Genomic DNA, 144,179 nt, shown 5'->3' with positions numbered 1-144,179 from the left:
TTTCTTCAAAAGGTTTTTTAACATGTGTATTTTTTTTTTTGTGGTATATCATTTCTTGCCACTGTACAGTATGTATGTATGTATATATGTCTAGAGAGATATATACATACTGTACAGGGTAAGAAATTATGTTTTAAAAGCTGGATTAGATGTGTTTTAAATTATTTTGTGTATGCTGCTATGCATTATTGTGAGTTTAAAGTATTTTAAAATTAGATAGATGTATTCCTTGGTATTGTATTGTGTGTTTGAGGAAGGTCAGGGATAGATAGCCTTGGTTGTAAAGGTTGTATTTTTGTCGGTACTTATTTTTTCAAAGGCTTAATTGTTCTGCTCTAGGCGTGAATTAGTTAATGGTTTCATTGTTCGGGATTGAGTGTGAATTGTTTAGGGATGTAAATAATGATTGCTAATTGATTTTTATTTACTTGGTTGATTAATTTGCAGAATGTATATGGTGCATAGATATTTACTGTAGGCATCATTTATATTGGAATGTACTGTAAGTTGTTTAAATGGCTTTTCAGAGGTTTAGTGATGATTTAGATTGAGAGATCAGTTATGAATATTAAAGGAAATTGATTTTAATTTAGTGTCTATGTATGGAGAAGTGTTTGGTTGTAGGACAGTATGGTTTTGATAACCATTCTACATTTATTTGTACTGTATATTGGTTTATCATGGGTGTGTATGAAACGTGTGTATATATATACTGTATCTCTCTCTCTCTCTCTCTCTCTCTCTCTCTCTCTCTGTATATATATATACAGTATATATATATATATAGTTGCATGATGAAGCCACAGTACAAATTCATGGGTGAAGGGTGGGTATCGGGCCAATGTGGCTTAACCCCTTAATTACCTTTGCGGTTATTATCCAATAAGGTGTTTAAGGGGTTAATTGATATCTGAATGTACTTGCAATGTATTGGCTTGGTATTGGCTATGTATTGTGTGGGCAAGAGAAGGAAGGCGCTGGCGTCGGACACTTCGTATTGATGAGGTCAGTAGTACTTTATTTATTTGAATATGCTAGTTAATGTTTTTAATAATGGGCAATTAATCTATTATCCATATCTGGATAATAGTTATTTTGCACATTATTGTACTGTAGGTGTTGGGGGGGGAGGGTGTATGTATTGAATGTATAGGCCAGGTTTATTTTGGTTTATTTTTTTTACATTCAGGGTTGGTTCCGTGGTTCTGCGTGGGACCTCTGGAGACCACCTGCGGGTATTCTCGGGTATCCCAAGCGTAGCAGGCTGGTGGTTCCACGGGTGACACATGCGGGCATGACGATGTGTGGTCCCACTTCTGTGGGGGCACCTCCGACCCGTAGTCTGCGGGCATGACGATGTGTGGTCCCACTTCTGTGGGGGCACCGCGGACCCGTAGTGAGCACTCGTGAGTTCCCCAGACCCCCGAAGGAACCACCCGAGGCCCCGCAGACACCTGTGGGTTTGACCCGGGGCTCCCAGACATCCGCGGGCCTACCATGGAGACCCAATTGTGTCCCACGGTGACCCAAGGAGACCACCTGAGGGCCATGGTGCTGGCAGGATCCACCAGCAGGCCTCCAGAACCTGTGTAAAAAGGACTGCTGGTAAACTGTAGGTCTGTCCAGGTGCCCTGCCAGCCCACCGGGGACTAGCGTGGGGCTGCGTTATGGACCCTGAATGTAAAAGGATAAATCTTGTATTTATAGGGGGGCACAGGGGGTGGGTAATGTATTTAATAAATAGAATGCTGTTTATTGTGGGGCTGTGCATTGTTTTTATTGCGGGGACTGGGGGTGGGGGGTTATGGGGGTTCCCCAACGGTATGTGGGTAGGCCTCCCTTGTGGGTAGTTAGTGGGTGAGGGTTGAGGGTGGTTAGGCCTCACGGGGTGGGGGGTTAGAGTGGGAGGGTATGTACAGTAGGCGTCCCGAGTGGTGGGTGAGGGTGGGTTAACCCCTTCATGACTGTAGCGGTTAATAACCGCTATGGTGATTAAGGGGTTAGGGGACATTACTTTGAAAGTGTTAATTTTTTCTCTGTTTTACAGCAGCAGCAGCGGAGGTTGCCATGGGTAGTGGGTAGTGTATTGAATGTATTAATTGTTTATTATGCCTTAACCCCTTCATTACCTTAGCGGCTATACGCTATGGTAATGAAGCAGCATTTCTGTATTTTTAATAATATTGAGCAGGGGGTCCCCTGAGTTTATATTTCTGGCTCAGGGAACCCCCTGCTCACTGTACAATATTATTAAAAATACAGAAATGCTGCTTCTTTACCATAGCACATAGCCGCTAAGGTAAAGAATGATTCTTTAATGATGTGTGTGTTTTATTCACAGTGTAGATGTGCAGAGGGTCTCCGGAGCAGAAACGTTTTGGTTTCAGGTCCGGGGACCCCCTGCCCCCCGAGATACAGACCCCTTTTGGGGGTGCCGGTATCCCTCTGCTTGGTTTACAGGCCCCGGTCACGTGATCGGGGCCTTTAACGCAGAGTGATACCGGCACCTCATAAAGGGGGCTGTATCTCAGGGGGCAGGGGGTCCCCCGACCTGAAACCAACGCGGTTCAGCTCCCAAGACCCCCTGCACATCTACACTATAAATAAAAATGTATTTAAAATGTATTTATTTGTATTTATTTATTTATGTATTGCGAGGATGCTGTGTGTGATTTTTTTTTATTGTGGGTAGCGGGGGTGGGTGTGGTTATTTACACGGGATCCCCCTCCCCACATTTACATACAGTACACTGCACTCAGAAACAGAGGCCAGTGAGATTTAACACACACACACAATAGGGGGAGGTTTTTTTTACATAGATTGCAGGGAAGCTTAACGCACACACAATAGGGGGATAGGGGGAGGGGTTTTTACATAGATTAGAGAGAAGGCAGGGAGTTTTAAAAGAGAGAATAGGGGGAGGGTTTTTTACATAGATTAGAGAGAAGGCAGGGAGTTTTAAAAGAGAGAATGGGGGAGGGTTTTTTACATAGATTACAGTGAAGTCAGGGAGGTTTAACACAGACATTAAAAATATGTATTGAATGTATTAATTGTTTATTATGCCTTAACCCCTTCATTACCTTAGCGGCTATATGCTATGGTAATGAAGCAGCATTTCTGTACTTTTAATAATATTGAGCAGGAGCAGGGGGTCCCCTGAGCCAGAAATCTAAACTCAGGGGGCCCCCTGCTCCTGCTCAATATTATTAAAAGTACAGAAATGCTGCTTCATTGCCATAGCGTATAGCCGCTAAGGCAATGAAGGGGTTAACCCACCGTGCCTACTTTATTGTGGGTAGCGGGGGTGGGTGAAGGGGGTATTTGGCCCTTGGTGTGAGTTTATAAATAAACGAGTGTTTATTTATATATGTGTTTTATTTATACTGTACATGTGCAGAGGGTCTCCGGAGCAGAACCGCTGTGGTTTCAGGTCCGGGGACCCCCTGCCCCCCAAGATACAGACCCCTTTTGGGGGTGCCGGTATCCCTCTGCTTGGTTTAACAGGCCGCGATCACGTGATCGGGACCTTTAAACGCAGAGGGATAGCGGCACCTCATAAAGGGGTCTGTATCTCGGGGAGCAGGGGGTCCCCCGACCTGAAACCAGTGCGGTTCAACTCCCGAGACCCCCTGCACATCTACACTATAAATAAAAATGTATTTAAAATAATTTTTAATGTGCCGATGTTTGCGCAGAGAGAGCAGCGGATCTCTCTCTGCTGCAAACACATCTCGCCCCCCGCCAGCCCATACCGTAGTATCATTTATGTATGTGCATATACAGTACTGTATGTGTACAGTACTGTATGTTAGGGGTTATAGGGGCTGTTGTTATACAGTATATATATATATATATATATATATATATATATATATATATATATATATACAGTATATATACTGTACTGCATTACAATTCACTATAGGGGACGGCTTCAAGAGAACAGCTCGCAAGCGCCCTCATGTGTTTTTACACGGCATTGCAGTATTGCAGCCAGCCGGAATAAAATGCTTCAATCCCTGCCTGGAAAATAACGCAATGCACTCGAGCAGAAAACAGTCACAAACCTCAATACACCCGAGAATACCCAAATTCGCAGGACTAGCCGAGCTCGAATAAAGTGTGTCGCCAGTGTATATCCATGGCAATCCTCTCAAATGGGACCTCAATAATAGGCATAGGGATCAATGGGGCCCTCAAACGTGGTCGGGGGGCTGTCAACTGACACTCGGGACAAGAGGCACAGAATCTCTTTACTGCACTATATATCCCTGGCCAGTAAAACCTTTTTAGGATTCTTTGCTGTGTCTTCTCTATGCCCAGATGACCCCCCAACAAATGAGAGTGTGCTATCTCTAGGACCTTCCTCACTAATGAACTGGGGACTAACAAATTTTTCTATTTCTTGGCCCTCCTCTTGGCTCACATGGTATAACAAATCATTCTTAATGTAGAAATATGGATAGGATTCCTTTGTGGTTCCTTCTACAGGGACCCCATTAACTTCTACCACCTGGCTAAACCCATTTTTCAACTGGGCATCATTAGCCTGTTCTCTACCAAAGTTAGTTAGGGACAGTTCTAGACTTCCAAAACCTTCTTCATCTGGAGTTTGGTCGGTTACCTCCACGGGTAACTCAGACACCTGATCATCAACAGGCCCTGTCTCGGACAACTCTTCTCCCTCTGGTCTCCCTCCGTTAGGGGTAGTGACCAGTGCTAACTGGGGTGGGGGTGTACCTCTTTTTTTTTCGTTCCTACTTTCTCGTTTTGACTTAGGGGTTTTAGACACCTCGGCGACTAATTCGGGGTCTGTAAATGGAAAAAGCTCATCTGGAGTAGGATTGTTCAAGGTGAGCTGTCCTCTGATCAGGGTGTCAAAACCAGGGAAATTACAGCCTAACACTAGGGAATGGGGTAATTTTGGCACAATTGCTGCCATAGTTTCGATGACTTGCCCCTCGACTTTTACTTTTATCAGAGTCGTGGTGTACGGAAGCGTACACCCATGTACACATAATACCCGCAACTTCTCACCCTGGGGTAATCGGAGAGGCTTAATCAACTTCCCGGATACCAAGTTAATATTGCTCCCTGAGTCTACCAGTGCGGAGACTGGTTTTCCATTTAACATCACCGTGATGAGGAAGTTGTGAGTACGTTTTCCCTCGCGGGTCATACCCACCACTCCACAAAATTCAGATTTCACAGAACCATATGCACACTCCATTGGCTCAGACAACTGTAGGCAGTGAGCCTTAATATGCCCCGTCTCCCCACACTCAAAACATACAATTGGCCCAGTTCGTTCTTGAAACCCTTTCTGAAATTTAGAGTTTCTGTCCCTATCCGGGTTTTTTTCCACCCGCTCAAATCGTGCGAACGGTCGTGGGTCCTGGTGCCAGCGCTGGCCTCTACTGTTCGTGTTGGGACGTGGGTTGTAGTTTGTGCGAGTGGGGCGTGACAGTTCACGGGTAGCCAGAAAATGCTCCACTGCGCCTACCATGGCATCACAAGAGAGGGGATCTCCCTGCCCCACCCACTGTTGAAGGTCCTGGGGCAACGCTCGAATGAAGCGGTCCAACACCACCATCTCAAGGATTCGTGCCGGGCTATGTTCCTCTGGTTTTAGCCACTTGGACGCTAGGTGAATCAAATCCCATAACTGGGATCTGCGCGGCTTCTGTTCCTGGTATTTCCACTTATGGAACCTCTGCGCACAAACTGCGGGAGTCACACCAATCCTTGCAAGGATTTCGCTTTTCAGACAGTCATAATCTGCTGCGGCTTCTTCGTCAAGGTCACAATACACTTTTTGGGCTTCCCCCAGTAAAAAGGGTGCGATAATCCCAGCCCATTTGGAGCGGGCCCACCTTTCCTGGGAAGCGATTCGCTCAAAGGACCTGAGGTATCCCTCGATGTCATCGTGCGGCGTCATTTTCTGCAGGTACTCGTTCGCCAGGACGGGCCGCGCCGGGGCCGTACTTGACAAGGCCATTTTAATCTGGGCCAGCTGCTCAATCAGCTGCTTCTGTGTGTCTGCAACAATGTCAAGCTGGGCTGCAAATAACCGGTTCGTCTCGCGTTGTGCAGCCGTGCTGTCCTGTCCCTGTTTGTTAGCTTCTTGCTGGACAGCGGTGCTGTGTACTAAGGCCTTCACAACGTCCTCCATAGTGGCAGCTACCGCGTGGACAGATTCCACCAGACGCAATCTGTAGCTCCGCCCCTTTTACAGGGTGTTCGCCAAACCCACTTCTGACACCACGTGTGGCAGGATGGCCGTGGTAAATGAGGAGACAACACGTCTTTTCCGGTGAAATAATGCTGTTGGGTTTATTTGTCCAAAAACGGTAACTAAACAATGGGTACATTGTCCCTTTAAAATTGAAATGAAACCAAATCCTAATCCCGGTCGGGGTACTAGCTAAACAAAAGTGCAGGCTAACTATCTGGCTGGCTTAGCTAACCTATTCCAGCCCAATAAAGTACAGCAAGCAGTTGGCTCCTTACCTGGGAGCTTTATTCTTCCCTCTTGGGAGAGCTTCGCTTTGAGCAGCTTGTGTCTGTCTCAACACACCTCTGTCATCCCTCTATGCCTCAGAGAGAGAGACTGCCGCCCCAGAGGCATTTCCTCTTCCTGTTTTAAAGCAGGTGAAGGAGCTTAATTCAAATCACCTGTGGTCTGCTTAACAAGCTGAGTTAACCCCTCATTTACTGGATAGCAGGCATACTGCCATCTCCTATTCACATAAACAGAGTCAATGACCCTGTCACAACCCATAGCCTCATATTACTATCTCCTACCCCTTTATTATCGCACATTGTTTTTTTGTATATATTTATTATACATTTTATTTTTTTTCCCTCTTGCATGCGCTCATCTCCACTCCATCCACACTCCTGTGACACTGGTATCTAAATCATATTTTAGACCTATGGTATATTTGGCTTGACAGTCAATTTGTCCTGACATGAGTATGATCACTTATTGTGCACTAAAGTAATTAATTTTAAAATGCTCACAATATATTCACTTATATCAGGGCGCTGTCTATCCCTATCTTGTGTATATACAGTAGATATACTGTATATTTAAAAAAAAAAAAAGAGAAAAAGAAGCGCAGGCTCCACAGAGTAATTTTGTTGACAAGTTAATAAGGGTTAAAAAAAGATACCGTCACTAGGACTTGCACTCACAAGGGAAGAGTAAAACCTCACATTTGAGAGAATAATCTCTGCAGAAGTGACGTCACCAAATCGGAGCGGAGAATGGGTCCAATGTCGGTGAACGAAGGGTTAGCCGCCCGGTGCAATTGAATAAAACCACAGGGTAATGTCGTCTCTGATGGTGTGGGACCGTAGCTGAAGTCCACAATGACGCCAGTACCGGCGGTGGGTGGGTTACATCCAAAGGCAGCGCGCGTCCAAACAACAGCTGTTGGTGCTTCAATGAAATTTCCCCTGCGCACTGTCTCTGTCTCTCCTGATTGGCTGCATTACCCGGCATCAGCCTATCAGGATGAAGCTGGTGGTGGGGGCATGGGGGAAGCAAAGGGGCCCATCATCCTACCCAACTCTACCTCCTTACTCACTTTTACTTTCGCAACATCGCCATGATCCCTAGCCGATTTCAAATTGCGCACAACCACCGATTCTGCTTGATACTCAAACGTGATCCTGAACCCCTTAGTAAACCCAGCCAAAAGAAACGGGGTTGCATCCCTATTGGGGTACCTTTCCAACCATGGTGCCATACTTTCACCAATTACCAGGGACGCCGCCTTCCTGATCAGCCTTCTGCCCTGCTCCCCTAAAACCACGTCCGCCCTCACTGAAACACTTGGCCTGGGAATGCTGCCCCCCACAGGTGGAGCACGCATGCCTGAAACGGCAGTTGTTGTACTCGCAATGGGCATAGTTTAATGCTCAACAAACGCCCAATGTTCTCCTGTCCTGCGTGCCCGATCCCCCCGTATTACCTCCCCCGTTGGGCTCCTCCATCCTTATCCACTCAATCCAAAGATCCATATCAATCATGTCACAAGAAATCTGGCCCTGCCTTAATACCATCTTTTGCCTGTACTTCTCATCATATCTCCACCAACCCATACCGATATGCCTGTGCTGTGCCGTTCATTCCCCAACGCCTGCAACCGCTGCAGGTGGCTATCTTGCCACCAAACTTCCTGCAACCGCTGCAGGTGACCGCCGCAAAATATTTTCTGCATAACCTTGCCTCCTGCCACCGCTGCAGGAGGCTGCTGTCCAACCTGCAGCCTTTTCCTTCTGACTGCACCAATTGCAGCCGGCCGCCATATGCTTTGCGGCATATCCCCACCACCTGCATGCCTAGCAGGTGACAGCCTTCTCTTGACACTTAGCGACTGCCAAGCGTCCGCACTGGTGGGGTGTATTAATCTTGTCAGAAGGTCATTACCCTCCCCCTTGGGAGAACACTTTCTGTTGGGGTGTTTAAGCCCAAGTCAATGTATATTATAAATGTATTTCCTAAATGGAAAGTTGATTCATATGAACATAATGGTTTGATAAATAGAGAGGAGTTATATCCCCACTATGTTACTACATTATCAGTAAAGATGTATTTGGTATGTATAATCATGACTAGATAGAATATAGACTATAATCAAACAAAAAAAATCTTGAAAAAAGTAATCTCTCAGAGGCGTCAGTAACTTTTGCACCAATCCTGATCGGGATCAGGTAGGTGTTTGTCCGCGCTGTATAGTTAACAGCTGACCATAGAGATCAGACAGAATTGTAACCAAAGGAAGACATCTAATAACTAAGGAAAGCGATGGTGAGTTACAATCACTGTCACTGCGCATTGTCCATTGAGCCACAATTTGTTTCAGCAGGGTACAGTATCTATCTATATATTTCTAAAACCGTTGTATGCGTGTCTGTTTGTCCTGTGTCTCCCTGTCCCTAGGGGCAATCGCATTGGACCTTTGGCCTGTCACTCCGCCTCAGGCCAATGAGATGGCTCCCTTGGCCCGCCCGCCCCCCGCACACCTCTCATTGGCCGATGTGGGCAAGCAGTGTTTCACACACACCCCTGTGCCCCCCTCACCGCAAACCCCCCCTCACCGCAACCCCCCCCTCACCGCAAACCCCCACCCCCCCTCACCGCAACCCCCCACCCTCCCTCACCACAAACCCCCCACCCCCCCTAACCGCAAACCCCAGCCTCCCCGGCGCCAAGCCTCCTCCACCTCACCTCGACACGCCGCCAGCAAAACACATGCCGCCTCTCACACGCCGCCGCCTGCCCACTCGGCTCTTCTCCTCGGGGCCCCGTATTACCGCCAGGAGTGCCAGCAAGCAGGTAACATCCCCCCCGCGGCTGAGCCGGGAGCACCGGGTGGCGCAAGGAGGTAACCTCCCCCCACCCACACTGCGGCTGGGAGCACCGAGTGACGCAAGGAGGTAACCCCCCCCCCCCACAACCCTCCCCCGTGGCCGGGAGCACCGGGTGGCGCAAGGAGGTAACCTCCCAAACACCCCACACCCCGCCCCGCGGCCGGGAGCACAGGGTGGCGCAAAGGAGGTAACCCCCCCCCCCCCCCGCGGCCAGGAGCACCGGGTGGCGCAAGCAGGTACCACCACCATTCCCCCCTTCACCTCCCCTCCCCCCCCCCATTCGCTGCAGGGCAGAGGAAAAAGCAGAGGGGGGGGCACACAACAACAACAAACTGACTGATACACGAACTGCCTGTCTGAAACACACACAAACTAACTGACACACACACACTGACTGACACACACACATACTGACTGACACACACACTGACTGACACACATACACACTGACTGACACCCACACACCCACACCACACACTGACTGACACACACACACACACTGACTGATACACCCACACCACACACTGACTGACACACACACTGACTGACGCGCGCACACACACACTGACTGACGCGCGCACACACACTGACTGACGTGCGCACACACACAGAGTGCCTGAGACACACATACTGACTGACGTACACTGACTGCCTGACACGCGCACACACACACACACACACACACACACACACACACACACACACACACACTGACTGACGCACACATACACTGCCTGCCACGTGCACACACACACACTGACTGGCTGACACACACTGAATGGCACGCGCACACACACTGACTGACGCACGTACACACACCCTGACTAACGCACACACCTGAGACACACATACTGACTGACACACACACACACACTGACTGACACACACACAAGCACTGACTGACTACCATGCGCACACACACAACCCCTTACTGACGCGCACACACACAGAGTGACTGACGTGCACACACACACACCGACTGCCTGCCACGCGCACGCACACACCCCATGACGGACACATGCACACACCCCCTGACTGACGCACGCACACACCCCCTGACTGATGCACGCGCACACACACACTGACTGACGCATGCACACACACACACACACACACACACACTGAATGACGCACGCACATCCACACACACACACACACACTGATGCACGCACACACCCTGACAGCCGAACGCACACAACCCCTGACAGCCGCACGTACACGCCCACACACACCCTGACTGATGCACACACACACACACACTGACTGACTGACTGACTGACTGCCGCATGCACGCACACACCGACTGACTGACGCGCACGCACACACACACCCTGACTGACGCGCACACACACACTGACTGACACAGGCACACAAACACACACTGACTGACGCACGCACACCCACACACACACACGGACTGACGCACGCATGCACACCCTGACAGCCACACGCACACACCCTGACTGACGAACGCACACGCACACACACACACACACCCTGACTGACGCACACACACACACACACTGACTGACTGACTGACTGACTGACTGACTGACTGACTGACTGACTGACTGATGCACGCACACACACACCGACTGACTGACGCGCACGCACATACTGACTGAGGCGCACACACACACAGTGACTGACTGATGCACACACAATGACTGAAGCACACACTGCATGAAGCTGTAAAGGGGGGGACGGAGCTGTAAAGTAGGGAGGGGGGCTGGATTGATGTGAACGGGGGACAAACAGAGAGGGGGAGACAGGGGAAGAGAGAGAGGAGCGCAAACATTACATCCCGGGCAACGCCGGGTCTCTCAGCTAGTATACTAATACACTCGACATTTAAATATATTCATTGTGTCATATATGTATGTCTATCCTATTTACCTTGTAGGTGCATTGAGGCTGGTAACTCCGAGTAGTCATGTGGCTGTATTTTGACACCTATCTGATTATTACCTAAACAACCAGGATTTATACATGACAGAGCCCAAATCCAGTGATACCAAACATCCAATAGATGTCTATTTGGGTATTTACATAGACGCTGCACTACCCTGTCTGTCACTATTAAGCTACTGATTCTCTGAGCTACCAGATAGCTTGTTTATGTGATTACCTGATAGACACGTTTTACAGATAATTATTATTCTACATCACTGGTCTCACACTCATACTATTCAGGGAGATTTCTATGTGATCAGCTTTAATTATGCTCAATATTGGACAATGTTAACACATACAGCTACAATATCTGTTTATTACTACTAGTCTGTATCCAGTTAGTACTCATTGCTACATTGTCATACAACTGGTGTGATATAAGTATTGAATTGCATGAATAGAATTGTAAGGAATCCACACCTCAGTTTACTGCTTACCTTGCCTTGCTGACCTGTGCAGTCCTGGCACACTCCCTCTGGTATCTACAGCAGCTGTGCTAGCTATGACTGCAGCCCCAGCCTTGGATCAGTCATTAGAGCAATGCTGTCACACACCCCTTCTGCTATTGGTTCGCTGACCTTTAAATACTGCATTCCCACAATGTTTCTTTGCCGAGCATAATTCCTTTTGGATGTTACATGTGTTCTGCCACAAGCCTTCTGGATTGTCTCCTGTCTTACTAATGATTTCGCTATGCTCTAGTTTCTAGTTCTCGTCTCTAGTTCCTGGTTCCGGTGGCTTGCTGTTTCTCGACGCAGAGGCCTGTGTTCCTGTTTCCCGAAGGCTTGCTGCTTCTCTCTACGCAGAGGCCTGAGTTCTGCCTGCCTGGATTCTGCAACCTGCTGCACTCACCCCTAGCAGAGGTTACTGTTGGGATCTAGTGGCCTGATGCTCTCTCCCTTCGCAGTGGCCAGCTTGGGACTTCCGTGCTGAAGCACTGGTTTACCAGTGCTGCCTGGCGGTGTGCCCACTCTGGTCAACCTTCTCCTTGCTGAGACCGGTATCATGGGCCGCGGATGCCATTCGCACAGAACCCGCTCCCGCCCTGCACCTATTACCCTGAAGCGGGATCTACTTGACTACCTGTTGCCAAAACTTTGCCTGGATAACGTTTACCTGATGTCTCCAATCCTGACTCTGGCTCGTCCACTGACTAAGCTGCCCTCTCCAGTCCCGACCCTGCTATGTATGACTACGAACTGCGCAATCCGGATCCGACTATGTGATCTCAGGTCGGTGATTATATAACCACACCTCAGCCCCGCGCTCAGGTCTGGTTTGTGGCGAGCTCAACCGTGACAAGAATATTATATATCAGTACCTTTATGTAGTGGTATTAAGTGGGTTATTTTATACTACTTTTACAATTAAGGATTATATCAAACAAACCCAATTTACCAGTACACTAATTGAGCTGCCAACTCTGGGGATTTTAACAAATCACTGTAAATATGATATTCACTTACGTTGTTGTTTCTACTAATGTATTATTAAAATTGTATTCTTTTTCTTAACTTAACTGTACTCTCTCTACAAAGTGTCATTCTGAGGGTTTGACTGTTACCTAATCACTGGGAATATTAGTATTCCTTGACTTAAGTCATAATACATGATAAATGACACTGAAGGAGAAGGCCCGCAGAGCATTCTATGCAATAAGGACACAGATGTATCACCTCAACCCACCAAGAAGAATCTGGATGAAAATATTCAACAGCATCATCACACCCATCCTTCTGTATGGCAGCGAGATGTGGTGCCCTGTGACATACCCAGACTCCTCAAAATGGGATACCAGCCCAACAGAAATACTGCATCTGGAATTCTGAAAACACCTTCTCCAAGTACACAGGAGTACATCAAACAATGCATTCCGGGCTGAGCTGGGCCGCTTTCCTCTACTGCTCACTGCACAGAAGAAAGCACTGACATTTTGGGCCAACCTAAACAACAGCCATCCACAGTCTTACTGCTACAGATCAATGAAAAACCAGGTCTTCCTCACTAAACCCTGTGCCATCAAACAACTTGTCCTACCACTCCAAGAACAAAACCTCACACAGATCAACAACCTACCGGAAAAAAACTCAATTGCCAGTGAAATGAAGGAGCAGTATGTGACTGTGTGGGAAAATTATATCCAGTGCTCAAAGAAGCTGGAGACCTACCACAGCCTACAGAGAGAATACACTCTGGCACCCTACAGTACCTACTGAAGGTAAAAGACGCAAAGCAGAGACAGACTTTGGGCCAGTACAGAATGAGTGCCCACAGCCTGGAAATAGAAACAGGCAAACACAGACAGAACTGGAAGATGAGACTGTGCCAGCGATGTGAGCTAGGAGAGGTAGAAGATGAAACACACTTCCTACTGCGTTGCACACAATACTCTGAAGTGAGGAGTACCCACCTAGAGAAACTCACAGCTTTTATCTAGAACATTAACAATATAGATGTAGCACACTTTCCCCCACCCCCTGGCAGATATGGCGACTACGGTGTATATGGTGCATTACCTGCGGCTCACATGAGGCCTGAACCCCAGCTGCTGGGAGCCTAGGGTATACCTGATCCGTTTGATGACAGTGCCTCCACCTGCACGGGATCCTAACAATGTGGGATAACCCCATGCAGGACAATATAATAAACACACACCAGTATAATATAACAGGTTTTACTGCACAGAGTATAATACCAATGACACTACTGAAACACTCAGGCCTCACAGGGCCGTAACCCCTCACCGTGCCTTCCCAACACAGTGTCCACACACTTGTAAGGTTTGCCCACAGTAGAGGTGCCCCTGGGGACCCAACCACCCTGGTGTCCACAGAGTCAAACACCCACCCAAGTGTGTGAGACAGCGCTGTCCCACTAGCCGTGTACACCTTGATGAGGTGAGGTACCTGCCGGGTGTGTCCACACCCGGACGCGCAGATGAGGAAGATGGGATCCACGGATCTGGCGATGTTATCCAAGAAGCCTCCGCCTCTACGTTAGGTGTATCCTGCGTTGATTGTACCACCTTTAATAGTTTTGTAGTAGTAGCAGGTGTCTGGTCCCAGATCACACGAGGCCAGGATGCAGCCACGTCCTGTCTGTGTCCCTCACTCTAATGCTACAGGAGCAGTGTCCCTATCTATGGGCCTGTCCCTGCAGTAACAACAAGCTGAGGGGAGTCGGGGCCTAATAGGGGGTGTATGGCCTAGTGCAGGGGCCACAGACACCTGCTCACACAACGCACCCCTTCCTTGTCTCAGCTCCAAATGCTGGCGTGGTTTCAGCGTGGGAAATCTATCTATCTGCAAGTAGGGGATCCGGCCACGCGATTGGCTGCTTGTAGAGCCCCTGGGGCTTCTGACAATTGTAGTTCCCCTGCAGAGCTTTGGGTGTAATGGCTGCCGCTATTTAGCTCCTGTGCAAGGTGGAGCAAGCTGGCCCTGCAACTCGGGGAAAACTACTGCGCATGCGCGAGTGCTTCTGAGCATGAGCGGCCAATCAAACATGGCATCCCCCGCTGTCGGGTGTGCTGCAAACGTCCCAGCAACCCAGTCGCCCAGCCCAACCTCCCTGCACCTCCCTGTCTAGCTGTGCTCTCCCCAGCTTCTGGGAAGGGGGGGGGAGTGGGGCTCTGTGTAAGGGAGCAGGGGGGGCACTTGTTATTAACTTGCAAAATAAAGTAAATGATAAAAATCAGGACAATCTGCATTTCAAAGACAAAACCAGCAGCCCTGCCTGTGCTGCCTCAGCCTTCTGTGTCACACAAACACACACACTTATGGTGGGTGAAAAAGGCAACAAAAAACCTCCACCGTTAGCATATAGCCAATAAATATAAAGAATATCACTTGTGAGCACATTCATATGTCTTAGACAGGTCTGTAATCCTGCCTTTCAACCATTATCACCTAGCATACAGTGCTCAGCAAGAGATTCTGGGAAATGACATGCAAATGAGCACACAATGTGTCACCTTTTGTGAATGGATATTCCAGGCAAAAGGTGACAGATTGCGTGCTCATTTGCATGTCATTTCCCAGAATCCCGTGCTGCAGTGGGAGCACTGTATGCTAAGTGATAATGGTTGAAAGGCAGGGTTGCAGATCTGTCTAAAACATGTGAATGTGCTCACAAGTGATTTTCTTTATTGGCTACACACACACACACACACACACACACACACACACACACACACACACACACACACACACGACTATCTTTCTGCCTTCCTATCACGTAAGTTCTGATAGCTACAGACAATGACAGGCTACCCTGTGGGGTTTATCTCCCTCACGGAGACTCCCTGAGTGGCAGGATAGGAGGTAACACTGGGTCTGTGTTGCAGCCAATCATGGTGCAGACCCTTTGCCCTGCCCTTTCTGCATAAGGGAGGTGAGTGAGTTGAAAAAGAGTGAGTTGTAAATTGGAGTCCTTCCCAGCCGGGAAAGGAAGAGGAGCTCAGCCCCTCCTGGGGCTGAGGAGCTCAAGATCTGTTCAGAGCAAAAGGCCTCAACATTATCTGCTGGCCCTCACCATCCACGGGTGCACCTTTATTGCAATGGACTTTGCTGGTAAATGTGAGGAATGTGCCCCTGAGGCGTCACCAGAGACCCTGTGTACCTTTATTTTACTGGATTTTGCGGTGTACTCCAAAATAGAGTCTGCCGCGTGTACAGCATAACCAAGATGGCGTTCACACCGAAACCTCGGGACCGCATGGGTTTTGCAAAAGCCAGCTGCAAGTTTTGCAAAACAGTTGCATCCTGTTCAGCAGCAAAAATCTGACACCACCCATCGCTGTGAGTGGCTCAGCTGGAGCTAGGTCACTCCTTGATTCGCCCTGCCCCTTTTCTGTGTTCCACCTCAGGGAGGGGCTATACTCAAGAACCAATCCAGGACTCTGTCCTGCTATGGGAGGCATTTACCACACCCTGCTGGACTTTAGTTCTGCGGAGCCCTCAGAGAGAGAAGAGTTGCCTTGCTTAGTTGCTAATATCTACCTCATTTCGAAACGATGTCGTAGCTAGAACATACAAATAATTATCTGCCAGGGGTTACGTGGTTGTCACCATCTATGGGCAACACCACCTGCGGTGTGTGTGCCCCAATTGTCGGCCTCCAGGGGGTGACAAAAGCCCTACCATGCAGTGCCAGCACTGCGGGCCATGTACATGCGGCCTGCCAGCCCTGTATTACATTCCACTGTGTTCCAGCCGATAGACCGGGCCTCCACACCATCCGGTGCGGCCCCTGCGGTCTGTACTACACCCGTGTCCCTGTGTAAGAGATCCCGGGGCACATCCTGCACAATGTGTTCCCTCACTTACCCAGGTCCCCGCGGCCGCTGCTGCTCCGGTTCTCCCTCCTGCTCTGATGAGGGCTGGCCCCTCCTCCTTCCCCGCATCAGCCAGGTCTCGCTTGGGCCGTGCGCGCCAGCCCGACAGTGTTACAGGGTGCGCGCGGTCCCGTGCTTCTTATGGACAATCTCCTGCTTCTGTCCCTGCCCCCAGCCATCACAGGAAGCTGCACAACGCACGCAAGCTGCGTAACCGCCCCTAATCCTTCCCCTTGGTTCTTCTCCCTATCCATGCTGTTCTGGGGTCGCTCCCCCACTTCTTCCCTTCTCCCATTGGCCTTTCCTCTGTATTTAGTTCCTGTACCCGCATCCAGTCAGTGCTCAGCATAATCTTCTGTAGCTTCGTGCTGTCTGGTTGTATGCTTGGCTCTCTCTCTTGTATTTTCTAGTCTCCTTGTTCCTGACCTGGCCTGGCTACGTACCCTCTCTGGATCTTGACCTCTGGCTTCGGACTCGACTAAGCTTTCCTTTCTACCCCTTGGACTCGGCAAATGGACACACTACTATGCTTACCTCTCTTCTCCTCGGACTTGGCAAACGGACACTCTCTACGCGGCTCTCTCTACTCCCAGACCACTGACTTACGGACTCGGCTAAGCTACCATCTGGAACCCAAGATCCGGCAAGTACCCAACTAACCTTTCTCTACAGCCCAAGACCTGGCTTCGCTCAATACCACACTCTGGGCATGCCCCCGTTGCTGTGGGTGTGTGGGTTCTCCTTTCTCCATCTCAGTACCGGGGTCTTGTCAGGTTTGCGGGCAGCACGAGCGTTACACCCTGCCAGCATATGACCAGGCTCTACAGTCATGGGATGTGGCCTTTGCCAACTTGTACCTCACAGGGCCATCTGTTGGCCTGTGTGCCTTGTTATCTGCTCAATCATGCCCCAGTGTTCCTGTGGCTGAGACGACGCCTGTGGTCGAAGCCCCGGCGGTTCCAGGACCGGAACCGGTGTTTGTGTTCATGGAGGGTGTGTCGACTGCCCTGGGGGTGTTGGGTGCATTTACCCTGGTGGTGCCAGAGCAGGCTAGCTCCGTGCCAATTGCTGCCAGGGGTTGCGAGGCACCCCGACATCGTGGCCCGGAGGAGGTGTCCTTACCCTCCTCATCTGAAGGAGAAGCAAGCTGCCAGACGCCTCTGGAGAAATAATATTCATCTACTTGCGTCCTGAGGCAGAGTCCAGCTCCAGTGACTTCCGTCCTGAAGGCCGTGGTGCTTCTGGAGCTCCGGTGGAGTCCCATGCCTGAGAAAGACATTGGCACTGCCAAAGACCTGCCGCTGAGGAACCTGTGGAACCAGATGACATCTCCAACCTTCTGCTGTGTGAGGCACCATCATCTTTCCTCCAACAGGAGTCCGCTGTGACCTTACCAGACGAGGAGCCAGGTGGAGCCCTGTTTGGTGTGCTGCGGAGTGATGCACTTCCAGCGCAGCCGAATGTGATGTCATCACCGCCGCTGAACTTGTGCTTGCCTGGGGTTCTCACGAGAATTGCCCTATCTGATGATGTCGCGAAGATGGTGGCTGCGAAACTGGAGTCGGGACTTCCTGGGGTGAGTGCCGGACAGTGCTCCACTGCCCCTGCCCTACCGCAGACCCTGCTCCGAGGAAGAGGTCATTGGACCTGTGGATCATTCACCACTGCCCCCGTACCATCCCCTAGGGGTCGTGGCTGACCCAAAGGTACACTTACTGGACTGGTCATGGACGATGATAGGCCCAGCTCATCGCCCACAGTTGCCCATGCCCAGTCACCAACCCCTGCACCCAGCCCGACACCATCATCCTGTGAGTAAGGGTAAGCCTAACCCAGTGCATAATGTCCGGGACCATCCTAGGCCTCGACCCTTGGCCCCTAGTTCTATGGTTTTGGTTCATGCCACCTCTGTTCAGGACACTGCTGTTTCTGTCACCAGTACTTCTGCTGGGACCATGGCCAATAGTTGTGACACCATCTGGGTGTTATCCAAATTCCTCAGTGATAACCTGTCCCCTGGAATGTCAACAGATCTCAGAGACTGGTGTTTTGGGGGGAAAATGGGTTGTCAGAGGATCTCTGAGGGTGAAATACCTGCATCCAGCCGTATCCCTGTGGCTAGATCCCCGGGGTCATTTAAGTCATTTAGGGAATCATCCTTGTCCCAATGTTTCAGGGCTACGCCGCCAGTTTAAATAGAACATGGCTAATGCTGGTGGATGGTTATATCATTGACCACTGGTGGAAGGAACGTCAACTGTCACAAGAGGATGTAGCTGAGGCCCTTTGTTAGCAGATGGGTGAGATTCATTTAGGGTGGGAGTACCTAAGGGACCCTCAATATTCTATCAGGAGGTAGAGCTTAATGAACCGAAGTTTTGGGTACTACCTTGTCAAGGAGCGGATCATAAGATCTTAAAGTTCAGTAGATCTGACAGAGCCATCTTAAACCGGTACCATCAGTCTCATGGATATACATTTCCAAATGTACCTGAAACACTTATGGACAAGATAGACAACAACCGTCATGATTGGCTTAGGCTGGCTGGTGTAGGAAATATTAAGGTAAAAACGTCTGAGGACAGATTCATTAGCGATTCCAAAATACATTCTGTTATGGAAGAATGGTTGGTGGGTACCTGTATCTACAAAGACAGGGTAGAAGTTATGCAGCATCCTGGTTCTCCAGAAGTGTATTATATTTGGACCAAGCTATTTGATGGGAGGGTAGCAAAAAGCCTGACCCCAAATATTATAAGAAGGATCTCTTTATTCTTCCAGTTGGAAGAATGGTTACTTCTTTATGATCGCTGTAAAACAGTGGATGATATGGGTTAGTCATCTGTGTAACTGTATATGGTTATGTTATACATCTGGTGTAACCTGTTCTGTCTTGCAGGCTTCAGGTTACTGGATGGTGCCCAAATTGGACATGGGAATTTTCCCCTAAGGGGAGAGTATAGCCATGGCTGGTCCAGACTATCTTTCTGCCTTCCTGTCACGTAAGTTCTGATAGCTAAAGACCATCGGGGTTTACCCCCCATCACGCAGTCTCCCTGAGTGACAGGAGAGGAGGAGACACTGGGTCTGTGTTGCAGCCCCTATGCCCTCCGCTTTCTGCATAAGGGAGGATGTATTCCAAATTATACTGTAGAGTGAGTTGTGAATTGGAGTCCTTCCCAGCCAGGGAAGGGAGAGGAGCTCAGCCCCTCCTGGGGTTGAGGAGCTCAAGATCTGTGCAGAGCACAAGGCCTCAACATTATCCGCTGGCCGGCACCATCCAGGGGTCTGGAACCAATTCTCCACAAAGATGCAAGCGCTGTAATACCATCCTGCAGTGGCTGCACTAAATAAAGATCCCTTTTATATACTTCTAACTAAGTCACAGTCTATTGGACAGAAGTATAGGAGAATAGACAGGGGTGGGGGGGGGGGGGGGTGTTTGTGGTATGGTGCATCAGAATTAGTACCAAAATCAGGCTGGCAGAGCACCCTATATTGGAGTGTAACAGGTATTCCCTCTATCCCAATCACAGATATAGTGTGTGTGGATGGAATCCTATGTGTTACCAGGTGTGTTGCATATACCTGAAGGTTCACAAGAGGCCTGAGCCTCCGCTTGTTGGGAACCTGGGGTGAGTCCTTCAGCTCGAACTGGTTCACAGCGCCTCCACCTATGTAGGGTTCTAGGAATGTAGAAGGTTGCCTACACAGGACACACATATATAATAAGTACATACACGGAGATGTATATAACCAGTTTATATGATATGCAGGAATAACAACACACTTTAATAATACTCCCCCTAGGGGGCAACTCTACAGTCTACTGTATAACGCAGTCCAAAGTGTCTTTCACTCCACTAGGAGCGTACCTACCCACCACTGTGTATCCCCACACCGTGTCCACAGCCTAACTCCTTTGTCCCGTGGTCAGCGCTGCCACTATGTGTGATAAGAATATATGTGATACGTTGGTGCACTTAAGAGGGTATCTGCCGAGTGCTCCTGCACTCGGGCCTGCAAGCGACTTCGAAAAGGATCTGCCGCTTGGAGATCCCGTCTGGATCCAGTGTTTCCTCGCTTGGGGTCCGCCAGGCGCGATCCCACCCTGGAGATAGTCTCTGTCTCTTTTGGCACAGACTTGAGCCCAAGTCTCTTCATGGGAAGCGCAGTGTCCGCTGTGTCCCTATCTATCACTGGCACTAATGTGACAAAGTCCCTAACCTAGGGCCTGTCCCTATAGCACCACAAGCTGGGGGAGTTCAGGACCTATCTGGGGCCTAGAGAATTGCTGGCCTAATGCAGTGGGTCACTGACCCCTGCACTCACCTCCTTCCCCTAGCTCTCTTGGTCCAGCACTGACTAGCATTTTCCCCAGACCGCGAAAAGTATATATTTCTCCTCTGCAGGGAGATGTCGCAGCCCTATTGGCTCCCTGGCGTCACGTGGGGTCCCCTAACGCTCATGGGACTTGTAGACCCTGCTTAGAGCCCTCTCCTGTTAGGCTAGTGTGGCCGCCTCCTCACTGCGCATGTGCAACCTGTCTGAAGGCCTCCCGGCGCTCGGGCTCCTGCGCATGCGCGAGGCAGTGAAGAATGGCGGCACCCTGTAACGGGAGCCTCGCAACGTGACCGCGTCCCCGGCAACCCCCCGCACGCGTCCCCGGCAACCGGCCGCATCGGTGTCTACCCGGAGGGGGCCAGCAAAACAGAGGGGGACAAGGCTACATCCTCCCCCTGGTAAAAACCCCAACGACCGCGCTTGGGATACATACTTAGATAACTATATACAGCAGTTATATAATAAAAATGCAGTTCAATTATATAACTTAGCACATTCGCATTGACTTTATACGATGTTGCACAATTCTGTGAGCATCACAATCACAGATTGGATTTTGCTCCGAGACCACTGCTGAGCCTCATAATGGGGTGCCCCAATTTGATCATAGATTACTCGATTTGGAGGGTACCTGACTCTTTGGCTCCTTCGGAGCTGTTCTTCTGCAACTCTCTCAGGGGAGTAATAAACACAGTCCTGAGGCTCAGCCTCTTCTCTTGAGGGGAGAAATGTCTCTGAACAGTCTCTGTTTGGCACAAAGCACGGGCTCTGTGGATCCAAAGGCTGGCCTGTTGGTGCCACCTTAGTAGGCGTTGGCCTATGGGGCCCTTTACCCGTAGCTCCTCCGGGAGATGCCCCTTCTGTGGGATAGTCCCTTTGAGAGGGTCCTTCTATAGGGTCTTCAGGTGTTTCAGAGTGGGTCTCGTTATTTACAGTCTCTTGAACCCTCTCTGATAAGTCGTACTCACCGTTGAGCGGTGTGGCCAGCATTTCTGCTTCCTCATCTCCCACTTGTGGAATGGGGAGAAGATGGTTACGGTGCCATACCTATACCCGACCGTCGGTGTCTTTGATGCGATAGACCGGGAGGCCAGGCATCTGAGATTCTATTTCATATACACCGTCTCTCCATCGGTCGGCCAATTTGTGTTTTCCTGGAACTCCCAAGCTTCGAAGCAACATAGCGTCTCCAGGACGAAGCTCCCGATATTTTACCTTATGATCGTATCGCCTTTTATTGCCAGCGTTCAGCTTAGCAGTAGACTTCTCAGCCTGTTGGTAAGCCTGTTGCAAGCTGTCTTTGAGTCTTTGCACGTATTTGAACTGCGTAGCGTTGTGTATCCCATCCGTCGATACGCGAAGGCGTACATCTACTGGCAGTCTCGCCACTCGTCCGAATATGAGAAAGTAGGGAGAGAATCCAGTTGACTCATGTCGTGTACAGTTGTACGCGTGAACCAAGGCCTCTACATGTCGACTCCATTCAGTCTTCTGAGCCCCCTTTAGACTTCCGAGCATGTCCAGTAAGGTCCGATTAAATCGTTCTGGCAAAGCATCTCCTTCGGGGTGGTACAGGGTCGTTCGTGATTTGGCGATGTTCAGCATTTTGAGCAGTTCGCGGATCAGAGTGCTCTCAAAATCCCAACCTTGGTCTGAGTGAAGGCGGTTTGGAAGACCGTAGTGCACAAAGTACTTCTCCCATAATATTTTTGCCACTGTGATGGCTTTCTGATCTTTCGTGGGGAAGGCCTGGGCATACCGGGTGTAATGGTCCGTGATGACCAGCACGTTGCATATTCCCCGGCTATCAGGCTCAATGCACAGAAAGTCCATACACACAAGGTCCATTGGGCCAGAACTATTCAGATGGCCCATGAGTGCTGCTCTGTTAGGCAGGGTCTTGCGTTGTATACACCGAGTACAACGGCGACAGTGGCGCTCTACGGCCTCTCGCATCTTGGGCCAGAAATAGCGGTCTCTGACCAACCCAAAGGTCTTCTCTACACAGAGATGTCCATGCTCATCATGTAGGGACTTCAAAACCATGTATTGCAAGTTCTTAGGGAGGACTAGTTGTCGTCTATCGGGGTGGTTGTGGTTTTGCACCACCCGATAGAGTAAGCAGTTGTCGATTTCAAATTTGTCCGCTTCCCGCACGAGCAAAGCGACCAAGTCTTTGGGAGCACGCTTCAAGAGAGCTGGATTCCTTTTTTCAACAGCTTGCCTAATAATACTAACTACAGGATCCTGTATTTGGTAATCTACTAGATCTTTCCACCGTAGCACTTTGTCATTCGTTAGGTTCATTCCCTTCGGATCGCAGTAGGCTGCAGGGACGGCCTGCGACTGGCATCCCAAGGAATCTGCAACCCGTAATTGGAGGCCACTTGATCGTTAATGATGGCGACAGTGCTACACATAGCTCGCACCCCTGGTCCTGGGAGTTGTTCCTATTCCTCATCATCTGGAGTAGCATTTAGCCCTGGTCGTCGGGATAGGGCGTCAGACCCTACATTCAAAGGTCCCGGCTTATACTTCAGGGAGAATTGGTAATTGTTTAGAGCTGCCAGCCATCGGTGCCCTCCTGCGTCCAATTTGGCCGAGGTATTGATGTACGTGAGGGGATTGTTATCCGTCCTTACCTCAAACGTAACACCGTACAGGTAATCGTGGAGTTTTTCCGTGATGGCCCATTTGAGAGCCAGGAATTCCAACTTGTGGACAGGGTATTTCTGTTCACTGGGTGTCAGACTGCGGCTGATGTAGGCCACTGGTCGAAGGCCCTCGGGGTGCTTCTGGTGCAAGACGGCGCCCAAGCCATTGAGTCTGGCATCCACATGCAGAACGTATGGTTGTTCTGGATCAGCATACGCAAGCACCGGTGCTTCGGTCAGACTTTTCTTCAACTTCAGGAAGGCCCGTTAACACTCAGGCGTCCATTTATCGCCAAACGGTTGACGGGCCGACGTGGCCTTCCTTCCATTATTTTGCTGCGGAGCATATTGGCTATGGGGTGAGTGGGGCTTGATCCCCGCAGGTACTGCTTACGAAGCGCCTCATCCATCCTAGAGGCGGGAATCAACTTAAGATTGAGTAGGATTCCCAAGACCAGTTGCAGGTGGTGTATAAAGGCCGACAAGTCCTCCCCCTCCTTCTTATAGAGATTATAGTACTTCGTCCAGATCGCTCCTTCATCTTCTGCGAGTCCGTACGCTTAGAGCAGGAATTCCACCATCTCCAACGCTGTCAACTCTGGATGTTGGTCCCTGTGGATGGTTACAATGGTAGAAGCGGGAGGCCTGAGACACTCCATGATACGCTGCCTTTTTACTGTGTCAGTGCACGACCATTCCTCTACGACTTTTAATGCATTCTCCCTCCAATCTATCCCTTCCTCCCCCTGTGGTGTTGGAAGTACTCCCGAGAAGGCTTTGAGTTTCCGGTAGCTTTGGGACTGGGAGGCCATGGTGATGGCTTCTACGAATTGGGGTAGCGTCACCCCCAATGCAGAACCTTCATATGTTACCCTACTGTCTCTGATAGGCCGGGAGTTCACCTCACGGGGGTGGGGGCTGGTGAAGAGGGCGGACTGTCAGCCCAACTAGTGGCTCCCGTGAGAGTGCTGGGAGTAAAGGAGACTTTGGGTGGGGGATGGTCGACCCGGTTTGGGGTACTTGACACTGGTGCAGTTGGCGTCCAAGTACTGGTGGGCAGTTCATCTGGAACCTGAGGAGGGGCCCTTGCTGAAAACATTTCCCGTATTACTGGTAAATCCGAGTATATAAGGGGGTATCCTTCTGGCTGGCACTCGGGGGCTACTAGAGTGTTCGGGCCCGTTTCTTGGCATATGTCCCACCCTACAGTGAATAGTATGGCGCTCCAATAAAAAGTAGAGTCGAACACCCTGCCCCAGTACCATACTTTATCTAGCCCTAGGAGCTTCCTCAGCGCGTCCCGGATGTCAGTTTCCGCCACTAACGCTGGAACGTTCCCCACAGCCACGACGTAACTAGGTGGTTCTCGGAAGGAGATGGCCCAAGCATGGACCTCTTGACTTGAAGGAATTACCATGTTGCTGATCTCTTATGATACTGATTTGAATAGGGCACCCAAAGGTCTGAACTCTCAGCAGCGCCTCCAAATGTAACGGGTATTCCCTCTATCCCAATCACAGATATAGTGTGTGTGGATGGAATCCTATGTGTTACCAGATGTGGTGCATATACCTGTAGGTTCATAAGAGGCCTGAGCCTCCGCTTGTTGGGAACCTGGGGTGAGTCCTTCAGCTCGAACTGGTTCACAGCGCCTCCACCTATGTAGGGTTCTAGGAATGTAGAAGGTTGCCTACACAGGACACACATATATAATAAGTACATACACGGAGATGTATATAACCAGTTTATATGATATGCAGGAATAACAACACACTTTAATAATACTCCCCCTAGGGGGCAACTTCACAGTCTATAACGCAGTCCAAAGTGTCTTTCACTCCACTAGGAGCGTACCTACCCACCACCGTGTATCCCCACACCGTGTCCACAGCCTAACCCCTTTGTCCCGTGGTCAGCGCTGCCACTATGTGTGATAAGAATATATGTGATTCGTTGGTGCACTTAAGAGGGTACCTGCCGAGTGCTCCTGCACGCGGGCCTGCAAGCGACTTCGAAAAGGATCTGCCGCTTGGTGATCCTGTCTGGATCCGGTGTTTCCTCGCTCGGGGTCCGCCAGGGGCTATCCCACCCTGGAGATAGTCTCTGTCTCTTTGGGCACAGACTTGAGCCCAAGTCTCTTCATGGGAAGCGCAGCGTCCGCTGTGTCCCTATCTATCACTGGCACTTATGTGACAAAGTCACTAACCTAGGGCCTGTCCCTTTAGCACCACAAGCTGGGAGAGTTCAGGACCTATCTGGGGTCAAGGGGATTGCTGGCCTAATGCAGTGGGTCACTGAACCCTGCACTCACCTCCTTCCTCTAGCTCTCCTGGTCCAGCACTGACTAGCGTGGTCCCCAGCGCGCGGAAAGTATCTAATTCTCCTCTGCAGGGAGATGTCGCAGCCCTATTGGCTCCCTGGCATCACGTGGGGTCCCCTAAGGCTCATGGGACTCGTAGTCCCTGCTTGGAGCCCTCTCCTGGTAGGCCAGTGTGGCCGCCTCCTCACTGCGCATGCGCGATCTGTCTGAGGGCCTCCCGGCGCTCGGGCTCCTGCGCATGTGCGAGACAGTTAAGAATGGCGGCGCCCTGTAATGGGAGCTGCCGGGAGCCTCGCCACGCAACCGCGTCCCCGGCATCCCCCCGCAAGCGTCCCCGGCTACCAGCCGCATCGGTGAGTACACGGAGGGTGAAAGAGCAAAAGAGAAAAAAACGGAGCACTAATCCACACCTGGCAATGCCAAAAAAAGTACAAGGATGCGTTCCCATAAAATAAAAGCTTACTTTAATGGATCAGATACCAAAAAAACCACACCAATGCGTAAAGTAAGCTTTTATTTTATGGCATTGCCAGGTGTGGATTAGTGCTCCTTTTTTTTCTCTTTTTGCTCTTTACATCCATCTACAGGCGGAGGCACAGTTAACCCGTGGGCTTTTGGACACAGCTGGACATTCATCCCTTGTGAGTCATTTCCAATTTACCCACTTTTTGTCTTGGATTATCAAAGTGTTTCCATTTTAAAAGTTGCTTATATACTGGTCACTGGAAGGTGCATTACTACATTTAATCCTTACTGCTTTGCCTTGTGGGATTATAGCGTGCCAGTTTGCATCTCATGGAAACACTATTTACACATCTTCATTGGGTTATTCCACCTTACAAAACTTCATTTATACCCACACTGCTTTTTTACTCTGAGCACCTTACAACGTTTTTTCTATAGTACCCGGAGGGGGCCAGCATAAAAGAGGGGGACCTGGCTACAGGAGTGATATTACATATGCAAGCTCATATACAATTGGTAAATGAAGCAGCTTTACTGATATATATTAAGGCCCAAGAGGAGTATACACATCTACATGCAGAAGAAACTATCTTTCCCTAGCACAGTGCCTGGGAAATGTTACTGTCTTGTTTCAAATCTGCACAGTATGTGACACGTGATCCGTTTTGAAGTCTAAAAACTACAATTCCCATGATCCCCTTAGTGTGAGCATGCGCAGTAGGACACAGCTGTGACCTGGATGTAGTCAGTGTCTCCACTTCCGGGAAAGAGAAGATGAAGAAATAAAGTGTTGCAGGAGGAAGCACACAGGAGCCTTTTCTGTAAGTAACTTACTTTGTATTCAAAGCATCAGAGCAGGTATATGCAAACACGTGGCGTTTCAGGACAGACACGTCCTCTCCTCAGACCATACACGTTACTGCAATAAAAGAACTATTTACTTACACAAAGCGCCTTGTTCAGCACCATTGCTGCCCGTATGTAGCTTTCGGCCTCTGACATGGTAGCATAGACAGCGCTCAGCAGCGCTGACGCTCATGCTCTCCTGCTTTTTTTCTGTCCCTGCATGAGCTTCAGCGTGCCTGCTTTTGTGCCGGGTGGGAGCGGGGCGGAGGCGGGGCTAGCGCGTCACGGCGCCGACGTCACGGACTGCCATTGGCTTTTGGCAATCACGTGACCGGCCCTTCGCTTCCCTCAGCGGGAAAACTTAAATTTCCCTGTCAGCTGCAATTCCACACGCCTCCGCACGCCTGTGGAAGCGCCGACTAAAGCCCGTGCTGATAAGGATAATGTTTCCCCTCAGCACGGCTCAGCGCGCCTCAGCATGGTCTTTTTGACCATGGCCCTGGCCTTAGGCTTGTTCCCTGCTGGCTGCTGCACGCTTGCTATGAGGGGCGCTGCAGGGACAAGAGCCGCCACTCAATGGGGCCGGGCCCGATGCGAGGGGGGGCCGCCGCATTGCGCGGCGAGTTTTTAAAAAATACATCTCAACTCCGTTATAGCGCGGTCCTCGGGGGCCACCCGATCCATCCGCGCTATAACTGAGGTCACGCTAATTTTTTTTAAATGGCCGCCGATCGGGAGGAGAGGAGGGAGGTGGAGGTGGAGTGAGGCACCGGCAGCCCTACATGTCCCCTAGCAGCCACTGTAGTTCTCCCAGCATTCCCCGCACTCCCCTCAGCAGCTCCGCACCAGCCAACCACGGATCCCCTCAACTATCCTCCAGCCTCGCACCGATCCCCTCTCCACCTATTCTCCCCCCCACCCCAGCCTCGCGCTGATCCCCGCACCGACCCCCAGCCTTGCGCCGATTCTCAAGCCTTGCACCTTTCCTCCCCCCCCTCCCCAGCAGCCCCAAAATACCCCCAAAGGTGGGCTGTGACACCAAAGGTAGGGGGGCTGTGTGTGCTGTGAGAGTGTGATGTCAGAGTGTGCTGTGAGAGTGTGCAGTGTGCTGTGAGTGTGTGCTGTGAGTGTGTGCTGTGAGTGTGTGCTGCGAGTGCAGTGTGCTGCGAGTGCAGTCTGCAGCGAGTGCAGTGTGCAGCGAGTGCAGTGAGTGTGTGCAGTGTGCTGGGAGAGTGTGCAGTGTGCAGTGAGTGTGCAGTGTGCAGTGAGTGTGTGCAGTATGCAGTTAGTGTGTGCAGTGTGCTGGGAGAGTGTGCACTGTGTTGGTGCTGTGTGTGCACTGTGTTGGTGCTGTGTGTGCACTGTGTTGGTGCTGTGTGTGCACTGTGTTGGTGCTGTGTGTGCAGTGCTGAGTGTGTGTAGTGTGTTTGCTGGTGCAGTGTGTTTGCTGGTGCAGTGAGTGTGTGCAGTGTGTTTGCTGGTGCAGTGAGTGTGTGCAGTGTGTTTGCTGGTGCAGTTAGTGTGTGCAGTTAGTGTGTGCAGTGTGCAGTATATGCAGTGTGCAGTATATGCAGTGTGCAGTATATGCAGTGTGCAGTATATGCAGTGTGCAGTGTGGATTTTTTTTTAATTCGGGGTCCATGCTCAAACCGCGTTATAGCGGATTGCGCTATAACGGGGTTGAGCTGTACATTAAAATTGAGATTGGACCTAGTGATGGAGTGCTAGGCCACGCCCCCCGGCGGTTCAACCAATGAGTGCGAACCTTACTGGTGATGTCATGGCCTCGCCCCCGTCACGCCCCCCCCCATCTTTTCCCCTGCAGCTTCCTGCAGAACAGGAAACGTGGCTGTACACGCCTGCAGCCTCGCAGGTGTGTGTGCAGCGCAGGCACTGGGGCTACGGCCCCAGTGGTCACTGCTTCACGGGCGTCTGACTGCCCGGCGGCGCGTCCATGGGTAAAATCCACAATCTGTGGTCTATGTGAAGCGATGTGAAGCGATGGGATGCATGGGCGGGTGGGTGGGGGGGGGACGGGGGTGTTGCCATGATGGGGGGGGGGGTGGAGTTTCAAGCCCAAACCGACATTGTTACCTCATTAGACTGTGGCTGAAGACTTTTTCTATAGTCCAGTTTCCTAATCAGTCCAGGGCATGATATAAGCTCAGGTTGCTAATGGAACATATTCCTGCTACATCACCTTGTTACATCAACCCCACTTTCTGTTTAGTTCCACCGGAAGAAAACTCACCTTTGTGTCTCTTGTGTCATCTTGTCTGGGACTTTTTAATAATTACAGTGATTTTATTTATTTTTTAAGTAATAAGAAAGTTGTGACTGGTGTGGCCTGTGGCTCCCATTCCAATAAAAATGTGGGTACATACAAGTGAGCCATCGTATATACATTGCTCTCCATTAACTTCTGTTCTCCTCAAAAACTGTAGAGAAGAAAGAAAAGACAAGTCACATTATTAACAACTTGTATCTTTTTTCAGCTCTTCCTTTATAAAATAGACATTACTTTGAGACCTCACTAACTGTCCCAATTTTAGGTTTGTTAATTCTGCGAGAAACGGGGAAGAACAGAACCTTGTGGCGTTCCAGTACCACAGGAAAATCTCCTACAGAACCTGCACAGACCTCCCCACACACACAGAGCTTCTGGTCTGGAGATGAATATGGGAAAGAGCTTGGTATCAAGGGGGTTACACTGTGGAAAAGTAACGCGCCAGCACAAGGTAATCAGGAATATGTGTGTTACGTGGTTTTTACATCTCTATTGTCTTATTACTGATGTTAAATTACAAATAGTGATAGATCTACATACACCATTACGGGTCAACTCTAACTTAATATCACTAAACCTGGCTTGAGTCAAAGGGCCAGATACATCAAGCTGCGGTAACTAGAAATGCCATATTACCTCTGTAACGGAGCGGCCTTGTAGATTCTCACTCTCTCGCTGCTGTTGTGCAGCGTGTTGTTGCAGAAGTACCTGGAATTGCTGTTGTTGTACAGCCTGGTTTTTAGCCAGATACTTTATCAGTTTTTCCATCTCCATTTTGGAAACTGCAGGTGAATTCTCTCAACTGACCACAGGGGGCGCAATCCCACTTCTAACACATGTGTAACAGAGCGGCCTTGTAGATGTGGTCAGGAAGGAGCTCACACACCACTTTCTTGTATCAAAAGTTCTTTATTCCCTGTATCAGGGGTTGCAGCAATTCGGTAACAAAACAGTATTTAACTTAAATAGCATACATCTGCAAAACAACCGGACAGTACCTAATCGCTGGTATCCAAAAGGCAGTTCATGCTATCCCCCTGACAGGCTCCCTGCAGCCTGTTCCCTCACAGGTTGAGAGCAAAAGGAGAGAGTGTGGGAAGTTTGCTGTCGGCTTTTTAAACCTCCCCTTTCCAATCAGCTTGCAAACCTACAAGCCGGGGTGTGGTTTTTCCTGGTCTGCTCAGATGAGAGTTTTAACCCTGTACACTCAAAACCTCCCATAAAAAAGTGCCTTATTATCGTGCAATGAATCAGCGTTGCAGCCCAAAAATAAAGCACTTTTTATCGGACCTGTTAAAAGCATCAGATCCGATACAAAACAGGAATAATACCACATTTTCAAGTAAAAACTGCCATTCAAGTTCCTGTTTATCCTATGTATATAATGGCCAATATACTGCCTATTACAGTATATACATAGGAAAATAGAAACAAGGCAGAGCACTGCCAAAGGAGGAGGCTCACATTGATAAAATTAGAAAGTTTTTTTTTAATCAAATAGGACCCTCGATACAAAAATAACGCACCTACGCGTTTTGGGCTCGCACGCCCTTTATCAAGGTGTCAATCACAACAGTTAAAATTGGCATTTTTATGTTTACCTTTTCGCGTCAGTGGGTGATGTCACGCGTCACCGACCAATGAGCTTTGCGCGTATTGACAAATTTGAACAAAACCAACTTTATTGAATAACTTTATTTAAACAACCCATGTCTATGGATCGGTGAAAGCGCGCTGTCATCCTAATTCTACCAGCCATGCAAACTATGCATGGAGGGGCACAATCTTATACATAGTATCAGGGAGCACTTAAGGAGATCTATACCTAGAGATCAAGCATATAAACAACTCCCACACTGGTATCTATTATGCAAATGAAACAAATGCCAGAAGAACCATTAAAAACAAGCAGTATGGTACACAGATAAAGATCAATAAATAAAGAAAAAAAGAGAAATAGCAAAAAATAGAACGGAAATTGCATAACAAAAATTCTTTTACAAAAAACAATAATATATATGATCAAAATTCTTTCTAAATAATAAACAGTTTAAATAATAATACTGTGTATCCAAAGGTGTATCCAGGGTATTGATACAAAGTTTATGACGTTATATGGATACAATTAACTCTAAATGCACCAGTTTTCTCACTTCTACCATAATATACAAAGGCAAGATGAGCTAAACCAACATGGGATAGATGATAAAATAGTTGTTAAAATACATTACAGTACATATTAACCCATTAGTAGTCCACGGGTCAACTAGTCATCGGTTTCTAGTGGCGATTAATGGTAACCCAGTAATTAATAAATACATAATCAATATTAAAATACATTAATAACCTCCCTCAGTGGCTAACTGCTAAGGTAATGAAAGGAATTGGTGGATGTACCATTTGATGAATGCCCTTTTTTGAGTGCTGGGTATAATGCTTGTGCTCCCCACAAACAAGGCCGGACCCCGGTACTGTGGTGGGAAGATATGACACTACGCACCCACGGCAACGGGCTAGGCCCGGTAGGCAGATAGTCTCTAATGCCGGGTCGGGGTTGGAGAAGGTGGGTTAGTAGAATACTTGCTGGGTCGTGGGATGGAGCCAGAAGAGAGGTATGAGCCTGAGTGCCGTGGTCCAGGGTTGGAGCCAGGAGAATGGTCAGTGTCCGAAAGCCGAGGTCAGGGGTTGGGACCAGGAGAATGGTCAGTGTCTGACAGCCGAAGTCGAGGGTTGGAGAGCAGCGGATGGTCATGAGGTAGCCGAGGTTGAATTCCAGAGAAGGGTCCTAAGTTCAAGCCGGGTCGGTACACAGGAGAGAAGGCAACGAGAGGTTAAAGCGCAAAGCACAAGGCAAGGCAGAGATGTGGAAACGCAAGGTAACCATAGAACTATGCTCAGCAAAGTGTGGGGGTGAAAGCAGGAACTAAATAGCAGGGCTGTACGAATAGGGCTGCGAGGCGGAACGGAGGTGCGACCTCTGCGGAGGCAGAGATTGGTTGTCAGATGCAGGAGACAGGGAGAACAGCTAATCTGCTTGCTGTGCGGCTTGTGGTGCCATCACTGTCCTCTAGGGGCTTAATAGGGCTCCTATAGGACTTTTGCAGCACAGAGAGTTAATCCTCCTTGGAATGGGTGTTCAGGTGCTAACTAATGAAGCTAATCAGCCTCCTCTGACTAGTCAGGAAGTGCTTTAAAAGGCTGGAAACTGCAAGACACAGTGAGCCTGTTTTTCCCCAGAGAAGGGGGGGAGACAGAGGAGCTCCCCAGCTACCAGAAGCTGGTTAAAGAAGCTGGTAAAGTGTGAGAGACACAGCTGAGAGTGACGACGAGTATGGAGGTGCAGTGACGGGGCTGTGTGTGGGAGAGGGGTCTGTGACCCATCATGGATGCAGCTTCAGGTGGAGTGAAAGGTGTAAGGTTGCTGAGAAGTGCAGCTAAAGGAAAGAAAAGTTTGTCTACAGAAACAGATGAAAATGAAGACAGTGTTTAGTAAAATGAAGATACAGAAGAAAAAGTCAGCAGAGAGCAGAGCTAAAAAACTTGATGAAAACATGAGCAGTGAGCCAGAGGAAGGTTGCGGTATGTCCTCAGATGAGGCACCTGAGAGCCCCAATCCCCAGGCACAGGGGCAGAGCAGCTTTCTGGAGAGAGGCCCAGAGATCTTCCTGAGAGAGGAGAGGAAAGATGATGCAGTATTTAACCCAAGCAGTGTTCGCAGGAACCAATACTGCTCCCCAGGGCAGGGTGGGTCTCACAAACACAACACCCTGAGACCAGTAGAGCAGAAATAGAGCCTGAGCAAGCAGAGAAGCAAGAAACAGCAGCTCACACCCCTGAGCATGGAGTCCCAGGTACAGACAGTGTGTGTGTGATTAGGGAGACCTGAGTGCTGCAAACAATGCAGAAGTGGCACTATCAGAGAGGAGCCAGAGTGATGAAATTACTGAATCTACACAAGAGCCAGAAAACAGCTTCAAGAAAGCACAGTCTGTGCACAGTGCGGGGGAGGGAGTAATGACAGGAGCTGCAGCTGATACCTGTGTAGCCTCAGGAGAAAACACTACAGAGGAGATTCCTGCCACAGAGGAAGCAGCCAGCAGCAGGGGAGGATAAAGGCCACCACCAGCCACTGACAGTGCAGCACAGAGGCCACCACCAGCCACAGATGGTGCAGCACAGAGGAGCATCCCAGGAGAAGCTGGAGAGAGACCAGAGAGAGCAGAAGGCAGGCAGAGCACGTGGTCCGCATGGAGAGGTGCCGGTCCAGGTTCCAGCAGTTACCCCCAATTCCCAAGCCCCACAGCCAAATGGATAAATGTGCTGAAACTGCGATATAAAGGTACTGGGGAAATCCCTGATAAATGCTTTTTTGGTAAAGTCCTTCTGAAGGAATCTATGGGGTTTCAGGCCTCAGACTTTTTTGCCTTCATACACAGCCCAGGTTACATGGAGTATGATGTAAGCTTCAAAAGGGGCGATCTGTTAGAAGCTTTCTGGCATAGATTTGAGGATTTGAAATTCACACTTCTGTGTAAAGACTTTGTTGCTATTCCTGTGAGTCGTCCTGCAACTAAACTAGTGACTGTAATTTTTCGCAATGAGGCTGTTGCTAAACAGGACATTATATATTGGTTACAGAGACAATGTACAGTACTTTACTTTCTGATCTGGAAAAAATAGAGGAGGAGATCTGGGAAGGAGGGTGGGTGTGGACTGGGGGATGGAGGTGTAAAGTTAAACTGTGGGAAAGATATGGCATTGCTCACCACCTCCCAAATTCCCTCTTTATTGGGGGGGACAGAGGGGTCTGTTTCTACAGTGGCCAGCCCAAACTTTGTTTCAAATGTGGGTCCAACAGGCATTTGAGTGCAAGTTGTGACAAGATCAGGTGCAGCCAGTGTGGGGTTCTGGGGGATAACAGGTCTGTCTGTCTTAATATTGTATTGTGTAATTTGTGTGGGAGACAGGGCCATTATTTTAGAGAGTGTTCTAAGGCGGCGCATAATAATGCTCCCCAGGACAGTGGGGAAGCCCTAGCAGAGGAGAACCAGATAAATGAGTTTGGTGCCATGGAGATATCCTTTGAGCTGGAGGAGGATCAGGGGCCACCAGAGGCAGGAAGGAAGCAGGGGCCAACAGAGGCAGGAGGGGAGCAGGAGTCTGCAGGGGTAGGAGGGGAGCATAGGGGAGCAGGAGCCAACAGGGGCAGGATTGGAGTATGTAACTTCAGCAAAGAAAAAAGCCAAAGGCAAAGGCTGCACTGGGGAGTTACAGTCATCGGGGATACCCACCTCAAATGCCTTTGCTGCATTGACCTGGGGGAACGTTATGGATGCAATGGAGGAAGGTGGAACGCCGGAAGCCCTCAAAAGTGAGGAGGAGGAGGGAATAGCAGATACTGTAAAAAAAGAAAGATGTGTCCGCCCACTGACCCCATACAGCCTATAAGGTTTTGCACTATGAACGTTAACCCTGTTAGAACCGCAACTTCCCGTGGTATTACTTTTAGGAAATTGAAAAAATGGGATGATATTTATTTTCTACAGGAAATTAGATTGAATTCAGCATCTGGCATCTTTAATTCTAAGAGAGATTGGAGAGAGGAGGCCTCCTTTTGGTCTATTGGACCTGATTCTTATGATGGTGTTGGGTTTTTATTTAAGATTGCGCATTTTCAGTGCATAGTTGAAATTTCATCAGGTCGGTGTCTATTAATTGATATTGTTATTGACAAAGCACAATATAGGTTAATTAATGTTTATGGACCTCAAAAAAGGCGTATGAGGAAACTTATTTGAACAAATAAAGCCATATTTATTTGCAAGTAAAACGGTGTTCAATTGTGTAATCAGGATCGGTCAGGGAGAAACGGAAAAATAACATATGATGAAGTTTTTTTTAAACCAAATGTGTAGAGATGCAAACCTTAAGGATGGATATATGGTTATGTTTCCAGACAAACCTTGTTATACCTATAGTAGGGGGGAATACAGAAGTCGTTTGGATAGAATTTATGTAACCAGCGCTGTTGAAATTGGTACAATTGGTTTAAAGCCAGCAGCATTTACTGACCTACGCTTGTTAGAGGCCACTATTAATCTTATAGAAGCCATTCGTATTGGTAGAGGAGTTTGGAAATGAAACTCTAAACTGTTAGAGCAGGAATCCTTAAGGCAGCGATTTAAAACGTTTCTGATAAATAGGATTTGTATGCAGTTTTTGTTTTCAAACTATGCAGAATGGTGAGAAAATGTTAAATCGGATAAACATGTTCTTCAAAAAAGAAGCTAGGGTTGGTATATCAAATGCACAGCAGAAGTATATTCAGTTGAGAAATAAACTTACAAAACTGAATTCAGAACTACAACTGGGGAGAGAAGGTTTGGGAATGGAGATAGCAGAAATAAGGAAGAAAATGCTAGAGGACCAGTATAACAGGTAGAAAACTCTACAGGAGGAGAGCAATTTTGGGAACCAGATTTCCTCTTATCCAGACCCCTTTGAGCCCTGTAAGGGGAGGAGAGAGAGGAAAATAATTCCAGGTCTGTTAAATGAGGAGGGTGTAGTGATGCAGACAAATAGGGAGATATTAGATCTAGTCTCAAGATTCTACGGCGACTTGAATACATCAGAAGCCCCTGCATTGAGTGAGAGAGGGCAGTTTCTAAATCAGTTAAGACTACCAACCCATGATAAGGAGGAGACAGAGGCCCTTATAAGACCCATCAGTAACTCTGAGGTAGATGCCATAGCATCTTTACAATTAAAGAAAACTCCTTGATCAGATGGTCTAACTGCTGAGTTTTATAAATGTTTCAAGGATGTTTTAGCGCCGCTCCTAGCTCAGCTTTACAATTCCATTTTAGTTTCCCAAGAACTAGGGAACTCCCAGCAGGAATCCTTATTAGTATTATTATATAAAAAGAGTAGTAAGCATGATTTAAAAAATTGGAGACCCATAGCATTATTAAATGTTGACGACAAGATTTAAGCTAAGATTCTGTTTATTAGGTTAAGTAGCGTGTCAGGTACGCTGATTAGTGAACGGCAGTGCTGTGAGGTGAAAGGGATAAAGATAGTGAATAACCTGTTATTGGTAAGAGAAATCTTTGAGTACAGCAGGACAGGCTCAATGAAGGGATATGTACTAAGTATAGATCAAAGCAAAGCCTTTGATAGAGTTAATCATACTTTTCTATTTTCTGTCCTAAAAAGGTATGGGATCCCCAATAAATTTATAATGTGGCTTAAGACTCTGTATAATGGAGCATCAGGAATCCCAATAGTGAATGTGTGTCAAGGAGAGCAGTTTAATATAAAATCTGGCGTTAGGCAAGGATGTCCTTTAAGTCCCCTGTTATATGTGTAACGGATTTTCTGGCCCGGCCTGACCCACCCAATCTCACATTGGCCCCTGTGGTCTAACCGGTCCCCATTACAGTGTGATAGTGTCTGGTGGTGCACCTGTTGGCAACAGGACTCCTGAGTCTCCCGCATGATGGTGTGTGGGGAGGACCTGTCCAGACAGGCAGCTGAGGTAGTGTGCTGAGTCTCACCTAGTTCCAGTGCAGCGCCTCCACCTCATCAGGGTCCCTGCGTCCGCAAGGGGATGATCCTGTTGAGGAACTCCTCCGTGGTGCTCCTCTCTGTACACTCATTCCACACATGTACACGAGAGGGTTTCTGAATGAACACATCTTTATTGAGTGATGTGGGCTAGCTGCCCCTCGCAGTTGAGATCTAGCCTCTCATGATTATTCACTCTGCTTCCCTTCAAAGGTGATACTCTCCTTAATAGGGATTCCCTATCCCCGAAGGGATCACTGCCCTGTGCCAGGTCCCTGGACACAGTCTCCTCTGGAGTTACTATAACATAACTAACACTCTGGCAGAACTTGAACTCCTTCCTCAACTCCTGCAGAACTAACTTTTGGCTCAGTGCTGTGCCTTATGTATACTCTGGAAGCTGACACACCTCTGACATCACTAACCATGGAGTCAGAGCATGTGACTACTCCCATCCATACACAGGGCACTCCACCAGGGTGTGAGGGCAAACCTCCATAATTACTGCTGGCATGCCCACAACTTACCAGGCCTTACTGTCAGCAGGAGAGATGACTGTAGCCATTTTACATGTCCGCTACATTCTCCCCCTGGTGAATCCCATCGTCCTCGCTGGGACCTAAATTTGTACGCCTTCTTCCAGGAAACACTGTAACATATGACATAATCATGTTAACGTCCACATACAAATTTTTTCATAATACCATAACAAAATGACTACAGTACATTCCGCCAAGCCCGCCCCGACCAGCAGCCACAGACCCGCGTAATGTATCAGTACCTCCTAAAAATAGTGATTCGGGTCAGGCTTCTTGACCTCTCTCCCGCCCATATCTATGACCGTGACGTGATAATGCCTAGGCAGTCCCCTCTCAGGCCTATATGTCACCCTGTGCTTATAGATATTTCGGCCAATGCCCCATACCCGCACTAAGTGCTCTATGCGCTCCTCAGCCTTCTTTCCTATCACGGAACTCCCTCTCCCCACTAGGTGCATTTCTTTTTTTTGTTTCAAAGTTTTTTATTAGGCATTTATAACATTTACAGCTTTTTGAATATTTGTCAACATTTTGGCCTAATACAATTTTTCTGGTTTTTGTCTGAGGTGGGGGAGAAAGTCCCAACATTCCCCTGACCTTCAGAGGTCTGTCGGGGAAGTGCGGGTTAAGAAACAGAAAAGGGGAGAGAGAGTGATAGAGGGGGGGGGGGTAGGGGGTGAGGGGGGGTTGAGATAGGGGAGGGGGGGGATTGGCTCCCTGTTCTTGGCTGCCTTAATTTGGATCTTTGTTTATTATTACTATGGGGCATTTTGGCGTTGGGGGAGCATATACGTTAGCCATGAGTCCCAGGTATTGTTGAAAGAGGTGGTGGACCTTTTCAGGAAGGCTGATAGTCTTTCCATGTCCATCACCTCTTGCACCCTTTTTTTGACTGTCTGTTTGGAGGGGGGAGACACCTTCTTCCAGGCGGCTGCCACCGCACACCTAGCCGCTGTCAGGATAAAGGAGACTAATTTGCCTGTTGGTCGATCCAGCACTTCTATGGGTCTGGCCAGCAGGTAGGTCAGTGGGTCAATGGGTATTGGGAGGTCTGTGACCTCTTTTATTAATTTTTGTATAGTTTCCCAGTACTTCTGTATTTCCGGACAGGTCCACCAGATGTGGGCCATGTCTCCCTTTTGACCGCAGCCTCTCCAGCATAGATCGGAAGCCAGAGGGTAGATTTGATTTATTCGAACTGGGGTAAGATACCAGCGGAACAGTATTTTGTATATGTTTTCTTTGATTGTGGTACATATGGAAGTTCCTGAGGCATTTTCCCAAATACTTTCCCAGTCCTCTCGGTCTATATCTATTTCCAATTCTGCTGCCCAATGCAGCATATAGTCATGCGTGGGGGGATCCATAGCTATCTCCATTTCTGAGCAAATTTGTGATATAAGACCTTTCTTATGGGCAGTCTCACGGCAGAGCTGCTCGAAGCTAGTGAGAGGGGGAAATTCCAACGTTGGGGTTAAAGTTTGAATGAAATGCAGAATTTGTAGGTATTTGAACACATTCAGCCCTACTATTTCATATTTAGATCGTAGGTTTTGGAAGCTCAGGAACTTCCCGAAGCTCAAGAGGTCGGCAATCGCATTGATATTTTTGGCTTTGAATTCGTCGAATTGTCTGGGCTCACAGCCAGGTCGGAATTTCGGGTTTTTGTGAATTGGCGTAAGTTGAGAGTGAGATGTTGTGAGCTTAAATTTGAATTTGCATTTCGTCCAGGTCTCCCATGTGTGTCTCATCGGGCCTAATTTGAATTTGTTATTCTGCATGTCCTCCCTGCTTAGAGACCAAAGGCAAGCCGGCAGCGAAGGCGTCCCGGCATATTGAGTTTCTATGTCTAGCCAGCAATATTGGTTTGGGTTGGCATTCCAGACTACTACCTGTCTCAGTTGTGCAGCCAGGTAGTATCTTGTGATGTCTGGAACTCCCATTCCTCCTCTCCCCCTTGAGGCCAAGAGAACTCTTCTAGTGACTCTTGGTTTTTTTCCTTGCCAACTAAGTGGAAGATTAGTTTTTGGATGTTTTTCAATTCTGAGCCAGGGATGTGGACCGGGAGAGTCTGGAAGTAGTACAGTAATCTAGGGAGTATATTCATTTTAACCGAGATCATTCTCCCAATCCATGATATCTGATATTCTCCCCATTTTTCTAAATCCTGTTTGATTTTTTGGAACAGGGTCGGATAGTTATGTTGGTATAAAGATTGGTAGGTCCTCGATATCTTAACTCCCAAGTATTTGATACAAGAGGAGCTCCAACGATAATTAAAGTTTAGTTTGAGGAGATTCACCTCTGGCTCTGGCAGGCTTAGGTTCAAAGCTTCTGATTTATCACTATTTATTTTATATCCTGAGATTTTCCCGAAATCCCGGAGTTCTTTTTGAAGGTTGGGTAGGGAGATTTGGGGTTTTGATAGGGTTAGAATGACATCGTCTGCGAATAGGGATATTTTATGCTGCCTTTGACCGATTTCTATTCCTTGGATGTCAGTATTGAGCCGAATTGCCGATGCTAGTGGTTCGATCGTTAGCGCAAAGAGGAGAGGAGATAAAGGGCATCCCTGTCGAGTTCCATTTGTGATCTCGAATCTCTGGTTATTGCCCCCTGGTAATTTTACTGTAGCTGACGGGTTTTGATATAGTCTACGGACCCCCTCTAAGTATGCGTCTTTAAAGCCAAATTTGCGCATAGTCTGGTCCAGGAATTGCCAGTTTATTCTATCGAACGCCTTCTCTGCGTCTAGGCTTAACAGGAGTGCTTTGGTGCCTGTGAGGTGAACATGGTCAATAATATTAATTATCTTCCGGGTATTGTCTGAGGCTTGCCTGCCCGCGACAAATCCTACCTGGTCAATGTTGATTAATCTCGGTAAGATGGGGTTTAATCGGTTTGCTAGTATTTTGCTATATAATTTGAGATCACTGTTGAGGAGGGAGATTGGACGGTAGCTTCCACACTGCATCGGGTCTCTGCCATCTTTGTGTATAATAGCTAAGTTAGCCAGAGACATTGTTGGCGGGATTTGGTTCCCTTCCATGAAATAATTAAATGTTTTCAGGAGATGTGTGGATAGAGTAGGCAAGAATCTCTTATAATAGACATTGGTGAAACCGTCAGGACCAGGAGACTTAGTGATTTTTAAAGATTTGACCGCCTCTTCCAGTTCCTCTTTTGAGATCTCAGCGTTGAGGACTGTGTTTTCCTCCTCCGTTAATGTGGGGAGATGGCATTTGTTTAAATATTGCGTTATCAATTCTGATGCTATTGGTTCAGGTCGGCCGTTTTTAGATCTTAAATTATATAGTTCTGTATAGTATTTTGTGAATTCCATAGCAATTTTGCTGTCACTATATTGTATCTCGCCAGATCTACTCTTGATCACCGTTATTTGGGATCTCTTTTGTACCCCTCTCAATTTACTGGCCAGGAGTCTGTCGGCCTTGTTACCCTTGTCATAGTATTGTTGATTGGTCCATTTTAGGGCCTTTTCAACATCCTCCAGCTGGGTTTGTCTAAGTTTTGTTCTGGCTGTTAACAATGTTTTGTATATTTTTTTGGAGGGGTTAGCCTTGTGGGCTTGTTCTATTGTTTTTATGCTATCTGTGAGCTCTTTGATTAGTTTTTGGCGGGCTTTTTTCCTGTGGGATGCGATGGAGATAATTTTTCCTCTGATGTCTGCCTTATGGGCTTCCCACAGGATTGCTGGAGAGGAGACTGTTCCTTCGTTGAAGTAGAAATAGTCCTTAAGTGAGGATCTAATCTCTCTTTCTATCGCAGGATGATTTAACAGTGAATCATTTAGTCTCCAGGAGTAACTCGTTGTTTTCTCGAAAGAGATTGACAGTGTCAAAGTAATCGGGGCGTGGTCGGACCATGTGATTGAGCCAATGTCTGATTCAATGGCTGCCGCCATCACATTTTTAGTGGTCAAGAAGTGGTCTATTCGAGAGTAGGTCTGGTGAGGTGCTGAGTAGAATGTATAGTCTCTCTGGCCCTGATGTTGGGTTCTCCAAACGTCCACCAGTGAGAACTCGCTCAGGATGCCCCTAAACCTTTTCCCCTTGATTTGGGAGTGGGTTGTACGGGGGGGACCCATTGTGGTCGATCTGTCCTCGGTGGGGTTTAGAACCATATTTAGGTCTCCCCCCACTATCATCGATGACAGATATCCCGGGTCAACGCCTTCGAGTACTGTTTGTAAAAATTCTGTTTGATTCTCGTTTGGGGCATATACATTGATCAGTGCGATTGCTGAGCCCGCTAGGGAGCCATATACCATTAGGAATCTACCCTCTGGATCTGCTGTTGTTTTGATATGATTAAATGGAGTGCCTTGTCTGATTAGGACAGCTACACCCCTTTTTTTACTACTGAATGATGCAAAAAAGCATGTTGGGAATGTTTTTTTGAATAAATTTGGGGGGTCTTGAGATGTGAAGTGGGTCTCCTGTAGGAATATGATGTCTCCCCCTGATTTTTTCATATCATGGAGGTCTAGCCTCCGCTTCCTATTATTGTGTAGTCCTTTGACATTTAGTGAGCGGATCTTTATTGGTGCAGTAGATGTCATTGTGGGTTTTTTGTGGGGGGGGGATCTTGGGATCTCGCCGTTCCCATTCGGGGAGATCTTGCTTTTATTTTCTGGGTGTCTGCAGTGGTTCTGTCTGCGTGTTTCACCGGGGGCGGGTGTGTTCCGCCTGTTTGTATTCTGGTGGCTGTCTGTGGGTTGCCAGGAGGGGAGGGTAGGATGGGGGAGGGAGGGGGGGGTAAAGATCTGCTGGGACAGAACCAGCAGATAGAGAGAAGGTAGGATTAGGTCCTTGTGTGGGCCTAATGCAGTGTTGCCAGTTCCTTGGGCAACCGGCATTTTGGGCAACGTGCCCTTCTGGGGTGGGTCCGGTGTCAATGACCGGTGTGCAGTCGAGGGGTCCAGACCCTGGGTTGTTAACATTATGCGCCGTTTCCCTCTTGTGAGTCTTTGGTTTGGTTCTGGCGCGTGCCGTGTTGTGTTCGTAAGGAGTGGGGGGGGGGGGGGTTGTGGGGGTGGGTGTGGGAATGGTGTGGGGGGGAGGGAGGTGGCAGGGGGGGGGAGGAGGGCAGGGAAGCCGGGAGGGGTGGTTTAATGGGCTATAGTCTAAATTGCTGGTTGACATGCTGTATGTGTCAGTTGTGTGGTCTGGGCCCTTTTATTTGTTTGTTTGTTCTTCTACTGGTCGTCTAGTACCAGGTCAAATCCGGGGTGATATGGGAGGGGTTCTTGTTCAGAGCAGGGAGGGGGGAAAAAAAAAAGGGGGGGGGTAGGAGCAGGAGGGGATCTCAGGTACATTTCCTATGTCAACCCTTATCGCTCTAAAGTTACATACATTGCATTTGTACATTCTTCTGCATTTTGTTGCTTTCCTTTGCTGGTAGCACCTGTTAGAGGGGACTTTGGTCTTGGTGAAGGGGGGGGGGTAGGAAAGGAGGGGAGGTGGGGGGGAAAGGTCAGAGGGGGGGGAGAGAGAGGGGAGGCGAGGGAGAGAGGGGGTGGGTGGCAAAACATGGGGGAGGGGGCGGGGAGGGGGGGGAAGGTGGTGAGGAGGGGAGGGAGGGGGGAGGGGGGGGAGGAGGAGGGGAATGGAGGGAGGGGGGAAGGGGGGTGAGGGAGTGGTAGGGGGGGGAGGGGCGGGGGAAGTAGGGGAAGGGGTGGTGGAGGGGGGTACAATGGGAGGGGGAAGGGGGACAACTTATCTTGGTATTACAGTAAATTTTTATAGTTGCGATTTCTAACATTTCGTCAGTATTGATCATAGTACCCTTTGTGAAGCATATCTATAGAAATATGGATCCGTTAGTTGCTGCTTTGGCTCTGAGTGGGCTCACATGGGCTCATGTTGTGCCACTTGGTAGCTCGTTGTGGCTGCCTTTCTGTGACCATTGATTTGCTCTTCAGCATTCAACCATTTCATTCTAGGGGGGAGGGGGGGAGGAGGGAGGTGGATGGGGGGAGGGGAGGAGAGGAGGGAGGGGGGAGGGGAGGAGAGGAGGGAGGGGGGTGAGGGGGGGACAGGGGGGGGATGGGAGACGCACAGGGAGAGGGGGGAGGGGGTACATCTTATCATATTTTTGTAATACGTTTTTATATTAACATTTTCACATATCACTGTAAAGTTGTTCAGCATAGCTTTGTGGAGCGTTGTCATGGGGATATTGGCCAATTGCTTGCAACCTTGTTTCTGAATGAGCTTGTGGGGCTTACCCACTACGTGCTCGGAAGGGGGGGAGGGGTGTGTGGGGGAGGGGGGAAGGGTCGAGGGGGGATTATGGGGAGGGAGGGGGGGGTATAGGGTGTCGGGTGAGGGGGGGGGGAGATGGCCTTCAGGGTTGGGGGGGTAGGTAGAGAAGGGGAGGGGGGGAAGGGGAGGGGGGGAAGGGGAGTGGGATGCATCTTGTCATAATATAGTTTAGGTTGTCACATCTTTTATATATATATTTTATATATATAGAATATTTTAATAAACGGTATAATGAACAGTTCTCAACTTTGTACAGTGTTCCCAGTCTGTACATATATCTGCCTATGAGTCGGATTTTTGTGAGTCTGCACTTTGCGCTGTATCTGCGCTTAGTGTCCTGACCCAGGCGGGTAAGCGGCCTGCGGGCCTTCTCGCTTTGCGAGGGTAAAAGTACTCACAGTTACCGGATACCTCTGCTCTCTGCCCGGGGGAGGGGGGGATGTAGTGGAGAGTGTGTCGTGAAGGGAGGGTCCGCGTGCCGTGTTGTCAGGACCCGCCAGCGCCGCTCCTCTCGTGGCATATCTGGCCTCTCTCCTCCCGGTCCGGGCAGTGCGGGCCCGTGTGGATGGTATGGCGAAAAAAGAAAAGGAAGAGATGTGCGCGTCCGCCTCAGCGGGGATCGACTTCTGCGCCCCATCTCCGTTCACAGATTCCTCCGCGGCTGTGGTTCGTCTCCTCCGGTGCTGTTGCTCGCTGTTTCGTCCAGTTCCTTTGTTGGGCTGTGATTGTTGGCGAGGTAAAGCACAGGACGTCCGTTGGCTGTTATCTCCCTTTTCTTTGTGGTGCGTCCGCTGGGCTGCTTGTCTGTGGCTTGCGTCCGGGGTTCCCGCTTCTCCGATCTGCAGAATCTGCGGATGTCACATCCAGGATTGCGTCGCCACATGGGACAGGAGGGACTTTTAAGGGGAACTTCTTCGGTTGCTGCTCAGGTCAACTGGGTGAGGGAATGAACTTGGAGGTAACTGAGGTAAGTGATTGCTGCGGTTCCTATGTAGGTCGCGGTTGTTTTTGGCCTGCCAGCCTCTCTGATGCTCTGATCTGGGGTTCTTCTGCATGCTGCCCCTGAGAGTGGGGGGGGTCTTGGATCCAGTCGGCAGGGAGGCTTAGGTCCAGGGCTTTTGCGAACCGCGGGATATCCTCCGGGTGTCTGATTGTGAGATATTTACCATTTTTTTGTACTGACAGCTTAAATGGGAAGCCCCATTTGTACTTGATCTTTTTCTCGCGGAGCAAGGAAGTTAATGGTTGCATCTCTTTGCGCCGCAGTACTGTGCGCTTTGACAAATCATTATAAATTTGGAGGTGAGAATCCTGGAATTTGATGGTCTCTTTGGTTCTGCATGCCTCCATTATTTGTTCCTTTATTGTGTATCTGTGAATGCGGGCTATTATGTCCCTTGTTCGGTTGGGATCTTCGGAGCGTGGCCCCAGGGCGCGATGGGCTCTATCCATCTCTATGTCCTTTGGTGTGAGGTCGGGGCACATTGAGACAAAAAAGTCCTGGAGATATGACCTGAGCTGACCAGGCAGAACCGCCTCCGGGACGCCCCGGATTCTAATATTCTGGCGCCTGTCGCGATTTTCCTGGTCCTCAAGGCAGTCTCTTAGGCTGTTTACCTCTGCGCCAAGTCGAAATATTTCGTTGGCTGCCTCATCCTGGGATTGCGTGGTTTCGGCCATTTTAAGCTCAAGGGCCGTGGTGCGCTCCGTTAGGCCCGTTATTTCCTGTTTAAGTTCTTTTACTGCGGCCCGCAGGTCATCTTGCAGTGAGGAGTGAAGTTTATTTAGCATTGTGGAGATCATCTCCTGCATAAATGCTCTTGTGAGTACTTCCTCCGGCTGTGGTGGGGTAGCCGTATTGCTCCGTTCGGTTGTTCCCTGCTTGGGCCCACGTGTGCTCGCGGAGCCATCTTGTGATCTTAATGCAGCTTCTGAGCTCTTCTGGGAGGGTGAGAAGTACTTAGCGACTCCTGGGTTGGCTTGGGACTTGGATTTGCTCGCCATTCTTGTTGCTAGGGGTGTTAGGGGGATTTGCGGCAGCAATTGTGGATGTTTTTAGGGGGGGAAAAGCGCTTATTCTGCTCTTATTATATCAGGGTCTGTGGAGCTCCTCTTCTACACAGCCTCTCTCATCGGCGTCCTGGACACGCCCTCCCACTAGGTGCATTTCTATGGCCTCCGTAAGCCACCTATCCCGGTTGTCCTCTATCTCATCCATGAGAGGCTCAGGGACATACGGGTACTCCAACCCGTGGGAAGATTTATACCGAGCCATTATGGTTCTCTCGGCCCTACTAATTCTAGTCAGGTCAGCCTTACCTGCCCTCCCAGGCAACACCCATGATAGGGGCTCATCAGGATCCACGGGGTCTGATAGTATGCTAGGACCCATAGGCTCTATTTCCCTATTCTCAATCTGCAGCCATCGCTCCTGCAGCTCTCTGTCCCTCTGTTCTGGGGTAAACTCTCCCACAGCCCACCAGTAGTCCACTACATCCTCTCGCCGGATGAGGAACCGAGTGCGGTCCATCCAGGCGGAGTACCCTTCAAATAATGGGGCCCACCAACGGCTCTCCTTAAATCTATCTGACCTCCCTGACTCCCTATCATCGTCTATGGAAAATATCCCCGATGACCGTGCGGATCGTGGCAGGAACCATCTGGACGACCCCGGGGCCTGTACCGCTTGTACGGGTGCTGTCGTGGCCACTCTCAACTCTCCCCCTCCCCGAGAATCGCCCTCCGTAGCGCCACTGCGCTGTCTTTCCCCAGTCCGTCTTTCTCCCCCCCCTGGTGATAAGTCCACAGATTCCAAACTAGGCGGGGAACCCGGGGACCGTGTGATTGGGGCAGGGGTTTTAGCTAGGGCGGGGTATTGGGCGGAGGGGCAAGGGATTGGACCCCACGGGGTTACGACCCGTTCCTGGCTGTCCGTAGACTGGTCCAATGAGGATATCTCACCCTCCTCAGTCCTTGGATCGCCCCTCCAACTCCTGGGCCTTGTAGGTGATCGGGGACCTTCCCCCGATCGCCGAAGCGTCGCTGCACTCTTCCTTGGGGTTCCGCTGTCGCCACCGGAAGTGATGTCCTCCCCGGAACCGGAAACACCGTCATCGCGGGTTGGACCCCCATTCGGGATCTCTTCTTCAACGACAACATCCGGAAGCTCCGCCGTCGTCTTCACCGGAAGTGATGCCGTCTCTCCATGTGCGCCTGCGGCCTGGCATGGCCTCTCCGCTCCTACACCATCTGCTGAGGCAAGGTAAGTGAAGGGACTCCTCTTACCCGTCCGCAGGGGTGCCGGCGTCTCTCGTCCGTCGCCGCCACGTTCTGAGGCGGAGGGACTCCGTCTCTCGGCTCGCCGATCTGCGGGGGACGTCCTGTCTTTCTGACAGCTACTAGTACCACGGGGTGTCGTCCTCCCTGGTTCTATTCTGGGCCTCACTGCTACCTCCGCAAGTTCCTGGAGATCCTCGTCCGAGTATTCTCCCTTCTCGGTGCGGTCTGGAGGTGACCCGACTGCTGCGGTTGCGGCCGACCCAGCCGACTTGACCGGCTCCAGTCCCCTTTCTCCGGGACTCGCACGTCCTATCCACAGTGCGCCAGGGGACTCGGCAGTTCGCTTAGCCTGGTCCCCCGGGGGGTCAGCCGATTGTATCGGAATAAACGTTGGCATAGGCCATAAGTATAGTGTCCCGCAAATGGGGCAACGTGCCGCCGTGTTGACCGTGCCTCCGGGCAGCCCGCATTGTAGGCAGAGCCCGACCACCGTCTTGGTGTTAGCCACCCTTACTACCAGTAGCCCGCCGGGTACTGAGTAGGGCTGAGGGGAGACCATAGTTCCCACAGCGGAGGGGCAGGCCATTCTTTTGGTAGGGACCACTTTCAGTGTGGGTCTCTCCAGGTCAGTGGTTCCTCGCAACTGACCGGTAGAAGCTTCTGGGCCAGCCACTTCCTGCTTCGGCTCCTCCTTTCGCTGACATAGCTGGAACCCGCCCCCAGGGGTTGCAATTATGGGCGGGTCCCAAAGGGGAATATCATGCCCCTTAATTAAGGCCGCGCCTCTCTCAGTCCTGGTGGGCGCGGTCTGCGTTTTCGCGCCAGTTTCCTCCTCAGAGCTGGATTCTTTTCCCGCGGCTAGTTCCCGCCTTCTCCTTGCAGCAGCTTTGCGTGCAAAATATCCCTCTTTCTTGCAAATCATTTCCGCGGCCGGAACTACCTTTTGTAGTGGCGCCGTCTGGATATCAGTCCCTGGGCCCAGTGGGTGCATTCCCACAGGCCATAGTTGAAAGTCACTCCCCCTGGTGGAAATCAGGGGAGGGTCCCATAGACTAAGCGGTTGACTCAGCACAGGGGCCGAGTGAGTCACTGTCCATGAAGGCGCAGCCATAGCTTTCGCGCCATGCCCCCCATCAGGGCGGGGCTCTGCTGTTCGCGCCATTCCCGGCCAGCTCTTTGCAAGTCCTGTATCAGCCTCATTTTCTGTGACTGGCCCATGCGGTTTCCCTAGCAAGCGGGAACCGCCATTTTGGTTGGCTTTTAAGCCCAAAAAGTCATTTTGTTTGCTCTCCTCGCGGGGTTCTCCCCCAATTATTACAATTTCCTCACACTCTTCAAGGGTGGCCCCTCGGTGTCCCAAACAGGATAAAAACGGGGCAGCCACGGCCTTCGCTCCGCTCCAGAGCAGACTGGTTAATGATAACTCGGCGACTGTTTGCTCTTCAGTGGGGTGCACGCCACGGGTGCCCTCCCCATCAGCCTCTGGTCGCCATTTTGGGTTCTCCGCACCACGCGGATCCTCCATTCTTTGGGTTGTCACACTCTCGTACCAATTACCGTACATGGGGCTCCGCTCTGCGGGGCAGCCTCCACATCAGTACAATAAAGAGTTGCTCAGATGCACCACCACATGTGTACCTGAACTAGGCTGGACTCATGTTGCACTACCTCAGGCTAGGCTCACTCTCTCAGTGTCTGCTGTGTCTCCTTCCTCCCAGTCTGTGCTCCCTACGGTGAGTGTCTGGAATGGGCTAGGTACTCTGGCTCTGCCATGCAGTACTTGGGGCGTCTACCTCTCTTGGTCAGCCTAGCGCAGACCCTCTCCAGGATTCCTGACCAAGTTAACAGGCTATCCCTTCTGGCATCCTACCAACTAGCACTGCCTCAAGGTGACTCGGTCAGCTATAGCCCGGCTCCAAACCCCCAACTCCTTTCAGGCCCCTAGGTTGTCCCTGCGAACTGACAATATCCCGTCAGCCCCCTGACCACCCCTAGGTCCGTCCCTACGCAGCACAGAGTGGCAGCAGACACTCTCCCTGTTTCCCAGTGTGCCTAGCTAGAGCCTGTCCTGATGACAGATCTGATCTCAGCAGCGCCTCCAAATGTAACGGATTTTCTGGCCCGGCCTCACCCACCCAATCTCACATTGGCCCCTGTTGTCTAACCGGTCCCCATTACAGTGTGATAGTGTCTGGTGGTGCACCTGTTGGCAACAGGACTCCTGAGTCTCCCGCATGATGGTGTGTGGGGAGGACCCGTCCAGACAGGCAGCTGAGGTAGTGTGCTGAGTCTCACCTAGTTCCAGTGCAGCGCCTCCACCTCATCAGGGTCCCTGCGTCCGCAAGGGGATGATCCTGTTGAGGAACTCCTCCGTGGTGCTCCTCTCTGTACACTCATTCCACACATGTACACGAGAGGGTTTCTGAATGAACACATCTTTATTGAGTGATGTGGGCTAGCTGCCCCTCGCAGTTGAGATCTAGCCTCTCATGATTATTCACTCTGCTTCCCTTCAAAGGTGATACTCTCCTTAATAGGGATTCCCTATCCCCGAAGGGATCACTGCCCTGTGCCAGGTCCCTGGACACAGTCTCCTCTGGAGTTACTATAACATAACTAACACTCTGGCAGAACTTGAACTCCTTCCTCAACTCCTGCAGAACTAACTTTTGGCTCAGTGCTGTGCCTTATGTATACTCTGGAAGCTGACACACCTCTGACATCACTAACCATGGAGTCAGAGCATGTGACTACTCCCATCCATACACAGGGCACTCCACCAGGGTGTGAGGGCAAACCTCCATAATTACTGCTGGCATGCCCACAACTTACCAGGCCTTACTGTCAGCAGGAGAGATGACTGTAGCCATTTTACATGTCCGCTACATATGTTTTTGCAATAGATCATTTTTTAAGACTTTTGGAGGGCAATATAAACATAAAAGGGTTTTGGTTACCAGTCCCTTCTCAGGAAAAAATTAAATGCCTTGCTTATGCAGATGATGTTACAATATTGGTAACCAGTTCTGAGGAAGTGGAAGAAGTGAGAACTTTAATTGACAAATATGGAATGGTGTCAAATTCAAGGATAAATCATGACAAATCTGTCTCCTGTTGGGTAGTCCAGAGATGTCAGAATGATGAAATTTTTTAAAATGGAGAGACACATTATGTGTTTCCAATCCAATGCTGATGTTCCGTATATGTTCTACTATTCTCACCCTTAAAGGGCGAATAGTCCTCCCCGCATATTGATAATTGCAGGGGCATGTCAGAACATATACCACATAAGTACTTTTGCAGTTTATAAAACCTTTCATTTTCAAAATTTCCTTAGTATTGTTAGAAATGAAAGTGTCAGTTTTATCAACTCCAAATTTGCATGCCTTACATTTGTCACACTTGAAAAAGCCTTTAGGTTTTCCAGGTATCCATATTTTATTACCAGTTATTAGTTCTTTCTTTAAGGCACTTGGTGCTAGACTATCTTTTAGGTTTCTCGTCTTCGTGAAAACTACCTGAGGATATTCTGGAAGATAATCTTTCAGGATCACATCCTGTTTCAGAACATGCCAATGTTTACGAATAATGTTCTGTATTTGGCTTGATTCCCTATTAAACTGGGTAATGAACGGTATAAAATTATTGTCAACTTTTTTTTCCTTAGGAATGCCAAATAAACTTGTTCGTTCTTGTTTTAGGGCTTTATTTTTGGCTTCCTCTATCATAATTGGATCATAATTTTTTTCTACAAATCTTTGTTCCAAGATTTTCGCCTGGTCATGAAAGGTGTCTACCTTTGAACAGTTTCTTCTAATTCTTTGAAACTGTCCAAACGGGTCCCCTTTAAGCCAATTCTTGTGGTGGCAACTGGAGTTGAGAATAAAACTATTGCAAGCTATATTTTTAAAATGGGTCTTTGTTTGAATTGCATGATCTTCTATATATATCAATAAATCCAAATATGGAATGGACACTGTACTGTGTGTCTCTGTAAATGATAGATTATATTCATTATCATTAATATATATCAAAAATTCTGTCAACAAAGATTCTGCACCATTCCAAATAAAAATAATATCATCTATGTAGTGCCACCATAGGACGAGGTTTGCACCATATGGATTATGATTGTAAATAACCTCCTCCTCCCAGTTTCCCAGGAAGAGGTTAGCATAACTAAGCGCAAACCTCGTACCCATGGCGGTGCCACATAACTGCAAATAATAATTGTCATCAAACATAAAATAGTTATGAGTCAATATATATTTTATACTCTCTATAATAAAATCTATCTGAACCTGATCCAATTTATTATTATTCATCAAAATAGTTTTGATGGCATCCCAACCCTGCAAAAAGATCCAATACGACCCCCGGGAAGACCGACTTATATCGGGAATTGGGTCTGCCACATCAAATTTATCCATGTACATAGATAGATTCCTCCAAAGCTGTGTTGTGGAATTAAGATCTCATCTTAAAGCTGCAGTTCAGTCAATATCCTGCATGTCTGTTTTTTTTTAATAAATCAGTTCTATAGTAAGAAAAAATACTTTTAGCATTTTCTGTTTTAAAAAAAAACAACTTTGAAAGAAATTTTTTCTTGTATTCTATTTTAACAAGCATTTACTAAGGCATAGCCCCTTCATGTCCTGTCACAAGCCCTGGCACACCCCTTTGTCAGCCCTGCCCTCCCTCTAGCACATGTCAGTGCAGGAGTGCTCATGAATATTCATGAGCTTCCACTGAGTAACAGAAGTAGAAGAGAAACATATGCCAGCTCTAATGATGTCACCAAATTTCGCCGATCAATACATGGAGAACGAATTGACCTGCAGCTATGCAGTTCTTTATGTAAGTAGAGATTGCCCACATGAAACTATTGAAGTAAAAAAATAAATAAATAAATAAATAAAAGACTGAACTGCAGCTTTAAGGACACGACCCACACCATACATCTGTTGCAAGATATTGAGTGAAAGGAGGGATTTATACTTTGTTCTGTGGATGTGTGTTCATTATATACAGTTATAAACCAGTCCCAGAGTTGTGATGCCATCAAAACTATTTTGATGAATAAAAATAAATTGGATTGACGAAGCTGTCATTCAGAACGTCGAAACGCGTAGAGCGTGACCCTACGATCGAGAGGGAGAGAGAGTGCTGGGAACTCCGTGACGTCACCTTCAACCGGCCGCAATACCGGAAGTGACGTATCGGCTCCTGGCAGAGACGCAGTACGGCGGCTTGAAGCAGCAACGGCGGCGTGATGTGATTTTGTGATCACCAACCCTCTATGCTGTTATCCCACTGGGATCTTGTAAGCCTTCATTTTTTTTTTTTTTGGATAAATCGTGTTACTTTTTATTCTTGGCTCCGTGTCTCTCTCTTTTGAGATTGCACCTCCTCCTATCAGCTCCAGCCTATGACCTTATTACTTAGTCTGATATCTCTCAGCCTTTTTGAGTATGCACTTGGGAGCTTCATTTGTGTCATATTGAAACAGTATTGCACTATGTAGTTTATTTCTTTTTTAAGGTACCATCGCTCCCGTGGCTCTCCTTTGTCTATGTTAGCACCTTACATTAACCCCCCAGCACCTCACATTAACCCTCCAGCACCTCACATTAACCCTCCAGCACCTCACATTAACCCCTCCAGTACCTCACATCCAGCACCACACATTAACCCCCCAGCACCACACATTAACCTCCCAGCACCACACATTAACCCCCCAGCACCACACATTAACCCCCCAGCACCACACATTAACCCCCCAGCACCTCACATTAACCCCCAGCACCTCAAATTAACCCCCCAGCACCACACATCAACCCCCCAGCACCACACATCAACCCCCCCAGCACCACACATCAACCCCCCAGCACCACACATCAACCCCCCAGCACCACACATCAACCCCCCAGCACCACACATCAACCCCCCAGCACCACACATCAACCCCCCAGCACCACACATCAACCCCCCAGCACCACACATCAACCCCCCTGCACCTCACATAAACCCCCCAGCACCTCACATTAAGCCCCCCAGCACCTCACATTAAGCCCCCAGCACCTCACATTAAGCCCCCCTGCACCACACATTAACCCCCCCTGCACCACACATTAACCCCCCAGCAGCTCACATTAACCCCCCCAGCAGCTCACATTAACCCCCCAGCACCTCACATCAAGCCCCCCCTGCACCACACATCAACCCCCCCTGCACCACACATTAAGCCCCCTGCACCTCACAACAAGCCCCCTGCACCTCACATCAAGCCCCCTGCACCTCACATCAAGCCCCCTGCAGCTCACATTAACCCCCCAGCACCTCACATCAAGCCCCCCTGCACCACACATCAACCCCCCAGCACCACACATCAAGCCCCCTGCACCTCACATCAAGCCCCCTGCACCTCACATTAACCCCCAGCACCTCACATTAACCCCCAGCACCTCACATTAACCCCCCAGCACCTCACATTAACCCCCCAGCACCTCACATTAACCCCCCAGCACCTCACATTAACCCCCCAGCACCTCACATTAACCCCCCAGCACCTCACATTAACCCCCCAGCACCACACATCAAGCCCCCCTGCACCACACATCAAGCCCCCCTGCACCACACATCAAGCCCCCACACATCAAGCCCCCCTGTACCACACATTAACCCCCCAGCACCTCACATTAACCCTCCAGCACCACACATTAACCCCCAGCACCACACATTAACCCTCCAGCACCACACATTAACCCTCCAGCACCACACATTAACCCTCCAGCACCACACATTAACCCCCCAGCACCACACATTAACCCCCCAGCACCTCACATTAACCCCCCAGCACCTCACATTAACCCCCCAGCACCACACATCAACCCCCCAGCACCACACATCAACCCCCCAGCACCACACATCAACCCCCCAGCACCACACATCAACCCCCCAGCACCACACATCAACCCCCCAGCACCACACATTAACCCCCCCTGCACCTCACATTAACCCCCCCTGCACCACACATTAAGCCCCCCCTGCACCACACATTAAGCCCCCCCTGCACCACACATCAACCCCCCAGCACCACACATTAACCCCCCTGCACCACACATTAACCCCCCAGCACCTCACATTATCCCCCCAGCACCTCACAATAACCCTCCCTGCACCACACATTAACCCCCCAGCACCACACATTAAGCCCCCCCTGCACCACACATCAACCCCCCTGCACCACACATCAACCCCCCTGCACCACACATCAACCCCCCAGCACCACACATCAACCCCCCAGAACCACACATCAACCCCCCAGCACCACACATCAACCCCCCAGCACCACACATCAACGCCCCAGCACCACACATCAACCCCCCAGCATCACACATCAACCCCCCAGCACCACACATCAACCCCCCAGCACCACACATCAACCCCCAGCACCACACATCAACCCCCCAGCACCTCACATTAACCCCCCAGCACCTCACATTAACCCCCCAGCACCTCACAATAACCCCCCAGCACCTCACATTAAGCCCCCCCCTGCACCACACATCAAGCCCCCCCCTGCACCACACATCAAGCTCCCCAGCACCTCACATCAGGCTCCCTGTACCTCACATTAACCCCCCCCAGCACCTCACATTAACCCCCCAGCACCTCACATTAACCCCCCAGCACCTCACATGAACCCCCCAGCACCTTACATCCAGCATCTCACATCAAGCCCCCCAGCACCACACATCAAGCCCCCCAGCACCACACATTAACCCCCCACCACCACACATTAACCCCCCAGCACCACACATTAACCCCCAGTACCACACATTAACCCCCCAGCACCACACATTAACCCCCCAGCACCACACATTAACCCCCCAGCACCACACATTAACCCCCCAGCACCACACATTAACCCCCAGCACCACACATTAACCCCCCCAGCACCACACATTAACCCCTCCAGCACCACACATTAACCCCTCCAGCACCACACATTAACCCCTCCAGCCCCACACATTAAACCCTCCAGCACCTCACATTAACCCCCCAGCACCTTACATTACCCCCCCAGCACCTCACATTAACCCCCCCAGCACCTCATATCAAGCCCCCCTGCACTTCAAACCCTCCCTCTCCTTCTCCCTCTCCTCCCTCCCCTTCCCTACCTTGGGTGGCAGTGGAGGAGGCGGCGGCAGAGCAGGCAGGAGTGCACGCACACTCTAGCAAGCAGCAGGCAGGAAAGGAAGTGTCTCAATGCTACAGCGCGCTGCAAACCCTGCGAGGGGGAGAGCGGGCTCGCAGGGGAGGGTGACAGCGGACTCACAGGGGGGCGGGGGGCGCCGGAGAGTGGACTCGGGAGGGAGGGGGAGAGCAGAAAGCCGCTGCGGGCCGCACAGTGAGTATGGGCCGCTTGTTATGCAGGCCTGATTAAGAGTATTTAGAGCGCCATCTAGTGTTGTTTGCTATAAATGTATAAAGGTTGTTATTGTCCCTGTATCTAATGCTATTAAGTTTGTGACCCTGTCATGGGAGAGGGAGTTTGGTCCGGTATTAAAGGGGTTACACCCCATTTGGCCATCCCCTGCTCTCACTGGGGAAGCAAGGGGTTAGGTGGACTGCGGTCCAGCAATGTGTTTTTACCCTGCTTCCACAACTAAATGTATTTTACCATGTAAATGTTGTGACATAGTCCAAAGATGTTAGGCAGCTTTCTGCCCCATTTTAGAGCAGAAAGTGCAGGAATAGTTAATGATCCGTTCCACAGCTTCCCATTAACTCAGGCAGCTGGATGGAAAATCCAGACCACAGATTACAATGGCTCTAGTTCTCCCTCACCTGCTCTTCTAATCACATGCACAGGTATTTAGAGCAGAGAGGTTTTGCATTTCTCTCTCTCTCCTTGGAGCCTGGGGGCTGGGGGTGTCGCTACTCTCCTGCATCCAGTATCGAGGTTGACGGCCTCTCCACGTATCACAGTACCAGAGGATTTGCCTGGACACCCCAAACAGATAAGACAAACAAATGGTTACTGCTGTTGCTAAAAGACTGTGCTGTATCTTGTGACCCTAAATGAGAGAGCATTGTTTTAAGCTGGGGAACCAGTTTAGTTGGCCAGCAGCTGTTAGAGAGACTGATTTTGATGTGTAGTTAGATCCCTGAAAGGGATAGGATTTTGTTTATATAATTTGGTTTCTTTTTACTTGAAATAACAGTGTGGGAAATACTGTAACAATGAAATGAGTGAACTGCTGAATGAAAGTATCTGAGTACCTCTAACCTACACATGTTAAAGCTGCAGTACCTTACTTGGATGAAAATAAAGCAGGCAGAAGCCTGAGTTAAGCAGCTTAATACTTTGCATGATCCTGTTTTTGTATTAAATAACCCTAGAAGACTGTGTCGGGAAGAACCCAGACAGACGTCAGCACTACAAAAGAGGGGCGTTTGTCACATATGGTGGAGAATGCAGGCAGACACTAAAAGTCTGTGGGTTTGCAAATAAATGCGGGGGTTTAAAATGGCCGCCCAGCTGAACTAAAGTACAGATGCTATGAGTGAAGTCTGTCCCACTGTGTATATCAGTTGTGCTTCTAGCATACACAGAGAATGTGCGAAGTGTGGATGCAATAGCACCCTGAACCCAAACAGAAAACCAAAATGTTTTGCTGAAGAGAAAAAAAAATTGCATCTAGCAAGTGCTGTTTGTAAAGCTAATGCCTTTTGCTGAAGTGAGTGAATTTGCAGCTAGCAAGTGCTGTATGCAAGTTGCTGAAGTGAGTGAAATTGCAGCTAGCAAATTGTCCCTGCCGGGCTTCTAAAATGGCCGACGTGAAATGTTTGTTTTGTAATGTACATAATCATGAAAAACAGTGTCCCTTCAGGCCATACGATGATGATGATGATGATGACTCGTATGTGGCCCCTGGAGGAGAGCCGTACCCACAGATGAATTTAGTATGCTGGGCCTGTCATAAAGTAGGTCACATGGAAGATATGTGCCCCAAAATTTTCAAAGACAAACAGCTGCAAAAGCAAGCAACGCCCTGTGAGTGCAAGCAAGATGTGGAAGCTGATACCAGTGAGCGTGTGCCCAGTACCACTGATATCTCTGGAGCTAATAAAGCAAAAAGAAAGAAGAAGAAAAAGAAAACTGTTCCTCAAGTCACAGGGGAAGTGACCGAGCCACTTGAACCTGCGCTGTCAGAAAGGCGCCGAGATGTGCTGCAGACCGGAGTGACCGGCAGAATTGTCACGGGAACAGTGGCAAAGGAAAAGGAGGAGCAAAGGGAAGCTGAATCCTTGAACCAGGATAAAGAGGCTTTGGTTTCTGCACTCCAAGCTGCCCGCCATGATTATGAAGTCCTGCGGCAGGGATTGATGAAGGAGCGAGAATGTTGGAAGAAGGAGCAAGAATCTAACAATAAGGTGCGAGAAGCGAACGCCGAGTTATAGAGGTGTATACTTCCAGCTTTACAGGAGTACGAGGCTTTGAAGAAAACAGAGTCTCTCTTACGGAGTGAGCTGGAAGAGGTGACGACTAGGCTGGAAAAGGCCAACACCGTAATTGCCACCATGGATGAAAAACAGATTAAGTCTGACAAATTGATTGCTATCCTAAAACAGAAATACGGGAAGGCTCTACAAGAGGTGCACACGCTCAGCACAGAGGTGCAAAACTCATGCCTGGAGGGCCACGGTCTGAACACAGAGCTGGGAATGTTGAAGCAAACCTATGAGATTGCCCTAAGTGAGTTAGAGACTGTAAAGCAAGAAAATGAGACTCTGAAATTGGAAAATTCAGATTTGACTGACCAAGCAGAAAAAGTAAAGAAACAGTTGACTCAGGAAAAATTAGAAGTGCAGGAAGCACTACAGAATGCATTGATGCACACCCAGAGCAAGCACCAGAAAGAGGTGAAGACCCTGAGGGAGGTCTGGCACGATCAGGTTGAAGAGCTGCAGAAGCAGATGGCTGAGCGCGAGATACAGTGCGCCAAGAGAGAGGAGGTGTCCGTCCGTCAGGTGGTTTGCCTGACACTGCGCTATAAAAGCGAGATGGCCGATATCTACAAGCAGCTGGACCACACGGCAAATGAGGGGGCCCGGCTGCAGCTGGAGCTGGACAAGACCCGGAAGGAGCACCTGCAGCTGCAGGTCAAGAATAGAGAAAATGAAACAGAGTTAAACCTCGCTCTGAAACAGATGACGGACATGGGAGAAGCGGCTAAAGTGGTTCAGTCGGGCTATCAATCCTACCTCCTAACCAAGCAAGCTGTACGTTCCTATACGTGTATCTTCAATGCTGTTGCAATATTACGATTTGCTATAAAGATGAAGTTGGAGAAAGAGATTCCAAGGCTAAAAGAGACACGGTCACAAAAGGAGACCAGGGAAAGTAAACTCAATGCCTTCACTGATGACAAAGAGGAAGGAGAAAGAATTGACTTTGATTGTGCTGCTGTTATTCCAGAAACAGATAGGCACCCTCCTGAGAATATACTCCCTGATCTGGAATTCAAAAATCCAGATCCTCAATTTCATTTACGTTGTCCAGAAGATTATCAAACTAGTGGACACACCCAGGACACCACAGAAGATGTTTTAGCCAAGTGGGTGGCAGTTCCTGAAAACACAAACTTGTTGACAGATCCTGATGACGTGGTTAATATGGACTATGTTTGTACAGAGGCAACTAGGTCTCCAAAACCCAAAGGCCTGGTAATGGCCCCAAAAGGGAAATCAAAGATTGAAAAGAAAAAACAACGAAGGTTAACACGGCGCCTGAATAGTTCCATATCTCACCAATCTGGACCACACTGTGGAGCCAAGGAGAATCTGGTCCAAGGGTCTCATCAGAAGCTAAAGAAACAGTCCAGTCATTTGCAGGTTGCATCGGGCTATGAAATAAAGTCAAAGGATGCAATAGACTGGAAGTCAAAAAAAAAAAAAAAAGTTTGGGGAATTGACCGATATTTTTTTTGTTATTACACGTGTGGACTATGTCACGGACACTTAACTATGCAAATAAGCATTTTGTCAATATTACAATGTTATATTGGTTCTCTGTGTTGAAAATGTAGCTAAACTACAAATTAATATACAGGGTTGATGGCCCTTTCAGTTGGTAAATTATATAATGAGGTTCATATTCTAGAGTAGAACAACCCAGGGAGGTAATAGAAATTGTCTGGTTTTCTGAATATATTTAGCATATCCTGGGTTGTAAGAATGTGTGCTAGACACTTATTTTTCAAAATAGTTCCCTAATAGAGAGCAACAAAATATGTTTGCCAAATATAGTCTCTTATGACGAAACCTATTGTCCATAATTGCCGTGGGAAAAGTTCATATTCGTGTCATGTAAATACTTAATGTTGTACTGAGGAGTTAGCTCAAGTATTTCAGGTAGGACGCTCACCCCAGTGAGGTCCATGGCCGCTCACCCCAGTAGGTGTGAGCTGGGGAGGGGGATATGTGACATAGTCCAAAGATGTTAGGCAGCTTTCTGCCCCATTTTAGAGCAGAAAGTGCAGGAATAGTTAATGATCCGTTCCACAGCTTCCCATTAACTCAGGCAGCTGGATGGAAAATCCAGACCACAGATTACAATGGCTCTAGTTCTCCCTCACCTGCTCTTCTAATCACATGCACAGGTATTTAGAGCAGAGAGGTTTTGCATTTCTCTCTCTCTCCTTGGAGCCTGGGGGCTGGGGGTGTCGCTACTCTCCTGCATCCAGTATCGAGGTTGACGGCCTCTCCACGTATCACAGTACCAGAGGATTTGCCTGGACACCCCAAACAGATAAGACAAACAAATGGTTACTGCTGTTGCTAAAAGACTGTGCTGTATCTTGTGACCCTAAATGAGAGAGCATTGTTTTAAGCTGGGGAACCAGTTTAGTTGGCCAGCAGCTGTTAGAGAGACTGATTTTGATGTGTAGTTAGATCCCTGAAAGGGATAGGATTTTGTTTATATAATTTGGTTTCTTTTTACTTGAAATAACAGTGTGGGAAATACTGTAACAATGAAATGAGTGAACTGCTGAATGAAAGTATCTGAGTACCTCTAACCTACACATGTTAAAGCTGCAGTACCTTACTTGGATGAAAATAAAGCAGGCAGAAGCCTGAGTTAAGCAGCTTAATACTTTGCATGATCCTGTTTTTGTATTAAATAACCCTAGAAGACTGTGTCGGGAAGAACCCAGACAGACGTCAGCACTACAAAAGAGGGGCGTTTGTCACAATGTGTATTGTTCCCATTCCCGTGTTTGCACCAACACATACACTGGGATGGATGCAGGAGGGAAAGGGTTAAGGTTAACTCAGTGTTTATGGCCCTTTGTCCCATTTTCCCATTTTTTCAGGCTCCAGTTTGCAGTGTCCCATAGGTCGCCATTGTAGCTCCATTCATTCCAATGGCGGATCTAGCGGTTTTGGGCCTGTTTCCAGCGAAGACCAGCAGGTGGCGTCCGAGAGGAGGAGCGGCGGTTTCCCATTGTAAGTCAATGGGGCCATTGACTTCAATGGGGATTCCTCGACGCCGACCTCCAGGAACGGGTTGGCAGCCATCCAAACCGCAGACCGCAAGAGCGGATACAATGTCTTTGAAAAGAGCTTTTATCACTGAGTTCAAGTTCAAATACAATTGGCATGGAAACCTTAGGTTCTAGGGCACCCAGAAATAAAATTATTTTTGCCCCTAGCCCCTAGGAACCCCCACACATGACCACCATTGGGGCCGAAAATGAGGGACCCCCGTAAGGGGTCGTATTCATGAAGAGGGTCGCGCCATTGACTCTAAAGGCGGAGCGGAGGTCCCATTGAATCCAATGGCGGTGCTTGCCCATGCATTGCCTATGGCGGCGCCGGCTATTGATTCCAATGAGGAAAAGCCGCATGGCGTTAAAACGGCTAAGTCCGAAAATGTAAAAGTGTGAGTTCATATCTCCGGTTCTGTGAGGACCAGAGGGCTGGGATTTGGGGCGCATGTAGGCACTGTACCGGCATGACTGCATGACCATTTCCAGCCGTCTCTGAACAACCAGACGGAGTATGGGCAAATGTAAAGATTGTGATTTTCCTATAGACTTCAATTGCGGAGTTGCTCCATTGAAAGTCTATAGCGACGGGACCCAAAGACTTCAATGGCGGAGTTGCTCCATTGAAAGTCTATAGCTGCGAAGCCCATTGATTTCAACGGCGGAGTTGATCCATTGAAAGCCTATAGCGGAGGAGCCCATTGATTTCAATGGGAAAGAGTGAAAAGCAGAGATTTATTCTTAGAGCGGAGAATCCTGCATTAAAGTAATAAGGGTTTTAAATTGTATTTGTGTATCTCCGGTTCTGGGGGTCGCAGAGAGCTGAAACTTGGCCACAATGGAGAGTCACCTTCGGCATGAAGGACTGGCAAGTTTCAGCCCACCGGGCCCAGCAGAACGGATTATTTTAATATATGAAGGTATTAAAGTATCAGAAACAGGGGGGGGCAGGAGAACACAAATTGGATGTGTCTCCCAAAAGAATCCACTATAATGCACTCCTACTAAATTTAAAATTTAACTTTTAATATATTATCATAAAACATATATTACCAAAAACGTTGTGTATTGTGCATTAAAAATAAATTAAATTAAATTGACAATAACTAGCGTCCGTGTCAGTGAATGTATGTTGAAGTGATCTCAACCAACAATTGGTAGTAGAAACTGCAGGACACAGAACGCTGCTTAGTCAGGGTATAAACCCCTCTGGGGCACCTATGAGATCAGGTACACAAGTAATAGTAAATAAATAAATAGACATGCACACTCAGTGACTAAGATGTATCGTAAGACTACCGCAGTCCTGCTTAGACTTGTAAACCACAGAGCACTTGAGGATGTTAATTATACATGTGTTGCCATCCAATATATATAGAGAGGTGCTACTGATAGTATAGTGATGGAGGGTGAATGATTCACAGCATAGTGAAACAATTGTTCACAGCATATTGATCATTGAATCATTCTATAACACACTCCAAATGGTTAGATCATATAAGAGCAGGCATGCTTGCACACTGAGTGTAAGTGAAGTACCCAATTCAGATCTGCATAGATAAGTCCTGGAGACTACAAAACACTACATAAAAGCAGCTCCAAGTAGGAGACTGACAACATAGCGCGTCCAACGCGCGTTTCCCTCCAGCAAAGGAGCTTCCTCAGGGACAAATATTAAAGTATGAATTGTATTTTGGGTCTGGTATGAAAACTCAGAGCCCATCTGCTATGTTAATGACCCGGATTGGGAGACAAATGGTCGATCATAAACTCCTGATCAAAGGCTCCCCAACCCTGCTTGTGTATGCGAGCACAATGGAATGCAGGACATGGGTACTTGATACTAAGTGCTGTAATTCACACTTGGGAACAAAGGGTATCCTGGCAAAGCTAGACTTTAAGATGCCAGTCTTGTGGGAGGGGGGCTGAGGAAATAAGCCCCCTGTTTAGAATATTACCCACCCAGTGGGCAGGTATTACAGTGCCCCTCAGGTGAGGTGGCAAGGAGAGATTGGGTGCAGGTAATGGTTCTCCAATGGCCTGCGCTCAATAATAAAGTATAGGAGTGGAATTGCATATAAACCAGTGTCCATCCTATACTGAGTTGTTCTTCGTGTCTTTGTGTCTTTTCGTGATTGCTGCATGAATTGCTAATCGTGTTTTCCTGATTACTTCATCATTCCAACCCTAAGTAAGTGTATATTTTGCCTGTTATTTGTACTATCTGTTGTGTTCATCCTTTTTTTTTTTTTTTTTTTTAACTTGTAATTTTTATTGAAGTAATATACAGGTACAAATCATAAGGTGGCATAAACCCACTCAAGGGAGGTACATATGACATAGTCTTTCAAATTAATACAGTGTATGTGGGATGACGACAGGACAACACAAGACGAGACTAACTTAGACAGCATCTATCTTTCGGTGTTTTGATATCTACCGTCGTATCCGGAGACATATAACTCACCGCTGGATGATGGGGGAGTGTGGGGAGAGACATAAGGGAGGGAGGATATAGGGTTGGGGGAGGCATGTCTTCTCGTTGAGGTGAAAGCGGCTCTCGGAGGGTGCTTCTTCAGCTAGGATCATTAAGACCTACTTATTTGAGCCCGTGTACGTACTGTACACCTGCTGTCAAGGAACTTCTATGACCTGTTTGCCGATTCCCTGATGATTTTAATAACAAGATGGAATATACTGCACCGACACACTTTATTCGAGCAAATACCCAGTATGTACCTGGCAGATACCTGGAATGCGCCGCTCCTCACCTCTGACAAGCCCCGTTGCGTTTGCCTTCCCAGCCTGGGTTCATGCCTGGCTGACGGGCGGCTGATCTATTAAATGATAATGATTAGGATTTAATAGGCTGCAATGCTTCGCGTGTCTACCAGATGGCATAAATTCCTGAATTGTAATGCAGTATATATATATACTGTGCAGTATTGCAGCCAGCGGGAATAAAATGCTTCAATTCCTGCCTGGAAAATACCTCAATGCACTCGGGCAGAAAACAGTCACAAACCTCAATACACCCGGGTATACCCGAATTCGTGGGACTAGCCGAGCTCGAATAAAGTGTGTCGCCAGTGTAGGCTGGACCTGCCAAAGGAGAAGGCATCTAGTGCTATCAATGCCAAATTGTGGCCCGTTCCACCCCGAGTATGTTTGTTTGGGCCAACCAGGGTAACCAGATCTTTAGATAATTGATGCCAGTGTCGTTAACTAGACTCGTTAACATTTCCATCTGGCAGATAAACCAAATCTTTTTCCGAATCTTGGGGATGGAAGGAATCACGTTAAGTTTCCATACTGCTGCGATCTCACATCGGGTTGCTAGGGCAAAGGGCCCGATTAATTTGTTGTTTGCTCATGAGAGCCCCTCTAGCGGTCTGTTCAGCAAGAACAGCCACGGATCTAGGGGAATCGTGAGGCCCAAGATCCTCTGAGTCCAATCACGAATTTCTTCCCATAGAGGTGCGATCCGAGGGCAAGACCACAGCATATATAACAGGTCTGCCGACTCTCCGCACTGTCGAGGGCATATCGGGGAGGGTCCTGGCACATACCTATATAATTTTAGTGGGGTGTGGTACCATCTCATTAGGACCTTATATGCATTCTCCTTTAGTGTGGTGCAGATTGAGCTTTTGGCAGCCGCTAGATAGATATCGCTCCAGTCTTCATCTTCTAGGGATTCTCCCAGGTCAGATTCCCACTGAGATCTGTATCTCGGGTGTCCCTGTCCGTGGTCAGCAGAACCCACCACTTCTCCGTATAACTGCGATGTGAGTCCTGAAGTGTCTGATTCTGCCAGACAGAGCTTTTCAAAATTGGTCAGCTTTGAATAAGGGGCTAGTTTATTATAAAATGCTCGGACCTGGAGGTACTTAAAAAATTCAGAATGGAGGATATTTTTTTCAGATCTGATTTGCTCAAATGATCTAATTTTGTTGCCACTGCCCTCCAAGTCTCTAAGGCGCGTATATCCGGCCGTTTTCCAACTAGAGGTACTACTGCACTGCAGACCAGGAGCAAAGTCGGAGTTCCCCCAAAGGGGGGACATCAGGGAGTTTTTAGTGATGAGGGAGTGATTGTGCTTTGACGTGTTCCATATTGACAGCGAGTTGGTCACAGATGTAAGCGGCATGGCAGCACCTATATATGTGCTTTTTCGGGGAGCCAGATCAAGGATTTTAGCTCTATTGGGGCACAACTTGCCCATTCTATTTCCACCCATCTTTTCAATGCAGGGTTGGAGCGCCATTGGACAATTTGGCTTAATTGCGCCGCTTTATAGTAGGACTACAGACAAGGTACCGCTAAGCCCCCTGCTGTGGAGGATCTTTTCATGGTCAATTTGTTTACTCTCGTTTTTTTACCTCCCCATATAAATTTGGAGATATCAGACTGAAGCGAGAGTAGGTCTTTCAGTCTCAGTGGCACCGACAGTGTTTGGAATAGGTATAGGATACGGGGGAGAAGATTCATTTTGATACTTTGTATCCTACCTATCCAAGAGAGTCTCTGGGAGGACCATTTTGAGATGTCAGCTTTTAGTGATCTGAATAGTAGTTTTCCTTATAAATGTCTCTAACATCCTTAGTAATATGGACTCCCAAGTATTTAATCTGGTTCTGTTTCCAATTAAAATTGAAATTTAGCTTTAGTAGCCTTTCAACCCCTGTGGGGAGACTGATGTTTAGAGCTTCTGATTTAGATTGATTGATTTTGAATCCAGATATTTTAGTGAATTTGTCTAGCAGATTAAATAGATTTGGCAGAGATGTGAGGGGTCGAGAGAGTAATAATAGAATGTCGTCAGCGTTTAGAGCTGCTTTGTAGGATTGCGAGTCAATATTTACCCCAACTATATCAGGACAGCCACGGATCTGAGCTGCTAAAGGTTCCATACAAAGGGCAAACAGGAGGGGGTATAAAGGGGACCCCTGTCTCGTGCCATTTTTTATTTGGAATTGGGCAGATGGAAAGCCCTGGTGTATGACCTTAGCAGTAGGGCCTGAGTAAAGTGCCATAATCGCTTCACTCACCCTTTCCCCAAATCCAAACGCCCCGAGCGTCTCTTTTAAATACGGCCAGTCGATCCTGTCGAACACTTTTTCGGCATCCAGACTTAACATCATAATTTGTGATTTTCCACTGTTAGCCAATTCTATCAGATCAATGATTCGTCGGGTATTATCCGCTGCTTGTCTACTTTTTATAAATCTGACTTGATCTGGATGAATCAGTCTGGGCAGGATCTGACTTAGTCTATTGGCCAGCAGTTTAGCGTAGATTTTAATGTCAGTATTAATCAGGGAGATTGGTCTATAGCTTTTGCATTCCAGCGGATCTTTGCCTTATTTTATGGATTAGGGATATAGACGCCCGGAGCATCTCTTCGGGGATTGGGGCTCCCGCCAATATTGCGTTAAACATTCGGAGCAGCCTTGGGGTAAGCACTTTGCGAAACTTTTTAGAGTACAGCCCCGAAAAGCGACCCGGGCCCGGGCCTTTGATGGTTTCAATTCTTTTATCACCGTGGCTAATTCCTCCCCAGTGAAATCCGCCCCTAGGCTCTCTCTTTCCGCCTCAGTGAGCTTTGCCAAATTTGAGTTTGCTAGGAAATCTCCTAGTGACTTACTCGTTTTTGTGGTATGAGCCACTTTCTCACCGTTGTATAAAGATTCATAGAATTTACCAAATTCATTGACTATGATTTTAGGATTGGCCGAGTGTCACGGTAGCTTGTGACAGGCTGTAATTTACACCAAAAATATATATAAATATATATAAACCTGGGTTTGAACTGGGACGAGACTTAGATATGATAAAATATAATTTATTCCTTGATAAAGGTGAACACAACAGATTATACAAATAACAGCAAAATATACTTACTTAAAAGATGAAAATAATGAAAACAGTCCCCGCTGGACTGGCAGTTTCATATAGCACTCTCCATCATGCCAAGACATTGCATAGCATTTCTTCTCAGCATTTCTTCTCAGCAATCAGGCAGCAATTCAGATGGTATCAGGTAATCATAGCAGCAAACGAAGACCATGAACAACTAACAAAGGATATATGGGGAACAGCCGGTTATAAACCTTTTGTCCCTCTATTTGTAACATTAAGTACCTGTGATTGGTTTCTCATTATCTCCAGCCAATCTTTGCTGGGGAAACACATTTCAGTACATGCCCCCTACTAGCTGGCCCATGCGCAGTAGAACTCTGGGGTCTCCTTTCTGAGGCCCCACATAGGCAAATGGAATGCCAGCCCAGCTACCCCGCCGGATCTCGGACAAGACAAGCTGTGTTGGACAGTGATAAGTGGGACACTTAAAAACTACTCTGGTATGAGCCTCCTCCGCCCTTAAATCATCAGGGAGGGTGACAAGACCCTTTGCACCACACTTAAATCCCAGATATTGGGGTGCCTCTGGGGGCCATCTGCTATCCTGGTATGCAAAGGAATTTCTCTTTGTCCATACCTTGGGACACAGTATTAAAGGACTATTAACCCTTGTGCTCCCGGATGGATTCTAGTGTGTGTATGATGCAGACACTGAGGTTACAATGACACAGGGGAAACAGGGAAATACATTTTCATGTTATAACAAGGGTTAAATCACATTTCTGGGCCTCAGCCCAGTTAACCTCTTGTCTCCCTGGTGAGGTTAGAGGGGGCCATTGGGGGGTAACCCCGATAATCCCGAGCCAAACCCTCATGATCGTCACACCGAGGTGGAGCCTGATTTCAATCTAATCGCTTGGATATTGTAGTTGGTCTGTCTGTTGCGTAGCAGACGGGCCAGCATCGTATCTGGTCTGTTAGCCTTTTCGTTAAATTTCCTCTTGGACCAACATTTATTTATTTATAAAATATTTTACCAGGAAGTAATACATTGAGAGTTACCTCTCGTTTTCAAGTATGTCCTGGGCACAGAGTAAAACAAATAATACATGGTTACAAGTACAGTTACATAAATGAACAAGGTATACATTATATACAAGACATTGCGTGCACAGTTAAAGAAAATATATATTATGAGCGTATGAAACAGTTACAGACCAGATTAAAGTTTGAGACAGCCTTAGATTTGAAAGAACTTAAGCTGGTGGTGGATATGAGAGTCTCTGGTAGGTTGTTCCAGTTTTGGGGTGCACGGAAGGAGAAGGAGAAGGAGGAACGTCCGGATACTTTGTTGAGTCTTGGGACCATGAATAGTCTTTTGGAGTCTGATCTCAGGTGATAGGTGTCTGCAAGTGGTAGGGGTGAGGAGCTTGTTCAGGTAGCTGGGTAGCTTGCCCAGAAAGTATTTGAGGGTGAGACAGGAAAGGTGAACTTTGCGCCTAGACTCTAGTGATGACCAATCTAGTTCTTTGAGCATTTCGCAGTGATGTGTGTTGTAGTTGCATTGGAGAACAAAACGACAAATTGAATTGTAGAGGGTGTCAAGTTTGCTAAGGTGGGTTTGAGGAGCCGAGCCATATACTATGTCTCCATAACGAATTGTCTGCCCTGGACGTCAAAAGCATATTTAATTCAATCTTTGTATCTTTCAAATCCTTGAGGACCTGCGGATCTGGGTGTTGTTTATGTCTAGAAACTTATGGTGTACCCCCGCTTCAGCTTGGATATATTGCACAGGGAGTGGTGCTGCAAGGGGCATGTAACTTGGTACACACAAATAGACAGACAGAGCCCCTGGTGGTAGCACTCTATTCCAAATTGATATGGTGATTTATTAAAATAACTTTATTAATGACAATAACGTTAAAATATTGGGGTCTAAAATAAGGATTAAATATTCCAAGTGTGTGCGTCTCTATTGGATAGATGTGTCCAGAAGAGTGTACATAATTGGGTTAATGTCCAGTGTTTGGGTAGATCACTGGCCCTAGTGTTCCTCGTGTAGAGTGAATTGACTAGAGTACTGTTAGATTGTCAGCAGTTTGGGCCACACATGCAGTGCCCCAGTATATTATACTAGTAGGTGCTCTTAGGTATGGGACCTATGCTGTGCTATTGTGTGATGGCAGCTAAAGCATATTAAAGTTGTTGTATTGAACAAAACTTGGTCAAAGTGCACCTGTTATATGTTTCCGTCACCTCCCTATACAATAGATGGTATGTTGAATAGGGTGCTAGGGTAATAGGTTGCTCATGTATGGAACCCGTTAGGATGATGTAGCGACCTTCTTTATCTTTTTTAACTGTTTTAACGTTAAAGGGTATCTTGTTGTGGAAAAGTATAGCGATTCCCTTCTTTTTTTCAGGGGCTGATGAGAGGAAGAATTGCGAGTATTGCTTATCCATGAAATGGGGGGCACTTTTGTCGCTAAAATGAGTTTCTTGGAGCATCAATATGTCGGCACCCCGCCTTTTATATTCTATAAATGCTATCTTGCGTTTTAAGGGGCTGTTGAAACCCTTTACGTTATGTGAAATGATGTTAAGGGCCATCTAGTGATAGTGGGTGTGTAGGGCGAATCATGAGCCATGGTCTTACCCCGTTCCTAGGGCCGAGATATCCGTCTGATGGGTTGACTGATGATGTGGTGATGTCTTTACCGCATATTCCCTTGCCGTCAGCTCCTCTTTCCTCTGGGGGGGGGGGAGAAATGGGAGGCCAGAGCCCAGGGAGGGGGGACACATGAAGGTACGAAGGGGCAGGGACACATATAACATATAACGAACAAAAAGACAAAAATGACAGCGTAAATAGTGTGTTTCTGTTAGTGAATATACATAGAATTGAGAAGATCTCATCTGGAGTGGACCCAGAGAGATCCTTATGCCCATAGGTATGGCCTGGCAGACCGTCCGTAACGGTGGACTTGTCTGAGTCCCGAGGGACCAGCCTCCTAGGGACTAGAATACGGCCACTTACCGGGGAATGGGTCGAGATAGGAGAAGCCTGCAGCGGGGGTAGTCCCCGCCAGCGCATCTTAAAGCTTTATTTATATAAACTTGTACCAGCAATACATCAACTAATAACTTTTGTAGATAGTAAAAACTTTTTCAAACACCTCAAACGACTTATAACAAGTGAAAACATTCAGAGGGGTAACGTGAGTAACTATAGGGATGCGTGGGAAATCCCACCTCTAAACCTCCTCTCTGAATCTTGCATACCTTAACCTTTACCCCTATATGACAGTTCTGTGTTAAGCCTAACTACATCCCAACCTGTGGCTAACTTGAGCTCCGCCTAGTATCCGTCCCCCAAACCTCTCTGTCTGATTTGATTGTATTCTGCAGCCCTTTTGTCTCCCCCCCCTGCCTTCCTGTCTACCCCCCTGCCCTCCTTTCTCCCCCCTCCTACCTTGTCTGCGCCCCCCCTCCCTTCTTGTCTGCCCCCCCCCTCCTTTCTTATCTGTGCCCCCCCTCCCTTCTTGTCTGCTCCCCCCCTCCCTTCTTGTCTGCTCCCCCCCTCCCTTCATGTCTCCCCTCCCTCCCGTCTTCTTGTCTCCCCCCCCTCCTGTCTTCTTGTCTCTCTCTCCCCCCTCCTGCCTTCTTGTCTCTCTCCCCCACCTCTCCCCCCCTCTCCCTTCTTATCTCTCTTTCCCCCCCTCCCTTCTTGGCACTCTTCCCTCCCCCTCCCTTCTTGTCTCTCTTCCCCCCTCTCCCTTTTTGTCTCTCTTCTCCCCCCGCTCCCTTCTTGTCTCTCTTCCCCCCCTCCCTTCTTGTCTCTCTTCCCCCCCCTCCCTTCTTGTCTCACTTCCGCCTCCCTCCCCTCGTGTCTCTCTTTCCCCCCCCCTCCCCTTGTGTCTCTCTTTCCCCCCTCCCCTCTTGTCTCTCTTCCCCCTCCCTCCCCTCGTGTCTCTCTTCCCCCTCCCTCCCCTCGTGTCTCTCTTTCCCCTCCCTCCCCTCGTCTCTCTCCCCCCCCTCGTGTCTCTCTTCCCCCCCTCCCCTCGTATCTCTCTTCCTCCCCCCCTCCCATCGTGTCTCTCTTCCTCCCCCCCTCCCTCGTGTCTGTCTTCCTCCCCCCCTCCCCCCCTCCCCTCGTGTCTCTCTTCCTCCCCCCCTCCCTTCTTGTCTGCGCCCCCCTCCCTTCTTGTCTGTGCCCCCCTCCCTTCTTGTCTGCTCCCCCCCTCCCTTCTTGTCTGCTCCCCCCCCCTCCCTTCTTGTCTGCTCCCCCCCTCCCTTCTTGTTTGCTCCCCCTTCCCTTCTTGTTTGCTCCCCCTTCCCTTCTTGTCTCCCCCCCTCCCTTCTTGTCTCCCCCCCTCCCGTCTTCTTGTCTTTCCCCCTCCTGTCTTCTTGTCTCTCTCTCCCCCCCTCTCCCTTCTTGGCACTCTTCCCTCCCCCTCCCTTCTTGTCTCTCTTCTCCCCCCCATCCCTTCTTGTCTCTCTTCCCCCCCTCCCTTCTTGTCTCTCTTCCCCCCCTCCCTTCTTGTCTCTCTTCCCCCCCTCCCCTTGTGTCTCTCTTCCCCCCTCCTCCCCTCGTATCTCTCTTCCCCTCCCTCCCCTCGTGTCTCTCTTCCCCCCTCCCCTCGTGTCTCTCTTCCCCCTCCCCTCGTGTCTCTCTTCCTCCCCCTCCCCTCGTGTCTCTCTTCCTCCCCCCTTCCCCTCGTGTCTCTCTTCCCCCCCCCCTCCCATCATGTCTCTCTTCCTCCCCCCCTCCACTCGTGTCTATCTTCCTCCCCCCCTCCCCTCGTGTCTCTCTTCCTCCCCCCCTCCCGTCGTGTCTCTCTTTCCCCCCGCCCCTCCAGAATCAGCTGCGGATCGCCAGGCACCCCTCGTCCGTGTCCACGCCCGCCCGTGCCAGCGCCGGAAGCGGAGGGGCGGGACCGGAAGAGGGGAGGCCGCCATCTTGGAGGTGGCCATCGGGAGCGCGGCCAGCAGGCCCGCGCCTCTCCTCGGGGGCACCCGCTCAGCCCAGGAGGGAAGACGGCCGCCCCTCCAGAATCAGCGGCGGATCGCCAAGTACATCGCGTCCGTGCCCGCGCCAACACTGGACGCCAGAAGCAGACAGGGCGTGACCGGGAGAAGGTGGGCGGTCGCCATCTTGGAGGCGGCTGTTGATCGTGACGGAGGCGCGGCCAACGGATCCGCGCCACTCCTCGGAGGTTCCCGCGCAGCCCAGAGGGAAGAAGGAGGGAAGATGGCCGCCCTTCTAAAATCCGCGATGGATCGCCAGGTACGTCCATGGCGACGCCTCCCGGCGGCTCGTCTGCGTTCTGGGCCTTCCGATCAGGGCTTTAGTGATATCTTCTCTAGGAGAGTCAGGGGCAGCTCAGCTTCCCAGGAGTGTCTTTTTTGGTCATCGGGGTATGTTACAGGTTTGGCTGACGTGGCTTAGTCTTTAGCTTTTAGCTTTGGTGGGGGGCGGCCACGGAACCAGCCCTTCTCCAGGAGAAAACCGGAGCCCCCCCCCTTGGGGAAGCACGTGGGGAGGACCCAGGGGACCCCAAAGACCGCTCAAGGCCCAACCTGCACAGAAAAGCATCACCATCCTCTGGTCTTCTTAAGGTATGTGGGGTGCCATTTTTTATCACAAGCAGAGCGAAGGGGAACAGCCAGCGATATTTTATGGTGTTGTCTCGCAGCGCTTTTGTGAAATTCCTCCTCCTGGCCAGCGTAGCTGGGGCTAAATCTTGAAATACTTGGAACTGGACCTCGTCAAATTCAGTATACTTTTGGTTCCTGGTCTTTTGGGATATGATTTCCTTCGTTTAAAAAAAAATGGAAATGGGAGAGGCGTGCACGACAGGGAGGTGAATGGCAGCTTAGAGTGTGAGCTCCATCCCCTCCGGCGTTTCAAAACGATCTAACTCCAGCAAAAACACAGCAACTGCATAATTCAGAACCTGCAGAACGTGTCTAAATATACAGAGATGGCATCAACCAAGACTTTAAGGAAAAAAACACAGCCGGTGTCTACTTATTTTAAGAGCAAAGAGGCTGCCAGGGCTGACATACCTGAATCTCCAGTGCAGACAGCATCTGCAGACCCAGAAGCGGACTCCTCACCTGAAGAACCAGATGATATGGCTGTAATGCAACGTAAGGACATGATGGAGTTCTGCAGCAATATGAAACAATTCTTTAAGTCTGAACTATGGGCGCTTCGGAAGGATGTGGATGCACTGGGGGAACGCAAGGCCGCTTTGGAATCCAGGGCAGATGAGACAGAGACATCCACAGCACAAACGCAAACTCAAATGACCACCTTAAAGTCACAGATCACTTCTCTAGAAGATAAAATTGAGGATGCAGAGAACCGCGACCGGCGCTGTAACATACGGCTGAAAGGGGTGCCAGAATCTATAACAGACCCAGAGGAATTCACCTCGAGGTGGCTGGAACATATATTCCCAGACATGGCTGCCAGAGACCTGGTTCTGGACAGATGCCACGAGACCCCCCAAGGGACGTGGTGCTTAGATTCCACTGCTACCGCACCAAAGAAGAAACGTACCGGATAGCGAGGGAACTGAAGGTGGTGGAGTTTGAGCAAATAAAATTTCAGGTGAATCAGGATATGTCACCTGCCACGCTAGCAAAACGGAGAGCAATGGCCTCAGTTACCAGAACGCTACGCGATCAAGAGATCAGATATCGCTGGCTATTCCCATGTGCCCTCATGGTCTTTAAAAACGGAGTGGCACATACCCTCAAAAATATGGAGGACACTGAGGGATTCCTTAGGAGAGTCCTAGGATCAGCGCAGAGTTCCCCTCACCATGCGGCAGCTAAAGATGGCGCCCCTCGCGCCCTCAGGAACTAACCCACGACTGAGACACTGAGCTCTGCATAAGAGACCCTCCGCTATTCACAACCACTGGACTCCGCTGTTTTGACCAACCCCAACCCCAACCCCAACACTGCCCTTAATGACCCTGGGACCGCATGGGACCGTATGGGACTTCTTCCGCAGCCCTCACCAGTCCCTAGAAAGGGAAATCGGCACCCTACAACGTGGCAGGTCCTACTCACGTTTTTGGCCCAGCGCCATCTTCCCTTGCTCCTTCACGAGGCGCGCGGGAACATCACTGAACTTCGCGGGCTTGGCCAGTGACGTCATCGCCCCGCACCGTCTTCTCGCGAAAGCTGGATCCCTGGCGCCTGCGCACTAGAGGGAGGAAGCGGAGGTGCCTGCTGACGACGCAGCCCCTCACCAAGATGGCCACCGAGGGGCGCTATCACTGCGCTATCACTGCGCTCCCCCCCGAGGACACACGGAACACGGAGACAAGAGGGGGCACAGCTGCGGAGAGACTCCGGCCACGCTGCAAGGGACCGTGCAGGGTGGCCTCCACTCATGTTCATACCCCAGAACTGTGGTCTCCCATAAGCACACACACAATAAAAAGGATCTAAAGGAAAGAGGCGGGGGAGGAGGAGAGGGAGGAGGAGAGGGGGGGAGTGGGGGGGATGAGGAGAGGGGGTGTGTTGGGGGGAGGAGGAGAGGGGGGGTGGGGGAAGAGGAAGGGAGGAGGGGGAGGAGGAGAAAGAGTGGGAGAGGGGGAGTGGGGGGGTAGGAGAGGGGGGAGGGAGAGGAGAGCGGGGGAGGGGGAGAGGAGAGTGGGGGAGAGGAGAGTGGGAGGGGGGAGGCCGGCTGGGTTCCCACACACGGAAACCATTCTTCAAGGGGCTAATTAGATGGGTTCCAAGAGGGGGCGTGGTCTAGGGATGGCGACAGAAGGTAGACACATAGTAAAGTTTTCTGTTATGTTTGGGAGGTGTTTTTGATATGCAGTTTCTGTTCCAGTTTCCAAAATTGAAGAGTTCTACGGAGTTAAATATAGTAGCTGATTACTAAAAACACGCCGGCGGGGTCCCCCGTGTCGGCGTGCATGCGTTTCCAGATACGATCCCGGAGAAAGAGTGATCGCAAACAAGTCCCAGGGAGGTCGGGTTCCAGCAAGACGGAGAGATCCCTCTGTAAGACTGGGCCAGGAGACCAACCCCATGGGCGCAAGAGACACACTCGGGGGCTCCCGAGGTGGACTCTTGTTTTTTTATTATTTGATGTCACTTTCATGTTGATGTTATATTTGCACGTTATTATTTGTTTCCTCCCTCCTGTTTTTACCGGCATGTGGTCCCCCCTCCCCCGCCTTCCCAAACTCCCTTCCCTCCCTTCCCCCCCTCCCCTCTTCCCCCCCCCTCCCTCCCGCCCCTCCCTCCCTGCCCCTCTCAGAGGAACAAGATCAGCCACACCGGCAAAACACACAACAGATGGTACAGGTGCGTCTCGGAACTACGGACCGGCATGCTCCAAAGATGGAATCTTAGGTGAGTCCAAAGATATCAAGAAGCTATTCTACACACACATTAATAAATGGCGTTGATACTTATTTCCCACAACGTACTGGGCTTTAACCATCCAACCAAACGGAAGCTAGCTTTTACAGACTATAAAAGGAAACACGCGGAAATCCTTTTTTTGTAGGAGACACACTTCAGTAAATCTAGTGCCCCCAAATATCTTGACAAAGATTTTACTCAGGTTTTCACATCTTCAGCAGCAGTTAAAAAACAGGGGGTAGCTATATTAATCCGGAACAGCATTCCGTTCGAAGTGCAGCTAACTAAACGTGATATTGATGGTAGATACATTATTGTTGTGGGAGCAATTAGGGGGCAGAGAATCACGATGGCTTGCTTGTACGCCCCCAGCAAGAAGAGCACGGTCTTTTTCGATAAGTTTTTCAGAACCCTGAACTTAGTGGCCCAAGGGTGCGTCGTGCTAGCTGGTGACTTTAACATGGTCATGCAACCGCACCTGGATAGGTCAGGGGAGGTACGTCAACACAATAAAGGAGCGGGTGTATCTTTGCGCCGGGGCCTCAAGACCAACCAGTTATCAGATATATGGAGGGAATTACATCCGGCAGACAGGAATTACACTTTCTTCTCTCACCCCCATAGCTCGTACAGCAGAATTGATTACTTTTTTGTATCCTCTCAACTGGTTCCTATGGTTACCCGAGCTGGGATCCATGATATTTCATGGTCTGACCATGCGCCAATAGAGCTAAGGTGCAATAATATCCAAACTGATAGACCCGGGACGAATTGGAAACTTAATGAATCAATCTTAAAAATTCCCGAGATCTGTGATACTATTGGTAACGAGATAGACCAATTCTTTACTATAAATACAGGCTCTGTCGACTCACAGTTAGTGCTATGGGAAGCCCATAAAGCAACTTTGCGGGGCACGTTAATCAATATCACAGCCAGACGAAAACGAGAGAGAGAGACCAAAATTGTCACTCTCCAAACCAAATTACAGACTCTCTCCTCGAAACATAAAAAAACTTTAGACCCTAAAAACCTACAGGAGGTAAAAGATGTCAAAATTGAACTTAACATGCTACTAGCTTCCAGAGCTGATAATTCACTGAGTTGGTCAAGGAGAAAATTTCACGAGAAAGCGAACAGGCCGGATACAATGCTAGCCCGCATGCTAAAGGACAGGCAAGCTAAGTATAACATCCAAGCTATACGCTTAAAATCTGGTAACCCCACGTCTAATCCTCAGAAAATAGTAAACTAATTCGGCTCCTTCTATGAAACACTATATATAAAGATGAAAAGGTGGCACATAACTCTATAACGAGTGGTGCCCTAAGAGATTTCTTAACCAGCTCGAAACTAGGGAGATTGACAGACACAGATAGAGCAGCTTTGAATGCTGACTTCACTATTGAAGAACTATCTCAGGCCATTAAAGAACTGAAACCATCAAAGGCCCCTGGGCCAGATGGATTCTCAGGGCTTTACTATAAGAAATTTATAAAGCTACTCGCCCCAAGGTTGCTCCGCGTGTTTAATGCAATTTTAGCGGGAGCCCCCATCCCCAAGGAGATTTTAAAGGCGTCAATATCACTAATTCATAAAACTGGGAAAGACCCACTAGATTGCAAAAGTTACCGGCCTATATCATTAATTAACACTGATGTTAAATTATACGCTAAATTATTGGCCAATGGACTTAGTCTCATCCTACCCAGACTTATACACCCAGATCAAGTCGGATTTATCAAGGGCCGGCAAGCAGCGGATAATACACGACGATTTATTGATCTGTTGAATTTGGCAAATAGTAAGGCAACTCAAAGCATGTTGTTAAGTCTGGATGCAGAAAAAGCTTTCGATAGGATAGACTGGCCATATTTAAAAGAGACGCTTACGACATTTGGCTTTGGAGATCGGGTGAGCGAGGCGATTCTGTCGCTGTACTCTAACCCCACCGCCAGGGTCATACACCAAGGCTACCCCTCTCTGCCATTCCAAATAAAGAGTGGCACGAGACAGATCTGCCCATTATCCCCGCTTTTATTTGCCCTATGTATCGAACCACTGGCGGCGCAAATCAGAGGAAACCCAGACATCTCAGGGTTAAACGCATATTCCCAGACCCATAAAGCGGCCCTATATGCGGATGACATCCTCTTGATTATCACAAAACCCCTTACTTCCCTACCCAACCTATTCGACCTACTAGACCGATTCTCCAAGGTCTCCGGCTTCAAAATCAATCAATCCAAGTCGGAAGCCGTCAACATCAACCTCCCTAGACACATAGATAAATTACTAAAAATGAATTTCAAATTTAACTGGCAACAAAACCACATAAAATACTTGGGTGTCCACATCACCAAAACTGTAAAAGACGCGTACAATGCAAATTACCCCAACCTGATTCGGACCTTAAAGTCTGATTTACGGAAGTGGACATCCAAAAAGATATCCTGGATTGGACGTATCCATAGTGTCAAAATGAATTTACTCCCCCGTATATTATACCTCTTCCAAACTCTTCCAGTGCCACTCAGATGGAGGGACTTGCACTCACTTCAATCTGAAATCTCCAAATTTATCTGGGGAGGTAAAAAAACGAGTAACTAAATTAAATATGAAAAGATCTGTGGTGGCGGGCGGCCTAGCAGTACCCTGCCTGGTATCATATTACAAAGCGGCACAATTAAGTCAGATTGTGCAATGGCAATCTAACCCAAAGTTGAAGAGATGGGTGGAATTAGAAAATGCTGCATGTGCACCTCTGGAACTAAGCAGCTTAATTTGGTTACCTAAAACGGCGTGAAAACTCACCGCCATGCCGCTCTCTTTGGTGACCAACTCAGTGTTAATCTGGGAGTCTACGAAAATTCGTCATTCCCTCACGACAAAACATTCCATGGTGACACCCATATGGAATAATCCTGAGTTCGCTCCGGGTCTATCAGTCAGTAATATCTCAATCTGGAGACAGAAGGGCTACAATAGGATTAGAGATCTGGAGGGCCATGACAGAAAAATCAAAACATTCGACCATATCAGGGAAGAAAACGAGATTCCCCACTCAGAATTCTTTAGATACCTCCAGATCAGGGCATTTTATAACAAATTTGCCCCATAACCCCTATTAACATCTTTCGAAAAGCTCTGTCTGTCTGAGACCGACACGAAGGGACTTACATCTCAGCTATACGGAGAAGTGATCAGTACTGGTGAACATGAGCAGCAGATACCCTCATTCCGATCTCAATGGGAAACAGATTTGGGAGAAAACTTAGAGGATGAAGAATGGAGCGCTATATTTATGGCCACAGCGAAGAGCTCCATATGCACCACTCTCAAGGAGAACGCATATAAAATCCTAATGCGATGGTACCTCGCTCCACTGAAATTATCAAGGTTTGTGCCGGGATCCTCCCCCCTGTGCCCCCGCCAGTGCGGAGGAACAGCCGACCTGTTACATATGCTGTGGTCTTGCCCACGGATCTCTCCATTATGGGAGGCGATTAGACATTGGATACAGAGACTGTTTGATCTCACCATTCCCCCAGACCCGTGGTTGTTCCTCCTGAACAGGCCATTGACGGGCCTTTCCAAAGCACATAACAAACTAATTGCCCATTTTGCAATTGCAACGCGGTGCGAGATCGCAGCATTATGGAAACAATCTGATATCCCAACCATCCCAAAGATTCGGAATCGAATTTGGTTCATTTGCCAGATGGAAAAGTTAACAAGTTTAGTTAACGACACTGGCGACAATTTTCTAAAAGTCTGGACGCCGTGGCTTGCACAGACAGATATCCAGGGGATTGAGAGGTCCTCAATTTGGCTCTGATAGCAGTAGATGCGTTCTCTTTGGGAGGGGCTTGCAGGAGGTATTCTATACACCCAAGACCCTATATAGCAGCATTATAATGTCTGTAATGTGAGAGACGAAGCAGCCTGCAAACGTCTGAGATGCTCGGCGCTGAGCCTCGTGTTGCATCCACTTCCAACGCACTTCCCCTACCTCACCCCCAACCTCCCCCTCTCCCCGCCGCATCCCGCCCCATCCCGCCTCGACCTCCTCTCCCTTTTCCCTATATATATATATTTTTTTTATGAGTGTATTTTGTCTCCCCTTTTAAGTTGAGTTATAAGTGTCTGTTTGTCCACTTAAGTAAGGACGGCCTGGACTGTATGGTCCACACCAAAATTCCCGGAAGACCGGGCCCCGAAGCACAGTAGGACCTCGTTGCTACTTACACAGTTGTTAAAATATTGTTTACATACAAGACAAAAGTATTCTGTAATGTATTTTCTGCTGTTTCGATTCAATAAAAAATTTAAGTTAAAAAAAAAAAAAAAAATGGAAACTAACAATAATGTCTCTGGGGTGGTCTGTGACGATGGAGAGGATTTGGCCCGGGATTAAAGGGGTTACACCCCCAATTGGCCACCCTCTAACCTCACCAGGGAGACAAGGGGTTAACTGGGCTGAGGCCCAGACGTGTGATTTAACCCTTGTCATAACCTGAAAATGTATATTCCCTGTTCCCCCATGTTTTATTGTTAATCAGTGTGTGCATCACACACATACAAGGATCCATCCGGGAGCACAAGGGTTAATAGGGGTATAGTGATTATAGCCCTTTGTGTAACTTTCCCGCCTTTTCAGGCACCATTTTGCAGGTCCCCATTGGCCGCAATTAGGGTTCCATGCATTCTAATGGAGAATCGTGTTGTTTTAGTCCTGTTTCCTGTAAAGACCAGCAGGTGGCGTCCGAGAGGGAGAGCGGCGGTTTCCCATTGAAAGTCAATGGGCTCATCGACTTCAATGGAGGTTCCTCGAAGTAACTTTCGAAGAACAAGTTGGCTGCCGTCCAGACCGCAAACCGCAAAGCGGATACATTTTCAATAGGAGAGCTTTGATCACTTACAAGTCAAGGTCAACGTCAAGTGGCGTGGGAATAAACAGTTCTAGGGCCCCTAGGAATAAAATTCTTTTTGTCCCTAGTCCCTAGGCGTCCCCCCACTCGACCACAACCGGGTCCCCACATCCTGGACCCCCGATAAGGGTCGAACCGAGAAGAACTGGTCGCGCCATAGGCTTTGCCGGCGGCGGCAGAAACGGCTCAGAAAAATGACTAAGTGTGAAATGCTGTATTTTGGTACTCCATATCTCCAATTACGGAGGGCAGAGTGGATCAAGGTTTGGGGTGTCTGCAGTCACTGCTCCGGCATCACTGCAGAACCATCCTTGACCCTCCTGGACCCACCCGACGGAGTATGGAACCCCTTGAAAGTTCAGGACTTTTCCCATAGATTTCAATGGCGGAGAAACCCCATTGACCTCAATGGCGGCAATTTACCATTGAAAGCCTATGGCGGAGAAGCCCGTTGTTTTCAATGGGGATTGAGTGAAAAGCTGAGATTTCTTTTTTAGCGGAGTTTTTTGTATTAAAATGAAAAATGATTTAATGTGCATTTGTGTAACTCCGGTTCCATAGGTCGTAGCAAGACGCTTTTTGGATCATATGGTGTCCCAGTTCCGGCCATGAGAACTGGGAAGTTTGGTTCTGCTAGACCCAATTGAACCGGATATTTTAATACGTTTATGTTTTATGTTTAATACTGTGTTCCAAGGCATGGACAAAGACTCAGAGGAAATTCCTTTGTCTACCAGGATAGCAGATGGCCCCAGAGGCGTCCCAATGTCTAGGATTTAAGTGTTGTGCAAAGGGTCTTGTCACCCTCCCTGATGATTTAAGGGCAGAGGAGGCTCAAACCAGAGCAGTCTCCAAGTGTCCCAGTTATTACCTTTCAACAAAGGTTATCTTGCTAGAGGTCCAGATGGGTAGACTGGCTGGCATTCCATTTACCTAGGGGGGGGTTACAGAAATGAGACCCCAGAGTTCTACTGCGCATGTGCCAGCTAGCAGGGGGGCCTGTCCTAAAATGTGTTCCCCCATCAAAGATTGGCTGGAGATAATTGAAAGCCAATCACAGGTACTTAAGGTTAAGGATAGAGGGACAAAAGGTATTTAAACTGCTATTCCCCATATATCCTTTGTCTTCATTTTTGTCTTCGTCTTCGTGCTCATGTGTTCATGGTCTTCATGCCTGCATGTCATCAGGCCTGTTGTGCTATACCATCTTGATTGCTAAGAAGAAATGCCATGCAATGTCTTGGCTGATTGCTGTATGAAACTGCCAGTCCAGATGGGGCTGTTTCCATCATTTTCATCATTTAAGTAAGTGTCTATGTTTTGCTGTTATTTGTACATTATTGTGTGTTCACCTTTATCAAGGAATAAATTATATTTTATCATATCTAAGTCTCGTCCCAGTTCAGACCCAGTGATATATATATATCAACTGTTATATATATTTATGTGTGACCTTATACAGCCTGCCATAATCTCACCGTGACAGGGTCCCCTTGCTGGGGGCGGGAGCGGAGCGCCCTATGGCACCTATCCAGGTGTCTATCTGTTTCAGATCCATCTGGGATTAGGTGTTCAACCCAGCGTGTGATGAAATCCTCTGGGTCTGTTACAGCTTCCGGCACCCCCCTTATACGGAGGTTGTTTCTCCTGTCCCGGTTGTCAGAGTCTTCCAACTTGTCCCCCATCTCCCGCACTTGGGCCGACAGGGAGGCGACCTCAGCTTTAGTTTGCTGCACTGATATAGTTTCATCTGATTTTACCTCCAATGTGTTGGTCCGTTCTCCCAGGGGGTCCAGGTCTTTGCGCAGGGCCCATAGTTCAGACTTTAAAAATGTCCTCATCTCCCCACATAATTCTTTTATGTCCTTAACCCTGGCCCACTCCTGGTCTCCAGCTCCTGAGGGTGGTCTGTTAGCCCCCGGATCTGTGTCTGTGTCTGTCTCGTCGTTGGGCAATTGGGGGGGAGGTCTGACCTTGTTCCTGCTCTCCTTGCTTTTCCCTCCCGTCGCCATTGCTGCAAGGGACTTGCAAGGGATTTTATGGAAGTAGCTTGCTACTGAAGTGACTTTTCTGCCCCTTCTTGTGGTCAACGGCATCCCCCGCTGTTCAGATACTTGAGGGTGTCTTTTTGTAAATTTTCGTGCCAAAAATGCTGATAGTTAATTGTTTGCACTGACAGGCTGGAGCTCAGTTATCAAGCATCCATGCACCACAGCTCCCAGGCTCCGCCTCCCCTGTTGTGTTCACCTTTTAAGGAATAAACCCTAATTTATTATATCTAAGTCGTGTTCAGTTCAACCCAGTTATTTTGGTGTATATTACATCCTCTCACAGGTGACCGTGACAGAGAACTACACTGACTGTATTGCATTTAGCTATCAGGTATATTTAGATGGATGTAACATGCCCATTGGATAGCTGTGTAACAGCTTTGACTGCCAATACTTTGAAAGTTTTGAGCGCTAGAATATGCAAATATGTGCGATGACGCGTGAAGTCGGACGTGATGACGTCACACGTGACGCTCTGCAATTTAAATTGAATGCGGTGGGTTATTTAAGTAAGGGAAACAGTGCAGGATGTTAGATTAGCCCCTGAGGAAGACTATTAAGTAGAAACGGGCGTTGGGTGAGTCGTGGACTACAGAGTGGCACTTTGCTGGTGACATTTAGAGTGGAGGACTACACTAATCAGCCCAGTGTATGCTGTGACGGCCGAGGAGCAGATGCTGTTGCTGTGAAGAAAATTGTCTGTCCATATGACCCAGGGTGGTCGGAATGCTTACCACAAGGACACTTATGTAAGTGGAATACTTTGTGTTTTTAATATTAAAAGCAATATGATACTATTTTGCTTTTTCTCCTTTTGTATGTGGATTTCCCTTCCTTTCCTATGGAACATTACTGGTGTTGATCCGGAGAACTTATCTGGAAATTAAAGTTGGTAACTTCTAACAACCACAACGCCTTATTATCACGTTGTACACATGAGTGCAAACTTTATAGAGCTTTCAACACTGATTACATTTGTTGTAGTTGACAATATTGCACTATTTGGTGTCTTTATTTCTATCTTCCATGTCCTGATGAGATTTGCGCACCTGTTTTCTTCTTCATTAACACAAGCACCCTGAGAGTGACAATGCCACCATTTTATACCACCTTTGGACATCACAGGCTTTAGTGTCAGTAAGAAGGAAAGAACTTTCTGAGGAGGAAACGCTACAAATGATGGTGGCTCAGATCAGAGGGCAGAAATAGAGGGGAAAAAGTAGAATAGAACAGAAACAGTGGGAAAACTGGAAAAATTTAAATATTTTAAACAATTGTATTGAATTTGTGTTTTTTTCCCTCCCGATGTAATTACAGTATGTAATATTTTGACAGTGGGTTTTTGTATTGTATATATGTTGCCTGTATTTCAATAAATAAAATTGCTGAGATAGATGGTGCAGTGACAGAGTTGTGTGTGGGAGAGTGGTCTGGGACCCATCATGGATACAGCCTCAGGTGGAGTGAAAGGAGTAAGGCAGCTGAGAAATGCAGCTAAAGGAAAGAAAAGTTTGTTTACGGAGACAGAGATGAAAATGAAGACAGTGTTAAGTAAAATAAAGAAGCAGAAGAAAAAGTCAACAGTCAGCAGGGAGCAGAGCCAGGAAACTGGAAGACGTCGTGAGCAGTAAGCCAGATGAGGCACCTGAGAGCCCCAATGCCCAGGCACAGGGGCGGAGCAGCTCTCTGGAGAGAGGCGCAGAGATCTACCTGAGAGAGGAGAGAAAAGATGACACGGTATGTAATCCCCGCAGTGTCCGCAGACCCCTGAGACCAGCAGAGCAGAAATGGAGTCTGAGCAAGCAGAGAAGCAAGAAACCGCAGCTCACACCCATGAGCATGGAGTCCCAGGTACAGACAGTGTGTGTGTAATAAGTGAGTCCTCACTAACAGTGCAGCAAATCCTGCAGAGCTGGCACTATCAGGGCAACCAGAGTGCTGCAAACACAGTAGAAGTGGCACTGTCAGAGAGCAGCCTGAGTGATGAAATATTTACAGAAATGACACTATCAGAGTGATGCCTGAATGATGAACACTTTGAACCTGCACAAGAGCCAGCAAGCAGCACCAGGAAGCACAGTCTGTGCACAGTATGGGGGAGGGAGTTATGAGAGGAGCTGCAGCTGTTACCTGTACAGCCTCAGGAGAAAATACTACAGAAGAGATTCCTGCCACAGAGGAAGCAGCCAGCAGCAGCAGTGGAGGAGGAGAGAGACCACCACCAGCCACGGACGGTGCAGCACAGAGGAGCATCCCAGGAGAAGCTGGAGAGAGACCAGAGAGCATGGGGTCCGCATGAAGAGGTGCCGGTCCAGGGTCCAGCAGTTACCCCCAGTTTCCAAGCCCCACAGCCAAACGGATAAATGTGGTGAGACTGCGATATAGAGGTACTGGGGAAATCCTTGATAAATGCTATATTGGTAAAGTCCTTCTGAAGGAATCTATGGGGTTTCAGTCCTCAGACATTTTTTCCTTCATACACACCCCAGGTACCAGGGAGTATGATATAAGCTTTAAAAGGGGTGATCTGTTAGAAGTTTTTTGGCACAGATTTGAGGACTTGAAACTCACAGACTTGTGGAAAGACTTTGTGGCCATTCCTGTGAGCCGTCCAGCAACTAAAATAGTGACTATTATTTTCCGCATTGAGGCTGTTGCTAAGCAGGACAATATATATTGGTTACAGAGACAATGGGGGTCATGTACTAAGCAGTGATAAGTCGTTTTAAGAGCGCAAAGTGCTCTTCGAACGTGCTTTTTTGCCGTAGGCGATTCACAGAGACACGCAAAAAGGCACTTTGCGTTCTAAAAGTGGCTTTTTTCATAAAATTTTTCTATGTACAACTTTGCACATATGATAACCTGTTTGCGTTCAATTCTGCCCTTCTTCACGATCCTCTAAGCTACGCAAAGTTATCGTACGCAAATGTTGCATTCAAGAAAACACTCCAGCTAAAGCAAGCGATAAAAATGCTGAACTTAGAAAAATGTCTTTGTTTACATTTTTGTGAGCGCAACACCCATACAACAGGCCGGCGGGAGTCCGGGGGTCCGCGTGGGAGTCCGGGGGTCCCCGCGGGCTGTCCCGGGGTCCCCGCGGGCTGTCCCGGGGTCCCCGCGGCCTGCGGTACCAATGTTGTGCCTCCAAAAAAATAAACAATATTTATAACTAAATACACCTCCCTCCCCCCGCCCTTTAACACATACAATACAGTAATGGGCAAAATTACTATTATTCACATATGGATAATAATGCATTTGCCCATTTAAAATACATATAAATGACAATAAATACAGTAAATGCATATTATACTTACCTTTTCCATTCACCCACGATGAAGGCCGTCTTCATCCTCATCTTAATCCTGCCCTTGTCCCTCAGGTGCTGCAAAAGATACAAAAGAATAAAAATAGCCAATGTAATGTCCCCTAACCCCTTAATCACCTTAGCGGTCATTAATCGCTACAGTCATTAAGGGGTTAACCCACCCTCACCCACCACTCGGAAGGCCTAAATACCCTCCCCCACTACCCATCCCGTGAGGCCTAACCACCCTCACCCACTAACCCTGGCGGGAGGCCTACCCACATACCCTTGGTGCCAATACCCCCTTCTCCCACCCCCAGTACCCACAAGAAAAACAATACACAGCCCCACAATAAACATCATTATATTTATTAAATACATAACCCACCCCCTGTGCCCCCCATAAATACATGATTTATTATTTTACATACAGGGTTAATACCCCAGGCCCACGGGAGTCCCCGGTGGGCCTGACAGGTGTCCGTAGATCTCACAGTAGCCCAGCACCAGTTTTCAAACAGGGTCTGGAGGCCTACGGGTGGTCCCCGCCAGGCACCTTGGTCTACAATGGGGTCTTCACGGGTAGGCCCGCGGCTGTCTGAGGGGCCCCGGGTCAGACCCACAGGTGTCTGACGGGCCTCAGGTGGGTCTGGTGGCCCACTGGTGGTCCCTACTGGTCCGCGGTGCCCCCACAGATGGGGCCACCGGTTCTTTCCCGCAGGTGTCCCCTGTGGACACGCCAGTCGTTTACCAGTGAGAAGCCTGAGGAGACCTCAGGTGGTCTCCAGAGGTCCCCCGCAGACCAAAAGGAACCAACCCTGTATGTTAAATAAATAAACCTGACATATACATTAAATACATAAATTCCCCCCCCCCAGCACATACAGTACAATAATGTGCAAAATAACTATTATCCAGATATTGATAATAGATTATTTGCCCATTATTAAACACATTAAGTAGCATAATAAAATAAAATAAGTTCTACTAACCTCATCAATATGAAGCCCCTTCTCCAGCACATTGCCTGTGTCCTCCGTTGCCAACAAAATACATAGCCAATACATTGCAAATACTTTCTGCTATCAATTAACCCCTTAATCACCTTATCGGTTACTAACCGCAAAGGTAATTAAGGGGTTAAGCCACCCTGGCCCGATACCCACTCTTCACCCATTCATTTGTACAGTGGCTTCATCATAGGTACATAGTTACATAGTAGATGAGGTTGAAAAAAGACGTAGGTCCATCAAGTTCAACCTATGCTAAATTTAGACAACAGATACTTTATCATATATTTATACTTACTTATTGATCCAGAGGAAGGCAAACAAAAAACCCCATTAAGGGGAAAAATTAATTCCTTCCTGACTCCAAGAATTGGCAATCGGATTAATCCCTGGATCAACATCCTTCCCATGTAAACTTATTTGGTATATCCCTGTATACCTTTCCCATCTAAAAAGATGTCCAACCTTTTTTTGAACAAATCTATTGTATCTGCCATCACAGTCTCCATGGGTAATGAATTCCACATTTTAACTGCTCTTACTGTAAAGAACCCTTTCCTTCGTTGCTGGTGAAATTTCCTTTCCTCCACCTTAAGAGTTGGCCCCGAGTCCTTTGTACTACCCGTGGGATGAATAGTTCTTTTGAAAGCTCCTTGTATTGTCCCTGAATATATTTGTATATAGTTATCATATCCCCTCTTAGACGCCTCTTTTCTAATGTAAATAAATCTAATTTAGCTAGCCTCTCCTCATAAGTTAGAATGTCCATCCCCTTTATTAATTTTGTGGCTCTTCTCTGCACTCTCTATAGTTCCATAATGTCTTTTCTTAGGATTGGTGCCCAAAATTGGACTCCATATTCAAGGTGTGGTCTTACTAATGCTTTGTAAAGGGGCATAATTATATTTACGTCCCTTCCATCCATTGCCCGTTTGATGCAAGATAAGATCTTGTTTGCCTTTGCAGTTACTGCATGACATTGGGCACAATTGCTAAGCCTGCTGTCTACAAGCACTCCTAAATCCTTCTCCATCAAGGATTCCCCCAATATATCCCCATTTAATTTGTAAGTCGCCTTTTTATTCTTGTATCCCAAATGCATAACCAATAATCTGCCTGCCCATCTCACACTGAAAGGGTCCTATATTTTCTTTTCTCATTTTTTTGTTATTAAGGTACTTAAAGAACTTTTAGGGTTGACCTTACTTTCTATTGCAATCCTTTTTTCATTATCCATTTTTGCTAATTTGATTGCCCTTTTGCAATTTTTGTTACATTCCTTATAATTCTGATACGATGTCTCTGTCCCTTCTGACGCCTTCCTCTTCTTGTCCATTTCCTCCCCTACCTGTTTATTTAGCCACATTGGTTTTGACTTATTTCTTTTAAACTTATTACCCAAGGGTATACACTGATAAGTGTGCTTTTCTAACAATGTTTTAAAGACTGCCCATTTATCTTCTACATTTTTCCCTGCAAAAACATCATCCCATTGTATTACTACTAGATTAGACCTCAGTTTATTCAAATCTGCCTTTCTAAAGTTTAAAGTCTTTGTTGAACCGAAGTAATCTGTTTTTTGATAATTTATTTCAAATGAGACCATGTTATGATCACTGTTACCCAAATGTTCCAGGACTTGAATATTGGTTATTACTTCTACATTGTTTGATATGACCAAATCCAGAACTGCCCCTCTCCTGGTTGGTTCCTCAATAATTTGGGTCATATAATTGTCTTTAAGCACGCCCAAAAACCTGTTCCCTTTGTTGTAACGCTAATCTCATTGCCCCAGTCTATGTCTGGATAATTAAAATCCCCCATTATGAAAACTTGACCCAGTTTTGATGCCTTCTCCATTTGCAAAAGTATTTTAGCTTCCTCAATCTCACAGATATTTGGTGGTTTATAGCATATTCCCACAAACATTTTCTTTATACTTTTACCTCCTGCTAATTTCTATCCACAAGGTCTCTACATTTTCATCATTCCCTTCATAGACATCATCCCTTATAATAGGTTTTAGATCCGGTTTAACATATAAACATACTGCACCTCCCCTTCTATTTGTTCGGTCCTTCCGAAAAAGAGAATTACCCTCTAAATTAACTGTCCAGTCATGAGTTTCATCCCACCATGTTTCAGTAATGCCTATGATATCATACTTCTCCCTTGCAGCTATTAATTCAAGCTCCCCCATTTTATCTGTCAGGCTTCTTGCATTAGCAAGCATGCATTTCAGTTTTTTTTCAGCCTGTACTATTATCTTATCTGCTCCTTCCTTTCTGCTCCCACTTGGTTTAGTCTTTAGAAATTTTCTAGCATTATCTGTATTTACTATGGGTGTCTCACTGCTTGTCAAACTTGCACTTGCCCCCATTCTACCTCCATACCACCTTGAATCCTCATCTATTCCATTTAGTTAATTATTTGTTTCATTCCCCTCCCCCCCTCCATCCTAGTTTAAAATCTCCAACCTTTTTTAGCATTCTCCCCCCTAGCACAGAAGATCCCTCTTCATTGAGGTGCAATCCGTCCCTAGAATATAGATGGCACCTCTCAGAAAAGGAGTCCCAGTGCTCTAAAAACCCAAACCCCTCCTTCCTGCACCACTTTCTTAGCCATGCATTAACCTCCCTGATATCTGACTGTCTCCCTGCGGTAGCGCATGGCACTGGTAGTATTTCAGAAAATACTACCTTGGAGGTCCTTGCCTTAAGCTTTTGGCCTAGATCCCTGTAATCATTTTTTGGACCCTCCATCTTTCTCTAATTTTGTCATTGGTGCCAACGTGTACCAAGACCGCTGGGTCAATCCCAGCCCCACCCCCCCAACAATCTGTCTACCCGATCCGCAATGTGCTGAACCCGAGCACCCGGGAGACAACAAACTGTTCGGTCCATGCGGTCCTGGCAACAGATTGCCCTATCTACCTTCCTTATAATGGAGTCCCCTACCATCACAATCTTTCTTTGTATCTGAGCATCCTGAGTCCCCACTGCATATATATATATATATACACATGATTAACCAATATACAAAGAAATGTTTAAGGGTTAACAAAAACATGCACCAATAAAAATACCACTTCTCCTAATCAAAACATCACCTTGCATATGAAAAGTACAATATTGTATAGCCACAGTAAAACAAAATCCTATTTCCTAATACAATAATTGTAATCTTCCAATCAATATCATCAAATGCCAATCAAAACATTGAATTGACATTGTATACATGATGCATAAAATCTGTGCACCATGTACACTCTGCCAATCAATGTTAACAATAAAATATTCCAAAATAAATACAATGAAATCCAAACAAGTACAGACATACCCCGCTTTAAGGACACTCACTTTAAGTACATTCGCGAGTAAGGACATATTGCCCAATAGTCAAACGGCAGCTCGCGCATGCGCCTGTCAGCACGTCCTGAACAGCAATACCGGCTCCCTACCTGTACCGAAGCTGTGCGCAAGCGGGAAGACTATAGAGCATGTTACAAATGCGTTATTTACATCAGTTATGCACATATATGACTATTGCATTACAGTACATGCATCAATAAGTGGAAAAAGGTAGTGCTTCACTTTAAGTAAGGGAACTCCTCCAGCAGCAGCAGGAAGCAAAGCGGAGCACAGCCGTAAAGCAAACAGGGTTTAGACGAGGGTGGTGACTAACAAAGGTTTATTAAACAGACATGTGTAGCTGATGGATCCTCTGACGCGTTTCAGCCCTCAGGCCTTTGTCAAAGAGTGAAAATACAAATATAGAAAAATACCTGGCGCAAAGTGTACAATGATATCGTGATAAATTAATAATAAAATATTACAATATCAATAAATGGATATGTGTGGGAGTGGTGTCCTTTCTTTCAAATGTTTAAATGGTAAATGGACTCAGTTCCCGAAACTTGTGAAGAAAACGGGGGGAGTTTCTTTTCTCCTTTCTTTCTGCTGCAGGCTGTTATCCTGTGTTGTATGATAAGAACCACAGACAAAACATTGCGCAGTATTGTTTCAGCAATCGAAATCCCAAATATAAAGCTTCAAATAGTGCCTACTTATTAGATACAAAGCAGGCCGCATGCAGTGGAGAGAATCTGTGAACTTCCAAACCCAGACGTTTTCAGGCTAGCACGAACCCCACGTGGTGCACCGTGTCTGGATGGGCTCAAGTAGAATATCCTTCTCTCGGTGATGTCATCTATCTCCACCCTCGTGTTCCTTTGTGCATAACTCCAAACAGAGATAAAAAGGGGACAGAGGATTGCGCAATATCTAAAACACCTTTTAATAACTCCAAAACTCGAACAGACATACACTCACAAACACAGTGAGTTTAAAATCAATAGGAGCGCCCGACCCGGCTGTCCAGCAGCAAACACCAGTCCCTGGTTATCCTCGCCGGTAGCCGCGTGTATCTCGCGTTGCTCCGGTGTGCGCGGTGACGTCACCGCTTCCGCTCTCACATAGGGGACTGAATGTAAAAGCAGGCTGGCGTCTCCTTAGGCTCCTCCTTATGCGTTTCGTGACGGAGGGCGTCACTTCTTCAGGGTAATGTGGAGCCTATGCAATCCCTTGTACTTAAATAGACCCATGTTAACCCATTGTTGACTGGAGACTTACAAATCAATCAGGAGGTGAATCATACCACTGGTTGTAAGGCCGTGGTGGGGTTAAATCACCTCATGTGAAATGGATTCCAAGCATAATCATAACAATGCATGTTACAATGGATGTGATCAAAAATGAACTTCTCAACAATGAAAAAATAGCAATTAGAAATGAACTTAGTTCCATAAAGCACATGATTATGAAACAAATTTATACAACAAATTCTGACCGTATATTTAAAATGCAGATGCTAAGCTACAGGGCCAATATGTGAACAGCACAGGGGGACCTTATAAGAAGGACGCCAAGTCAAAATCTATGTTGAGTCCTTTGGGGGAGAGGGTTTTTAAAGTATAGATCCAGAAGGACTCTTGATGCGAGACCCTCAGTAGTCTATCTCCCCCTCTGACACCAACTTTTGGGCAATCTATACCAATACAGGTTAGTCCTTCCGGTGACATGTTATGGTAGATTTTGAAATGGTTAGAAACACTATGTGTTACGAGCCCTTTTTTAATGTTGTACATGTGTTCCGCAAATCTCCTTTTCAGTGGTCTCCCCGTTCTGCCCATATATTGTAACCCATACGGGCATTCCAACAGATAGACACAAAAATTGGATTTACATGTAATGAATGTTTTGATGTCGTACTCTTTTCCAGTGACGTTTGATTTAAACACCTTTGTCTTGTGTCCGAAACTATACCCAATACATTTTTTCCATGGATGTTATCCTTTCAAATCTCCCAGCCACATGGTTTGACCTATTCCTGAAATTTTCTTAGGGCAGCTAGGTGCTATCTGTGATTTTAAATTTCGGGCTTTTTTGTACACAATTTGAGGTCTTTTTGGTAAAAAAAAGTATTAAGGATGGGATCCCTCTGTAAGATCCCCCAGTGCTTATTAAACACCTTGGAAATGTCATTAGACATCCCGTTATATTGAGTGATAAAAGGAAGAAAGACCCCTTCCTTATCCATACAGATCTTTTTTCCGGGTTGGATTAAAGTGGTCCTATCCATTTTACTTGCCTGTTCTATGGCATTCTTGACAAGTTTTTTTTTATATTTCCTATCCTCAAACTTCATGCCCAGGTCTTTACTCTGTGCTTGATAAACCTCTGCTTGCGAACAGTTCCTCCTTATTCTTAGAGCTTCCCCTTTAGGGATGTTCTGGATCCATTTTGAGTGATGGTGGCTAGATGCTAATATATATGAATTTGCATTCACTTCTTTATAGTACGTTTTAGTTTGTACAGTATTATTGACTATATATAAAGTGAGATCTAGAAAGTCTATGAACTGAGGGCTGGTATGGAATGTGAATTTAATATTATAGTCATTGTTGTTTAAATGCATCTTGAAAGCTGCAATATTAGCGTTCATAGACTCCTAACGGTGGTAGCACATTCATGAATATGTGCAAAGGCATACCAACAGCCACACCGTTTCTAGGAGTAGACTAGCTACAGTGTTGGTGTCAATGAATGATAGTAGCTCTCTATATGTATGGAGTTTACAAGCTCAACCCTAGGTGACTAATGTGAGTACACTTATGGAGCTTATGTGACTGACCAGCCATCTTTGGGTCCATTAACCCTATGCTCAGTCAGCAATCAGTTATCTGTGTGTACACAGTATATTTCTGCAAACTGGCAGTATCTTCACTTTGCAAGCTTTACTATATATCCACCTAGGAACCTTCTTTGACTTACTAGATAGGTTTCACTATACCAAACAGAGGTCATTAATGGCAGTAGAATTCCTGACAGTGGAAGCGTATTCATAAATATGCGCACAGGTATACAGACAACCACACTGCCTATAGGAATCTATATACCTTTGTACCAACTACGCTGGAAAGGAGGCTATCATCCCACACTGCACATCTCAACACATTACTATTGCTGTGATGCCACCTTTACTTTTTATATTTACTGTAACCTCACTTATTTTCAAATTATGCACTTCCTTCCACCAGCCTCATCATGTCTCTAACTCTATTCATATTTCGCCATCTCTCCTTACTTCACCACTTCTCAGTTCACATGAACTCCTCTCTTACCTGTGCCCTCTGTCACCACACAGTTATGTCGCCTGCACTAAAACACACCCCTACAAATCATCCTCACACATTCTCTTTCTGTCCATGCTTCTCCTCCTTGCTTCTGGGGATATCTCTCCCAATCCTGGTCCCTGCCTTATTTCTACTTGCTCTCGTCCTCGCCTTCCACATGCAACTTCTACTCCTTCTGGTGTCAACCCCTCTAACCTCATACCCATCCCCTGCCACCCTCCCTCCTCTCTCCCTTTCTCCTGTGCCCTTTGGAATGCTCGCTCCCTCTCTAACAAGTTCCTCTATGTGCATGACTTCTTTCTCTCTCACTCCCTGCTTCTCTTTGCTATAACTGAGACCTGGCTCACTCAGTCTGACTCTGCTCTGGAAGCTGCCCTCTCCTATGGTGGCCTTTCCTTCTCCCACACTCCACGCCCTGGTGGCAGGGGTGGAGGCGTGGGTCTCCTGCTCTCCTCTCTCTGCCGTTACAGAACAGTTTCTATTCCCCCCTCTCTTGCTTTTCCCTCCTTCGAGGCTCACACAGTCCAGATCTTCTCTCCTCTCCCGGTCCATGTGGCGGTCATCTATCGCCCACCTTCCTCTACTCATCCCCCTTCTGCCTTTCTCTCTCACTTTGAATCCTGGCTCTCTTTCTTTCTCTCCTCAGACTCCCCTGTTCTTCTCCTTGGGGACTTCAACTGCCACATTGATGACCCCTCTCTCCCTTGGGCTTCCCGCTTTCTTTCTCTAACCTCTTCTTTTGGCCTTCAACAGTGGACTGCAGCCAGCACCCACAAGGATGGCCACTACTTAGACCTGGTTTTCACTAAAAACTTCTCTCTCTCCGACTTCTCCATTTCCCCTTTTCCTCTCTCCGACCATCACCTCATCTCATTTTCTCTCTCTCGCTTCTCTTCATCTCCATCTCCATCTCGCCCTCGTTTTTGCAGAAACCTGCGCTCTATTAACCTACCAGCTCTTGATTCCACTTTACGCTCCTCCCTCTCCTCTCTCAGTTCTGCATCAGACCCTGACAACCTGGTCAGGAACTACAACTCTGCCTTATCTTCCTCTCTTGATCTTCATGCCCCACTTTCTCTCTGCCGTCCTCGCCCTTCTAACCCCAGACCCTGGCTAAACTCCCACACACGCATGCTGCATTCCTCCACTCGTTCCTCTGAACGCCTCTGGAGGAAATCTCATACGCTCGCAGACTTCATTCACTACAAATTTATGCTATCCTGTTTCAACTCTGCCCTCTTTCAGGCTAAACAAACCTACTTTTCATCACTAATCAACACACACAAGTCTAACCCACGCCGTCTCTTTTCTGTCTTTGACTCTCTACTCAGACCACCCTCAGCTGCCTCCTCTTCTTCCTCCATCTCACCTCAGGACTTTGCTGACTTTTTTAAGAAAAAGGTGGAGTCCATACGGCAGAACATCCCATCTGTTGCCTCCTCCCATCCCACAATGCTTCCCAACTCTCCTCCTGTCTTTCTTGACTCTTTTTCTGCTATCTCGGAGGAGGATGTGTCACTGCTGATCTCCTCTTCTCCCTCTACCACTTGCCCTCTTGATCCCATTCCCTCCCATCTCCTAAAACCTCTTGCTCCTTCTATAATCCCTATGCTCACACAGATCTTTAACTCTTCCCTCTACTCTGGTACCTTTCCTTCATCCTTCAAGCATGCAACCGTTATACCATTACTCAAAAACAGCAAGCTTGACCCTACCTGTCCTTCTAACTATCGACCTGTCTCCCTCCTGCCTTTTGCCTCCAAACTCCTTGAACGTCTTGTATTCTCTCGATTGCTACACTTTCTCAACACCTATTCTGTACTAGACCCTCTACAATCTGGCTTCCGCACTGCTCACTCTACTGAAACAGCCCTCACTAAAATAACTGACGACCTCCATGCTGCCAAAGACAGCGGTCATTACACGCTGCTCATATTACTCGACCTCTCTGCAGCATTCGACACCGTGGACCACCCTCTTCTCCTTCACATTCTCCATACTCTTGGTATTCGGAACAAAGCTTTATCCTGGATCTCCTCTTACCTCTCCCATCGTACCTTCAGTGTCTCTTTTGCTAACACCTCCTCCTCCTCTATTGATCTCTCTGTGGGGGTACCCCAGGGCTCTGTCCTGGGACCCCTTCTCTTTTCTCTCTACACACTCTCTCTAGGTGACCTAATCACATCTTTTGGGTTTAATTATCACCTCTATGCTGACGACACACAAATTTACCTTTCAACCCCTGACCTTACACCTGCTATACAGACCAAAGTTTCTGAATGCCTCTCTGGAATATCATCCTGGATGGCCATCCGCCGACTGAAACTTAACATGGCAAAAACAGAGCTCCTTATACTACCTCCCAAACCTGGCCCTACTACATCCTTCCACATTGCTATTGGAAATACGATCATTCACCCAGTAGCCCAAGCACGCTGCCTAGGGGTCACACTTGATTCCTCTCTCTCATTCTCCTCTCATATTCAAAACGTTTCTAAAACTTGTCGCTTTTTTCTCCGCAATATCACAAAGATACGCCCTTTCCTCTGTTACTCAACTGCTAAAACTCTGACTCAGGCCCTCATTCTCTCACGTCTCAATTACTGCAACCTCCTGCTGTCAGGCCTTCCTACCTCTCACCTGTCTCCCCTACAACCTATCCTAAACACTGCTGCCAGAATCACTCTACTCTTTCCTAAATCTGTCTCAGCGTCTCCCCTGCTGAAATCCCTCTCCTGGCTTCCGATTAAATCGCGTATCTCACACTCAATTCTACTGCTCACTTTTAAAGCTTTACATTCTTCTGACCCTCATTACATCTCAGCCCTAATTTCTCGCTATGCACCATCACGACTCTTGCGTTCTTCTCAAGGATGTCTTCTTTCTACCCCCTTTGTATCTAAAGCTCTCTCCCGCCTTAAACCTTTCTCACTTTCTGCCCCACACCTCTGGAATGCCCTTCCCCTCAATACCCGACTAGCCCCCTCGCTATCCACCTTTAAGACCCACCTTAAGACACATCTGCTTAAAGAAGCATATGGATAATCATGGACACATGACACAAAGCTTGGCCCCCTGCAGACGCACTTACTAGTATTCCCTCCTACTGTCTCAGTACTTTCTCCCTACCTACCAATTAGATTGTAAGCTCCTCGGAGCAGGGATTCCTTCCTTAATGTTACTTTTACAGTATGTCTGAAGCACTTATTCCCATGATCTGTTATTTATATTTGTTATTTATATGATATCTATTACTACTGTGAAGCGCTATGTACATTTTATGGCGCTATACAAATAAAGACATACATACATACATACATACCTTAGGTTCAGTGTTCAATAGCTAGCTCTTTTATCTCTGGAGCCTATTAGCTGTTGTTAGGTGGGTAGATGTGGGTCCTTATATAGAGCCCACATTATTGTTTCCTTACCATAGGATCCATTATCGTACGCAAAGTGAGGACACACTGGATATACTGTGCTGATCCTCTTGCTTGTACGTAGCAATTGTGATGAGACTCATACCACTCCATGTTATCACCTTGTGACCTGTCTGTTACTCTAGACAGGCTGTCAGCTAGCCCTCCTCCTATACCAGTGTATACCCAATTACCACCTATAGGGAATACTGCATATCGGATCCCTGGGAACGTTCTGATCTAATACACCTCAAACGTCTCCTCAATTATAGTAATCCGGAGTATCCTACATACTCATCACAGGGTGTATATATATGTGTGTCAATTGTTGTATTTTAATACCCATTATTTTAATTAGCATAGCATTAAAGAATAATTTTTAAAATTATCATTACACATTCAGGGGATACTGAGTGCTTCTAGTGGGTTCTTGCTCTTTCAATATTTACCCATTACGTTACCCATTAGTACCCTATCCCCCATACACTCACTCTTTTCAGCTGTAGCGGGGTACTTCACTAATGACCTAAACACAGGATAACAGCCTGCAGCAGAAAGAAAGGAGAAAAGAAACTCCCCCCGTTTTCTTCACAAGTTTCGGGAACTGAGTCCATTTACCATTCAAACATTTGAAAGAAAGGACACCACTCCCACACTTATATCCTTTTATTGCTATTGTAATATTTTATTATTAATTAATCACGATATCATTGTACACTTTGCGCCAGGTATTTTTCTATATTTGTATTTTCACTATTTTTTTGGGGATTTCTAGAGGTGATTCCCCTTACAGAACACTATGCTGCATTTTTCATATGTGCTTTTATTCATTGTGCACTGCACTGTATTTCACATAGGTCCAGCGCTGATTTTAGTTATTTTGTTTTGCCACTTTGTCAAAGAGTGATCCATCAGTGTGGGGAGTACATAGATATAGGCAGACTTAACACAAAACACCTGCACCAGATAAAAAATCAGGTGAGGTGGGTAACTCTCATAATTACTATGTAACAAGGGTTTAAACGCAATTTTAAAAGCAATGCCAGGATCTCTTATTCTATGCAGCATGATACAAATAAACAACCTTTTAGAAAGAATGTATCCATATTTATATATATAAATATGGATACATTCTTTCTATAAGGTTGTTTATTTGTATCATGCTGCATAGAATAAGAGATCCTGGCATTGCTTTTAAAATTGCTTTTAAACCCTTGTTACATAGTAATTATGAGAGTTACCCACCTCACGTGATATATATATATATATATATATATATATATATATATATATATATATATATATATATATGTATATATGTATATATGTGGGTAGATGTACAAACACATATATATAGTTGCATGTTCCTGGCAATCAATGAAATTTAGAACATAAAGAATACATATGTCTGTTTCCACATTGGGGGGGGGGGGGGGACATGAATACATTTAGTCATGCAAAAAATGTTGCAGTTCCCAGTCAACATTAAGACCATGTGGTAATCTCTTAGTAGGGTCTGTGACAAGTCTATTATAATAAAAAAATGCCGACAACGGGGGTGCCATTATAGTACAGTCATCAATTAAATATAGGAATGAAGCTATCAGGCTATTGAGTGATAATATATTTTATACTCGATTGAGAACAGACCCTACTAAGAGATTTCTTGCAGAATTAGAAACACTTCTGGAGCTCGGCGATGTCTTACAGGTCTTAAGCAATAGAGAAAGGAAATATCTTATGTGTGAATCTCCCATTGTACCGGTGTTTCACCATCTCCCAAAGATCCATAAGTCAATGGAGAACCCTCCGGGGCGACCCATTGTCTCTAGTATTGGATCTTTGGGAGATGGTGTTTCCCGATATGTTGATCATTTCCTACAGCCCATTGTACGGCATTTACCATCCTTTATACAGGATACCACTGCGCTACTTGTTGATCTGGAGAACATTGTTTGGAAGGAGGGGTATAGGGGGGTCACCATGGATGTCACATCATTATACACTATCATTGCACACGAACATGGCCTTACAGCAATTTATCACTACTTACAATCATCCTCACTTTCCACTGCACAAATCACTTTCATTAATGATTCTATTTTGTTTTTATTAACACACAATTATTTTCTTTTTGATTCACTTTTTTATCTTCAGACACAAGGCACGGCAATGTGGACTTCATTTGCACCCTCATATGCCAATCTTTTCATGGGTCTATGGGAATCTATTAACATTTTTCGTTCAAATATAATTTTTTACAAACGTTACATTGATGACTTGATTTTCATTTGGGACAGTGACCTTCACACCCTGCACACCTTTATTGACACTTTAAATGTTAATGAGATTAATCTTAATTTTACGTTTAACACTGATCCACACAGTATCAACTACTTGGATGTGACACTCCATGGTGACCCAAACTCTGCTATATCAACTGACATTTTTTCAAAACCCCACTCAAGAAATTCATACTTGTATGCCAAAACCTGTCATCCCAGATCCCTGATCCGTGGGATTCCAAAAGGGCAATTTGTACGCTATAAAAGATTATGCTCAGACCAAGACAATTTTCTCCAACATTCACACGACCTAAGGCTGAAATTTGCAGATAGAGGGTACTCTAAGAAAGACATTGATCAGGCTTTTGTTCATGCTGATTGTTCTGACAGGACAATGTTGATAAAAAGAAACAAAAATCAATCAAAAACAAAAAACAAGTTTCAAGATAATCCTTTATTTATAACCAAATTCAGCATCACAAATTCAACACATTATATCCAAGCATTGGAAAGTATTGAAACTTGATCCAGATTTGGAACCATTTATCCTAAGGCTCAGATTTGCATTCAGGAGGGCTAATACCCTGGCTACATCCCTCTCCAAAAGTCTTTTTCAGTCGCCATCTCAATCCAAGGTCAGGAATATACCTAAAGGGTTTTTTAAATGCGGCTTCTGTAAATGCTGCCAATACGCATTACCCACCCAAAAAGTTTTTACAGCTTTCACTGTCAATAAATTTAGAATTTCAACATTTATTAACTGTCATACGAGCTATGTTGTGTATGTCATACTATGTGGCTGTAATGCTAAATATGTTGTCAGGACAATCCGTCCATTACACATGAGAATATCTGAACACATCAGACTGATCAACAAAAGGGATCTTTTACATCCGGTATCCAAACATTTTACATCATGCTCACTTGGGGGTTTAAAGAACTTTAGATTCTTTGGCATTGTACATATCCCCATACACATCAGAGGCGGGGATCGACTAAATAGGTTAAATAAAATGGAGATGCAATGGATTTTTTCTTTAAATACTCTTCAGCCACATGGTCTTAATGTTGACTGGGAACTGCAACATTTTTTGCATGATTAAATGTATTCAAGTCTATATATATATATATATATATATATATATATATATATATATATATATATATATATATATATATTTTTTTTTTCCGTGTTCTTTTTCTCCCCCTCCCCCTTTTACTTATTTTTGCTTTTCCCACCATTACAAGTCTATGTCACCTTTGCATAAAATGTTTCAATGTTGTTGCCATTGTTTACTCATTCCCCACAGAGATGTCTACTTTTTATTGTATTCATAATGTATCAGACATATGTATTCTTTATGTTCTAAATTTCATTGATTGCCAGGAACATGCAACTATATATATATATGTGTTTGTACATCTACCCATATATATATATATATATATATATATATATATATATGGATACATTCTTTCTATAAGGTTGCTTATTTGTATAATGCTTTATAGAATAAGAGATCCTGGCATTGCTTTTAAAATTGCTTTTAAACCCTTGTTACATAGTAATTAGGAGAGTTACCCACCTCACCTGATTTTTATCTGGTGCAGGTGTTTTGTGTTAAGTCTGCCTATATCTATGTACTCCCCACACTGATGGATCACTCTTTGACAAAGGCCTGAGGGCTGAAACGCGTCAGAGGATCCATCAGCTACACATGTCTGTTTAATAAACCTTTTTTAATCACCACCCTCGTCTAAACCCTGTTTGCTTTACGGCTGTGCTCCGCTTTGCTTCCTGCTGCTGCTGGAGGAGTTCCCCTGCATTTTCCCGCTGGACTGCATGCCGGGTAGTCGCTGCTCCTGGAGGAGATCACCGCCGGTCACACGACCACCCTACGCGACGTCATAGTCATGGAAGGGTTGGCGGTGCAACACTGAAGATACAGAGGACTGAGTCACAGCGTTTTCAACTCTCCTAACCGTGAGTGTCTGCAACAATTGGTGCCCAGAGCTGGGCCAGTTGCCACATAACTACACATATACAGATATCACATCTAATCGTGTTACATATCCTTATACAATATATTCATGTATGCAGCAACTACCATGTCATTTCTGATGCACCTTATGGGATAACCTGTTTATCCGTTTTCACTTCACTTTAAGTACATTTTCACTTTACATACTTGCTCCGGTCCCATTGCGTACGTTAATGCGGGGTATGCCTGTATACTATTTAAACCAAGCAAGTCCACAGAAATAAATTACCATTAATTAATCAAATCCAAAAACAATTACAATACCATCCAAATCAATTACACAATTAACTATTTTAATCGTTTAACAAAACTATTCTCCAAAAAAGTTAACCATCTGACAAAATATAAGTGCCAAAAATAATCCACTAGAAAAAAGCAAGCCTCACCCTGACCTAAATTACAGCATACAACACCAAACATTATATCTATATAAATAAAAATTACATAACACACACATGAAAGCATAGCAGCATAGCTAAATACATTTTAAATAGTGCAAAACAAGCTTTTCCAACAAAATCATTTCTTACCCTGTATGCATATATCGATCCAGACATACATACATACAGTGGTAAAAAATGATCTTTAAAAAACTATCATGTTAAAAAAAAAAATTTACAAGTTAAAAAAAAATTAAAATGTCTTTTGTTAACTTACCATTACTTGTCCCACTCACCGTCTCCCGTTGATACTGCTTACTCTCGAACCAATCCACACACAGGAAACCATAAAATAAACCATAAAATAATAAACCATAACAATCCAGGGGTCTGTGTCTTCTATTTGTAATCCATAACGGATTCTTCCTGCTCTTCTTATTTTCTACGGCCACGCCCTGCTCTTCTTTTTCTTCCAGAGGTCCTTCCTCCTCGGCGTCTGGCTTCAAAATGAGACGACATAGGCTTTTAAGGCCTATGACGTCACATTTTCGTCATATGGTTCCTACGGCCCTGATTGGGCCTTGAAAACCATGTGATTTGGCCGAAAACTAAAAAAATTGATGGCGTCATTTAAAGGCAAATGTACTTTACTTTCGGTCTTGGAAAAAATAGAGGAGGAGATCTGGGATGGAGGGTGGGTGTGCACTGGGGGCTGGAGGTGTAAAGTCAAACTTAGGGAAAAATATGGTATTGCTCACCATCTCCCAAATTCCCTCTTTATTGGTGACAGAGGGGTCTGTTTCTACAGTGGCCAGCCCAGACTTTGCTTCAAATGTGGATCCAACAGACATTTAAGTGCAAGCTATGACAACATTAGGTGCAGTCAGTGTGGGGTTCTGGGGCATAACTGTTCTGTCTCTCCTAATGTTGTACTTTTAATTTGTGCGGGGACAGGGTCATTCATTTAGGGAGTGTCCTGATGCAGTGCATAATAATGCCCCCCAAGACAGCGAGACAGCCCTAGCAGAGGAGACCCCTGTAGTGGAGGACACCCATGTATTTTTTCAGCCCTCTTCTTTGTTGCCAAATACTGGGATAAATGCATATGGGAACACTTTTTATATTTTGGGAATCTCGATTGAACGCAACAAGGTGGCAAAATACATTGTGATTTATTTCCTTGCTAGACAAACACATGACAACTTCAGAATACACTTAATACAACCCTTACTGGGATGGGGAAACCAAATAAATTGTCCTTGCAAGAAAGTGCAAGAAATGCAGTCTCTGTTTAAAGTCCACTTGGCTAGATCGCAAGTGTCACGATGACACCAACTTTTATCAACACATTTATGTTTCTGGGTACTTGATTGAACAGAACAAGTTGCAAAATAAATTGTGATTTATTTCCTTAATAGACAAACACACGACATCTGCAGAATACACTTGAAAACAACACTCACTGGAATAAGGGAATGAAAGAAATTGTCCTTTGAAACAAAAGAAATTGTCCTCTGCTTGCAAGCGCAAGAAATGCAGCCTTAGGCTGCGTCCATAGAAGGACAAGCAGCGCTGAGCCGTACGGACGCTCCGTGCTGAGCCCCTGCAACCTCAATGAGGATGCCTTGAGAGGAGGCTCACGCGAGCGTCCACAGGCGTGCTGAGGCTTTGGAATTTTCAGTCGACAGCCAAGCTGTTTTTCAGCGCACTGTCGGCTGAAAACATCCAATCAGCCTGAAGCCGCGTCAACGTCGCGGCGCCGTGACGTTGACATCCGTGCGTCACGGCCGATTGGCCCAGCGACGTCACTGCCCCGCCTCCAACCACCTCCCCCCGGCTCCCTTCGTGCATGCTGGCTCGCCTGCAAGTACATGGAATCGCGCTGACTTAAGCAGGCGAACCTCAGCGTCAGCGCGCCTTTGCTCTGCTGAACCCTTTATGGCCCCGGCCTTAATTTTAAAAGTCCTGTGGTTATTAACCCCTTCACTCCTGGACTGGTTGATGCTTTACTGGAACAAAGTCTTGCATCTTTACATCATGGATTAAAATTCACGAATAACTGGGAAGCCACAGTTATAGACTGCCCAAAGCTATCTTTAACATGTGGATCCAATCCCCTTGTGGGAACAAAAAACCCCCACGAATAGCCAAGTTACCCACAGTTCATAAGACCGGTCAAAAGGGCTGTCCGGTGGGCAGGGCGCATGGTTCAGGTTGATGCCCATGCCACTTAGCATACCTGGGCTACACCCATAACTTGGGGCCACTGTGTCTGGTCTCTGACTCAAAGGTGTCACTAGCCTGACATCTGCTGTGCATTAGTACTGTATGCCAGTATTGTATACATTATGGGTTTCATAATTGACACTCTTTTAGACAGGGGGACCCTAAATCTGTGAGAGCCCTTTTAGGCTCCGTCATAAAAATAACTACATCCCTTTGAGGCTTGGTCATAAAAATAGCCCCAGCTCATTCACCCATATGCTGGATGTCCAAGTAACTCCTGCTTGGACAAAAAAATACCTCCTGCCTTACATTTAAGATCTGCCATCATGTGTCGGTTAGAGGGTATGGCAAGCAGCTTGTCTTTTACCCTCGCAGACCGGGAATGGCCTGCAAATGGGGAATAAAAATGGCGTGGACAGGGCAACAACAGTAATGCATGGCAAATCAGGTATTAACCCTTTCCTCCCTGTCACACCTCCCCCACTCAAGACGCAGGGACTGCCCTGACCACCCCATCCGGTGGCTGGGCTGACCTGCCAGCTCTTGAAGTTAGTAAGTCCTGAGGGCTGTCCTGGCGGGAAAGGCCATCAGCATTACCATGTTCACTTCCCTTCTTGTGCTGGATGGTGAAGTTCCACTCCTGTAAGGCAAGACTCCAGCGCAAAAGTTTAGCATTTTCCCCCGACACCCTCTGTAACCAACTCAAAGGATTGTGGTCAGTTATTACTGTGAAATGTCTGCCATACAAATAAGGCTGTAACTTCTTTTGAGCCCACACTATGGCCAGACACTCCTTCTCAATGGTGGCATATACCACCTCTCTGGGCAACAGTTTGCGGCATTGATATACTATGGGGTGCTCAACCCCCTCCTCCCTCACTTGGCTGACTACAGCCCCAATGCCAAAGTCTGAGGCATCAGTCTGCACCAGGAACTTTTTTGCATAGTCTGGAGCAGCAAGTATAGGAGCGCTGGCTAGTGCAGTCTTTAATGCCTGAAATGAGACCTCACAGGCAGGAGACCAGACTACCAGCACAGACTGTCTTTTCTGGGTCAAGTCAGTCACGGGTTTGGCAATGTGTGTCTTCCCTGGCTTGTCTGAAAACAGAGCCCTATACTTCTCTAGCATAGCCCTGGCTTCTGCTCTCTGCCTGACTCTCCCAGTCTTTCCCCTCTGCCTCTATAAATGTTCGCAGCATCTGCTTCAGGGTACCATTGAACCTCTCACATAGCCCATTGGTTTGGGGGTGGTAAGGGGTCGTGCGCTGGTGCTTCACCCCACATGCCTCCCAGAGACACTGGAGCAATTCACTCATGAACTGAGACCCCTGATCGGTTAGGATCTCACTAGGGAAACCTACCCTAGAAAAAATGGCTAACAGCTTTAGCTACTGCCCTAGCATCAATACTGGCAAGCGCTACCGCCTCAGGGTACCGGGTGGTAAAATCCACCTCCGTGAGAATGTAGCGCTTTCCTGACCAGCTGGGAACCATGAAGGGTCGCACGAGGTCCATAGCTACCCGCTGAAAGGGTTCCCCTATTACCGGTAACGGGTTCAGGGGTGCCTTCACACGGTCACCCACCTTACCTACTCGCTGGCAGGCATCACAGGATCGGCAGAACTATGCCGCCTCACTGGATGCCCCCGGCCAGTAGTAACGCTGCAACAGCCGGGCTCGCGTCCTAGCGACCCCCTGATGCCCCGCTAGTGGAATGGAGTGGGCTACCCGCAACAACTGCTGCCTATATTCTCGGGGTACCACTAGGTGTCTCTTCCCCGTCCATACTTCATCTAACCCAGTGGTCCCTTGCTCTCTATACAGGAGCCCGTGGTGCCACAAGAAGTAATCAGACCCCTTGCTTGGCTTAGACTCGGATGCCCGCAGTCTCATGCCCTCCAACCTGGGATCAGATCGCACCGCATCCCTAAACTGGGCACCTAACTCTGGCCACCCCCCGGTCACATCTGAGTCAGGGGGAAAGGGAACAGGTACAGGGAACAGTAAGTCAGTGTCAGAAAGCGACTGAGTCTGGCTTACCTGTCTGGTGTCTGCAGAGACTACTGGAACTGTAGGTCCCAAATGCAGGGGGACAGGGGCTGGTTCTGCTGCGATCCTTGCTGACTGGCTCCTGGTGATCGCTGCAACAGGTGCCAGCTCAGTGGTAAAAACACAGGTAACGTGTCCTAGGTCATTATCCAGCAAGACCTCCGCATCTAACCCAGGCAAAACCCCCACCTCCCTCATGCCACGTCCGGCACCCCAGTCCAAAAAGACCCGGGCAACCTGGAGTGACCGCGGTCCTCCGTCTGGCATGGTCACTTGCATCCCGGTGCCCGGGAGCAAATCCTCTGGCCGCACCATATCAGGGCTGAACCAGAGTCACGGTGGCACCGGAGTCTAGCAAGCCGTCCGCCTGCCGGTCTCCGATGGTCACCTTCTGCAGATGCTTCTGCCGGACATCGTTGGGCTACATCCCAACTGGAGCAACCTGATGTCCCCTGCTCTCCGCTGCTGGTCCTGAGGTGACAAGTGCAGTCTCTCTGCTGGGCATCCCTCGGTGGGCTGGTTCCACGGCTGTACTTGGCTCCTCTGTGTGTGCCAGTCGCACACGGGCGACCGGCCTCGCAGCTGGTGAGCGTTGCCCCTGATGGGGTCCCTTGGACCGGTCCCGGTCCGAACAGTCTGGCCTGAGATGCCCGACCTTGTTGCAAGTGTAACACCGCCTCCTATGCTTGAACTCTGCAGGCGTGGGTGCGCTGTTTGCTGCCGCAGGCTGGTGTGTCCACGGAGGGGTAGTCTTAGCGCCCTGGGCCGCACGGCCCGCTCCTTTGGGTGCTACAGGTTCCTTCATTGCAACTCGGCTGGCCACATACAGTGGCGACACTGTTTATCCTCATACGGCCGTAGCCGCGGTGTGGGGAAGCCGACGGGCGGCTCGTTTGGGGTTTTCCCCGGTGCGTGCGGCGTGTCACTCTGGCGCCGGTCACACGGCCCAGGGTTCCCTGGCATCCCCGAAGGCTGCAGAGGCAGCAGGGGTAATAGGGACGCTGCGCACAGCTTTGCGCAAGCCAGGGGGAGCAGCCAGGTGTTCGGGGAAGGGGAGGGGAGCATTTTTATTAAACACGCGGGAAGGGGAAGATGCGGCTCGCTCGCGGGTCTGTTTTGGCGCCAGCCGGAAAAAGCCCCATTCATAACGGGCGCATAACGGGCAAATTTAAGAATAAACTTTGTCGGTACAGTACTCATCTGCCATTCTCGCTGTATCCTCATAAGTCTGAGGTTTATGGTCATAGACCCATCCCCTCACATCTGTGGGAAGCTGCTGCAGCAGCTGCTCTTGAAAGAATAAGTCCAGCAGGGTATGGAATGTTGTAACCCCATTCCCCTCCACCCACTGAGTCCTGGGCAAAGCCATCCTACTGGCATAGGTGCTGTATGACTCTCCGGGGAGTACTACCCCCGTCCGGAACTTACCCCTGTAAGATTCTGGGGTCAGGGCATACTGGGTTAGCAGCTTGCTTTTCACATGACCATAGTCATTGGCATCCACGCGTCGAATACCCATCACAGTCCGTTTGGCTTTGCCAGATAACAGTGGTCGCAGTCTGACCACCCAGTCCCTTCTTGGAATTCGGAACCGGGAACACTGCGTCTCGAAGTCATTCAGGAACGCATCGAGGTCATCTGTGACATCCACGAACTTGCTGAAGCTGTGATGATCCGCCCGGGAAAGACCTTGTTCCCCATTTGCAAGGTAGGAGTTGTGGGTTCTTCTGAGCACTGCTGTTAGGAGCTGTACCTGCTCCGCAGTGCTAACACCCGTTCCCCATGTAGCCAGAAGTGCAGTGAGCCCAGGGACGGCACACTCGGCAACCGCAGCTGCTACCTCAACCGCAACTGTAAGAGGGGTTAAGGCTGCACTCCACAAAAAGAAAAATTCATACAATTTACCGGTGCTGCTGGTTCAAGGAAGTACCTGTCATAAACTCCAAAGTACACTGAGGAAAAGAAGGGATCCAGCGCTCCACGGATTACTGAATAAGAAAGATTTATTGTGCCACACAATGTTTTGACCTTATGGTCTTTATCAAGTGACCAGGTCATAAAAATAGCCCCAGCTCATTCACCCATATCACAGCTGGATGTCCAAGTAACTCCTGCTTGGACTTACAAAAAAATACCTTCTGCCTTACATTTAAGATCTGCCATCATGTGTCGGTTAGAGGGTATGGCAAGCAATGCATCTTGTCTTTTACCCTCGCAGACAGGGAATGGCCTGCAAATGGGGAATGAAAATGGCGGGGACAGGGCAACAACAGTAATGCATGGCAAATCAGGTATTAACCCTTTCCTCCCTGTCACACCTGCCCCACTCAAGACGCAGGGACTGCCCTGACCACCCCGTCCGGTGGCTGGGCTGACCTGCCAGCTCTTGAAGTTAGTAAGTCCTGAGGGCTGTCCTGGCGGGAAAGGCCATCAGCATTACCATGCTCACTTCCCTTCTTGTGCTGGATGGTGCAGTTCCACTCCTGTAAGGCAAGACTCCAGCGCAAAAGTTTAGCATTTTCCCCCGACACCCTTTGTAACCAACTCAAAGGATTGTGGTCAGTTATTACTGTGAAATGTCTGCCATACAAATAAGGCTGTAACTTCTTTTGAGCCCACACTATGGCCAGACACTCCTTCTCAATGGTGGCATATGCCACCTCTCTGGGCAACAGTTTGCGGCTTAGATATACTATGGGGTGCTCAACCCCCTCCTCCCTCACTTGGCTGACTACAGCCCCAATGCCAAATCAAAGAATTCGTTGAAGTTTGTAGGAATTTGTTCGGGAGTCACCAGGGCTAACGAATTCCGAAGTTTGGGGTAAATTCTTGGTTGCGATGTTATGAATCCCTTGCGTCTTGGAACTGCTACCGCTGTACTTTAACGAAATCCTGAGTAGAGCGTAGTCACATCATGAATCTTATCTGGATCACACTGTGGATAGTCCGGCGGGCACAGTTATAGGGTTCACCAGTTTATCCTTAACATGTACACCCAATCCCCTCTGTGGGAATATTTAAACCAGCAATCTCCGTTTTGCCCGCAGTTTGCAAAACCGGGCAAAAGTGTTTCCAGTTTGCAAAGCGCATGTGTCAGCTTGACACCCATGCAACCTAGCATACCTGGGATACACCCTTTTTCTGTCACCCCTTATCAGACTAAGGGGTGACCGTAAAAAAGGGTGTATCCCAGGTTTGGCCCCAAGGTGTTAATGGCCGGGATCTGGCACTCATCAAGATTCCGGCCATGTTTACACTTTGGTGCTCTGAGGTTTTTCATCCCTGTCACTTCGTTACACTGAGGGTCTCCGGCTTAGCGGGACCCCTTTGAAGTGCAGGAAAGAAAATACCCTCAGCTCATTCACCCCTAGCATATTTACATACCAAAGGATTTTTCCAGGCTCACAGAAAAAAACTGTTCCTGCCTGTACATTTTAAATTCACAGTATTACACACCTTATTAAAACATCATTTTCTGGGTGTACCACAACTGTAATTTTTATATGTATGTTCGTGTTTTATTTGTTTATAGTTGCACACCAAAAATCAGGGTGCCTGGTGCCTCCGTTCGTGAGTTAGCCTGCTTCATTAAAAAGGCTTTCTTGTGGGAACTCAAGTTCACCCAGTTTCCACGTCAATTGACCTACTTCCCACGGCCATTGACTTACTGCCTTTCAAGTTCTGCAGGCTAACGAGGTACGGATACATTGTATCGGTAAAAGCACTTAAAAAGTGCCATCTCCCAAATTCCCTCTTTATTGAGGGGGACAGAGGGGTCTGTTTCTACAGTGGCCAGCCCAGACTTTGTTTCAAATATGGATCCAACAGACATTTAAGTGCAAGCTGTGATAAAATTAGGTGCAGTCAGTGTGGGGTTCTGGGGCATAACCGTTCTGTCTGTCCTAATGTTGTACTTTGTAATTTGTGCAGGGGACAGTGTCATTCGTTTAGGGAAAGTCCTGATGCAGCGCATAATAATTGCCCCGAAGACATTGAAACAGCCCAAGCAGAGGAGACCCCTGTAGTGGAGGACACCCATGTATTTTTTTCAGCCCTCTTCATTGTTGCCAGATACTGGTATAAATGCATATGGGAATAGATCTCCAGAGACATGTAAGGTAATAAAGAGAGTACTGGGATGGAGATATCCTCAGAGAAGATGGGGGAGCTGGAGCTGACAGGAGGGGAGCAGGAGCAAGCAGGGGCGGGATGGAAGTGTGTAACGTTACCAAAGAAAAAGGTCAGGAGCAAATGTCACACTTTGGAGTTAACAGGGATTCCCACTTCTAATGTCTTTGATGTACTGACCTGGGAGGACATTATGGAGGAGGGAGAAGCACCAAAAGCCCCCAAAAGTGAGGAAGAAGTAGCTGATACAGTAAGGAAAAAAGATATATCTGTCCACTGACTCCAAGCAGCCTTTTCAGGTGACACTGTGAATAGTAACAGTATTAGGTCTAACGTTTGTATAAACGTAGAGATTGACGCTCATACAAGTGTATAGACTCACAAACTGTATTACAGCATATAGGTAGATAGGAACTTCCATAAATAATTCCAGCAATTATATAATACTAGGTTAAGGGGGGACATGAACATGGGACCTAGCGGTCAGTCAGCGCGACTACCGCAGATATGGTTTACCCTGCTTACCCCCCTTACCATATACACTTCCCTAAATAGGGACCAAGGTAACATAGAATGAGGGCTACTGCCCATTACCTTTCCATTGAGTGTATGGGAATACGAAATCCATCCAGACGAAGTTCCACTGCGTGCAATCCTGATCAGGGAAATTCAGAATGTAGGGAAGCAAGGAGCACAGCTGAAGTAGAAATCTGCAGGGAGAGTCCTGTAGAAAAAATGAATAAGGGGCACAACTCCGTGCAAAAACTGAGGGTGGTTTATTGGATAATTGCACAGGGACAGAAACACAGCCCACACACCGACATGTTTCGTCCCCTGATGAAGAAGCTCTTTGGTAGCTTCGAAACGCGTTGGATAGAGATTGGCAGGGTCTGGTTCCCCATCCTAGCCTCCCTAACCTATTTTTAGCGATTTTCGGAATGTGCAACTAGTTTTGGGACTATCTCCATTGAAATCCACATCACGCGTCATCCGTGACGTCACGGGAGTGCGCGAGCGCCGGAAGAAGATCCCACGTGGGCCGCGCGGTGTGTACAGTGAGAGGAGAGCCCTGAGGCATCACTGTGTCCCAAAGACAGCTCCAAACGAACTGCCACGAGCCCAGCAGATGCCACTACCAGTGGGGGAACTCTGAACAGCTCAAGGGCTGCAGCTGCCGCTTGCAGGGGTCCAGGATAAGTGAGAGATATCACTGTGACTTGCCAGAAGACAGCTGCTGCACCAGAGGGCTACACCATTCCATCCAGAGGCTTTCCATTGTGGTAACATTGTGCTGATGTTTGCACAGACATGCTTTTATTCTTCTGCTTAAATGTACGCTTAATACTCACCATTTTTTCACAAATATAATTTGTACCTATTTACTTCACTATTGCGTTTTGCGCTGTTCTTTTTGTCTTTTTCTCCGGGAGAGAATGAGGGCCTGAGTCAGAGTTTTAGCAGTCGAGCAACAGAGGAAAGGGCGAATCTTTGTAATATTGCGGAGGAAAAAGCGAAAGGTTTTAGAGACGTTGAGCATGTGAGGGAGGAGTCAAGTGTGACCCCTAGGCAGTGTGCTTGGGCTACTGGGTGAATGATGGTACACTGGCGACACACTTTATTCGAGCTCGGCTAGTCCCACGAATTCGGGTATACCCGGGTGTATTGAGGTTTGTGACTGTTTTCTGCCCGAGTGCATTGGGTTATTTTCCAGGCAGGGATTGAAGCATTTTATTCCCGCTGGCTGCAATACTGCACAGTATATATATATATATACACTGCATTACAATTCATGAATTTATGCCATCTGGTAGACACGCGAAGCATTGCAGCCTATTAAATCCTAATCATTATCATTTAACAGATCAGCCGCCCGTCAGCCAGGCATGAACCCAGGCTGGGAAGGCAAATGCAACGGGGCTTGTCAGAGGTGAGGAGCAGCGCATTCCAGGTATCTGCCAGGTACATACTGGGTATTTGCTCGAATAAAGTGTGTCGGTGCAGTACTTCCAACAGTAATGTGTAAGGAGGTAGTAAGGCCAGGTTTGGGAGGAAGTATGAGGAGCTCTGTTTTTGTCATGTTAAGTTAAAGTCGGCGGAGGGCCATCCAGAATGATATCGCAGAGAGACATTCAGAAAGTTTGGTCTGTACAACAGGTGTAAGGTCAGGGGTTGAAAAGTAAATTTGTGTGTCGTCCGCATAGAGGTGATATTTAAACCCAAGGGATGTGATTAGGTCACCTAGAGAAAGTGTGTACAGAGAAAAGAGAAGAGGTCCCAGGACAGAACCCTGTGGCACCCCCACAGAGAGATATGGAGAAGATGGTGTTAGCAGAAGAGACACTGAAAGTACGATGGGAGAGGTAAGAGGAGATCCAGCATAGAGCTTTGTTACGAATACCAAGAGTATGGAGAATGTGGAGAAAAGGGTGGTCCACGGTGTCAAATGCTGCAGAGAGGTCGAGTAATATGAGCAGAGTGTAATGACCCCTGTCTTTGGCAGCATGGATGTCATTAGTTATTTTAGTGAGGGCTGTTTCAGTCGAGTGAGCAGTGCGGAAGCCAGATTATAGAGGGTCTAGGATAGAATGGGCATTGAGAAAGTGGAGCAAGCGAGAGAAAACAAGACGTTCAATGAGTTTGGAGGCAAAAGGCAGGAGAGAGACAGGTCGATAGTTTGAAAGGCAGGTAGGGTCAAGCTTGCTGTATTTGAGTAATGGTATAACGGTTGCATGTTTGAAGGAGGAGGGAAAGGTACCAGAATAGAGGGAGGTGTTAAATATGTGTATGAGCATAGGGGTTGTAGTAGGAACAAGATGTTTTAGGAGATGGGAGGGAATGGGGTCAAGAGGGCAAGTGGTAGAGGGAGAAGAGATCAGTAGTGATACATCTTCCTTTGTGACAGCGGAAAAAGAGTCAAGGAAGGCAGGAGGAGAGTTAGGAAGCAGTGTAGGATGGGCTGAGGAAACAAAGGGGATGTTCTGATGAATGGATTCCACCTTTTCCTTGAAGTAGTCAGGAAAATCCTGAGGTGAAATGGAGGAAGAACAGACAGCTGGGGGTCGTTTGAGTAGAGAGTCAAAGACAGAGAAGAGTCGGCGTGGGTTAGACTTGTGTGTGTTGATTAGTGAAGTAAAGTAGGTTTGTTTAGCCTGAGAGAGAGCAGAGTTGAAACAGATAGCGTAAAGTTGTAGTGAAGGAAGTCTGCTAGTGTGTGAAATTTCCTCCAGAGGCGTTCAGAGGAACGAGTGGAGGAGCACAGCATGCGCGTGTGTGAATTTAGCCAGGGTCTGGGGTTCGAAAGGCGAGGGCGGCAGAGAAAAAGCAGGGCATGTATATCAAAAGAGGTGGATAAGGTAGAGTTGTAGTTTCTGACCAGGGTCATTAAATATTATGATCCACTTAAAATGTATGATCCACTACAGCTGCTCTCCCTGCCCTAATGCTGCACATGTTGTGCTAAACCGTTCATTTTGACAATGTACATTTACAGTTTACTTTCATCCTGAACTTTTTGTGATATGCCTACTTACCTCTCCTTCATGACCTTTTTGTAAGACAGTTTGTGTAACAGTGACTTTTTTGTCTCGTCTAGTACAAAGACAAGCACCAATAATCCACCCATGACAACACTGCAAGATTGCTTTTAGCAGTCAGGATTACCGCCTCAAACATCTGAAGTTCAAACACCCAAATGAGAATGTGGAAAAGATGAGGACAGAACAATCTTGCAACATTCCAATAAATATGACAGAAAATGCATCTTTCAACCAGTCAAGGCAATTAATAAACAATGTAACTGCTTCTCATTCCAAAAGATATATATTAGCAGCTGCCACCGGAAAAGATCTTGGAGAAAGTGGGAAGAGTCTGACTTGGTTATCAGACCAGAACATACAGAAGAGAACACAGACCGGGGAGAGTCCTCATGTATGTGGGGAATGTGGGAAGGAATTTAATGTGTTATCCAACCTGAGGAGACACGAGCGGACACACACAGGGGAGAGACCGCATGTATGTGGGGAATGTGGGAAGGGATTTAGTGATTTATCCAACCTGAACAGACACGAACTGACACACACAGGGGAGAGACCGCATGTATGTGGAGAATGTGGGAAGGGATTTAGTAACTGTTCGACTCTGAAAACACACAAGAGAACACACACAGGGGAGAAACCACATGTATGTGGGGAATGTGGGAAGGGATTTAGTCATTTATCCAGCCTGAACACACACAAGAGGACACACACAGGGGAGAGACCGCATGTATGTGGGGAATGTGGGAAGGGATTTATTGACTTTTTCAGTCTGAACACACACAAGAGAACACACACAGGTGAGAGACCGTATGTATGTTGTGAATGTCAGAAGAGATTTAGTCATTTATCCAACCTGAACAAACACAAGAGGACACACACAGGGGAGAGACCTCATGTATGTGCGGAATGTGGGAAGGGATTTAGTAACATTTCGACTCTGAAAACACACAAGAGAACACACACAGGGGAGAGACCACATGTATGTGGGGAATGTGGGAAGGGATTTAGTAATTTATCCAGCCTGAACACACACAAGAGGACACACACAGGGGAGAGACCGCATGTATGTGGGGAATGTGGGAAGGGATTTATTGACTTTTCCAGTCTGAACTCACACATGAGAACACACACAGGGGAGAGACCATATGCATGTGGGGAATGTGGGAAGGGATTTAGTCACTTATCCACCCTGAACATTCACAAGAGGGCACACACAAGGGAGAGACCATATGTATGTTGTGAATGTCAGAAGGGATTTAGTAACTTTTCCAGTCTAAAGATACACAAGAGAACACACACAGGGGAGAGACCACATGTATGTGGGGAATGTGGGAAGGGATTTAGTCACTTATCCAGCCTGAACATACACAAGAGGGCACACACAGGGGAGAGACCGTATGTATGTTGTGAATGTCAGAAGGGATTTAGTGGCTTTTCCAGTCTGAAAAGTCACAAGAGAACACACACAGGGGAGACACCGCATGTATGTGGGGAATGTGGGAATGGATTTAGTAATTTATCCAACCTGAACACACACATGATGACACACACAGGGGAGAGACCGCATGTATGTGGGGAATGTGGGAAGGGATTTACTCTGTTATCCAGTTTGAACACACACAAGAGAACACACACAGGGGAGAGACCGCATGTATGTGGGGAATGTGGGAAGGGATTTATTCACTTATCCAACCTGAACAGACACGAACTGACACACACAGGAGAGAGACTGCATGTATGTGGAGAATGTGGAAAGGGATTTATGGACTTTTCCAGTCTGAACACACACAAGAGAACACACACAGGTGAGAGACCGTATGTATGTTGTGAATGTCAGAAGAGATTTAGTCATTTATCCAACCTGAACAAACACAAGAGGACACACACAGGGGAGAGACCGCATGTATGTGGGGAATGTGGGAAGGGATTTAGTAACTTTTCGACTCTGGAAACACACAAGAGAACACACACAGGGGAGAAACCACATGTATGTGGGGAATGTGGAAAGGGATTTAGTAATTTATCCAGCCTGAACAAACACAAGAGGACACACACAGGGGAAAGACCGCATGTATGTGGGGAATGTGGGAAGGGATTTATTGACTTTTCCAGTCTGAACACACACAAGAGAACACACACAGGTGAGAGACCGTATGTATGTTGTGAATGTCAGAAGAGATTTAGTCATTTATCCAACCTGAACAAACACAAGAGGACACACACAGGGGAGAGACCACATGTATGTGGGGAATGTGGGAAGGGATTTATTGATTTTTCCAGTCTGAACTCACACATGAGAACACACACAGGGGAGAGACCGCATGTATGTGGGGAATGTGGGAAGGGATTTATTCACTTATCCAGCCTGAACAGACACAAGAGGACACACACAAGAGGACACACACAGGTGAGAGACCGTATGTATGTTGTGAATGTCAGAAGAGATTTAGTCATTTATCCAACCTGAACAAACACAAGAGGACACACACAGGGGAGAGACCGCATGTATGTGGGGAATGGGGTTAGGTATTTAGGGCCTCATGCAGTAAGCACCGAAAAGCCGTTTATCGCCATTTTCTCACCAATATTGCTTTTCCGATACAGTAAGCACCGAAATGCGCCCTAAATCAATATTTTTTTAAGCCAAAACAAAACTTTTCGGCACCAGGTGCCGAAAAGCCACTTTTCGCCACGTTTCGGCACTTTTTGAAACGCGCTCAGTTCTAGTAGCCTCGATCAGCTTTTCGCTGCTGATCGGCACTCTAGAATTAAAAATCTTACGCCAATCCTGCCCGCCAACTAAAGCTGGCAAGTTGCAGGGGTGAAGGATCGGCACGTTCGGCGGACGGCACTTAGAAAAAAAAAACTAAGTGGGGCTGACACATGACTTTGTATTACTGTTTCCGTGCTATTGCTCCAATTAAAACTTTACTTAACATTACAGTGTCGATGTTATTAACTTAATCGTGTCACCGCTTACATTCCTTATTGTCTGAACATATTTCTTGTAAATGTTATTATTATTTGCGTGCTACATGAATGTTTATGTTATGCTGTGTCAAGGGCTAGTCCTGTAGTAAAGTCTTAAAGGAACAGTTCAGATTATCTGAAACATGTTTGTAAAGTGTCGTGTATTGTTTTTAATATGATCAAAAAGTAGTGATACATAGCAACGATCATGCTCTTTATTTATCTACAGTGGTGACCGCCTTTAGTCTAAATGGGCTAGATCCGCGATTTTCAGATTATCCCAGTTATGTGCGGTTTTGTGTCGTTTTCGCCCGGAGTGAACTGCGTTATTTTCGCACTCGTGATATTAGCATTTTTTTTTTTTCAACTTTTTATTTTCATTGTTTTCCAAGCATACAGCGGTGTAAATACATTTTTTGGCCAATATTAGCTGAGGTTGCCACATAACTTGCTGATTCTCTTACACATAACACGTTGACTCAGGGGGGAAAGGGTTGCGCCACATCGGGGAAGACACATGTGGGAAATGGGGGGGGGGGGGAAGGGGTAACACGAAGGGGGGGGGGGGGCAGAGGTGGGGTAGGGGGGGATGGGGAGGGGGTGTTGACCCGTATTCCACAGCTTCTTGTAACTCCTCGGAACTCTCGGCTCACGCCGTGCAACCCAGTGTTGGGCTGTTCTTGCCACATCCCCTCTCTGGTCTGTGTCTGGGGCTCGTACTCCCCCTATTACCGTCCGGAACACGTCGAAGGAGAACTCACCTTCCATTATTACAGCCAAATGGTGGCATTGCTCACCCCTGTGATGTCAGTCTGTACCAACCAGGGGAACCAGACTTTTTGGAAATTTGCGCCAGTGTCGTTGACCAAACTAGTCAACTTTTCCATCTGGCAAACAAACCAAATTCTATTCCGAATCTTTTCTAACGATGGAGTTGTATTTTGCTTCCACAATGCTGCTGTCTCACACCTCACCACCGTCGCAAAATGGATATTAGCATTTTATTCTCGCTGTCTGCAATACTGCAATGCCGTGTAAAAACTCAGGGGGGCGTTTGCGAGCTGTTGTCTTGGAAGTCTAATACCTTCGCGGTTCAACCTATGTCAGTACACAGTCTGTGTGTGTCAGGAATCGGCGTTCTTCGCGCTCCCCACACAGTGCACTCACTTCCCTCAGCGATTCCTCTGCTCTGCGCCGGCCGCGCCCACGCCCTCCCACGCGCACACCTGCACCATCCACTGGCTCGGTCCACATGCGTACACGCGTTACAGAGCGCGCTCAGTCTGCACACTCTTCTTCCCGTCCCCCGGACCTCAGGCTCCGCCCCCGCAAGCCGCACGGGCATACTCAGGTTACCAACAAGTCTCACCTGGCTTGTTATGCCTGCACCAATCTGCAGTGTCTCCCTGTAGCTCTTCCTGTCCCGCCTCCGTTCCTAATTGGACCTTCCTGCTTTATCTAGCTCCTCTCTGCTCTCAGTCTTTGCTCGACATAGTCTCTGCATGGAAGTACTTCAGTATTCTCTTAGTGTTTTCACAGGTTCTGACACGGCTCGTACGACTACCCCCTCTGGCTCTCGATCTCGGCACTCCTTGGACAACGCTCACTCTGATACCCCTCAAACCCGGCTTGGCCTACAACCTATCTCCGCTCTCCACTCCTTGACCTCGGCAAGGCATTCTTCACTCTATCTCTACAACCGGTACCGGCAAGTATTGTCTACATTACTACACCTGGCCTAGCAAAACTTTATACCACACTCCGGACATGCTCCCTTTGCTGCGGGTGCATGTATTACCACTTCCCCCTTCAGCTCAGGGGACGAGTCTGGTCTGCGGGCAGCACCGGTGTAACATTATGTCGAGCCCACAAGACGCAGACCAGACTGACATGGCCTCCATGATGACGGCCATGTATCAACAAGTCCAGGCCCTAACGGACCAAATGGCGCTTCTCACTCAACAGGTACAGGACATTTCATTTCAGGCACCACCTGTTGCCGCACCGCCACTGTCGCCAGAACCAGTATCCGCGCGACCTCAGGCCCGAAGATCCCGGCACCTAAACCGTATGCGGGGGATCCGCACTCCTGCCACGGTTTCCTCAATCAATGTGAGATCCAGTTTGAGATGGCTCCGCAGCAGTATTCCACTGGTCGCAAGAAAATGGCGTATGTCTACAGCCTGCTTACAGGAAAAGCACTGGCATGGGCCTCCCCAATTTGGGAACTACGTCCCGATATCACCCGCGACTACGCGGCCTTTAGTCGAGACTTTTGACAGGTCTTCGATACCCCCGCATGCCAAGAAACTGCCTCTGACTCTTTGCTTGAGCTTTCTCAGGGATGTCGTTCCGTGGCCCAGTACGCCTTGGAGTTCAGGACCATAGCAGCTGAGACACGATGGGGCCAGGAGGCTTTGGTCCCAGACTTCTGGCGAGGCTTAACGGATTCCGTGAAGAATGAGCTCGCCTCACAACCCAGGCCAGGGCTTCTGGAGGAACTCATCTCCCAAGCCAATCGAGTGAATCAGCGCCTTCAGGTACACCGCGTCCAGTGCCAGCTTCCCCTATTTATGCCCTTCCGTGCTCCTCCCAGATTCTCTCCAACCCCAGGACCTGCCGTCTCCCCGCTACCCGCTCTGGAGGCTCCTGAGCCGATGCAACTTGGAGTCCAGCATTCCCGGACACAGATACAGCAAGCTCGCCAAGCCGGTGAATTATATTATTACTGCGGATCCTCCGAGCATTTGGTCCGCGAATGTCCACTACGCCCGGGAAATGAAGTGAGTACGAAGGGGCACTCCCTGGGTGATAAATCTCCTTGTCCCCTTTCCAGGAAGAAACTTCCCAAAAAATTGACCATTCTCGTTTCTCTCTCGGGTCCTACCCTCCGCACCTCCACTGCGGCATTTATCGACTCCGGCGCGGGAGGAAATTTCATGGACCAAACCTTCTCTAAACAGAACCAGATTCCACTCGTTAGGAAAAAGTCTCCCGTTGCCTTGGTTGGGATTGACGACCGTCCGCTCACCCCGGTATACATTTCCTTTGAGACTTGCCCCATTACCCTTTCCTCTCACTCCCACAAGGAGACCTTGGCCTTTGATGTAATACACGCTCCCGGAACTCCAGTCACTCTCGGCTTACCTTGGTTTCAGAAGCACAATCCTCTCATCAACTGGACATCCCAAGACCCTATTACTTGGAGGTCAAGGTCAGAGGAGCCATCTCCACCAGCCATACTTCCGCATCAATTACTGGCCAATACCTCTGTTCATGAGGTTATTCTACCTTCGGTTAACCACCAATTCCGGGACATTTTCAATAAGGTACAGTCAGAACTTTTGCCGCCACACAGGACTTACGATTGTCCGATCGATCTGGTTCCAGGTTACTCCCTACCCAAGTCCAAGACCTACCCCTTGTTGTTACCAGAATCTCATGCTATGGATGAATATATCCAGGAGAATCTCAAGAAAGGCTTTATTCGTCACTCCAATTCCCCAGCAGGGGCTGGGTTTTTCTTCGTCAAGAAAAAGGACGGGTCGTTGAGGCCTTGCATCGATTACAGGGGTTTGAACCGCATAACTGTTAAAAATCGTTACCCCCTCCCCCTTATTACCGAACTGTTCGATAAATTACAGGGGGCCAAGATTTTTTCCAAGTTCGATCTACGTGGTGCCTATAACCTGGTGCGCATCAGGAAGGGGGATGAATGGAAGACGGCCTTCAACACGCGTAGCGGACACTACGAGTATCTTGTAATGCCCTTCGGCTTATGTAATGCTCCCGCTGTCTTAGAGGATTTCATCAACGACGTCTTTCGTAAGGTACTCAATATTTTTGTTATAGTATACTTGGATGATATCCTGATTTTTTCCAAAGATCTCCAGGACCATATACGCCATACCTCCTACGTCCTTTCCCGTCTCCGTGAACACCATTTGTATGCCAAACTGGAGAAGTGCACCTTTCATCAGACCTCTACTCCGTTCCTGGGGTACATCATTTCCGATGAAGGTTTTATGATGGATGCCGGTAAACTTCAAGCAGTCACTGAATGGCCAAGACCCAATTCTCTCAAGGCCATACAACGTTTTTTAGGGATCGCTAATTACTATCGTAAGTTTATACAGAATTTTTCTATCATTGTGGCACCTCTCACTGCGCTTACCAAAAAAGGAGCTGATCCTTCTGCTTGGTCATATGAGGCCATCTCCGCCTTTGAGACACTCAAGGAGACTTTTATATCCGCACCTATTCTCCGTCATCCCAACATTGAACTTCCCTTCGTCCTGGAGGTCGACGCTTCTGATTGCGGCGCTGGGGCCGTTCTTTCTCAGAGACCCACGCCTCAGGATAAGTAACATCCCTGTGCATATTTTTCCAAGAAATTCTCATCTGCCGAGAGGAACTATGACGTGGGTAACAGGGAACTTCTGGCCGTGAAGATGGCTCTTCAGGAGTGGAGACACCTGCTGGAGGGGTCGAAAGAGCCGTTTACTATTCTCACGGACCACAAGAACCTTCTTTACATAGAAAACGCTCGATGCCTTGGTCCACGACAGGCTCATTGGGCTCTTTTTTTTTTTCTCGATTCGATTTTCACCTTTCATATATCCCCGGGACCAAGAACGTAAATGTAGACGCACTCTCCTGAATACATTCTTCTGAAGAGAGACCAGAGGAACCTTTGGAGACCATCCTTTCACAAGAGAGGATTCTCGCCACGTCTACTTTCAAGAATCTTGACAAGATTTTGCACTCCCAGAGACGCATTCCCAAGGACTTGGCCGTTCCCGACAACAAACTCTTCGTACCTTCCAAATTTGTTCCAGAGGTCCTGTTTTGGGGTCACTCCTCTAAATCTGCAGGTCATCCAGGTTTTAAGAAGACTACCGATCTCATTCGTCGGAATTTCTGGTGGCCAAAGATGTCTCAAGATATTCTGGAGTTTACCCGCGCCTGTCCCACGTGCGCTCAAAGCAAGACTCTCCGTCAAAAGCCTCAGGGTTTTCTGTTACCTCTTCCAGTTCCCGACCGCCCCTGGTCCCACATTTTGATGGACTTCATCGTGGAGTTGCCCAGGTCCAGAGGAATGAACACTATCTTGGTGGTCGTGGACAGGTTATCAAAGATGTCCCATTTTATTCCACTTAAGGGATTACGCACATTCCCCGCCCTTGCTGATATCTTAACGGAGCAGATTTTCCGGATTCATGGGATTCCTTCGTCCATTGTTTCCGACAGAGGTTCTCAATTTGTATCCAAATTTTGGAGAACTTTCACCAAGAGATTGGGCATCTCTTCTTCTTTCTCTTCCGCCTATCATCCACAGTCCAATGGACAAACCGTAAAGGTGATTTGGTGCTCAAGCATGGAATCCCATTACTGAGTATATGAGAGGGACACTTCTGGGACATGAGATATTGAAACCTAATAAAGAGCTCCAGTTGCCCTGAAGGCAGGGGTAAATGCACAAAGACACCCCCCCTAACCTCATTGGGCTGGCCCCAGGTAAGTACTCACGAATGTGTCACCAGTAGTCCTTCTCAGTCTGCGTGCAGTTGCCAATAGGGAGAAGTCCAATGCAATATGGGTTGGTGCAACGCACAGCAAAAAAAGGGGGTGATGGCAGGTCTGGCAAAAATGTTTCTTTATTATGTGGACATAAAAACAGAAGGCTGCAACCTTCTAAGCGTTTCGTGCAGACAAATTGCACTTTATCAAGAAGTGTATCAACATGGTATATAGCAGGTATATATAGGGGCACAGTCTGCCGACTTTGGCGCCAAAACTCACTAATTGAAAGCCTCAAGCTACTTAAACTGCTTAAACAAATAGTGTATAGCTGTGAGGGCATGTGGGGATGGCTAATTACCTGTTGGCACTCGCAGGAGAGCCGCCTCCAAACACCAAGCTCGGTGACACGCACCGCACTGCAATGGAGGGCCAAATCTCGCGAGATGCGCCACATGCATGCCACGTTCATGCCGCGCATGCGCAGAGCAAAGTATGTCATAAATCAGTCAGGAATCACAAGAGCAATGCCCCCAGAGTACTATGTGCTCGCGCATGCGTCCCTATGCCCGTTGGTGACTGGAAAAATTGTGTATACCCCACCACATAATGAGGATGTTAATGGAGATGCCTATAAAACATGATGACACTCACATTATTTGTCCATGGTGCGGTGAGGGGGAAAAAGGAGGGGGGGGGGGAAAGGGGGGAAAAGAAAAAGAAGAAAAAGAGGGGTAAGGAAAAGGAGGAATAGGAGGGTGGGGGAGAAAAGAACGAAAGAAACGTGGAAAAGAAGGAAAAGGGAGAGAAGGAAGGGAAAGGGAAAGATAAAAAAGGGGAGAAAATAGAAGGGAAGGGGAGGGGGAAAAGGAAAGAAAGAAGGGGGGGGAGAGGGGAAGGGAGGGAAAGAAGAGAAAAGAGGGGGGGGGAAAGGGGGAGGGGGAAAAGGGGAGAAGGGGGGAAAAAAGAAAGAAAAAGAGCTGAGGGGATAAAAAGAAGGAAGAGAAAAAAACAAGAAGAAAAAAGAAAAAATAGAGAAAAATGTTTGGAAAAAAGGGGGAGGAGGGATGGGAAAACTCAATGTTCTAAAGTGTATGCATTGTTCACGTTGGGGGCCAAATTGGGCAGACTGTACATCACATATACAAAACATACATTGATTGTGACCTTAAAAACAAAAGATATACATATATGATCAGACATAGTACAACATATTTGTGAAATTCTAACTTATACCTATATTAAAAACATATAAGCAGCCTTCCAGAAGAACAGAGGATGACTACTAAATGGAAAATACATATATTCAGTTTTTTAAGTTTTTTCAAACCGTGAAAGGAAAAAAGTTACATACATTAATACTTGTTCGGTTTATCCAATAAATGGGAATGTGGTTAGACTTAAGTTGCTGATAATTGTCCCCATAATAATTTCATACAGTCCAAAACATTCTTTGAGCATTATAGATTAATTAGTCAAATACAGAGATACAAAGTTGTTACGGTTAATGCACATAATGTAAAACATCGATGACCTTGGAGCGGTGAGACTATGCATACTACATAAAAATCTAGAGAAATCTGACCATGGATTATTTCAAAAAATGATTAATGCTCCATTCAATGTTAATTCCATCTGGATAACGGGTTTTTAGCATGAAAATCCAGAATGATTCCCTACAATCTAACCGTTGTGTCAAATCGCCACCCCTCATTTTGGGTAAAATTCTCTCAATTCCCATAAATGAAAAGCTTTCGGGGCCGCCCTTGGCGCATTCTATGAAGTGCTTGGAGACCGGGTGCGCCAAGTCTCCCCTCTTAATGAGTCTAAAATGCTCTTGCATTCTAATCTTGAGGGACCTTGTTGTCCTTCCGACATATCTTTTCCCACAGCCACAACTTATTACATAGACCACAAAAGATGTGTTGCAATCAATAAAGTTGTTGATGTTGAAACGTCTATGTGGGCTGTGGGAAAAGACAAATCTGGAAGGTTTCATGTACCGACACATATTGCAATTATTGCACCTGAAGGAGCCCTTTGTATTAAATGTGTTTGTATTGGTCCTAATATCTGGGATGACACTCGGAGATAGGTAATTGGCAATGGTCTTAGCCTTCCTGTAGACAATTTTGGGTCCCATTTTGGTATACTCCCCCAAAATGGGATCCATACGTAGTAGACCCCAATGTTTGTTGATTATTTTATTTACTTGGCCGCTGGCCTTACTGTATTGGGAAATAAACAAGGGGGATGTGTTTCCCAATTTTTTATTGCTTGCTTTACCACTTTTTTGACTAACATCCTTCGTCCTTGACTCCCTGGTGGGTAGTAGTGTATCTCTATCTATTTCCATTATTTCTCCCACTATGGATTCCAAGGCCTCCCTGTCGTAACCCCTTTCAAGAAACCGATTGGTGAGAGCCTCAGACTGAGTCAGGAAACCATCTAATGTAGAACAGTTCCTCCTCAGTCTGAGGTACTGGCTTTTGGGAATGCCAGTAATCACCGATCTGGGGCATTCCCAAAAGCCAGTACCTCAGACTGAGGAGGAAACACATTTAATACAAAGGGCTCCTTCAGGTGCAATAATTGCAATATGTGTCGGTACATGAAACCTTCCAGATTTGTCTTTTCCCACAGCCCACATAGACGTTTCAACATCAACAACTTTATTGATTGCAACACATCTTTTGTGGTCTATGTAATAAGTTGTGGCTGTGGGAAAAGATATGTCGGAAGGACAACAAGGTCCCTCAAGATTAGAATGCAAGAGCATTTTAGACTCATTAAGAGGGGAGACTTGGCGCACCCGGTCTCCAAGCACTTCATAGAATGCGCCAAGGGCGGCCCCGAAAGCTTTTCATTTATGGGAATTGAGAGAATTTTACCCAAAATGAGGGGTGGCGATTTGACACAACGGTTAGATTGTAGGGAATCATTCTGGATTTTCATGCTAAAAACCCGTTATCCAGATGGAATTAACATTGAATGGAGCATTAATCATTTTTTGAAATAATCCATGGTCAGATTTCTCTAGATTTTTATGTAGTATGCATAGTCTCACCGCTCCAAGGTCATCGATGTTTTACATTATGTGCATTAACCGTAACAACTTTGTATCTCTGTATTTGACTAATTAATCTATAATGCTCAAAGAATGTTTTGGACTGTATGAAATTATTATGGGGACAATTATCAGCAACTTAAGTCTAACCACATTCCCATTTATTGGATAAACCGAACAAGTATTAATGTATGTAACTTTTTTCCTTTCACGGTTTGAAAAAACTTAAAAAACTGAATATATGTATTTTCCATTTAGTAGTCATCCTCTGTTCTTCTGGAAGGCTGCTTATATGTTTTTAATATAGGTATAAGTTAGAATTTCACAAATATGTTGTACTATGTCTGATCATATATGTATATCTTTTGTTTTTAAGGTCACAATCAATGTATGTTTTGTATATGTGATGTACAGTCTGCCCAATTTGGCCCCCAACGTGAACAATGCATACACTTTAGAACATTGAGTTTTCCCATCCCTCCTCCCCCTTTTTTCCAAACATTTTTCTCTATTTTTTCTTTTTTCTTCTTGTTTTTTTCTCTTCCTTCTTTTTATCCCCTCAGCTCTTTTTCTTTCTTTTTTCCCCCCTTCTCCCCTTTTCCCCCTCCCCCTTTCCCCCCCCCTCTTTTCTCTTCTTTCCCTCCCTTCCCCTCTCCCCCCCCTTCTTTCTTTCCTTTTCCCCCTCCCCTTCCCTTCTATTTTCTCCCCTTTTTTATCTTTCCCTTTCCCTTCCTTCTCTCCCTTTTCCTTCTTTTCCACGTTTCTTTCGTTCTTTTCTCCCCCACCCTCCTATTCCTCCTTTTCCTTACCCCTCTTTTTCTTCTTTTTCTTTTCCCCCCTTTCCCCCCCCCCCTCCTTTTTCCCCCTCACCGCACCATGGACAAATAATGTGAGTGTCATCATGTTTTATAGGCATCTCCATTAACATCCTCATTATGTGGTGGGGTATACACAATTTTTCCAGTCACCAACGGGCATAGGGACGCATGCGCGAGCACATAGTACTCTGGGGGCATTGCTCTTGTGATTCCTGACTGATTTATGACATACTTTGCTCTGCGCATGCGCGGCATGAACGTGGCATGCATGTGGCGCATCTCGCGAGATTTGGCCCTCCATTGCAGTGCGGTGCGTGTCACCGAGCTTGGTGTTTGGAGGCGGCTCTCCTGCGAGTGCCAACAGGTAATTAGCCATCCCCACATGCCCTCACAGCTATACACTATTTGTTTAAGCAGTTTAAGTAGCTTGAGGCTTTCAATTAGTGAGTTTTGGCGCCAAAGTCGGCAGACTGTGCCCCTATATATACCTGCTATATACCATGTTGATACACTTCTTGATAAAGTGCAATTTGTCTGCACGAAACGCGTAGAAGGTTGCAGCCTTCTGTTTTTATGTCCACATAATAAAGAAACATTTTTGCCAGACCTGCCATCACCCCCTTTTTTTGCTGTGCGTTGCACCAACCCATATTGCAATGGACAAACCGAGAGAATCAATCAATCCCAGGAGAAATACCTGGGATGTTTCATATCCGATTCCCAGTATGATTGGGCTCAACTCCTTCCTTGGGCATAGTACGCTGTCAATTCTGCAAAAAACGAAGCCACCAGGGATTCGCCCTGCTTTATAAATTATGGGTTACACCCCCCCCTTCCTGCCTACCCATCTCCAACATCCCTTCTGGAGTTCCAGCCGTAGATGAACGCATTTCTGCCCTCCAAACCGCATGGTCTAGGATTCAGTCTACCCTTCTCGACTCCTCCCGCAGATCGAAACTACAGGCCGATCGTCGTCGTTGTTCGGCGCCCAGTTACAAGCCAGGGGATTTGGTATGGCTCTCCTCTAAGAATATCCGCTTCAAGGTACCATCTCCAAAATTGGCACCTAAGTTCCTGGGTCCCTTCCCTATTTGTGAACAAATCAATCCTGTGACATTCCGACTCCAACTACCACACAGTATGAAGATTCCCAATGTCTTTCATGTGTCCCTCTTAAAACCATTCATCTCCAGTCACTTCTTTCCGGATCAGACTCGTAAACCGGACCCCATTACTGTCCAAAATAACGAGGAATACGAAGTTCACTCTCTTTTGGATTCTCGTCTATCAAGGGGCCAGCTCCAGTTCTTGGTGCAGTGGAAGGGCTTTGGCCCTGAAGAGAGATCCTGGGTACCTTTAATGGACATTCATGACCCGTGCCCTTCTTAAGTACTTCAGGGAAAAGTTTCCAGAGAAACCGTTCATGGACCGTCCTGAGGCCTTTCCTGAAGAGGGGGGTACTGTCAGGAATCGGCGTTCTCCGTGCTCCCCACACAGTCCACTCACTTCCCTCGGCGATTCCTCTGCTCTGCGCCGGGCGCGCCCACGCCCTCCCACGCGCACACCTGCACCATCCACTGGCTCGGTCCACATGCGTACACGCGTTACGGAGCGCGCTCAGTCTGCACACTCTTCTTCCCATCCCCCGGACCTCAGGCTCCGCCCCCGCAAGCCGCACGGGCATACTCAGGTTACCAACAAGTCTCACCTGGCCTGTTATGCCTGCACCAATCTGCAGTGTCTCCCTGTAGCTCTTCCTGTCCCGCCTCCGTTCCTAATTGGACCTTCCTGCTTTATCTAGCTCCTCTCTGCTCTCAGTCTTTGCTCAATATAGTCTCTGCATGGAAGTACTTCAGGATTCTCTTAGTGTTTTCACAGGTTCTGACACGGCTCGTACGACTACCCCCTCTGGCTCTCGATCTCGGCACTCCTTGGACAACGCTCACTCTGATACCCCTTGAACCCGGCTTGGCCTACAACCTGTCTCCACTCTCCACTCCTTGACCTCGGCAAGGCATTCTTCACTCTATCTCTACAACCGGTACCGGCAAGTATTGTCTACATTACTACACCTGGCCTAGCAACACTTTATACCACACTCCGGACACGCTCCCTTTGCTGCGGGTGCGTGTATTATCACTTCCCCCTTCAGCTCAGGGGACGGGTCTGGTCTGCGGGCAGCATCGGCGTAACAGTATGTGCACGTGCAGTAATTGTAAATTTGCATATTTAAAGTATACATGCATTTGCAGTGCTGTGCTGCTTTACGGTATGTCTCATTTGAAAATTGTTGAAACGCATAGGCATGTACAGTACTGTAACAGTGTCACATTTCGGCTTACAGTATACAGCGCTCTACACCCGCTCAGGATAATTAACTGCACTGCAGGGTATTTCAACTTATCTCCTGTGCAATGCAGTACATCTCTCCCACACTATTCCTTTGAATGTGTCTGGTTTGAATCACATTCCTGCTTGACAGCAGGAATTTACTGCGCATGTGCCTGTAACTTCGCCCACCACTGCTTGCTTGCCTGAGTGAGTGACCAAAAAAAAATGAAAAATGAAAAATAATTTATTATAATTTTTTTTATTTTTACTTTCTCCACAAGCCTGCAAAAACCATTTTACTGTATTACAATATTCAATCTGTGCTGTACAGTAGCTTTTGACTGCGACCGTATGCGTTTGACTGCACGTGGTTAATTTGTGTGCTTTTAACGTACTGTACTGTATTTGGGGGTGTATTATTATGATGAACTGCCTTTTACAATTAAATTATGTCTTTAGCTTTGAACTCCATGCGCCTGTCTTTAATTTTTGGAATCTTGCCATTGTGTTCTTATCCGTCCATAGCCGAGCTACAGTACAAAGCCTCACTGCGCCTGCGTGTAATTCTGTTTGAGACAGGAGCTTTGAGGCTTTGTTTACGGCAACGTTTTGGAAAATCCCTTCTCGAATTTGATTTGCACAGAGCATCACCTTGATATTATAATAATATTAATAGCATGTTTTTGTATAGCACTGTTAGTTACAGTATACGTAGCGCTTTGCAGAGACATTTTGCAGGCACATGTCCCTCCCTGTCCGGTGGAGCTCACAATCTACTGTTTTTGTTTTTGGTGCCTGAGGCACAGGGAGTTAAAGTGACTTGCTTTTTATGTACTGTATTTGGGGGTTGTATTTGGGGGTTTATTGATCAAATTATTATGATAAACTGCCTTTTGAAATTACTGTACTGTACTCTACAGTATGTAATTTATTTGAACTGCAGCACAACTAATCCTTCATCCCTCCCCCACGCACACACAAACTATTTTCGACAGACACCTCCACCGAGTCATTCATTTTCTGAAGTTAGTCATTGTGTTTTTAATCCGTCCATAGCCGAGCTTGAAAGCCTCACTGCGCCTGCGTGTACTCTAAGCCTCTTTGAGATGGGAGCTAGCTGCTTACTGCGCATGAGTCACCCAACCCCTCTCTCCACAGAGTCGTTAATTTTCTTAATCTTGCCATTGTTTTCTTAATCCGTCCATAGCCGAGCTACAGTACAAAGCCTCAGTGCGCCTGCGTGTAATTCTCTTTGAGACGGGAGCTTTGAGGCTTTGTTTATGGCAACGTTTTGGAAAATCCCTTCTGGAATTTTATTTGCACAGAGCATCACCTTGATATTATAATAATATTAATAGCATGTTTTTGTATAGCGCTGTTAGTTACAGTATACAGCATCGACACACTTTATTCGAGCAATTGCCCAGTTTGTACCTGGCAGATACCTGGAATGCGCCGCTCCTCACCTCTGACAAGCCGCGTTGCGTTTGCCTTCCCAGCCACAGTTCATGCCTGGCTGACGGGGGCCTGATCTGTTAAATGATAATGATCAGGATTTAATAGGCTGCAATGCTTCGCGTGTCCACCAGATGGCATAAATTCATGAATTGTAATGCAGTATATATATATACAGTACTGTATATACACAGTATATATATATATATATATATATATATATATATATATATATATACTGTATAACAACAACCCCTATAAGCCCTAACATACAGTACTGTACACATACAGTACTGTATATGCACATACATAAATGATACTACTGTATGGGCGGCGGGGGCGAGATGTGTTTGCAGCAGAGAGAGATCCGCTGCTCTCTCTCTGCGCAAACATCGGCACATTAAAAATTATTTTAAATACATTTTTATTGATAGTGTAGATGTGCAGGGGGTCTCCGGAGCTGAATCGCGTTGGTTTCAGGTCTGGGGACCCCCTGCTCCCCGAGATACAGCCCCCTTTATGAGGTGCCGGTATCCCTCTGCTTGGTTTAAAGGTCCCGATCACGTGATCGCGGCCTGTAAACCAAGCAGAGCAGAGGGATACCGGCACCCCCTAAAGGGGCCTGTATCTCAGGGAGCAGGGGGTCCCCAGACCTGAAACCAGTGCGGTTCTGCTCTGGAGACCCTCTGCACATGTACAGTATCAATAAAACACATACAGTATACAGTATAAATAAACACTCGTTCTTTACCTTAGCGGCTATGCGCTATGGTAAAGAAGCAGCATTTCTGTATATTAATAATATTGTACAGTGAGCAGGGGGTCCCCAGACCTGAAACCAGTGCGGTTCTGCTCTGGAGACCCTCTGCACATGTACAGTATCAATAAAACACATACAGTATACAGTATAAATAAACACTCGTTCTTTACCTTAGCGGCTATGCGCTATGGTAAAGAAGCAGCATTTCTGTATATTAATAATATTGTACAGTGAGCAGGGGGTTCCCTGAGCCAGAAATTAATGCTCAGGGACCCCCCCTGCTCCTGCTCAATATTATTAAAAATACAGAAATGCTGCTTCATTACCATAGCGGATAGCCGCTAAGGCAATGAAGGGGTTATATAGATTTATTTATTTATTTTTTGGCGGCTGCTGTGTGTGTGTATTTTTTTTATTGTGGGTAGCGGGTGTGGGTGAATGGGGTATTAGCCCCAACGGTGCTTGTTTAGGGCTTGCGGGGGGGTAGCGGGAGGGCTTAACCCCTTCATGACCGTAGCGGTATTAACTGCTACGGTCGTGAAGGGGTTAAGTGCACCCGCAACCCCCCCGCAAGTCCTAAACTCACACCAAGGGCCAAATACCCCCCTCACCCATCCCCACTACACACAATAAAGCGGGCACGGTGGGTTAACCCCTTCATTGCCTTAGCGGCTATCCGCTATGGTAATGAAGCAGCATTTCTGTATTTTTAATAATATTGAGCAGGAGCAGGGGGGGTCCCTGAGCATTAATTTCTGGCTCAGGGAACCCCCTGCTCACTGTACAATATTATTAAAATACAGAAATGCTGCTTCTTTACCATAGCGCATAGCCGCTAAGGTAAAGAACGAGTGTTTATTTATACTGTATACTGTATGTGTTTTATTGATACTGTACATGTGCAGAGGGTCTCCAGAGCAGAACCGTACTGGTTTCAGGTCTGGGGACCCCCTGCTCCCCGAGATACAGGCCCCTTTAGGGGGTGCCTGTATCCCTCTGCTCTGCTTGGTTTACAGGCCGCGATCACGTGGTCGGGCCCTTTAAACCAAGCAGAGGGATACCGGCACCCCCTAAAGGGGGCTGTATCTCGGGGAGCAGGGGGTCCCCAGACCTGAAACCAACGCGGTTCAGCTCCGGAGACCCCCTTCACATCTACACTATCAATAAAAATGTATTTAAAATAATTTTTAATGTGCCGATGTTTGCGCAGAGAGAGAGCAGCGGATCTCTCTCTGCTGCAAACACATCTCGCCCCCGCCGCCCATACAGTAGTATCATTTATGTATGTGCATATACAGTACTGTATGTGTACAGTACTGTATGCTAGGGCTTATAGGGGTTGTTGTTATACAGTATATATATATATACAGTATATATACTGCATTACAATTCATTATAGGGGACGGCTTCAAAGAGAACAGCTCGCAAGCGCCCCCATGTGTATTTACACGGCATTGCAGTATTGCAACCAGCCGGAATAAAATGCTTAAATCCCTGCCGGGAAAATAACGCAATGCACTCCGGCAGACAACGATCAGAAACCTGAATACACCCGGGTATACCCGAATTCGCGGGACTAGCCGAGCGAGAATAAAGTATGTCGGTACTGTATGTAGCGCTTTGCAGAGACATTTTGGAGGCACAGGTCCCTCCCTGTCCGTTGGAGCTCACAATCTACTGTTTGTTTTTGGTGCCTGAGGCACAGGGAGTTAAAGTGACTTGCTTTTTATGTACTGTATTTGGGGGTCGTATTTGGGGGGTTATTGATCAAATTATTATGATGAACAGCCTTTTGAAATTACTGTACTGTACTCTACAGTATGTAATTTCTTTGAACTGCAGCACAACTAATCCTTCATCCCTCCCCCACGCACACACAAACTATTTTCGACAGACACCTCCACAGAGTCATTCATTTTCTGAAGTTAGTCATTGTGCTTTTAATCCGTCCCTAGCCGAGCGTCAATCGCCACACTGCGCCTGCGTGTACTCTGAGCCTCTTTGCGATGGGAGCTAGCTGATTACTGCACATGACTCACCCAACCCCCCAAACCCTTTGAGGCTTTGTTTATGGTAACGCTTTGGAAAATCCCTTCCACCGCATTGTAAGAATTGAGAGTAAAAAAAAACATTAACTGATTCATGTTATTTTGTCATTCATTCTTATACTGTAGGTGTGGGGGGGAGGGGGGTGGTTGTTGTCAATGATTATGATTACCAGGAATGTGAATAAATATTTATTTTATTTCATCAGGAAAAAAAAATACAAATATTAAAATAATCATGAATAATACATAATGCAGTCTTTATTAAGTTCTTCTGGCAGATTGAAATTGGATAAACATTTACAAAACATTTGTAAAACATGGAGAAACATGAATAATGCACATTTATATGAATATTATTTAATAATATATACTGTAATGTATAATATATATATTATATATTATATATTATATATATATATATATATATACATTGTGACATAGTCCAAAGATGTTAGGCAGCTTTCTGCCCCATTTTAGAGCAGAAAGTGCAGGAATAGTTACAAATGATCCGTTCCACAGCTTCCCATTACCTCAGGCAGCTGGATGGAAAATCCAGACCACAGATTACAATGGCTCTAGTTCTCCCTCACCTGCTCTTCTAATCACATGCACAGGTATTTAGAGCAGAGAGGTTTTGCATTTCACTCTCTCTCCTTAGAGCCTGGAGGCTGGGGGTATCGCTGCTCCCCTGTTTCCAGTTTCGGGGTTGACGGCCCCTCCAAGTATTACAGTACCAGAGGATTTGCCTGGACACGGGACCGAGTTACCGCCACAAACAGATAAGACAAAACAAATGTTTACTGCTTTTGCTAAAAGACTGTGCTGTATCTAGTGACCCTAAATGAGAGGGCATTGTTTTAAGCTGGGGAACCAGGTTAGTTGGCCAGCAGCTGTTAGAGAGACTGATTTTGATGTGTAGTTAGATCCCTGAAAGGGATAGGATTTTGTTTATATAATTTGGTTTCTTTTTACTTGAAATAACAGTGTGGGAAATATTGTAACACTGAAATGTGTGAACTGCTGAATGAAAGTATCTGAGTACCTCTAATCTACACTTGTTAAAGCTGCAGTACCTTACTTGGATGAAAATAAAGCAGGCAGAAGCCTGAGTTAAGCAGCATAATACTTTGCATGATCCTGTTTGTTGTATAATTAACCCTAGAAGACTGTGTCGGGAAGAACCCAGACAGACGTCAGCACTACAAAAGAGGGGCGTTTGTCACATATGGTGGAGAATGCGGGTCGACACTAAAAAGTCTGTGGGTTTGCAAATAAATGCGGGGGTTTAAAATGGCCGCCGAGCTGAACTAAAGTACAGATGCTATGAGTGAAGTCTGTCCCACTGTGTATATCAGTTGTGCTTCTAGCATACACAGAGAATGTGCGAAGTGTGGATGCAATAGCACCCTGAACCCAAACAAAAAAACAAAATGTTTTGCTGAAGAAAAAAAAAAAATTGCATCTAGCAAGTGCTGTTTGTAAAGCTAATGCATTTTGCTGAAGTGAGTGAATTTGCAGCTAGCAAGTGCTGTATGCAAGTTGCTGAAGTGAGTGAAATTGCAGCTAGCAAATTGTTCCTGCCGGGTTTCTAAAATGGCCGACGTGAAATGTTTGTTTTGTAATGTACATAATCATGAAAAACAGTGTCCCTTCAGGCCATATGATGATGATGATGATGACGACTCGTATGTGGCCCCTGGAGGAGAGCCGTACCCACAGATGAATTTAGTATGCTGGGCCTGTCATAAAGTAGGTCACATGGAAGATGTGTGCCCCAAAATTTTCAAAGACAAACAGCTGCAAAAGCAAGCAACGCCCTATGTGTGCAAGCAAGATGTGGAAGCTGATACCAGTGAGCGTGTGCCCAGTACCACTGATATCTCTGGAGCTAATAAAGCAAAAAGAAAGAAGAAGAAAAAGAAAACTGTCCCTCAAGTCACAGGGGAAGTGACCGAGCCACTTGAACCTGCGCTGTCAGGACATGCGTCAGAAAGGCGCCGAGATGTGCTGCAGACCGGAGTGATCGGCAGAATTGTCACGGGAACAGTGGCAAAGGAAAAGGAGGAGCAAAGGGAAGCTGAATCCTTGAACCAGGATAAAGAGGCTTTGGTTTCTGCACTCCAAGCTGCCCGCCATAATTATGAAGTCCTGTGGCAGGATTTGGTGAAGGAGCGAGAATGTTGGAAGAAGGAGCAAGAATCTAACAATAAGGTGCGAGAAGCGAACGCCGAGTTACAGAGGTGTATACTTCCAGCTTTACAAGAGCACGAGGCTTTGAAGAAAACAGAGTCTCTCTTACGGAGTGAGCTGGAAGAGGTGACGACTAGTCTGGAAAAGGCCAATACCGTAATTGTCACCATGGATGAAAAACAGATTAAGTCTGACAAATTGATTGCTATCCTAAAACAGAAATACGGGAAGGCTCTACAAGAGGTTCATGCGCTCAGCACAGAGGTGCAACACTTGCGCCTGGAGGGCCACGGTCTGAACACAGAGCTGGGAATGTTGAAGCAAACCCATGAGATTGCCCTAAGTGAGTTAGAGACTGTAAAGCAAGAAAATGAGACTCTGAAATTGGAAAATTCAGATTTGACTGACCAAGCAGAAAAAATAAAGAAACAGTTGACTCAGGAAAAATTAGAAGTGCAGGAAGCACTGATGCACACTCAGAGCCAGCACCAGGAAGAAATGGACGCTCTGAGAACAGAATTGCGAGATGTATGCACAAAACAGAATTCTCTCGTGGAGGAACTTAACATTTTGAAAAAGGAGAAAAGCATTAGAATAATTCAGAAGCACTGCAAAGCTCTTATCCAAGGAAGAAGGGAAAGAGAAAATTATCAGCGTAAACGCGCCGCAACTATCATCCTACAGGCTGCCTACAGAGGGATGAAAATTCGTGTGTTCAATCACCGGAATAAAGCAGCCTGTGTTCTTCAATCATTCTACCGTGCCCGCATGGTACGAAACAGGTTCCTCATTATGAAAGGAGCAACTATAAAAATCCAGTCTCTGACTAGGATGACACAGAACAGGATTCGCTATCAAACCCTGAGAAATGCGTCACTGGTTATCCAGCGGTACTTCCGCCTGAATAAATGTAGACCTCAGGAAAGAGAGGTCCAAGACTACATGCCTGCCGGCTGCAAAGGTAAAATGCCACAGGGTACAGCCAGAGTTAGTGAGAGCCCCATCAAGGTGAAGGTGCTCCAGGTAATCAGTGCTTCATCTTCTAAATACCATATAATTGCCCCAAAGGAAAAATCCCAAATCTCTGTGAGTGATGGTCATGAGAAAATACATGGCAGTAAGAAGTACCATAAAGGTTCAAAGGTCGCAAATCAAAAGCGACGAAGGTCAACGCTGGCCTTGAATTTTTCCGGATCTCGCCACTCTGGGCCACAATATAAAGACAAAGACTATCCGGGCCCAGAGTTCCGTCAGAAGCTAAAGAAACAGTCCAGTCATTTGCAGTTTGCAGCGGCCTATGAAATAAAGTCAGGAAATGTAATGGACTGGAAGTCAAAGAAAAAAAAAAAAAAATGTGTTTGGGGAATTGACCGATATTTTTTTTGTTATTACACGTGTGGACTATGTCACGGACACTTAACTATGCAAATAAGCTATTGTAGTTAAGGTATATTAGGCCTCTAGAATAAGCATTTTGTCAAGGGTACAGTGTTATATTGGTTCTCTGTGTTGAAAATGTAGCTAAACTACAAATTAATATACAGGGTTGATGGCCCTTTCAGTTGGTAAATTATATAATGAAGTTCATATTCGTGTCATGTGAATACTTAATGTTGTACTGAGGAGTTAGCTCAAGTATTTCAGGTAGGACGCTCACCCCAGTGAGGTCCATGGCCGCTCACCCCAGTAGGTGTGAGCTGGGGAGGGGGATATGTGACATAGTCCAAAGATGTTAGGCAGCTTTCTGCCCCATTTTAGAGCAGAAAGTGCAGGAATAGTTACAAATGATCCGTTCCACAGCTTCCCATTACCTCAGGCAGCTGGATGGAAAATCCAGACCACAGATTACAATGGCTCTAGTTCTCCCTCACCTGCTCTTCTAATCACATGCACAGGTATTTAGAGCAGAGAGGTTTTGCATTTCACTCTCTCTCCTTAGAGCCTGGAGGCTGGGGGTATCGCTGCTCCTCTGTTTCCAGTTTCGGGGTTGACGGCCCCTCCAAGTATTACAGTACCAGAGGATTTGCCTGGACACGGGACCGAGTTCCCGCCACGAACAGATAAGACAAAACAAATGTTTACTGCTGTTGCTAAAAGACTGTGCTGTATCTAGTGACCCTAAATGAGAGGGCATTGTTTTAAGCTGGGGAACCAGGTTAGTTGGCCAGCAGCTGTTAGAGAGACTGATTTTGATGTGTAGTTAGATCCCTGAAAGGGATAGGATTTTGTTTATATAATTTGGTTTCTTTTTACTTGAAATAACAGTGTGGGAAATATTGTAACACTGAAATGTGTGAACTGCTGAATGAAAGTATCTGAGTACCTCTAATCTACACTTGTTAAAGCTGCAGTACCTTACTTGGATGAAAATAAAGCAGGCAGAAGCCTGAGTTAAGCAGCATAATACTTTGCATGATCCTGTTTGTTGTATAATTAACCCTAGAAGACTGTGTCGGGAAGAACCCAGACAGACGTCAGCACTACAAAAGAGGGGCGTTTGTCACAATATATATATATATATTTAAGCAATACGATACCGTTTGGAAACGAAATCAGCAGGCAGCACTCCAGAATTGAACAAACAAGTGTATTGAAAAAATAAAATAAACACAAAACCAACGTTTCGGTCCACAAATGGGACCTTTGCAAAGGTCCCATTCGTGGACCGAAACGTTGGTTTTGTGTTTATTTTATTTTTTCAATACACTTGTTTGTTCAATTCTGGAGTGCTGCCTGCTGATTTAGTTTCCAAACGGTATCGTATTGCTTATTCTTTATTATAGGATCTGCACCCACACCAGTGACTTTTATTACGGAGTGCTTTTTGTTCTTTTTCTATGTTCTATATATATATATACACTACCGACACACTTTATTAGAGTGTGGCCGGTACCGCAAGCCGGGAGATTTCCCGGCTTGCTAGTGGCCGCCCCTCGGCGTGCCGCACGTCATAGACGCGCGGTCACGCGTCTTCGGGAGCGTGCGCCCCCTGCACGCGCGTCCAGGGGCTCCCCGAGGGAGCCCTGGTGTCCCGCGATCGTGGGACAGCGGCAGGGGGTTCCGGGGGACCCGGCGGACCCGGCAGCGGTAGGGAGAGCGCCCCGATCGGAGGGCGCTCTTCCGCTGCTTCGGCGCGCGCCCGTCACTCTCGGGCGCGCGCCAGGCTACTGCTGCGTCCAAGAACGGGCAAATGCTCGAATAAACTTGGCCGCAGCAGTATATAGTAATATTATTTTTTCCGTCTGTATCTTGTTCCTCATTCTGTGAACAGTACAGTAGTTCATTGATAGAGGAGAGGTCTTGTGTACATCAATACTGCTGTTTATATACTGTACATTTTACTGTACAAAACAGATTAGACTGGACACAAAACCCCACCTCCCCTCAGGCCAGGCCACCCTTTGTTCCTGAAACGACAAGAAAACAAAAAATTAGGGCAGTTACAGTATGTGCGTACTGTATTATGGCTTTGTGTAATGTTGAAGAGAAGCTTGTGGGGAGCACAGGTGTCACCATATATATGCAAAGGAAAAATAAATATAGTGTGGTATGTCTATACAGGTACAGCAATCAACACAGGAATCATGAATGGAAACTCACATTCTGCCTGTTGTAATACAGCATTTGAAACAGCAATAGATGCAGTGAATGGATTCAGCACTGTACAGGGGGGTCTGGCTTGTGGACACTCCCTGATGTCAGCAGGACAACCCTCAATAGAATGAAAAAGACGACTCTAGTGCAACATTGTATGTTCACGTTTGATATATTGAAAATAGGCAATTGCTATTGCACTTACATGAGCAACTTGTGCTTAGACACATAAAAATCGATGCGCAGCATAGGTGTGTGTCATCCCCCTCACTCCCGAAGTTGCGTCGCGTCACTTCCGGTCCGGCCCGTCGCGTCACTTCCGGTTTCGTCGGCGATCGCAGAATGGATCAAAACGGTTTCTGGGGTATGCTGGGCACACGTCTGGACTGCTGCAAGGTTCACTCAACGCGTTTCGCTGGCGTGGCAGCTTCGTCAGGAGTCCGATCTGTAGCTAAAGCTTCATTGTCCATATAAATACCCTTTATACCCTCCTGACGAAGCTGCCACGCCAGCGAAACGCGTTGAGTGAACCTTGCAGCAGTCCAGACGTGTGCCCAGCATACCCCAGAACCCGTTTTGATCCATTCTGCGATCGCAGACGAAACCGGAAGTGACGCGACGGGCCGGACCGGAAGTGACGCGACGCAACTTCGGGAGTGAGGGGGATGACACACACCTATGCTGCGCATCGATTTTTATGTGTCTAAGCACAAGTTGCTCATGTAAGTGCAATAGCAATTGCCTATTTTCAATATATCAAACGTGAACATACAATGTTGCACTAGAGTCGTCTTTTTCATTCTATTGAGGGTTGTCCTGCTGACATCAGGGAGTGTCCACAAGCCAGACCCCCCTGCACAGTGCTGAATCCATTCACTGCATCTATTGCTGTTTCAAATACTGTATTACAACAGGCAGAATGTGAGTTTCCATTCATGATTCCTGTGTTGATTGCTGTACCTGTATAGACATACCACACTATATTTATTTTTCCTTTGCATATATACAGTATGGTGACACCTGCGCTCCCCACAAGCTTCTCTTCAACATTCAAGAAAGGAGAAATCTGGAACTTCTCCAAAGAGGGTTGAGCAGCGAAGTTTGCCATTATTATATTTGAGCACACTTATATATCACATATTTTTATTTATTGATTTATTTATTTATTTTCACCTTCATTAGTAGCGCCTCACAATTTCTGTTTTGCACTTGTCACTTTGTGTAATGTGTAAGAAAAAAATTGAGCAGTTAGTAGGCAGTTACTGTAGTACTGTCAAACTAGTCTATACTGGAACTACTGTATACTCTGACTACTGTTAAATACTGTGTACTGTAACCTGATGGCAGGTGCTGCTCTCTCTGTAAAGAAAAAACTGTAACTACTGTATACTCTGACTATTGGGAAAGAAAAAATCTGTGCCATACTTACCTGTATCATACTGTACTTACAATACTACAGCACAGTACTACTTTCCTGATGCTTGCCCATTACGCACGATGACAATGGGCAACACAGTGGCAATATGGTCTATATATTTATTGCAGCGTTCCACGGTGAGTACATCGTTCCAAAAACTCATTATGCCTTTCAACAACTCGTCCTTTTTGGAGGGTTTCGCCACTTTCCGGATATGGTCCTTCAGCTGATGCCAGACCATTTCGATCGGATTGAAGACTGGAGATCTGTCATTGGAAAAAAAGGACAATTGGTTTAAGAGATACAGTACACAGTAAAAACAGTGGGGAACAAAAATGGGACACGGTCTACTGCACTTATTCCGCTGGCGTCTTCACCCAGTTGATGCCGCGCTCAAGGATATGCGCTGTTGACGCGGTGTGCTTCGGATCGTTGTCCTAGTAGAAGCGGTGACCATTGGGGAACTCGCGTGTGATGTATTGCACTATCTCAGGCACAATGTTGTCTTGCAAGAAAGCTTTATTCATGATTCCTATAGCAAGAAAAGAAAAGTGCTCAAAAAACTGCACAATAGTACAGTACAGTGCATACAGTAAGGCAACACTAGTAAAGTACAGTGCACAAGGCTACATTATATTTGTAAAATTTTACCTTCAAAGATGACAATGCATCCTGGTCCACGCCTAGAGATGGCACCCCACACATGCAGCTTCACGGGGTGTTTTGGCCGCGGCTTCAAAGATATGCGGCCTTTTTTGTGGAATGCAAAGCTTGCAAATCTCTCCAGCGACACAGTAGACTCATCAGTGAAGATGCAATCCTGGAAAGTCTCCCCACTGTCGATCCATGCCTGGGCCTGGACCAATCTTTTTATTTTGTTTGCGTCCTGTATCATGGGATACGCTCTGTAATGACAAGGAATAAATAATTTTAGCGGTACAGTACAGTTTCCTAAACAACACTTTTACCTCCTGTACTGTCCAGTACTAACCTCACACGTCCATATTTTCATCCAATGCTGCGTCTCATCTTCTTTATGCTGCTCTCGGATAGTCAGATTGTGCTTTGCCTGCAGAGTGTATTTGACCCTTAATGCACTCTTCTCATCATTCTCCTCACTTATTTTGTCCACCAGAAGAGTTGTCTCCCTACAATGTAAACAAAAGATATTTTTTATTAATATGCAGCAATATAAAATGTATATATAAATATACAAAATATATATACTTTTGTACTATATACTGTATATACAAAATATATATACTGTTGTAATATAAATATAAATATACAAAATATATATACTGTACTGTTGTAATATAAATACAAAATATATATACTGTACTGTTGTAATATAAATTTAAATATACAAAATATATATAATGTTGTAATATAAATATAAATATACAAAATATATATACTGTTGTAATATAAATATACAAAATATATATACTGTTGTAATATAAATATACAAAATATATATACTGTACTGTTGTAATATAAATATAAATATACAAAATATATATAATGTTGTAATATAAATATAAATATACAAAATATATATACTGTTGTAATATAAATATACAAAATATGTTGTAATATAAATCAACAGAAATAACAATAATATTAGATACAGAACTGTAGATGTACAGTACATTTTTTGTTCGAATTTAAAAAAAAAGTTTTATAAATATACTTATGCGTTAGTTACCCTTGGTGCCCTTTTGCAGTCTCTGTTTTTTCCGTGTGCATGATAGCTCACGGTGGTTGCTGGCACAACGATGCCAGAAGTAGCTAACCAGCGCTGGATAGCAGCAATTCGGTGTCCGCTCGTGTACATCTCCTTAATTCGCATGCTGAGCTCCTTGGAAATCTTTTTAACAGGCATTGCTGCGAGTAGAAAGAAATACAAACACAAGAATGTATATTCGATGTTTAGTCGATGTGTATTCAATGGCCAGTGAATCCACAAAATGGAGGGTGTATTTATACGGTAATTACTCACATTAGAGTACGCCCACTTTCGACACCTGTACCTGGTCGCCATGCATAAAAGGTTACACACTTTGCATAGCCCACCACTTGATGATCTGTATCTGAACTTTCCCTTGTCCAGATACTGCATTGTGCCGTTGAAGAGAAGCTTGTGGGGAGCGCAGGTATCACCATATATATGCAAAGGAAAAATATATAATAGTGTGGTATATCTAAACAGGTACAGCAGTCAACACAGGAATCATGAATGGGAACTCACATTCTACCAGTTGTAATACAGCATTTGAAACAGCAATAGATGCAGTGGATGGATTCAGCACTGTGCAGGGGGGTCTGGCTTGTAGACACTCCCTGATGTCAGCAGGACAACCCTCAATAGAATGAAAAAGACGACTCTAGTGCAACATTGTATGTTCGAATGATATATTGAAAATAGGCAATTTCTATTGCACTTACATGAGCAACATGTGCTTAGACACATAAAAATCGATGCGCAGCATTGGTGCGTGTCATCCCCCTCACTCCCGTAGTTGCGTCACTTCCGGTTTCGTCGGCGATCGCAGAATGGATCAAAACGGGTACTGGGGTATGCTGGGCACACGTCTGGACTGCTGCAAGGTTCACTCAACGCGTTTTGCTGGCGTTGCAGCTTCGTCAGGAGTCCGATCTGTAGCTAAAGCTTCATTGTCCATATAAATACCCTTTACTGGTTTCTGATTGGATGGTTGAACAATTCTATACTTCTCATTGGCTGAAATGGTACTTGCTGATTGGCCAATAGGCGGGACTACCCGTGTGTGCTAATATCAATGTGAATTACATATAAATTACACCATTTTATTAAATACATACATAATAAAATCTTTATACACAATATAAATGAATAATATAAATAAATAAATAATATATCTACTATTCTAACTATAATGCTAACTAATACATAGAAGAACTAGCTGATTCACAAAGAAAGGTATTTTAAAAGCTAAAATCTGCACTAGTGTGTTTACATTGGTGTTTTATACCCCTCAGCAATGTTTTATGCATCATTTGAGGGAAATGGTATGGGAGAGAAAAGCAAAAAATAACAAGTTAGTGTGACCCATATAAATACATACATATATATATATATATATATATATATATATATATGTATATATATATATATATATATATATATATATATATATATATATATATATACATAGTAGCTATTAAGTATATAAAATCTAAATCACATGTATTATATTATAAAAATATCTAATTAAAAAGATTAAAAAATATTATTAATAAATTACTAATAAAGAGTAACAGAATAATAGTTTTAAAAGAATTGACACATATAATTTAACTATATAAAAACACTGATTTCTATATCTGAGTTAAGTCCATCTGGAATTAATTTTTTTCAACCGGTGAATCCAGAATGTTTCTCTTTTGATTAATTCTTTGGTTCTATCACCGCCTCTCCAATTCAATGGGACATGTTCAATTCCTTTAATAGTTAGATCTTTTAGGTTAGATGCATGAAAACGGGTAAAATGTTTTGGGACACTATGTGTGTCCAACATACGTCGTATATTACCCATATGTTCCAATGCTCTCACTTTCAGGGCACGAGTGGTCTGCCCAACATATTGAAGACCACAACTGCATTCCAGCAAATAAATAACAAACATGGAATTGCAATTAATAAAATGTTTTATATGAAAAACATCATTGGTAGTGTTTGATTTAAAAATGTCTTTAGCCCCCTTGCAGCAAAAATCACATATTTTACAGTTGCCGCAAGAATAAAAACCTTTTGGAAGTTTTAGCCAGTTATTAGTTTTAGTAAGTTCATTTTTATTCTTCAAGACACTCGGTGCAAGTTTCTGTTTTAGATTGCTTGCTTTAGTAAATATAACATTTGGCGTAGCTGGTAGTACACTCCCTAACACAGGATCATTTTGTAAAATGTGCCAATGTTTTTTAATTGCATTCTTGATTTTATTTGCATCCTTATTATATTGTGTCATAAAACTGGTGGTAAAATCTAACTCTGTTTTATTTGTTTTAATCACATTTGGTTTAATTAAAAGTTTCCTATCAAGCAAATCTACTTTTGATTTAGCTTCTTTAATTTTTGTGGGGCTATATTTCTTCTCAAGAAATGTATTGGTTAATGCAAGTGATTGTTCCTCATAGATTTCTTTTTTACTGCAATTCCTTTTTATCCGCATGAATTGACTCTGAGGCACATTAGAAATCCACCTTGGATGATGGCAACTATTTTCTAATATATAATTGTTGCCATCTACTGATTTAAAAAAAAAGTTTTTGTTAAAATAGTGTTGTTTTCAATATAAATTTCAAGGTCTAAAAATTCCACTTTTGTTTTACTAAAATTGGATACAAATTTTAAATTAAAATTATTAGTGTTAATATAGTCCAAAAATTGTTTCAATAAAATTTCGTCGCCATTCCAAATAAAAAGCACATCGTCAATATATCTTTTCCAGAGTACCAGATTTACACCAAATCCATGCGAAGACCAAATGTGGTCCAATTCCCACATGGTCATAAATAGATTTGCATAGCTTGGTACAAATCTGGTCCCCATCGCGGTGCCGCAAAGTTGTAAAAAGAATTCTTTATTAAACCAAAAATAGTTGCTAGTTAGTATAAAATGTATTCCCTTTAAAATAAAATCTCTTTGTTCCGCATCCATTGATACATCCTCAGTTAAAATTCTCTCGATCGCATTTAACCCTTGTTTATGGTCTATGGACGTATATGATGAGGAGACATCACAGGTTACGAGCATAAAACCATTTTCCCATTTTATTTCTTCTAAAATAGATAAAACCTGCGCTGTGTCTTTAAGGTGCGATCTGCC

The 144,179-nt window shown here is 46.8% G+C and overlaps 1 protein-coding gene across 1 annotated transcript; it reads left to right on the top strand.

The window, feature by feature from the left end:
• Window positions 1-27,215: 27,215 nt before the first annotated feature.
• On the top strand, window positions 27,216-116,404 carry LOC142466747 (uncharacterized). The gene is given in 4 exon segments (XM_075572111.1): window positions 27,216-27,277; window positions 29,855-30,040; window positions 113,199-115,529; window positions 115,532-116,404. Coding segments are annotated over 2 exon segments (2,352 nt in total). The 5' UTR covers window positions 27,216-27,277; window positions 29,855-30,040; window positions 113,199-113,314; the 3' UTR covers window positions 115,669-116,404.
• Window positions 116,405-144,179: the final 27,775 nt, after the last annotated feature.

The sequence above is a fragment of the Ascaphus truei genome, chromosome 15 (assembly GCF_040206685.1).
Source record: "Ascaphus truei isolate aAscTru1 chromosome 15, aAscTru1.hap1, whole genome shotgun sequence".
NCBI lineage: Eukaryota > Metazoa > Chordata > Amphibia > Anura > Ascaphidae > Ascaphus > Ascaphus truei.
Note: the sequence above shows the minus strand (reverse complement) of the source record. Positions and strands in the feature narration are given on the sequence as shown.